This window comes from Myotis daubentonii, chromosome 3 (assembly GCF_963259705.1).
Source record: "Myotis daubentonii chromosome 3, mMyoDau2.1, whole genome shotgun sequence".
Lineage (NCBI taxonomy): Eukaryota > Metazoa > Chordata > Mammalia > Chiroptera > Vespertilionidae > Myotis > Myotis daubentonii.
In genome coordinates, this window is record NC_081842.1 from 219,160,641 (window position 1) to 219,298,518 (window position 137,878).

Genomic DNA, 137,878 nt, shown 5'->3' on the forward strand with positions numbered 1-137,878 from the left:
ACAAGCTGGGCCCCTGCCGCCGCCCTGGGGCCGGGGCCGCTCCGTGAGGCCTGGGGGCGCTTAGATCCCGGGGGTGGGGGGTCAGGGCGATGAAGGCTGCGGTCCCCTGCCCCACCCACTGCCCGCCCCCGCCAGGCCCCGCGGGACGATGGGCGGTGGTGGACGAGGGGCAGGGAGGCCGGTGGGCGACAGGCCGGTGGGGGCACAGCGCCGGGGCCTGGCCGGCACTTCGGGGTGCTGGGTGAGTTCAGACCTGAGGCAGCCGCTCCCCCCCCAACCCCCAGCCTATACTGTGTCCCACAGGCAAATCCATACGCAGTTTTTATTTTAAGAATTTTTATGAGTTTATTCGAGCCAAACTGACAATCATACAGGGAGCAGGACGTCCACGGCTCCCCAGACAGAATTTGAATTCTTTTCTTTCAGGTTTTTTTTGTTTAATCCTCCCCCCAGGACCTGTTTGTTTTTTAATTGACTTTAGAGAGAGGAATGGGGGCGAGGGGGAGAGAAACCCTGACCGGTTGCCTCAGGCGCACAGGCTGACGGGATCGCCCCGAAACCTGGTGGTGGCCTGGACGCCGCCGCAACTACCTGGAGCCACCGGCCAGGGCGTTGGATTCTTAACAAAATGAAAGAAGAGGGAGGGTCAGAGAGGCCTGAGTGGCCCCGACGCTGGCCTGGCCGTCAGGGCTGCTGGCCAGTGTCCGGCCATGAAGCGCCTGAGCAGCCAGGTGGCTGCAGGCCAGGCCCCACCTGCCAGCCGCTCCCCGGCTGCCCACAGGCCTCGTGACCCGCAGCACCCATGCCCCCCCCCCCCAGGGGCAGCCCCAGAGCCTGGCCACCGGCCCTGCCCATCCACCTGCCAGCAGCCGCCCAGAGTCCCCGGGAGGCTCACAGGACAGCACCCCCTCCGGTCCTGCCCGCCTCTAGGGCACAAGGTGACGCCTGGTGACCAGCCCCAGAGAGTGGCATGGGGGGGGGCAGGAGGGCAGAGCCTGGGGGACGCCCCTGTAACTTCCCTCTGGAGCTTTGAGCTCCTGCCCCTCCCCCACCGGGTAGGTGGCCGAACAGGGCAGTGAGTGACCTTGACTTGGCCACTGCCCCCAGAATCCAGGCTGGGCAGGCGCTCCCGCAGGCCTGCCGGTGGGGCCGCCTCTGCCTCTGGCCTGGAGACCCCCGGCTTCTCCCAGAGGGAGCCGCCCCCGTGGGCCAGGTCTGGGCACAGGCCACCCTCGCCCCATTCTGGGTGGGGCTGTGGGCAGGGGCTGGTAGAGGGGGTGGCATCAGGCCCCCCCCAAACCTTATTCCCCAGGAGGCGCGGGAGGGGGCTCCAGGGCCTGGCCCTGGCCAAAGCCAAGCACAGCCCTCGCCCCAGGCCTGCCCCCTGCGGCCTCCTCCTGCTCTGACCTCTGACCAGGCACTGGCCCCGACGGTGACTCGCTCCACGGAGATTTACTGAGTGACAGCCACTCTGGGGCACCTGGGGGTGCCGCCCCGAGAGAGGCAGCTTCGTCCTTGTTGGGGGTCTGCGAGCCAGAGACAGAAAGAGACAGAGAGAGACAGAGACAGAGAGAGACAGAGAGAGACAGAGACACAGAGAGAGAGACACAGAGACAGAGACACAGAGAGAGACAGAGACAGAGAGACAGAGACAGATGAGAGAGGCGAGCACCGGCCCCCTCCCTCCAGCCCCCTCCCAGCAGGGAGCCCAGCCTCTCAGACCACCCAGGGCCGGCCCAGTGGCCAGCACAACACAGAGCCCTTCCTGTCTGTGTGTTGCCCCGCGGCCCGCCTGGCACCGGCAGCCCCTCCCAGCCTCCTCTGCCCCTGGCAGGCGGGTCGCCCAGGACACTCCCCAGGGCAGCCTCCCTTCCCGCCGCCTGGCCAGGCTGCCGGGTCACCGTGCCAGGCGGGTGTGAGGCCAGCTGGGGAGCTGTCCCGGGCAGGGCTTCCTAGAGGTGCCCCGGTGCCCTGGTGTCCGGCCCGCCAGACCGGGTCCTGTTCAGCCTGGGCCCGGCCAGCACACGGCTCCCCGGGGGCGGCCGCTGCGGGCCCCCCAGGCCTCTCCGATGGAAGAGGCTAAGCCTGGGCCTGGCCAGCACACGGCTCCCCGGGGGCGGCCGCTGCGGGCCCCCCAGGCCTCTCCGATGGAAGAGGCTGAGCCTGGGCCGGCCCAGGGGACCCTGGGAGCCGGGTGGGGGCCGAGCAGGTGGGGAGCGCGGCCCTGGGGCCCTGCCCATGGGCCCTGAGTCACCCAGGGGCCCTCAGCAAGCCTGGGGGCGGCCGGGGCAGCAACGGGGGCAGGCAGTGACCACACGGCAGCTCCAGGCCCCAGGCCCCAGGCCTCCAGGAGCGGGCAGGCCACCCCCCTGCCAGGGACGGGGACAGACACTACAAATAGGGCCGCCATTGTCTAGTCGGGCAGCCTGACAGGCCCCGCCAGATGTGTGGGATCAGCCACCAGGTCAGCCGCCCCCCATGTGACACTCCCCCAAACGCTGGAGACCCCTCCTCCCAGGGGTGCGGAGAACGCTCAGCCCCCCTCCCCCCCCACAACCAGAGACGGGGGCGAGGACAGGGCGCCCCACAAACGCTCTAGAGCCCCGTGCGTGGATCCCCGTGGGCCCCGCTGCTGGCGGCCTGGGAAGGGGCCTGGGAGGGGTGCTGCCCACCTCCACCCCCTCCGCCCTCCTTGGCCTCCCACACATAGGCGCCTGCCCAAGGCTCAGGGGCGCTAGCCCTCCGGGGGTTTGGGGAGCCCCCTCTCAAGGACGCCACCAGGCAGAGGGCAAAGGGGGGCAGAAACCGGACGGGGGCCTGAAGGCCGAGGCCCTGGGTGGGGTTTGGGTGCACCTGGGACCCCACAGGCCCGGTCAGGAAGGGACCTGCTGGACAGGAGGCAGGAGAGGGCGGCCCAGGCAGCTGGGGCTGGTGGGGGGAGAGGAGCGGGAGGCTAGACAGGGCCCGGCCTGGATGAGCCGGAGGGGCGGCTGGGGTCCCAGGGGTGTGAATACGGGGTCACCGCCTGGGGAGGGAGGCCGGCGTTTCCAAAGGAGGCGCAGGCCCCGCGTGGCATTCCCTGGCCTTGGGGTCTCCTCCACCCCCGGCCCGACCGCATCCCCAGGAGCCTGCCCGGGGCTGAGGAGCTGGGGGGCCTCCCCCCACCCCCGGCCCTTGGAGTGACTTGGCTCGGGGCCCGCCTGCTGGCCTGGTTGGGGGTGTTGAGGAGGGGCTGCCCGGCGCCTCTGTGGAACCCGGCGGAGTCTGGGCACAGGGGCGCTTTTGACACCCGTGGGAACGCGCTTCTCGGGGCTCAGGGGGCGGCGGGCACGCGGGTCCTAAAGGATGGGGCTTCCCTCCGGAAACGGCGCAAAACGGGGGCTGGACCCCAGAGAAAGGCGGCCAAGCCGGTCGAGCCGGATTCGAACGCAGACCCAGGGGCGCGCCCGCCCAGCCCGGGGAACCGCGCCCCTCCCCGCACCCCGGGAGCTGCAGTTCGCCATCACCGCCAGCCGGGGTTTGGGGTCGCACCGGGCCCCACCCCCACCCCAGGCCGGGGGCGCTCGGAATTCGAACACTGGGTGAACGCTCTGAGCGCGGGGACCCCAGAACCCAGCCACATGCAGCGGGGGCGGCGCCTCCAGCTCAACGTGCCCCCGAGACACCTCCCCGCCCCGAGGTGCCCGCCTCCCCAGCCCCCTTCCCGCGCAGGGAGGGAAGGTTGACCGCGCTCAGGCGCCCCTGCACCCCGAGGCCCCGCGAGGGCCGCCCGGAGTCCCAGGCCCCGCCCCGCCCACAGGCCCCGCCCCCGCCCTGATCTCAGGCCCCGCCCCGGCCCCGATCTCAGGCCCCGCCCACAGGCCCCGTCCCAAACGGGGAGGCGGGAGGGTCAGGCCCGCGCAGGCGTGGAGACTGCAGCCGGCGGGGCGCGCGGGGCCGCCAATGCCCCCCCCCGCCCCCCTCCTCCCCCCGGAAGCCGCGGCCCCGCCGTCGAGGTCCGGGCGGACGGGCGTTTGCAAGGCCCGGGCGACGCCAGGCGGGGGCAGGAAGTGAAACCGGGCGGCGGGGGCGCGGGGCTGAGTCGCGCTTTCCGAGGGGGCGCGAGGGGAACCGCGGCCGCGGCGGGGGAGGCGGCGCAGTGCCCGGTCCCCTCCCCGGGCGGGACCCTCCCGCCGGCCGCGGATCCGGAGGCGGCCCCGGAGGAAGGGCTGTGCCCTCTGAGCGCGGGGCCCCGGAGGGCGGGCCGGTGACTCACGGCCCAGCGGCCCCAGCCCGCCTGACCCAGGACGCCGCCCGGACCGGGGCACCGTGCGCCCGGCCTCCGTGTGGAGGCGGCGGAGGGGCTCGCGCTCCCCGAGAGGCGCTGCCCGGAGGCCCCGCGCCTGGGGCTGCGGGGGACCAGCGCACCCTCCCGCCCAGCGCACCCTCCCAGCCCGGCTCCCAGCGGCCGGAGGAGCAGGGGTTGGGGAAATTTGGGAACCAGCATTCTCACCCCCTGTCCCCGCCTTCCCCTGCGCTGGGGGCGAGGGGCGCGCCCCAAGGCGGGGCGGGCCGGGCCCATCGCGGGCCCTCTGCCTGGGCACCCCGCCCCGCCCCCCCAGCGTGGGGTGCAGATGGGGTAGTGGGCGGCCACCTGCCGCGGAGGAGCCCGACCCCGGGCCCCCCACACTCGGCCTGGCCCGTCAGCCCCTGCCTCAGCCAGGCCGGGAGAAGCGGGTGGAGGGAACCAGATGGCCTCGGGGAGGGGCCACGGCGGGGAGACCGCAGGCCACACCCCTGCAGCCCTCCTCTGGGTCCCCCGCTCTGGATGCAGCACCTCCCAGCCCCCTCCGCCCCCCAGCCTGGCAGGGAGCCTCCTCCCCAAACTACGGAGCCTTTTCTGGGACTTTTTCCTTAGAAACAGGAAGTCAGGGCGTGGGCCCCACGGCCTCCAGGTCCCGCCGGCTGGGGGTTTAGACCCCCTAGAACTCGGCCCCCTGCTGCCCCCAGGGCACCGTGGAGAAGGGAAGGACACCGTGGAGAAGGGAAGGACACCATCTTGACCGGCCGGGGCTGCCCAGGCTCTGCCCACCTGGTGCCAGCTCAGCGAGTGACAGGAGCCCCAGCCCCATCAGGGCAGATCTGGTCTCCCTCCTCCCAGCCCCCAGCCCTGCACATGCGTCTCGACACACATGTGTGCACACACACAAGCACGTACATGCTTACAGCCGTCACCGGCCTCCACGGCTAGGAGACCCCTGGCGTGGACGGGGTATGGCTGCCCCTTCCGTTCCTGGCTCTGTCCTGCCAGCCCCTGGGGACCTGGGTCTCCTCACGGCTGGGGCCCAGCCCCTTCCTCTTGGCCAGCGGAGCCCCCAGGCCTGCCCCCACTCACTGGGCAGCCGGAGGGCTGTGCCCCTCAGCTCCTGTCCCCGTGTCTGCCACCCATATGTGCTCGCAGCTCGGCACATGCATGCTGGTCCCACCGGAGCCGCTCTGGTTGTGCCTCCACAGGGAGCCAGGACACAGACCGAGACATGAACCTGAGGCACAGCAGCAGGGCCTGACCCGGCCCCCAGACCCCACTGCCAGGCCCAGCAAGGGCTGCCCACCCCTTCAGAGCCTGGGAGGCTTGGCGTTGGAGGGCGTGACGTGCAGCCTGCTTTCGGGGTCTCCCGACGACTGCCTACCCACTCCCATCCCCACTGTGGACCTGGGAACCCCACCAAGACGGAGGATAGAGACTGGGGTGGGCAGCCAGGGAGTCGGTGCTCACGGGAGTGGGCCCGGCGGGCACCAGCTGCCCAAGGAGCCTGGCCAGATCTGGGGGGAGCAGGGGAGGGCGGAGGAAGGGGGGAGCTACACCTACACCCCCAAGCCTGCATGCAGGCTGGTCCGGCTTCCCCGTGCACACCAGCACACGGACGCCGGGCCACCCACAGCCTTCCGGGTGGACACGGGGCCTCACCGCAGCCCGCCTGTCCAGGCCTGTCCCTGGGCTGCAGCTCAGTGCCAAGGGGCTGTTGCTGGGCACCAGGCTGCCTCTCCTGCCTTCCCTCTTAACCCTGCCAGGGCCCGGAGCTGGACTCAGGTGGCCCTGGACACGTGTCCTCTGAGGGGGGCCTTCTGGGCATGGGAATCTGAGTCCCGACCTCCAGCTGCCTCCTTCACAAGGTGCCCTGTCCCCGGAGGTTCCTGGAACAGGCCCCCGTGGCAGCAGGAGGGACCTGGGCGAGCGCCTAGGCCACGCTTCCTGCACATACGGCTGCCAGACTGGGCGCAGAGCAGAAGGCCCCCCCCCCCCAGCCCGGCCGGACACCTGCCCGGCACAGGACGCTCCAAAGACCAGCCGGGCTGGCTCCACCTGCCTGTCCACCCCCTGCGGTGGGGCCACCTGCTCCAGGGCCGGAGCCGCGGCCCCCAGCCCCTGGCACAGGCCTGGGCACAGATGGCTGTGTGCATGGGGCCGGCAGGGCGCACGTCATCATTACGCGGGGGGCAGGGGCCGGCGGGCATCCAGGCCCCAAACGTTCTGTCCGCACCCCTCCCAGGGCCTGGCCATGGGCGGGGCAGGCAGGAGGGGGCGGGGCGGCTGCCCCCAGAGGGCAGTGGCTTCTGTGGGGAGGGTCTGGGACCCCATCCAAGCCCCTGGTTTCTCATCTCAGTGGGCCCGCCCAGCAGGGTCCCAGCCCCACCTTTCTGAGGGCCAGAGGGGTGGACCAGCCCCCATTTTTCCTGCAGGATCCCCACCTCCCTGTAGGTGGTGGCCCTCCGGGTCCCCCAAGCGTGCAGCCAGGGCTGGGACAGCAGCTGCCCAGAGGCCAGGCCCTCAGAGTGTGGGGAGCGGCCTGGGACACTCATGAACCCCGACCAGACTCGGGCCTGCCCACGGGGCTCCGGCTGGTCTCTCCTTGACCAGCAGAAGGGGTGACCCTGTGGCAGGACAGGCAGGGGGGAGGGAGAGGGGCGCAGGGCGGGCCGGGTGTGGGTAGGGTGCAGGCCGAGGGCCACCCTGAGGCCGGCTTGGGGGGGAGGGGGAAGCCGTGCAGCTGTTGCTGCGAGTGGGCGGCTTCCTCTTTCCAGGAGGGCACGCCCGGCACCCGCCTCCCAGATGAGGGCCAGGGTTCGAGTCCTGCACCTGCGGTCACCCCCTGACCACACGGCATGGGGGGTGGCGGCGGCCGGGGCTCCCCACAGAGGTCATGTCAGAGGACGGACTAGAGACAGGCGGGCACAGCTGAGAGGGAGGGCGAGGGCAGCGGGGCTGCAGGTGGCAGGCAGTGAAAGCTGGGGTGGGGACAAGGACCCCAGGAGGCTCCCAAAAGCACCCTCTCCACTCGGGGCTCCCTTCACCTCCAGGCCTTGGGGAGTAGGGAGCCTCGCTGGGCCAGCCCCAAGCAGGGAAGGCTGGGCTGCAGGATGGCCCGGGCGCCCAGAAGTGGGGGTGGGGCCCTCTCTGACCCCTCCAAGCCTTTGCCCGCTCCCCTGTCCTGGAGGCCGGGGCTGCTAGGAATCGGGGGAGGGGCTTTCTCCTGCGTTGACCTTCTCTCACCTAAACCCACAGGGGGATCCCTGACCCCCCAGAATGGCTTCGGGAAAGGGGTTCTGATGCCAGGTGACCCCCATGCTGCCTGCCCTGGGGGGGGTGTGACCTTTTTAATCCTGTGAATTTAAGTCCAAAGTGGAGCCAGGGCAGCCTGGGCAGGCGGCTGAGCCCGGAGCCGGGAAGCTGCTGTGGGCTGGCTCCAAGCCCCCGCCGGCCACAGGGACCAGGCCGCCTTGCCCAGGTCCTCCAGCAGGGCCAGCCTCCCCCGGGACACACCTCCTGTCTAGCCTTGCCTCCCCACCTCCGCCCCCCTGCCTCGGGGCCCGACCCCTCAATTCTCTGGAGGGGGGACCTCGAGTGGCATCTGGACCTGAGTGGTGGGGGGCCAGGAGGGCCAGGTGCTTGGGGAAGGGCAAGGCAAGACCCTCAGAGGCAGAGGGGCAGGATGGGCCTCAGAGGAGCTCTGGGCACCCATAGGGCAGGCTCTGGGTGGGTGGACGCCAGTGGCGGCGCCGGAGCCCAGCGGTGGCAGCTGGTCAGACGAGCCCACAAGTCACGTGGCCGTGCTGCCCTCCCCTGGGCCACCCACGGCTGCAGGGGCCCGGGACCCCGATGGGCCACAATGGACAGCCGTCACTCGGGACCTCAGAAGACAGCGGGAGGGCAGCCCCCTTGGTGGAAAGTGTTGGGGGGACCACCAGACCCTCACTCCCTCTCTTCCCTCTGGGGGGTGGGGTCCAGGCCCAGGTGACCCCTGGGGGGCAGCTGCAGTGGGGGGGGGATGCTCTTGGGGCGGAGGATATCGGGGCCTCAGCAGTGCCCCACTGAGAGGCCACCCACGCAGGCAGGGCTCCCGGTCCAGGCCCAGCAGGAAGGGGGCACCCGGCCTGCCTCCGACCCCAGGCATCACCCACAGGGGCAGCTGCTGGGGCCCAGGTTCTGGTCTTGGCAGGGGCTATAGCAACAGTGGCCTCAGGTGTGGAGATCTCTCCTGGGCCCCCTGTTCCCCCTCAACCCGGCCTGACCAGCCCTGGGGGGGGGGGGCATGGCCTTCTCAGGACACTGGGCCGGCCACCTGCACCTGGGGACCAGGGGGGATCTGTGTGCACCAGCACTTCTGGGCCCAGGCTGGGGGGCTTCCCGGTTGCAGGAGACAGGGCCTGTGCCGACGGCACCTGCGCTCCCGCCGCCCGGAGGACCAGCGAGGGGCCGGGGCCGGGTGGGAGGCCCAGCACAGCGGGGTCTGCGGAGCCTCCGGGGAAGCGAGGCGGCATGGAGAGGGCCCTGCTTCTCCCCCAGGGCCACACTTGGGGTCCAGGGCTCTGACACCGTTCCCCGCCCCGTGAAAGACATGCTCTGTGGGGGACGAGGCCTCACAGGCCCCAGGAGGCGCAGCTCATCGTGACCGGGGTGGGGGTGGGGGTGCGGGTGGACCTGGCAGCCGCCCCTTCCCCTCCCTGGGCTCCGGCGGGCGAGCACGGCGGCCGCGTGTCCTCTCAAAGTCCTTTATTGTACAAGGTCAGGTCGGGGGAGGGGCGCCGAAGGGCGCGGGCACAGAGCGAAGGCGATAAATATGCCAAGCTTTCTCTTTAAATCAGGCATTTATAAACAAGAGCGCATACGTTAATTACATAAAAATAGCTTTCGAATCGTAGAGTAAGTCGTATTGTCGTTAGCAGCAGCAAAGGAGAGGACGGGGCGCGGTGGGTGCTCCTGGCGGGGACACAGGTAGAGCTGCGTTTTTCCTTAATTGAAGAGAAGGTCGTTGCGACTCCTGCTGTCGGACGGACAAGCTTCCTCGGGACCCACGGGCAGGGCGACCCCGTCCCGCAGAGGAGCAGGTCCCGTTCCGACGGCCCAGGACACAGGGCGGCTCCCGGGTAGCAGAGGGGCCTCTGGAACCCCCGCGTACGCGGGTGGTGAGGGTATAACGGAGTCTCCGGGCGTCGCCCGGCCGGCCAGCTGCGAGGCGGAGGCGGGAAGGGTTAGCTGCCCGTGGATTGTTATTGCTGTTGTGTTTCCCTTCGGGAAGCCTCTCCGGGCAGAGGAAGGCGAGCGACTCGCTACACAGTCGGACGGTGTCACACCCGGTCACCTGCCCACAGGACCCCCGCTCCCTGGGGAAGGGCAGGGCCGCAGCTGCACCAGGGAGGGGGCTGGGCCCGTGTGAGCTGCACCCCAGGGTGGAGCTGCCGGGCACCCCTGCCCCGGCCTCGCCCAGGGAGCTGCCCGGGAAGGCTGAGCTGCTGGTGAAGGGGAGCCGCCCGTGTGCCTCCCGCCCCGTCGCTGCCCCCCAGGCCTGGGTGGGACAGGGCCTGCCCTGGGCCCCATCCCCCGGCTCCTGGGGACAAGAAGCCACTGCGTGTCTACCTCTTCCCCATGACGTTTGGGGACACAGCTGGCAGAGGCGTGGGTGACTGGGGGGGACAGTGCCAGGGGACGGACAGGTGGCTCCCTCGTGTCCAACTTGGAGGTCGTGTCTCCCCCCGGAGCCCGCCCGGCCCCACAGAAGCGCACCCACACGCACAAGCTCCAGCTACACCGTTTAGTTCCCTTGAAAAGGGGCTGAAAAAAACACGACTAGAAAAACAAGGCTGACACGCATTCTGAGAGTTGCCTAACTGACCCTTTGCAGACACGGTAATAATGCCCATCGAGGGGTGTACGTGTGGCAGAGGCTGAATTCCATGCATACAGGTTTAATAACTGCAAAAGAACAACAAAGCGAAAAGAAAAAAACCCAAACGCTCGCTGCGATCACGGTGTCCCTTTTGCATTGCACTTCAGAAGGGGGCCCAGCGGCACCCGGGCCCCCAGTAAACCCAGGGCGACCCGCAGGGGATGTCGCACCCACGTCCCCGCCCGACGCGCAGCTGCCGTGGCGTCAGGACGGAGACGGCGAAGATTCCGGTAAGATCTTCCTCGTCCACAAATACCGTCATCTCCGGCGGGCAGCGCCCGTCTCCCGGGAAATCACTTCCAAGCTTGGGCGTGGAAAACCTTATACGATTTGCATAAACAACAGCGGAGAGTAAACGAGATTATCTGGAATAAATGCAAGGAACTTATTCTTATAGTGGCAGGTTCGATCGCTACTGGACGGATATCTGGGGGTAAAGACGAGTCGGGATTCGCTGTACAAGATGCTGGAAGGCACAGAACTACCCCCGAAGTTCAGTTTTTGCATTTCGTTTCCGTGTGATTCCCTTGTTCAACCGAGCACCAGAGGGGCTTCTCGCGCCCGAGCAGGCAGGCGGGTTCAACGTCTGAAAGGTGAGAACCTCAGTCAGCTGGGGGAGAAACAGGGGAAGGTTTCCGACAAAGTGCAGTTCTAAGTGTACGTTAAATGAACAAACGAACGAGAGAAAAAGGAGAGTGAAGTAATGCTGTTTTGTTCTGCTGCTGCGGCCTCGGCTGGCGGAGCGCCATCTGCCCAGCGGAGCAGGTCGCTGCGGCCGGGCGGCCGGACAGTCCTGTCCGCTCGGCAGGTGGAGGGGGGCCGGCTAAGGCGGCAGTGTCAGCTCCGGCGCGGGCGCTCCCCTCCCCGCGGCAGCACAGGAGACCTGGGTCCTTGTCGCTGAAAAAATAGACTCTGGAGAAAAACCCTCCCTGTCCTCATGCAGCCGCGGGCCGAGGAGCTGTGATGGCTTCGCCGGGCGTCGCCCCGGCTCCCTTGGGGTCCCGATGGCGTCACGTGGTGGTGGGGCTTTTAAAAGTTAGTCATTAAAAAACGTGTTGATTTTCTTCTGAATACCAAGTCTCCTTATTGGTTTTAAATAGCTTATAACAAAAGTGTAATGTTAGGGTGTCCCAGGCAAGCGGAGGCTGCGGTGGGGCCCCGCTTGCGCCTGAACTTGGCCAGTAGAAAATTTGCTGTGGATTCCAAAAGAATGTGGTTCCAAACACTCGCTTGGTGGAGGCACAGTAAGACGTTGTGCTATCTGGGCCGGGAGGAGGGCGGGCGGGCCCACCCACGCAGAGCCCCGTGGCCGGCGACTGCCCGCCCTTCCCCGCAGGGTCCAAACCGGGACAGGACGCCGGGGGTCCACTAGGGATCCAGCTCCGTGGCGCTCTCGCTGCCCGCGGCCTCGGGGCGGGGCCGCGGCCACAGCTGCTCCTGCAGCTCCTTCACCACCTTCTCCAGGTGCTCGCGGGCCTCGCGCTCCCGCAGCAGGTCTGCGCGCAGCTGCTCGCGGTCGGCCTCTGCGTGCTGCAGCTTCACCTGCAGGTCCTCGATCTGCAAGGAAACCTGTGTCAGCGACCCCACGCGCGGCCGTCACCGGCGCCGCGAGAGCCTCCAGGGTGCCAGTCCGGACCCACGCCGGCCGCCCGCTGGGCACGCGGAGCCCAAGGCGGGGACTCGGGGCAGCAGTGCCTGGGGCCTCAGCGAGGCCGGCGGAGAGGCCACCCAGCCCACTGCCCGCAGGGGGGCCGCCCGGGAGGGGATCCCTGCGCCCGCCGGCCCGCGCACCTGGGCGGAGTCTGCGCCCTCCCGCCGGCCCGCCCGCCCGCGCACCTGGGCGGAGTACTTGGCGCGCAGGCGGCCGGCCTCGCAGCCCTTGTCGCACACCCGGACCTGCCGCGCCTGCTCCAGCTCCCGCTTCAGGCGCAGCCGCGCCTCGTTCGCCTCCTTCATCTTCTTCTCGTTCTCGGCGCGGAGGCGCTCAATCTCTTTCCGCAGGTTGCGCTTCGCCTCCGTGGCCTCCCGCAGCTTCTCCTTCTTGGCCACGCGCAGGAACTCCAGCTCCTGTGCGGCAGCTCGGTCACCGCCGCCCGACGGCCGCGGGCTCCCAGCGCCGCCCCCACCCACTCCCACGGGGAACAGGCCTGCGGGCAAGCCAGGCAGATACACACACACACAGACGTGCGCATACACGCATGTACAGACACGCACAGACATAGACACGTGCACACAGACACGCACACAGACGTGCACATACACGCATGTACAGACACGCACAGACACATGCATCCAGACACGCAGACATGTGCACACACAGATGTGCACATGCACGCATGTACAGACACACAGACACGCACACAGACGTGCACATACACGCATGTACAGACACGCACAGACAGAGACACATGCATACAGACACGCACACAGACGTGCACACACAGATGTGCACATGCACGCATGTACAGACATGTGCACACAGACATGCACACAGGCACAGACGTACACAGACACACAGGCCTGCCCTCCCGGCACTGGCCGCTCCACGGCACCTGTGATCCAGGAAGTGCCACCACTGGGCTCCTCTCTGCCTCCACACCCTCCTGTCTCCCTGCACGTTGACGGGTCCCCGCAAGGTCCCGCGGCCTCAGGGCTCTCACCCCCTGCGTGCCAGGGCTCCGCTCTCACCAGCACCCACTCTGGGCCTGGGGTCTGGCCAGGAGGCTGCTGCACTTAGAAGCTGCTGCGGAGCCTGGACCGCCTTCTCCCCGAGTTCCCTCCGTGCCCATGGTGCCCAGCCAGGGGTTCCCTCAGCGCGTGGCAGGTGGCACCGAGCCAGAGGGAGGCAGCCCCTTCCCCGCTGCTCCAGCTGGTTATCTGTGACGCACCCTGCAAACACGCTCATAAATATGCATGTGGGAGTCACACCTCCACCAGAGCCAGGCCGGAGGGCAGCGCCAGGGAGGGGAGGGCAGTGGTGCGCAGAGCCTGGTGCCTGAAATACGCTCAGAGGGGGCGCCCGCTATCCTGGGGCTCTCGAGACCGCAGGGTTGTGTTGTGCTAGCAGCCCACGTGTGAAGCTGCCCCGAGCTGCCAGACGCCAGCAGAGGTGTGAATTCACCAAAGCGGGTGTGAAGGCCCCGCCCTCCCCAGGCGCTGGGAACTCACTCAGCCTCCCCCACTCCTCAGAGAAGCAGCAAGCAAGCGGGGACAGCGGCGGGGAGACGGGCTGAGCTCCGGGACCCACAGGGGTCCTGCCCTGCTCGGGGGACGAGGGTGCCGCTGGGGCCCAGATGGCTTTAAGCCTCCAGCTCCCTTGTCACAAGAAAGTCACTTCTGTGTGGTTGTCTAGGCCTGGTGAGGGAGGGAGAGGCAGTCTGTGTGTGTGTGTTTGAGAGCCGTGTGGGGGGAGAGCCGTGGGGGGGGGAGAGCCGTGGGGTGGGGGGTGAGCCGTGGGGGGGGGGAGAGCTGTGGGGGGGCGAGTCGTGGGGGGGAAGAGCCGTGGGGGGGGGAGAGCCATTGGGGGGGGAAGAGGCAATGTGGGTGCGGAAGAGCCGTGTGGGGGGCATTGCCCGTGCCTGGCGCCCTCCTTCCTGGCCACGCGGACACCGTGGGGGGCCTGCACACCTGCTGCTGGGGGCTGGCGGCCCCTCCCTCTAGAACACAGGCTGAGGAAAGGCCCGCAAACCCCTGCCTGCGGTCACCTGGTGGAGGCTGCGCTTGGCCTGCAGGGCGGCGCTCAGCTTCTCCTCCTGCTTCACGCGCATCTTCACCACCTCGTGCAGGAACTTCTCTTTGGCCTCCTTGGTGTCCAGGCCGCCCTCCAGGGCTTGACGCAGGTGCTCCAGCTCCGCCTCCAGCCCCCCACTCGGGGTGTCGGTGGGGGCCGAGGTGTCCGGGGCTGTGGGGGGGGCGGGGGGGCCATGCACCCCTGGGGAGCTCAGGTCCTTGGCTGAGCTGGACGAGGTAAAGGACGGAGAGGAGAGCGAGGACAGGGAGGAGGTGACTGTGGAAACAAACAGGTGCCAGTTACGGGGGGGCTCGCACCACCCCCTCCCGGGAGGGCTGGCCGCCGGGGCGAGGGGCTGGCCGCCGGGGTAGCAGGCGACTCACACGTACATTCCTCTCTGCTCTCCACCTCCACCTCTGCCTCTGAGTCCTTGTCGTCCTCCGGGGTGACTGTGGGCGCCTGTGTCTCTGTGGCCCCAGGTGTGTCCACTGCCAACTTCCGCTTCCGCGGCTGGATGCAGGTGGCGAGGGGCTCGGGGGCCCGGGAGACGATGGTGGCACATGGCGGGCTGCTCACCACCTTCTGCTGGGCCGGTGGGGCCAGGGCCACGTTGGGGGCCACACCGGTCTCGAAGCTCTTGTAGGAGTAAAAGCTGCAGGGGCGGAGGCATGGGGTGGGGGGGCTGTCAGCGCCGGCCAGCAGGCGAGTGCTCAGCACGGAAGGTGTGAGGGAGACGCCTGCAGGGCCCGGGGCTGAAACCAACACTGGCTGCCACGGCTGCAGCCAACCCTGACTCCACAGGAAGTTCCAGACCAGCTCTTCCTGACGCCCATCACAGCGGCCAACTGGCAATGGCTGGACAGCTGGGGCCTGGGCATCGGGAAGCCTACACCCACCACATGCCAGGCACAGACGCCCAGGGTCACTCAAATGAGAGGTGGGCCCTGGCTGGTTACTCAGTGGTTAGAGCAGGGGGGGGGTGGGCAAACTTTTTGACTCGAGGGCCACAATGGGTTCCTGAACTGGACCGGAGGGCCGGAACAAAAGCATGGATGGAGTGTTTGTGTGAACTAATATAAATTCAAAGTAAACATCATTCCATAAAAGGGTACGGTCTTTTTTTTTTAGTTTTATTCATTTCAAACGGGCCGAATCCGGCCCGCAGGCCGTAGTTTGCCCACGGCCGGGTTAGAGTGTCAGCCTGTGGACCAAAGGGTCACAGGTTTGATTCCCAGTCAAGGGCATGTAGCTCGGTTCCAGGTTCGATCCCCAGCCCCGGGGCACGTGCAGGAAGGAGAAAAGCAATCGATGTGTCTCACAAGGATGTCCCCGCCCACTCCCTTTCACTCTCTAAGAATCAATGGGAAAAATGCCCTTGGGTGAGGATTCACTGAAAAGCAAATAACAACAAAAAAACCTAAGGCGGGTCCCACTGCCCCAGCCCATGGAGGCTCAGGCAGCAGGCAGCCAGGCTGCGGGAGCGGGTGGCAGGGCTGCGCACGCAGGTGGGAGCACACCCGGCCTCACAGGCAGCTCAGTAGGGAGCTGACCACTGACTTGGAGGCTGCAGAGTCCAGCGGGGCCCAGGCCTGCGGGGACCGCTGGCCGCTGAGCAGCCGGCCCCTTACCTGTCGCGAATCAGGGCTGGGAGGTGGGGGGAGAGCTCCTTGTCACTGGCAGAGACGGCAGGGGACCAGGGTCGGAAGGCGGAGAGGCGCTGGCGAGGGTGAGCACAGCCCAGGCTCTGCCGGGGGAGAGGGAGGGGCACTGGTATCAGAGGCCAGTGCACTGCGCTGGTGGCCCCGCCCCACCCAGCATGCACCGCCCCTGCCCCGCCCCATCCGCAAGCCCCGCCCCGCCCCGCGCAGACCCCGCCCCTCTCCCGCCCCGCCCCGCGCAGACCCCGCCCCTCTCCCGCCCCGCCCCGCCCCGCGCAGACCTTGCTGGAGGAGCTGGCCAGGGTCCGCAGCCAGCTGGACTGTTTGTCCTTCTCAGAAGACGTGGGGTGCTGGGAGGGAGCATCGTCTGTTTTTCGGATGGAGACGGGGGGCTCAGAGGAGACCTGTGAGCGACACAAATGTTCCCGTTGGCACCTGGGGACGCCCACGCCCTGGGTAGCGTCCCCCAACCAGCAGACTCCACTGATGCGCTGCGTGGGGCCCTCACCATCACCCCGTGGTGCCCCACAGCCAGCAGCCGCCCAGGGCCTTCCAAAGTCTGCGCTGACCAGCCCCGCTCCCTGGCCCAGTGGCCTGTCCGGGAAGACCCCAGGGGACAGACGCCCGGGGACAGACCCCCAGGGACAGACGCCCAGGGACAGACCCCCAGGGGACAGACGCCCAGGGGCAGACCCCCCCAGAGACAGACGCCCAGGGGCAGACCCCTGGGGGACAGACTCCCAGGAGTGTGCTTGTCAGCAGCCGAAGCTTCCCTGGGTGTCCCACGGCCCCCCACCCACCCCAGCCCCCGAGTTCTGGATTTCACCAAACAGGACGAACTTCAAAAGCTGCTTCTGGCCTGCACCGTGAGGTGGGGTGAGCGGCCTGCAGCAATGAGCCCTCCGAGAAAACATCTCAAAACAGAGGCACTGCTCACACCAGGTGAGCTCAGCTTCCTGGAACTGGGGACCTAGGTGGGCTCCTGGGGGACACAGGGTCTCGACTCCCAAGGTACAAGGGGCCTGGGCGTGTCCAGGAGACGGGGGCATCCACACCACGGGCCAAAAACACCCACTGAGGGCGTGGGGCTGCGGACAAGGCCGTCACTCCCGACCCCGCCGGGAGCGCTGGGAGACAGTGTTGTGCCACAGAACTGGCCGAGGGGTGGGGGGAGGCGGTCGGTCACAGTGCTGCTCACCACGGCGGTCACTAGGAAACAGGAGACCTGGGCCGGCCGGACCCGGGGCAGGGACCATGGACCAGGGGAAGGTCCTGTCCAGGCCCACGGAGTGAGTGAGCAGCAGGTGACAGGCGCCTGCACCCTACAGCCCCTCTCCGCTCAAGGGACAGGGTGTGGGTTGGGGCCAGGGAGCCTCACCCCCAAATTCCACTCCAGGAAGCAGGCAGCCCTCCAGCGCGGGAGGACTGTGGACGAGAGGGGCCACGTGCTGACCTGACAGCTCAGGGGAGGCCTGCGTGGCGGTCCTGCAAACTCAGAGACCTACAGTCACCACAAAGGATGGTCTGAAATTAAACTTGAACTAAAGCAGTGATGGTGGGCAGTTACGTCCTAGGCCGGTATCTTCACTGACAAGGTCAACCTTTACCATAACGGAGCCTGTCTTTTTGCATCTATAACACACCCTTGACATGTCTGGGTAACGTGTAACTTCCCTTTTTGTGGAGCCCCTAGGGCACAACCAGATGTGCTGGGCGCCAGGACAGAGACCACCAATCCCTTCATTATCATGTTAATTGATCCTGCACCCACGTAAGCATGTGTCCATCATTTTACTTTGTATCCAAACCCAGGGGTTTCCCCGCTTGGCTTTCTCCCTCCTCCTTAATCTGTCACCAGTGGATTTCATGTCACCCACCTCCGTCCCTCCTTTGACTGCAATGATATAAATACGGATGTAACCCGCCATTCTCCGGAGCACTATCTCAGTGCGTTGAGGTTCTGCTTCCCAGCTTATGTCGACAGTGTGGCTCAAATAAACTCACCACAATTCTTTACAGGTTTCAGTGGTTTTTTACGTTAACGGGACAATGACCCCAAACACGTGGGGCCAGGAGGGCGTCCAGGCAGCAAAGAGCAGCGGCCCTGATGGAGACGAGCACCCGGGAAAGACCCACAGGGTGTGGCCTTTTCGGGGAGACGCCCCATGAGGTGCCAGTGGGCCGACCTCTGCCTGCGCTGGCGGGCGCCCGCCACCTGAGCACAGACGGTAGGGGGCGGGTTACAGGGCAAGGGTGGGGCTTCCTGTCTGAGCGGATAGGACGCGGGAGGAAACAAGCCGGGTTCTCACCAAGAGAAAAGCCACAGGCGCCGATTCCGAGAAACCTCAGGGAGGGAGACAAGGGGGGGGTAAGAGGGGGTGTCAGACAGCCTGGGGCAGCGGCCACACCCACCTGCGACGGCCACACCCACCTGCAAGCCCATCGGCCCAGCCCCCGGCCCTGCCCGGCCCCGGCCCTGCCCGGCCCCGGCCCTGCCCGGCCCCGGCCTCTGGGCAGGGTGTGCAAGGACGCCCGCACCTTCGGGGTTTGGTTCGGGGTTTGGCACTTCCTGGTCAAGGCAGTGTGCACGCAGACCCCCCACCCAGGGACACCCAGGGCCTCCGGCACCAGGCGCTGGGGCTGGGGGACCCGGCGGGGCAGAAGGCCAATAGAGAGCTGGTCCCACTGAGCGCATCCCTGCAGAAGGAACAACACCTGGCCCTGAGCGCCCTGCCAGGGCTGGCCCCTGGGGGCTGACACAGCTGCAGGAAGGGCTGTGCAGGGTGAGGAATCCCACAGAGGAAGTGACACCACTGTCCAGCCGAGACCCTGGTGTGAGACTGAGCACGGACCGGTGGGCAGGAGGGCAGGCCATCTGGGCGGGCCAGGCCACAGTGCTCACACCATCCTGGCCCCAGGCTGCAGGCACTGGGCGAGGCCGGGAGGGGAGCCGGGCCGCCCCCTGTGAGCAACGACCCTCGAGGACCTCCTGTCCGAGGAGCAGACGGTCTGGGCTGAACGTGCTCAGCTCCAGGGACAGGAGCAGGTGGAGGAGCAGAGTCCTCCAGGTCCTCTAGGGCCGCGGTCGGCAAACTGCGGCTCGCGAGCCACATGCGGCTCTTTGGCCCCTTGAGTGTGGCTCTTCCACAAAATACCGATTTCTGCGCACGGGCCGCGAAGTTTCAATCGCACTGTACGTGCGCGCCCGCACGTGGTATTTTGTGGAAGAGCCACGCTCAAGGGGCCAAAGAGCCGCATGTGGCTCGCGAGCCGCAGTTTGCCCACCGCGGCTCTAGGGTTAGGGTTAGGGGACCAAATGGGACAAAAACCCCGATGCCCCCGACGTGAAGCCCAGGAGGGCGCCACCCCGAGAGGCGGTGGCGAACTCACCACACCCAAGATGGCACCGAGAGCCACACACGGCTCCGAGGGGCCCTGGCGGGCTGACCCTGTCCGCACGCCCTGCGGCCAGGCCCCTCACAGGCCGGGTCAGACGCCAGGCAGGGACAGTCACTCCCTGGCTCTCGGACACCTGCACATCTAATTAACGCCTAATTACTAATTAAAACCCAAACCAAGGGTCCCAGGCCACAGCTTTCCCGCTCACTGCCCACTCGGTGCCGACGGCCCGTCAAACTGCCAGACACGGGTGTCGGAGTGCCTTCAGCAGAGAGGGTCACACCCCCAGAGCCAAAACAGCACGCGCACCCAGCCCCCCGCGCGTGTCCTGCAGCGGCGCCTGCCAGGTCTGTTTCAGCGCCGGGAGGTCGAGCGAGCTGGCCCGGAGGAAGCCGGTGCCTGCACAGCCGGTCGCCTCCATGCACGCCTGCGAGCAGGCCTGTCCCACGCGCTCTGGTCAGCTACCTGCTTTGCACCACGAGTCCAGCTGACGGGCTGCACAGGGCAGAGGTGTCGGTGCTGGAAGAAGACAGGCTGGGGCCCCCCCAGAGAGAGAGGGCCCCCCAACTTCAAGAGTGAAGGTACATGCCTGCCTGGGTGAGCAGGGACCACCCATGGGAAGCTCACAGAGCTGGGTGTACCCCCCACATGCACGTGCTACCCTGCCTGCACCCTCCATCACCCCACTGGTCCTGTTCCACCACCTTCTCCATCACCCCCTCCTGCAGGCCGGCGCTCCATCCACTGAGCCAAACCGGCCAGGGCTAAAGCCAGAAACCTCTACACTGCAAAGCACACCATCAAGAAGGTGAAAGACAAGCCTCCCGAGGAAGGAGAGAAAGGACTGCAGGTCAGGTTCTCTAGCAAGGCGTCCGGGTCCAGAACAGACACAGAAAGCAGCTCTGCCACACACACACACACACACACACAGAGATACACACACACACACACACACACAGAGACACACACACAGAGACACAGACACAGAGATACACACACAGAGACACAGACACAGAGATACACACAGAGACACACAGAGACAGAGATATACACACACAGACGCACACACACAGACACACAGAGACAGAGATATACACACACAGACACACAGAGACAGAGATACACACACAGACACACACACACACAACCAAAAACGGGTAAAGGACAGAGACATTTCTTCAAACAAGACACACGCGCCCTAACCGGTGTGGCTCAGTGGATAGAGCATCAGCCTGCGGACTGAAGGGTCCCAGGTTCGATTCCGGTCAAGGGCATGTACCTAGGTTGCAGGCACATCCCCAGTAGGGGGTGTGCAGGAGGCGGCTGATCGATGTTTCTCTCCCATCGATGTTTCTAACTCTCTACCCCTCTCCCTTCCTCCCTGTAAAAAAATCAATGAAATATATTAAAAAAAAGACACACGCGTGGCCAACAAGCACATGAAGCGCCGCGCAGCATCGCTGGTCACCAGGGAGACGAGTATCAAACCACAGCCAGGCCCCCTCCCAGCAGCAGGGCCCGCCCACGCCCTGGGGAAACAGCCAGCCTCCGGAGCCTGTGCCGGCCACGGACGCAGCACGGAGCAGCCCTGCGGGAACGTGGTGGCCGCGTGGCCCGCGACCCCGCTCTGTGGTACACACGCCGGGAACTGAGCGGCTGGGACCGGGAAGGGTGTGCGGCACCAGGAGGGAGCGTCTCTGACCAGCGCACGCGGAGCTGCCGTCACCCCGAGCTGACCTGCAGGACGGGGGCAGCTAGACCGCCCCACGCGCCAGAGGAGGGACGTGCCACGGCCGCGGGGGTCCGTGTCCGGGTCCCCAAGTGGAACACAGAAGCCCCCCGGGACCCGGCAACTCCACTCGAACGTGGGAACCGCCAGAGTCCGGCGGCGGTGCGTCCACACGCGCGAGGGCCCACGTCAGGAGGGAGGCTCGGACACGCGCGGTACCGGGAGGAACCCTGAGCACGGGGCTCGGTGAGAAGCCGGCACAGGGCCACGGTGTGTGGCTCCATCCACGGGCAGGGCCCTGAACAGGAAGTGGGTGCTAGGTGCTGGGTGCTAGGGCAGGAGAGCTCCGGGTACCGGGCTTTTCGATGAAGAAAATGCCCTAAAATCAGGTGAGGTGACGGCTGCTGAGACGAAACCACTGACTTGCGCTCTTGGAAAGGGGGGGTTTGATGTGAATTGTCTCAATAAAGCTGTTATGAAAAAAATCTACTTTAAAACGTGAAATAAGTTGTTGGTTGAAAACCAAACCGCTGGGGTCAGTGGTTTCCGACTCAGTGTCGCCCAGCGGAGGCCGGGCAGCTGCCCGAGCAAACAGCCTGTGGCTGCGGCCCCGGTGCCAGGCACGTCCGAGCGTCCACACGCAGGCTCCCCAGCGCCAACGCGAGGCACACGTGGCTGCACCAAAGGTCAGGCTCACCTGGAGCCGCCAGGAGCCGGAGGCCGAGCCGTGGGCAGGGAGGTCCGGCCCTGTCGGGGCTGCCCGGGCCCTTGGACATGTGGCCCTGCCCCGGCCTGAGTGGTGGCAGCGAGGGCGCAGTGCAGGGTAACCCGGGACTCCCAGGGAGCCGGGAGGCTGCGTCCTGCCAGGCGAGGCACGGGCACCCTCCGTGGGCCCTGGGCCAGGTCCCGTGGGGGGAGGGCGGGAGGCACGCACAGGCGGGGGCTCTGGAGAACAGCCAGCCCCTCCGGCTCTCACCTGGCACCAGCCCCCAGGTGGACAGATGGCCTCCATCGCACACAGCCACGGCCCAGGGGGACGTCCGGGGCCTCCACGAGACCCGTCCCCCCTCAGGTCACTGGATGGGCTTCTACGCCTGCCCCTCCCCACAGCCCCCCACCCCCAGTGCCGTACCACCAGGGTCCCCTCGCAGCAGCCTGGCCGCACGGCTTCTCCCAGCCCCAGGAGACTGGGGGAAAGAATGTTCCAGAAAGAAACAGTTCTCGAGGCAATTGTGCAAACGCAGTGGAAAATGAAATAAAGACGGGGAGCGGAGGGAGGAGGGACTCTGGGGCAGGGAGACTGTGATCTGGGGAGGTGAGGAGCCTGGTCCACCAGGGACCTGCGGGGCCGCGAGTCACCACCAGCCACAGGGCAGGGGCGTGCGCACGGACGGGGCTGTGAGGCGTGAGGCACTTTGGGGCCTGGAGCAGCCACTGCCCAGGGCACGCGCCCCTTCCCACCACCGCGGGCAGAGGCCCGTGCGGGCCTGTGCAGACCGCCCGTGAGCTCGAGGCCAGGCGAGCGGGCATCCCCGTGATGGGGACCACGCATCGCACCGCCCCTTTGCTGGGACCTCCCGCTGCCGGACGGCACCCAGGACCTGGGCGCACACGGCCCTCGGCCCCCCAGCACCCCGGGGGGGAGGGGAGAGTACCGGGAAGCTCTGTCCTCTCGGGGTGCTGGGTGCCCGGACCCCACGCCGCCCCACCCGGACCTGCGCCCCAGACCCTCCGGAAGTCTCCAGGGTCTGGAAACTACGAGCTATTTTTACCGGCACCGTCAGCGCCTCCCACGTGGAGGCAGGTTTCAGACTCTGCTTCGCTGAAATTAACCTATTTTCTGATGATTGTGGCAGAGGCAGCGGATTGAACTTGTAAGACAGCCCCAAGCCCAGTGACGTGGAAACAGCCATTTTAAAAAGTCGCTTTGCTTTAAAAACAACACACACATAAGTAGCCCCTCTTTCTCCCGCTGCCCCCCTTTTCTGAGGAACCCCCCTGACCCGCCTGGCCATGCAGCACTGCCCTCCCCAGGCTCCACGGGAGGACACCCACCAGCCCCCATCTGTCCGAACACGAAGGAGCCCTTGGATGTGGAGGGGTGCCTGTGCCTGGGGGCCCCCAACCCCCCAGCAGCCTTGGGAGGCGGGCGGGGCAAGCGGCCACGGAGCCCACGGGGATGCCTTCCATGAGCCCTCACTGCCACCCTCCCTCCCCACCCAGGGCCTCCCCAGCCCCACAAACCCTCACTTTTAGAGCCAGAGAAGGGGGGGGGGAGAACCTCTTTTTCCTTCCAGTCACTGGAGAGGGACTGTCACAAGGGCTTGGGAGACAGGCCCACACCTCCACGGACAGCCATGCGGTTTGATCCAGTGCGGTGTTGGGGCTGGGGCCAGCGCGGGGGAATCGGCCCAGATGGAGACGGAAAAGCTGCCAAGGCACCGGCAGCACCAGGACTGCGGTCGGTTCCTGGGAGGCAGGACGGAGGCCCCTCACACAGCCCCGCGGGGACCCCAGGTGCAGGGGCCCCTCGCACAGCCCCAAGGGGACCCCAGGCGCAGGGGCCGGCCTCACACAGCTCCGCGGGGACCCCAGGCGCAGGGGCCGGCCTCACACAGCCCCGCGGGGACCACCGGGCGCAGGGACCACCAGGCGCAGGGGCCCCTCACACAGCCCCGCGGGGACCACCGGGCGCAGGGGCCCCTCACACAGCCCCGCGGGGACCACCGGGCGCGGGGGCCGGCCAGGCCTCATCTGACCAGGAACTTCCCCGGAGGCTGCGTGGGCTGGGCCCTGGCTGGCAGGGCGGGTGCACTCCCCGACGCTGGTGGCAGCAGCAGAAACGCAGTGGTCGCCTGTGTCCACCCTCGCGGCTGGGCCCACACCGCCCTCTGTCCTTGGCCCCGTTCCCTCCCCCCACGTCCGCGGCAGGAGGTGCATGGGCCTGCGATGCCGCCCTCCCTGCCACCCCCAGCGTGTCGCCGCTGCCCCCCACGTGGACGCTACGCGACCCTCTGAAGGGCCCACACCCAGGGCTCCCACACCCAGGGCTCCCACACCCCCGCCTCCAAGGGGCTGCAGGCCTTGCCCGGGGTGCTTTCCTTAAACCCACAGGGCACTACCCTCCGCTCCCATCTCCTGACCCTGTGCCCCTGACTCACAGCAACGTCGGCCACGCTTGGGCACACAAAGATCCCTGTGTGTCCACGCACATGCATGCGTGTGTCGCATGTGCACACTGTAAGGACACACTGTGTGTCGCCTGTCGGAGGTCAGTATGCTGTGTGAGGCAGGCCCCCGAGGACCTCGGGGCTGTCAGCTCCGCCCCGACCCGGGCGCTGGGCGCCAGGCAGCCTCACAGAGCTAAGGGCACAAAGAAACTTCTTTTGGCCGAACTCCCACCGGCTGGCAGGTGGGCTCGGGCGGTGCCGGGGCGGGTTCTGGTGTGAGACGCCCCGCTTCCCCACTGTCTGGTCATGCTGGTACAGGGCGTTGGCAGATGCTGGCTGAGGGGCTACTGGGCCCCAGATGCGTCCAACACGAATCCGACGGCCACACCGGGGCCCTGTGACCAGGCGGCTCCTGCCTCCTCCTCACTCCAAGCCCCTGAGGGAGTCGAAGGTTTCAGCTCAGTAAGAGCCAGCAGGCAGAGGCCCCGGTGAGCGGCCAGATGCCCTGCTGTTGGCACCCACGGACACCTGACCCGACACGGGTTGTGTCCCCAGCCACGCACCCCCCGGCGCCATCTCCCCGCCACCGTCCCTGCGGGAGGAGCAGCTGGCCTGGTGCTGGCAGCCGCCTGCCAAGCCTCCAGGCAGAGAAAGCCTCGCCGTCCCACCCTCTTCCCAGCACAAAGGCGCCGCTCACGCCCGCGCCCGCGATGAACGAGGCATAACAGCTCAGGCCTAAGGAGACACAGGGCTGGGCGCCCAGGAGGGAGGGGGAGGCTGGCAGCTGGGGTCCCAGCGGCTGCACGTGGCAGGAAAAGACGCACTCAGTCCGGGTGGGTGGTGGGTGTGGGGAGGGGTCCAGGGACGAAGACCTCCAAGCCTGGAATTAAGTCCCAAACGCCACCCTGGGTCTCGCCCAGCACCCAGGTCCCGAGGACACTGCGATGCCACACCCCGCGGGGCCCCCCAGCCGAGCCTCAGAGCAGACAGCACGGCCTGCAGAGCACAGACGGGACCCGGGACCCGGGACAGGGACTCGCCGAGAAGAGGTGAGAAGGGGGGCTCAGGCGGGGGCACGGCCAGCTCCGGGATCCACTCTGGCCGGGCACCGTCCATGCCCCCTCTGGGTCCCCTGCCCACGCCGGGAGGTCCCGCTTCTCTCTGGACCAGAGGTTTCCATGTCCAGAGCCAACACTTCCCGCCTTCAAAACCCAGGTGCACACCCCCCAGGGGCGCCCCCTGGCAGAGGGATGTCTGCACAGCCCCTGACCCTGGAGGGGCCGAGCGCCCCCAGGCATCGACCCTGTGGCTCCTCCAGGGCAGGAGGGGGAGCGGCCCCTCGCTGGGCCCACCCGCCGTCACTTTAGAATCCAGGCCTGCTTCGCGGGGCGGCGTGCCCACAGGTTCCCACTCTGCTGGTGCCGCCGTGGGAGTGGGATTCCTGACGTCCCCTCTGATGATAGGGGTGGGGGGTGGGGGGGTGCACAGCCCAGTGAGGCCGGGCAGGCCCAGGAGAGCCACGGGCCCCACAGAGAGGCCAGGGCTGCCATGCGACAGGGCGGGCAGGCGGCCAAGGAGGCAGGACGTCGTGACCCCAGCCCCTCCTGCTCCTCAGTGAGTGCACGTGGGGGGGGGGGGGGCGCGGGGATCGAGACGTGAACAAGAAACAGCAACGTGGACAAAACCGAGACGCGTCCAGGCGTGAAACACTGGGTCTGAAAGGGGCGTCCCACACTGTAAAGACGAACAGTCACCGAACGGCAGGAATTCCCAGTGTCTGTGCTCGCGACACCTTACGTGGCCATAACCACACACGGTGGGACGGGCGGGGGCGAAGGGTGGCTGAGGAGGGAGCACCTCGGTCAGGAAGCAGGACGAGGCCGTGGCTGCGGCGACACCTCCGCACGCCGTCCACGTGGTCCCGGGAGGCCACTGGAGCCCACGGCAGCGGCAGGTGTCAGCAGCGGCCACGCCCCTGGAGCCGCGCGCTGGACGCAGGGACGTGGAAACGCCTCGCAGCCGTTTGCCCACCGAAGTGCCGGAGGGAGGCTAAAGCCGCTCCGTGCTTACAGCGCCCAGGGCGCGCCCGGCGGGCAGAGCCGCCTCGCAGCAGGAGCAGGCCGCGTGGCAAGGCCGGGTTTCCGGAAAACGGCTGCTCGGGGGGCCAGAGCTCCGATACACCGCCTGCCACCTCAAGAACATTCCAGAAGCTCCCGACACCAGGAAACAAAACTACACGTCAGTGAAAACACCACCTCGTGGGCCTAATTCAAACCACAACGTAAAGAATTCCTTCCTTTCACCACCAGAAAGGCCGGTGTGGGTGCGTGTGCACAGAGAGGAGGGTGCTGTCCGACACCGAGCCTCCATGCCAGCCCCGACCAGGACCAGGACGGCCTCGCGGAGTCTGGCGTGGGCGCGGCCTGCGCAACGAGAGGGACAGGGCAGGAACGCAACCCGGGCGAGTTCTCAGCCGCACGAGTTCGGGGTGCAGGAGCCCCCAACAGCAATGCAGCCTGGAACCCCCCCTGGAGGGGCTCTCAGAGGTGGCAAAGGGGGGCGTGGCCTCAGCCCCTCACTTTCGCAGTGGCCACCCCCCTCCCCCCGCACCTGGAAATGGCCCTGAGAAGGCAGGGTGCCCAGGGCTGAGCCGGAGGCCGGGGCCCGGGAGGTGGGGTCACAGGGGAGGTGTGTGCGGAAAGGAAGACTGGCCGGGCCATGGACGCTGGCCCAGCCCCAGGCGGCCCTCTCGGCTCCACTGCCCCGCCCACCAGCAGGGCCGTTCCGATGGCTGCCCTCCACTCTGTGGCTGCCTACAGGTCCCCCGGGCCGTCCCCCAGGTCCCCTCCTGCAGGGGAGTCCGGGCCAGGCCTTCCAGGCAGCCTCCCTGGGCACAGGACACTTTCACCCGCTTCCAGCAGGAAGTGGAAGCCAGCGCCAGCCCCGCCCACACGCGGGTCTGTTTTGCTTCCTGGCGCCCCCCTCCTCCTGCAGCAGACGCCGCGGCTGTTTTCTCTCCATAGAAACCGACACAACACGAGCCGCTGGGCCTGGAGGGTGGCGCTGCCCAGCTGCAGGGAGGCTGGGCTGCCGGACCGCGCAGACACCCCTGCCCCCCAGGGCCTGGGCTGGACGGCGGCCCACGGGCCCCAGGAGGTGACCGCGCTCCCAGCGTGGACTCGAGCCGGAGCCGACGTGCACGGGCGGCGGGGCCTCAGGGGTCGGGACCTTCCCCAGGAAACGCCCGCTCCGCAAGATGCCCTCGCTTTCCTGGGCGGACAAACCAGGGCTTTCCCGGGGCTGCCCCTGCGGGGGGGGGGCGGGGGGGGGTGAGGGCCAACGGGCTGTGTGTGCTCCGGGCCCTGGCGCCCCCAGAGGCAGGCCAGGCAGGAGGCAGCCTGGCTCCGGCACCAAGGTCCTCACCAGGCTGCCAGGCCCCCGTCCAGGTGAAGTCCCGCACCAGGGGGCTTGGCCCAGGACTGACCCCCCCCGCCCCCCGCCAATGCCAACACCAGCCCGGCGCCAGTCCCCGGCTTCCACGCCAGCGGGCCCTTCCTTCACTACCAGGGACCAAGGACCACGTGGGAAGGGCGGGGTCTTCCGGAGACTTCTTGGCAGAGCAGCTCAGGGGGGTGGGGGGAGGACAGAGGAGGGGTGACAGCAGCCTTCCCGGGCCCTGGGCGGACAGCTGGGCTGGTGGCAGAGCTGTGGCCTCAGGAACACAGGGTGTCCGTGGCTGGGGAAGCCCCGCCCACCACCCAGCACTGACCTGGGCCCTGTGCTTGCTGAGGGGGAGGCCGCGGCAGGGGGACCCCACTTTGTCCCTCCTCCACGGGACCCTCACCCTGAGACTGGGGTTCCAAGGACCCCACCAGCAGGGTCCCTGCTTCCTGTGTGACACCTGAGCCGCAGCGTCTCCCCAGCTGCCCTAAGCGGGTACCTGCCTAAAGGTGCCGTGTGGGTGTCAGGTAACCGGCCTCCTGGCCCTTCCCTTCCTGGGGAAGCCACACAGCAGGCCAGGCCCCGAGGGCAGGGGCGAGCCCTGTGCACGGCCCGAGGCCCGTCTCCTGCAAACAGGGTGCCGAGGGCCGGCTCCCGCACGCAGACAGGGTGCGGCCGCCGGAGAAGGGGCCACGGTGAGCCCCGTGGGGTGCTTCCTAAGTGGCGAAGGGGTGGGGGCACCCCTTGGTTGGCTTTTGAAAAGCGGGGCCTCCACGGGCTGGCTGAGACCTGCCTGGAGCCGGCGGAGGCTGGGAGAAAGCCCTCCTGTCTGCAGGGCTGGGTGCGGGTTTGCCTTGGCGGGGGGACAACTTTCCGCAGCCCGCCCCTCCCCCGCGCCCTCGCTTGCAGCTGGAGCCGTCCTTAGAGGGAAGGAGGCATTTCCTGTGTCCCCTCCCCCTAATTTCCCGGCATTCTTGGCAAGCCCAGAGAAGAGGCAGCGAGAACAGGGAGGGGGCCGCCCACCAACCCTCTCGCGGGGCGGGCACACAGGCCTGGACATGGGGGAAGGGAGCACCGGTGCCCAGAGAAGGCTGAGGGGTCAGGAGCTCGCCTGTGGCTGCCTCCCCTGGGGCGGCTGCCCTCGCCCCAGCGGCTGAAAAGCGTGCGGGCCGGGCCTGCTGGAGGCGCCTCCAGGACACAGAGGGGCCAGGGGGCAGGGGGGCAGGTGACCGTCCAGTCACTGGCCACTGAGGCCCCGCACAGGCGTGCCACACGGAGGGACAGCCTGGCCTCCAGGAAGGTGGCAGGGAGGCTGGGGTAGGCTGGGCTGGCGACCACTGGAGTGGCTGAGGCCCCAGCTGCCCTCTCCCACCTCCCCCAGGGGCTGTCCCATCTGAACCTCCCATCACGGGAGACAGGGTTTCCACCTGGTTCTGTAGAGCCCAGGGTCCGTCAGGGAGTGGGCCTGGGAGGGACCCGGCTGGTGTGGGGATGCCGCCCGGGGGCCAGGGAGCACCCACACAGCCCTGCGGGTCCCCGAAGCCTGAGGGAGGGCCCATGGACGCGTCCGTCTGAGGCCATCAGGGGGCCCTGGTGTCTCAGGGGTGCGGGGTTTCTCAGGGCCTGGCCCTCAGCCCGGGCACGTGCCAGGCTCGCTAGAACTTAGCAGGGGGACATGCTGCCGCCACAGTGGTGACCCCCCTCCCGGGCCCGGTGTGCGTGGCATGGCCGGGCCCGCATGGGGCACATGGCCGCTCACCTTAAAGGGCCCCCGTGCAAGCCCTCCTGGCACTTGGGAGGAGGAACCCTGTCCCGGGAGCCGAGAGCAGGTCCCCGAGCTGTGACTGGTACGTGGGCGTGAAGACTTGGCTGCAGCAGCCCTTCTGGACCGTGAGGCAGGAAGCGGGAGTCACATGGAGATGGCAAGGACAGTGCCACTGCCAGCCTGCCCGGAGCGCCCGCCCGCAGCCCTCATCCCCAAGGGAGAGTGAAGCCCCTCACACATGAGCCGCTGGGTGTACACAGCTGGTCACGTTCCCGAATCGCGCCCTCGCGGGAAGCCGCCATGAGGAGAACGTGGTCAGGGACACGGACAAAGCAGAGGACCTCAGCTTGGAGAAGTGTCAAGTTTTGCCCTGGCCGGTGCGGCTCAGTGGCAAGAGCGTCAGCCTGCGGACCGAAGGATCCCGGGTTCGATTCTGGTCTAGGGCATGCACGGGTTGCGGGCTCGGTCCTGTGGGGGGCGTGCAGGAGGCAGCCGATCCATGATTCTCTCATCATTGATGCTCCTCTCTCTCTCCCTTCCTCTCTGAAATCAATAAAAATCTATTTTTTAAAAAGTTTTGAGAGTCTAAAACCGTTTCTTTTAAACAAAATACTTCCCGCGGGTGAGACCGGGACCCTCCCTCCGAGCCCTGACAGAGAAACTGCGGCTCCGCTCCGTGTCCTGCGGGTGTGCCCCTGGGAGCCGGGACGGGACGGGGAGGGTGCCTTCGGGACGGGGAGGGTGCCTTCGGGACTCTCCACGCAGCCAGGATAGGATGCTGGCCTGTGGCTGCTCTGTCCCTCCCCGCCTGGCCCGCTCGCAACTTCCTTCCAGCAAACATTGACAGACGTACCAGAATGTTTCCAGAAACAACACCCACTCCTCCTCCTGCCCCAGGGCTGGGGGAACCAGGCCCTGCCAGGTCATGTCAAAGAAAATGAACCCCCCGTTTAGACTGTAAACTCAAGACACCCCGGCCCGAACGCAAGCCAAAGGGCCACCATGTCCTCGATGTGCACGACCTCTGGCCCTGCCCTGGCCCTAAGCTACCCCCTGGCCCTGCCGCTCAGCACAGCTCCCGTCTGCTGCCCCTCCAGCTGCCACAGGCATCCTCCTCAGGGAAACCATCTCGCTGCCCATCGCACGCGGGCCCTAACCTGGAATCCCAAGTCTAGGACACATCGTCGGGGCCACAGGGCCAGGTGTCACCGGGGCTCTGCGTGGGGGACAGGTCAGCCGCGTGCCAGGACACAGATGGCCACAGCGTGCCCACAGAACTGGGGCGTCACGTAAGCAAGTGGAAGGACGTGAGCCGGGAACGCATACGCAGGCTCAGCACAGCGGAGTGAGGGGCCCCAATACTCCAGGGCTCAGCCTGTGAGCACTGACCCGCCCCCAGGAGACAGAGAGCAGGCGGAGGTGCAGGAAGGAGTGGGGAGCTGTGTCCACCCTTCTTGTGAACCCACAAACCAGAGGGCTGCCCGCCACCTCGGCCGTGCTGCCTCCAAGGAATGACGCCAAGATGGTGTGAAGACAGGGCCGTGCCCGCTGCCCCCCACAGCCACACGACACACTCCCCCAGGCCCGCAGCTCTGTGCACCCCTAACTCCAAGCATTGAGTACTTGGGCCGCCCCATCTTTAGGGCCACCAGAGGGGGCTCTGCACAGGGGTTCATGGTCACAGAGTCACTGTGGGGGCCCCCAGCCAGACCTGGGGTGCACAGGCCGCGCTCAGGGGAGGAGCCGGGAATATCTCTCGGGTTCCATGCTCGGGCCCCCTCGTAGGTGCTGTGCTGGGCCCTGCGCAGCGGCTGGTGCAGACCCACAGGAAATGGCGCCCACTCCTGTGGGGCCCACACGCTCCCCACACACCTCCCAGCCGCTGGGACCCTGAGGAGAAGTGACGGCAGTGTGACCGACAGCCAGGGTGCAGGCGGCCAGCGTCCCGGCCGCCCGGGGACTGGGTCCCGCCACAGACGCAGAGCGAGGAGGGACCTCGGGGACACCTCCTGCCTCCCGGTCCGCAGCTTCGCACAAGGAGGGCCCGTGGGGCGACCCCGTCTTCACCCACAACCAGTGTAGGACACAGCGCCACCCCCCCACTGGCCCAGCACCGTGTCTCCCCAGAGCTGGGCTCGGGCCGAGCCCAGGAGGCACACGGGCCCCTCGCCGGCACAGGGTGAAGGGCCAGAGGTCACCTGGGAAGAGTGAGCCAGGCGGACACTGGGGCCACAAGATGGATGCGTATCTGGCGGGAGGAAGGCCGTGTTCACAGCGGGCGGCAGCCCCGATCTCGGACCCCAGCTCCTGCGCCTGACCCGCCCGGAGGAAGCGTGGTGAAGGCCGGCTGGGAGCTGGCGTGATGCGTGGAAAAGCGCCCACGTCCTGGGAACAGACGCGCGACCTGCTGGGCCTGAGAAACCGGGCACACGCGACAAAGGGGCGCGAGAGGAAACCCCGACACCGCGACGGTGCGAGGCCGCAGCAGGCAGGCAGTCGGCTTCGGCAGAACCTGCTGCTGCGCAAGGACGTTCACGAGATGTGGGCGTGTGGCCGCAGGGCTGGGGGCGACCGGCAACAGCGCGGAAGCGCTACCTCCCCCCCGCCCCCGTCATTTTAAGGAAAAGTGCCAGGGCTTCGGCCAGAGCCAGCCCGCGCTCATCCTGCAGCCCCCCGCCCCCCAAGCAAGCCCAGACGGCGCTGCTCACGGTGCCCCACACGGACGGGGTGGGGACGGAGGCGGCAGGCTCTGGGACGGCGGTCCCAGGCCGCCCTGTGCTGGGAGGGTGCGCCCACTGCGCTCTGGTTTCTCTCTGCCCCAGACCTGGACGTACAAGTGTACAAGTGTCTTTGCTCGGTTCCCAACACCATCTCCAAGCTACTGAGGCAGTTCGCATGGTGACTTTCAATTCAGACCTTTCCTGTGTTTTTCATCCCCTGAAAGGCCCTGTCAGAGCCCCCGCCTCCTGTCCCTGCAGAGGGCGCGGGGTCGTGAGAACTGGAGAGCCCGCAATAAAAATCAGGGCAGTGACCTTTCGACCCAGCCTCTTTGCAGGGCGCAGTCCTGGAGCGCAGCGAGGGCGCTGGGGGGTGGGGTGTCCCCCACGGCCAGGCCGAGCCCCTTCCCAAGGTCCCTCAGCTCGGCTGGCCCTGCACCTGCCCAGGGGCCAGCAACCCCTGAAGAAGAAACAAGGCAACAGGACAGCCCCCCCCCTCGCCCCCTCGTCTGGGGAGTGACGCCTGTGGTCTTGGGGGCCAGGTTCCCCCTCATGAAGGGGCTCTGGGAATCCGGCCACAGCCCTGGTCTCCTGCGTCCACCTCTTGGGCCATGAGCACAAATGTCAACACATCTTGGCCCTGTGGTTGGGGGAAGGGCACCCCAGGGCCCCCAAGTCCCCATGGGCTGGGCAGACATGCAGGAGCCCCTCAGAGACAAGTGTGACTCCTGCCCAGGGGCCTGTGGGGGCGGCGAGGGCCAGCACTGGCGGAGCAGAGGCGACTGTGGGCCGGAGTGCTGGGCACAGGGTGGGCATCAGCACGGAGCTCGGCCCCAGCTGAGTCCCCAGCCGGCCCTGCATCCTGGGAAACTGAGCCATGGGACGCTGAGGCGGCCCTCGGGCTGCAGGCACAGAGGCCCCCTGGAGGAAGGAGGCCGCCCCCCACCAGCTCCCAGCAGACGCAGCCGACTATGGGGGGCCGGTTTCCGCCAACTGGAGCCTTCTGGGATGGGCCAGAGGCTGGGGAGGGGAGGGGGCAGCGTGAGGGCCACCGACCACAAGTAAGGGGGCTGTCCAGAGAGCCTCACGCTCCCGTCGCCCACGGCGTCACCTGCCGTGAAGAGCGTGAACCCACGCAGCCCAGGCTGGGGGGCAGGCGGGAGGGGCTCCTGTGAACTTGTCTGGCCGTCCGAGGCCTGTCCCCAGGCCGGCCCGCTCTGTCCGCCCGAGGATTCCCAACAACGGACCAGCCCGGCTCAGCCACCCGGGCGTCCAGGGACCCGGAGGAGAGAGCCAGCCGCGCGGCCCCACCCCCGCTCCCTTTGGAGCTGGGACAGGCTGAACTTTTCACCCCCCGCAGACCCCAGAGAGCAGGGCCACAAAGGTGTCTGCCGGGGTGGGGGGCCGCCACCATCTGCACTCTGCTCCCCACCACCCCCCTCGCGATGTGGATTGCCCGTTTTACAATCGCCAGATGGCGGCCAGGGCCTGCAGGCCTCCTCACCCACTGTGACCGCCTGACCCCTCATAAACGGGCAGCCCCGGACCTGAGGCCACGCCCCTGCGCCCGGGAGGGGCGGTGCAGGTCACCAGGCAGGGTCCCCCAGGTCTGCTCAAGTGGGAACTAAACAGAACCAGAACCCGCGGGACGGGCACCAGGGGCAAAACAGACGACAGCCCAGCAAGTGCCATCCTGCCTGCGGCCGCCAGGCTCCTCGGCAGCGAGAGCACGTGCGGCCTCCGCGGGAGGGGACGGGTGGCAGCCCGGCCGGGACTGAGCACACCGATTCCACACCCGCCCAAAGGTCGCTGTCCCTCGCCCAGCCAGCGAGGACAGCCCCCTGGCTGCTCCCCACCCGCTGGTTCCCCTCGGCCAAGTGAGACCCCCACCCCCACTCCCACCCCCACCCCCACCCCGGCCTCCCTCTCAGCCCTCCTGGTGCAGGAGCCTCTGGCCGACCGGTCGCCTGGAGAGCCACACGGGCCGGGGCCGGGAACGTGCAGAAGCACAGAGGCCAGGCCTCCACCTGGGGCCGGACGCCAGGCCCTCGTGTCCCTGAAACATGCCCAGGAGGGGGGCAGAGACGTGGAGACCGCCGGGCACGCCCTTCCTGGGAACAAGCCTTTCCTGGTGCTCCTGTCCCTGCCCCGCGCCCGCTTCTCACGCCTGCGCCCACTTCTGCGCCCTGCACCTCGCAGTAAGAGCAGAACACAGCGCTGACCTGGGGCCCCTAAAGCCCCCACGCCGAGGTGGCTCGTGAGCACCCAGCACTGCCCTTGGGCCCGGCCACACCCCGACGCGGGACCAGCCTCAGCCGACAGGAGGCCGGGACGCAGTGGGGTGTTGATGTGACCGCACCCTCAGGGGAGGCAGCGGCCATGCCTATCGCTCCCGTCCTGAGCAGGGCCCCAGCGAGCACCGCCTCTCTCTGGAGGGAGTCCTTCTGCTCGGCCAATTCCCGGTGGCACTGTGACCCCACCCCCACCGCGCCCGCAGCTGTCAGCGCTGTCCACACTTGCGGATGCCCCCAAGAGCACGCGGACGCCATGCCGAGCCTGCGGCCACCAATCCGGTGCGGGCTCACTGCAGCTGTCAGATGAATAGTCAAAATCACGGCACTTTGTTCACCATCAATTCTCATTGAAATTGAAAAGGCAGTAATGAAGACGTTAACAAAACGAATCTAATGCAGCCAAATTTACTGCAGAAAGGAAACCGTATCCGCTCACATGGACACGCCAGTCAGCACAATTCACAGCTTCCGGAACCTTCCACCTCGGAACTGGGTTCGCTCACGTTCCTCCCCAAGTCACGCTCGGCACGCGGACCTGTCACTCAGGCGGTTATTTCTGCGAGTGCAGTGCTGGGTCCCGAGCGCGGCGGCGGCCTTTTCCCTTCTCGTCTCCCAGTGTTGTTCATGCCAACGCTGCGGGGGCAGCAGCCACACGGCGCCGGGGCTGCCGCAGTCAAGACGGTGTCACCGGGCCACGTGCTCCCCGGGGACAGCCAAACCCCGAGATCAGGAGACTGTCCTCACGGCACTGACATGAGGCCACTGGACACGCGGACACGCGGACGATGATCCCAAGAGACAGGCCATCACGGGGCCTCCGACCACCCTGCCCACTGCCCCGCACGCCAGGCCGCAGCCCAGGGAGGGGACCCGGCAGACCCCAGAGAAGAGGCACGCAGCTGAGGGTCCGGGAGACCGTGCGGCTGGGTCCACAGGACGCATGGCGGAGGGGGTGCCAGGCCTGAGAGCATAGGTCGGCGGCAACGCGAGGAAACTGCTTGAGGCAGGACAGACCCTCGGGATGGAAGGAATGGCCTGGGGCTCACCCAGCTGCGTGGCCCGGTCCCCCCCACTCCCACCCGTTCCCACCTGCAAACTGAAACCCTCCGACCCACGGGTGCTGGCTCCGCAGGAGGCTTCGCCAGGGGACGGGCACCACTGGCCCAGGAGGGGCCTGCCGGGGCCCAGCCAAACCACCAGCACAAAACCGAGAAGGCCACAGGGCCACGGAGACGCCCGCACCCTCGGGCGACCCTCACAGCGCCTGCGGCTGCAGCAGCAGGAAAGTCTGAGTGCCACGGGGAGGCCCCTCAGTCCTCGGAGACGCCGGCACCGGCAGACAGGCGAGGCCCCGGAGGACGTCACCCGTCAGCAGGCTGCTCCACGCGCTCACGACGCTAGACACACGGCGTCCGTCAAACCAGAGGGGAAAGCCAGGGCCGATGGAACTGCTCTGGGTGGGCGGCAGGCGGGCCGGAGGGGGGACGCGGGGCGGGAGCACCGAGACGCGGAGGCCAGCGCAGCCGAGAGGAAGGGAGAGAAAGGCGTGCGAGGGGGCGAGACCAGCACGTGCCAGGGCTGCTCAGCACGGCCTGGTAGACGGGCGACTGGAGGGGCCAGGGCAGGTGCGGGAGCAGGAAAAGTCTGTAAAAACAGTGGCCAAAAACCTTGCAAAAAAAATTTAAGAAACTCTATAGCCCTGGCCGGTTTGGCTCAGTGCACCGAAGGGTTGCGGGTTCAACTCCCAACCTTGGTTGGGGCATGTGTGGGAGGCAACCAATCGATGTTTCTCTCCCACTTTCCTTCCCTCCCTCCCTCCCTCTCTCTAAAAATCAACGGGAAAAAATACCCTCGGGTGAGGATTAACAAAAAAAGAAGAAAAACTATAAACCACAAACACAGGTCACCTGAAGAGACGACGGCAAAGCCTCGTCATGGGGGTCCCAGCACCTGTTGGGGGCCACGCCCCAGGCCTCGAAGGGCACACGGCACCCGCAGTGGGCACCTGCCAGGGAAGGGAGAATAAGGAAACTTCACTTTTTTCACTTTTACTTTTGTTAATCTTCACCCACACATCTTTTTCCATTGACTTTTCTTTTTTTTTTTTAAGAGAGAGTGAAGGGGGGGGAGAGAGAGTGAGAGAGAAACATCAATGTGAGAGAGACATGGACCGGCAGCCTCCTGCACACACCCCGACTGGGGCCGGGGGTCGCACCTGCAACCAAGGTCCGTGCCCTTGACCAGAACTGAACCCAGGACTCTTCAGTCCGCAGGCAGGCACTCTAACCGCTGAGCCACACCAGCCGTCGCTTTAGACACACAAAAGCCGTCCATCCCCACAGCCAGCCCCCGGCGCTAAGGAACCCCAAGGCAGAAGGGACCCCGGAGAGAAGGCTGTCTGTCCACAGGAAAGAAGCTACAAAGTAACTCCGTCAAGTCTGTTCTTACTCTCTAAGCCCTTCGGAAACAAGCATTTCGGTAAACGACAACACTGCATCCGTGGCTGACACGTGACGGTCTGTGACAAGCCGGTGGCGAGCAGGTGGCGCGCAGCGGGAGGGAAGGCCTCACAGCCGACACTGAGGGTGGACGCGGACGGTGGGGAGCGAGAAGGTGGACACCTACAGCCCAGAGAATCCCCAACAACCCCAGGATGAGACAGCACGCCGGCCAACAGGAGGCACTGGCACCAGAGAAAGGACCTGGTTGCTCCAAGGAGAGCAGGAAAGCACTAAACAGGAAACATTAAAAAAAAAAAAAGAACTGCAGATGGAAGATTCAAACCAAATCTCCAGTCACATTCACTGCTCACGGTGGCAGCACCCCACGAAAGGGCAGAGGTGACCAGACGGGCAAGGCAGCCACAGCCACGCGACGGAGCAGACGGGCGAGGGGGAGACGGCAGCTGTGGGCCGGTCGGCGTGAGGCCGTGCGTCCAGAGCAAAGAGCAGGAGCCAGGGACGCGGAGACTTCAGCATCCAGACGGCGGCCAAGGACTGAACACACACAACACCCCCAAAACAGAAGCACTGACGTGCCCAGTGACAGAGCTACAGAACCCTAGGCACAGCGTACCCTCGACACGACAACTACAACAGAATCTCAGCGCCCGTCAGAGCAGGAAGCAGAGCCGGAAGACGGCGCGAGGGGTCGGGCGTCACGCACGCCCGCCCAGTGCAGGTGCCAGCGGGCAGGCCTCTGCCAGGAAGACGACCGCCTGGACACTCAGGGCAACCGGCAAGTACAGCGACCCCGTGAGCAGGGTCGGGGTCAGGGGCGCAACCCAGGCGCAGCTGAATGTCTGTGTATGACCTCTGACTCCCCCAAAACTGCCGACAACCTGTGGACCGGCAGCCTTACCGCCGCCGTCAGCGCCGGGCACACGTCTGTTACCGCCTGTGTCTGACAGTAACGTCAGCCGGAGGAAAGACGCGTTACTCAGGAAACCAGGAGAGAAAACGCATTTACAGAGTCTGCTGAGACAGAACGCACAGAAGTGGACCGGTGCCCGCACACCCCTGCTGTCCAGGGCAGCTGCATCGCCCTAGCCGGCTCAGCTCAATGGTTAGAGCGTCCGCCCAACGGCTGAAGGGTCTCGGCTTTGGTTCCCGTTAAGGGCAGGTACCTTGGTTGCAGGAACCTGCAGGAGGCAACCCATCAATGTGTCTCTCTCACATCGACGTTCCTCCCTCCCTCTCTCTCTCTCCCCTCCCTTTCACTCTCAAAAAGAAAAAAACAACACAAAAAAATGGATGAAAGACAAATACCCTTGGGTGAGGATTAACAAAAACAAGCAAATAAATAAATAAAAGGCTCAGCAGAATCTTGAACTGAATGAAAATAAAAACAACGTATCAGAATCTGTGGGACGTCCCTAAAGCAGGGCTTGGGAGAAAACCGAATGTTTGTAGGAAAAAAGAACAGTCTCAACTCAGCGACGAAGTCAACCTGAAGTCCGCCACGTGGAGGAGAATGTAATGACCAAAACACGCGTCCAGGAAACAGAAAACAGAACAGTAACAGGAAAGTCAACGAAGCCAAACTGGTTCTTTGAGACGGTGAGTGACGCTGGCAGACCCCCCCCAGCTGATCGGGGACGGGGCGACCGCAGCGGGTGGGAGCGGGTTCCCGCAGGTGCTACGGGATTGCGAGGGGGCACGAGGAACACCTCATGCTGACACGCTGGAGGACGGAGCCGCATTAGGCAATCACTTGTAAAAACAAACAACTCTCCACCAAGAACAGAAAACCCCAACAGCCCGGCGTCGTTAAAAACCATTCCCCCCCAAAACGTCCAGACCCAAACGGGCTTCGTGCTACCGAGTCTTTTAAAAAGAAACAGTTCTTCATTCAGGAAATGCAAGAGGATGAGGATACGTCCCAAATATTCCATGAATCCCACGTGACCCTGATGCCAAAACCAGACAAAGACATTACAAGAACAAAAGACAGGACGAAAAAAACCACAGACCACGATCCCTCACGAACGTCGATGCAAAAGCTACACACAGAATGTCAGCACGTCCGACTCAACAACGTCCTGACAGATAATTAATACCCGATGACCAGGGCGGTTACCCCGGAACGAGAGGCGAGTCGGCCAACGGAACGCGCCGTGTTAACAAACTAAAGAAGGAGCGACGCTCACACAAATGCAGCGGCAGCATCTGACAAAACCCAACGCCGGTTCCTGGTCGGAGCAAAGTGGGCCTGGGCGGGCGGGCGGGCGGGCGGCCTCCTCCCCGGACAGCCGCGCCTCCCGGGCCAGGGTCGCCGCTCCTTTCCATGCAGCCCTGCCCTGCGCTCAGCAAGCGGACGCAAGACGTCCAGACTGGACCCGGAGAAGCAAGACTGTCCTCGTTCAGAGGACACCACCACCTGTGCAGAAAACCGGTGCAAAGCTACAAAAAGCTACCAGAACTAGTGAGTGAGTTGCAAGGTTTCAGGACGCAAGATCAATACACAAAAATCAATAGCGCTAGCGACTTTTAACCAGCGACTTAAAGTTTAAAAATAAAAACTGTACTACTTGTAAAAACACAAGAAAAAAAGAAAAACCTTTTTTTTTAAGACGACTGACAAGCCCTGTCTGGTAGGCTCAGTGGTTAGTGTGTCGGCCCACAAGCCAAAGGGTCGCCGTTGGATTCCTGGTCCAGGGCACGCACCTGGGCTGCAGATTCAACACCCGGCCCCCACCAGGGTGTGTGCAGGAGGCAGCCAATCGACGTGTCTCTCTCACATCAATGTTTCTCTCCCTCCCTCCCTCCCTCCCTCCCTCTCACTCTCTAAAAAAATCAACTGAAAAAATACCCTCTGGGGGGACTAACAACAACAAAGCCACCAGCCGCTCACTTTGTGACGCTGTGACGTCAGTTACGCTCCTAAAAGCTGTTTTTAAAAATAACCACACAGCAACCCAGGTGGCCCCTGTGCTCCCGGATTCGCTTGTTCTATGGTTTAAACAGTGTCCACAGCTCAGCTAGCAGCGTAAGGCCACCAATTCTCCCAGGGCCGTCCCACACACCTCCTTCCCTCCCAAAAGACACCCAGAAACCCTGCAGCAGGAGGGGCCGCTCCTCTCCGGCTCTGAGGGCCTCAAGGCTGCCACTGTCTCGCTGAAGCAGCCACAGGCGATGTGAACAAAGGAGGGCAGGGAGCCAATAAAACTTTATTTACACACACAGGTGGGGGGGGAGGGCTGTGGCCGGGGCTGCAGACGAGAGTGGGATCTGCTCCGAATTATTCGAAATGCACATTCTCAGGACCCACCTCAGGCCTAGGAATCTGCAACTCTGGGGACAGGACCCAGAAGCTCCAGCTCAAGACCGCTGGTCTAGGGAAGCCGGCCCGAGGGACGGGCTGACCCAGAGCCGAGGATGAACCAAGCTGAGCAAGCATCTCACAGGCAGCGCTGGGCCTCGGGCGGCCTTGGGGGGAACACTCACGGAAACGCAGGAGGCGGAGGAAGGAAGGGGGCGGAGAAGGACTGCCGCTGGCCCCTCCCACTTCCCCCGGCAGCTCCCAGCCCACCTGAGACACATGTCGCAGCTTGCGTGGCTCCGTGACCGCGCTCCACGGCAGAACGAGGACCTGAGTCACGCTTCGGGTGACTCAGCCTGAGAACGAGGGGCCTGAGTCATGCAGGCGTTGGCCGAGACCACGTCCTGCTGTGGGCACCGCAGGTGCGACCTTCGAGGACGGCGGGTCCCGTGTGCACACGCACACGCACACGCATGTGCATACGCGCTGGCGTGGAGACGGTCCGAGAGGATGAAGCTTGCTCCCCCGAGGGACGCTCTGGCTAGAGTCACAAACTGGCACAGCCGTGCTTCCTTCTTTAACTTTTTTTAACGCTCACCTGGGAGCGTGCCTGCTTGATTTTAGAGAGAGGGGAGAGAGAGAGAGAGAGAGACACTGATCGGCTGACTTCCATACACGCCCTGACCGGGACTCGAACCCGCAACCTGTCAGTACACGGGACGACGATCCAACCAACAAGCCACATCGGCCAGGCCTGTGGTTTCTTTTTTAAAGCAGCTGCTCATGCCCTTCTTTCTTCGATGTTAAAACGTAACAAATCCGCAGACACAGAAGAGAGGACATGCGCGGCGAGGAAAGAGCAGAAACACTCCCACCCCGCCCTCCTCTCGGAAATCGCCCCCACCCTGCTCTGCAGCCGCCAGGGAGCCCCGCGCACACCGAGGGGGGAGGCGGCGGCCACGCTGCAGAGAAGACGCCCGGGGTGACGTGCAAAAGCCCGGGTGCCAGCTGCCAGCCCCCGCAGGAGGCGGGGAAGTTTCCAGGGAGCCCGTCTGCAGAGGAACAGAGCTGTTCTCACCTGGCCCTGCTGCCCTGCTGCCCACACTGCCTGCTGCCCACGCTGCCCACGCTGCTTCAGCCTCGACGGGACCAGCCAATCAAGAGTCACCAGCACGGAAAGCTGCCCCGCAAAAGCCAAATTCACAACAAACCCCAGAACTTGGGGGAAACCAAAAGCAGAAACTGCCAAAGCAGCACCGCTAACCCGAGAGGACGGGCAGGAGGAGCGAGGGGCGGGGGGCGGGGGGCAGAGGCAGGCGTGCGCTCTTCCAAAAGAAACCAGGGCAAGAGCAGCGTTGACACAAAAACAAAACCACAGCCCTGGCCGGCCGCTCAGTGGTTAGAGCACTGGCCTGTGCACCAAAGGGTCGAGGGTTCGATTCCCAGTCAGGGCACAAACCTAGGCTGCAGGTTCAATCCCGGGCAGAGGCGAGTACGGAGGCAACGAGCACATCCTCAGGCAAGGATTTAAAAAACACCACCACTGGGAGGGGGCGGGCAGGGCAGGCAGGAAGTGAGGTCAGAACTGCAGGGCCCAAGGGGAACAGGCAGGAAGTGAAGTCAGAAATGGGAAACCCAAGGGGGACAGACAGGAAGTGAGGTCAGAACACCTATGCCAAGCAGGTGAGCACAGCCCCACAGTCACAATAATCGGCACAAAGGACGGATCTGTCAAAACCCGAGACAGGATGTGAGCAGCTGGACAGGCGGCGGCCGGCCCACAGGAAGCAGCAGCTCGGGGACGCCACCCCGGCCTGCGGACGCCGTGGATGTGGCCACAGCCGCCGCCAGGAAGCGCGTCGCCTCTCTCACGCCCTGGGAGCGCAGCGCGCGGCAGGTCAGGGTAAACGCCCACGTGCTGGGGAGGAGGCTGCGTGCAGGGGCTGCGGAGACTTCGGGCTGGCTGTTTGCACAACGTGCCGGTCCTGAGGACAGACCGGCTCACAGCGTCCCTCTCCCTCCCAGGAGGCCGGCCTGGGGTCCGTGCACGAAGGGCACGTCACACCAAGTACAAACGCTGCAGCGGGGACGAGGCCCCTGGGGCTGGGATTCCCCCTGGCTCCGTGACACCCACTCCTGCTGAAGATGGGGCTGGGGTGGAAAGGATGGCCCCCTGGAGGCACAGGCCTGGGAACAGGGCGGCCACCCGCGGCCGCAGGCACCTGTCAGGAGCCTCACCCCGGCAGGGCCCAAAGGACCTTCAGCGGTCAGGCCACGCCACGGGCACGCCCTCACCTCCTCTCTCCCGGCAGCTGAGGCACAGACAGGCTCTGGGCAGAGGCCGCGGTCCAGCCACCGTCGGGCCAGGAAACGCGTGGACAGCGCGCGTGGGAGGCCTCCAGAGCCTGGAGCCAGAGGACACCCCACGGGAGGAAGCGCTCGGTCTCCATGGATGACCTGGGACAGGGACAGGGAGCCAAGCTTCACCTGCAGAGAACACTTTGCTTGGCAATCAGCGGTCGCCGCCTGTCGTGCCCTACCCCCACCCGGGGGAGAAGGGTGCCACGGGGCCAACCAGCCTAGGGACCTGGATCCTGTACAGGACGGGGGGGGGGGGCGGGGGGGCGCTCACGCTGCCATGAGGTGGGGGAGAGGGGAGATTCTCGGGGAAAAGACATCGGGAGAGACAGAGTCCCAGCAAGCGGCCCAAAGAGGGGCAATTTCGACGTCAAAATGACGGCCAGAACGGACGGCAGCCCGTGGCGACCGGGGCAGAGCCACGTGAACACCGGCCGACGGAGCACGAGCACGGAGGCCTCTAACTGGGTCAGGCAGGATCTCGAGGGACATGAACCCCTGGGAGAAAGTTCACGGGGGACAGGATGCCGACAGGGTCCAAAGTCCCCCACGGGTTACTTATTAACCAGGGAGGGAGAGGCAGACCCGCCCAGGAGCCGGACCAGGGTCACCGACCTGGAGGGGAGGCGCTGCTGGGCCCCACCACATGCACCCCTGCGCCCCACCAGGGGACGCACCAGGCACCCCAACTAGAGGCACCATCCACAGGACAGCCCCGCACTCCGAACGCACCAGCGCCACAAGGCGGTGAGGGACCCGGGAGAAGGGGCGCTGGAACAGGCGATCCCACCGAGAGGCGCGTCCCGCTGGGTCTGGGTGGGACACCGGGCTGTGGGGCCCAGGCGTCCCCCTGCTGTGGCCACAGGAGCAGCGACGGACACGCTCTCGCCGTGCGCCCAGGCACCTGCAGTGGAGAGCCTGGTGGACAGCGGCCTCGCAGCTTCACCAGAGGGGTAGACGCTCAGAATAAAACGCTGAGCCCAGCCCGGCCGTGCGGCTCAGCAGCTGAGCATCGACCTCTGAACCAGAGGTCACGGCTCGATTCCTGCTCAGGGCACATGCCCAGGTTGCGGGCTCGGTCCCCAGTGTGAGACGTGCAGGAGGCAGCCGATCAATGATTCTCCCTCATCACTGATGTTTCTTTTCTTTCTTTTAATATATTTTTGTTGATTTCAGAGAGGGAGAAATAGAAACATCAATGATGAGAGAACCACTGATAGGCTCCCTCCTGCACCCCTCCCACCCCCCGGAATCGAGCCTGCAACCCAGGCATGTGCTCTTGACTGGAATTGAACCTGGGACCCTTCAGTCTGCAGGCCAACGCTCTAGCCACTGGACAAAACCGGCCAGGGCTCACCACTAATGTTTCTATCTCTCTCTGCCTCTCCCTTCCTCTCTGAAGTCAATAAAAACATATTTAAAAACAGAACGGAAAACGCCGAGCGAGGAGTAGAGGTGGCAGGTCTATGACTCCGGCGTCTGCCCTCCAGGGGGACGGCAGTCCCCCACACCAAGGGCACCTGGGAACACACAGGACCGCGTGGCGAGGCCGTGCTCAGGTGCTGGGGCCGGCCCAGCAGGGGCCACATCTGAGCCTCCGATTAGTTGTGGGAACACGCGCTCCCTCCTTTCTGAGCCACGTGGCATCCGCTGGAAAGCAGGCGCGGAGGCCCTGGACTGAACAGCGGGGCACCTGCCCAACGCGCCACACTCCTGGGCTGTGACGCCCTGGGAGCAGCCAGAACCCAGAGTCACAACGCTGGTGCGACGACCCAGCAGGCCGCGGCCCGAGCTCCTGGACCGACAGGGGCGGGAGGACCGAGGGTCCAGCCTGGGTCTGGCCAGGGCCCGTGCCGGTCGGAGAGGTCGGTCCCTGAGCCCTGTGCCCTGGCCCTTCCTGCCCCAAACCGCCAGCTCGCGCCCACCGCCGGCGGGACAGGAAACGGCGCCTCTACGCTGGTTTCTAAGCGCTGCCTTCTTCCCATTTTCTGAGAAACGTCACTTTTCCCCTGATAAGAATCGCCCTGGAGTCAGTCTCACCCCAGTCAGGTCAGGCTGTGGGCTCATTTACTGAAATCTCTGCTTGAAGAATGGCTGAAAGCTGACAGCCTCGCTCTGATACCGACGCCAGCTTCCCTCGCCCACCACGGGCACCAACTTACTGCCACAGCTGCCTGCACCCCGTGGGCGAGGCGGGGGCTGTGTGGCGCCACCCACAACCAGACCGCACGCGGAGGCTCCGGCCAGATGAACCCTCAAGCACCCCACTGCGGACGCCGTGTGGGGAAGCCGGCCAAGACCCTGGGGTGCTCCCCACCGGCAGTGGGCAGCACGGGCAGCACGGGCCTCCGTCTACGATCGCGCCCGCGCTGGCGCATCCTTTGTGTGCCACTCACTGCACCTGCTGGCGTCCATCGCTGGCCTGGCGGGCTGTGGGGGCACCGTGCCAGCCCCGTATGCCCACATGGCCCGGCGGGCTGTCAGAGGACGGGCTTTGCTGAGAGAGGACTGCTGCATCCTCACCCGCTTCACGTCCTCACCTCCACGTGCAGGGCGGGCACCCAACCCCTTTTACAGGTGGGGAGACCAAGGCGGGACGTGACATAACCCAATGCCCGAGAGAGGGAGTGGCGGAGCCGGCCGGGCCCTGGGAGTCCACGCCCTAACCACTGGAGAGCGCTGCCCCTCAAACTTCTAGAAACTTCTCCTCGGCTCGAGATACCAAAAATCACACCATCTACTACGTGCAGAGGAGATAGAGAAGGAACCAGAGGTCAGAGTCAGCGCTGGAGAAAGTGGTTTCTGCTTCCCGCTGGCAGGGGAAGCGGGCGCCTGAGGGCACTGCCTCTCATCCCAGCGCCTCCCCATGGCCTCCGACAGTGGCCTCACCCCCACCCAGCAGGTGGGGCCCCACCGGTTTTGCAAAACAAAACTCGAGGCCCCTCCTTCTAGGAGCCACTGGGGAGGGGGTGCCGCCCTCACACCCCCACCCCTCGTTAACATTCAACAGCCAAGACGAAGCTGGACTGAGCGCCAGGGGCCGCCGGGCCAGGAGGCCGCCTGCGGCTGAGGTCCAGGCTTGCTCAGACTCAGGAGGCCAAGATGGGGCGTTTGGAAACCAAGGAACGGAAATGGCTGCCATGGCTGAGTCATCAGCTCCACCAGAGCCGCCCGGGGAGGGGGCCGCGGGCAGTGTGGGCACCGCCCGTCCAGGCCCCGGGCCGAGAGGCAGCTGGCCGTGCCCTTTGGAGCTCGGGGGAAGGGGCTGGCTTCCTCCTGAGCTTCAGGGCCGGCCACGCGCCCAGGCGCGCCTCCCCGCCCGCAGCCCTCCTGGAAGGCCCAGCCCCCGCCAGGCCACCGGTCACCACGGCCCATCGAGTGCAAACCGTGCCGAGGGCAGGCCCGGACCTGACGCCCCTGCGGGCCGTGCGCTGTGGTGGCCAGAGGCCAGAGAGCAAGAAAAGCTCCCCGAGCGCCCGTCCCTCCCAGAGCCACGCTGGACGTGGGCTGCGGGCCCGCCATGCACGCCCCTGCCCGCCGGCCGCCAGGGGCAGCCCTGGCCTCTCTCCTCCCCGGGAACAGGCAGGTCAGGCCGTCCCGGCAGCTGGCGTCTCCTGCTCTGGCTCTGACACGTTCGGGGCGAGATTATAAAGGAAGCAGAGCCCATCCTCTCTCACTCTTTTTGAAGAACTCTCCCCCGGCCGCGGGGCTCAGGGGCCGAGCCTCGACCCAGGAACCAGGAGGTCACGGTTCGATTCCCGGTCAGGGCACAGGCCCGGGTTGCGGGCTCGAACCCCAGTGTGAGGCGTGCAGGAGGCAGCCGGTCAATGATTCTCTCGTCGTTGATGTTTCTCTAAAGTAGGCTAATTTTTTGAAAAAAAAAAAATAATAACAACAACTTCCTCCAGAAATGGGCAGGACAGAGACTTAGAGGGAAAGAAAGGTGCGTGAAGGCTCATGGGGCCTCCTTGGGAGCCGCGGGCCCTCCTGCTGCCCGGCCCCCATCCCTGGGCCAAGGCACACGCAGACACGCAGACACACGCACACACACACAGACACGCGCATGCACACGCAGACACGCGCACGCGCACGCTGGGCTCTCACACGGGCCTCCCAGGATCAAAGGCGTCATCAGCCCCACGAACCCACGGTCCCCGCCAGTCCTCTCTGGCGGCCACAGGCTGGGCACACAGCAGGGCTCCATGACGGAGGACGTCCGCACGCAGGCGGTCTGCCGCCGCCCTCCCACCAGGACACCCCCCGGGCGCCAGCCCCTGGGCAGCAGGTCACTGCACCTCTAACAGCAGGGCCCGGGCACACGGGGTTTCATTCTAAGAAGGCGGGGGCCCCGGCTCAGTGCTGCTCCTGCCTCCGACGCCGCACAGCCGGGTTTAGCGACAGACGGACGGCTGAGCCACGACACGTGGGCACACGAAACAGCAGCCAGTCACATGCGGTGGGACTCATACCCACAATGCACAGGGAGCGCATACAGCCCAACGCAAAGCAGGGCAAAGGGCTCAAACGGGCATTTCTCCAAACGCGCACAGGCGGCCAGTAAGCACGTGGCCGGACGCTCTGCATCACTGACCACCAGGCAGGCGCAGCTCAAGCCACAGCGAGGCCCCGGGCGGGGGGGCGGGGGGGGGGTCAGTTGCCTAGAGCGTTGTCCTGATGGGCCAAGGTTGTGGGTTCGACCCCGGGTCAGGGCACATACAAGAAGCAACCAACGATGCATCGATCAGCGGAACAAACCCATCTCTCTCTCTCTCTCTCCTTTCCTCTCTCTCTAAATCAATAAATAAAAACTAAAACAACAACAGTGAGACACCAGCACACAGCCGCGAGGATGGCTACCATCAAACACACAAACAGCAGGTGCTGGCGAGACACGGAGATCAGAGCTGGGCCCCTGGTGGGACGGACGCTGGCGCGGGCGGGACGAAGACGGGCGCGGCGGCTCCTCAGAAATTAGACAGACTCACCACCGAGCCGCCCTCCACTCCCGGGCGCCAACGTCACAGCAGCGCTGCTCACAAGACCAAACGTGCGCACAGCCCAGCGTCCCCCGATGGGCGAACGGACACACGGACGGACACACACGCCCCGGGCGCCAGGAGGAGCTCCGTGCCGTGAGGCGGGCTCGGAAGGACAGAGGCTGCGTGATCCCGCCCCCGGGAGGGCCCTGGAGTCCGGGTGCAGGGCGGGGGAGGGGGACTGTGTGACGGGGTCAGAGGTCACTGTGGGACGGCGGCGGCTTCGGCGCAGGACACGCGGGGTGCTTCCTGGGTGCCAGGCGCTCAGGCTGTGGGGCAGGAAGTGGCGGCTTCCCAGCAACCCCTCGGCCTGGGGACTGGCCCGCGTTTAGAGAACAAGTTGGTGCCACGTAAAATCCAGACCCTACAGAGGCCCCGTGCCTCCTGGGACCGAGTCCACGAAGAGCGCGACGGGCAGTGCACACTGAGCAACGCACGACGGTCCCGGGGCCGTGCCCCGAAACCCCCGGGGCCTTAACCAGGTCACCGCCGAAGTGACAGGAAGAGACCCGCACGACGACCCCACCGTCGCCCACAACGCAAGATGCAAGAGGAACACTCACTGCACGTCTGTGAGGAGTGAGGCGAGGTCGCCGCCCACCGTCTCCCACCAGGAACGCCCCAACCCTGGCGGTCGCCGCGGGGGGGAGACCCTGTAGCCAACCTGGGCCCTGCGGGGGGACGCCAGCCGGGGCCCCCACTTCAGAACCAGCCCGGGCCCGCCATCTTCCTCCCCCGCTCCACACAGGTGCTCACACGCAGCCACGGAGAAGGGAGCGGCTACTGCTGCAAGGCCAGCGCCCCGGAGCCAGAGCCCCCAGGAGAGCCGGGCACAGACGCACTGCGACCAGGCCTGGGCGTCCACCCTGGGGCGCGGCCCAGACACGCGGAGACAACGAGGAGGGGGTCCCCTGAGGGAGCCCCGAGAGGAACAGGGCACAGCGCGCTGACCATCCGCGCTGTCTGTCCACACTGTCCGTCCACACTGACCGTCCGCAGACCGTCCACGCTGTCCGTCCACGCTGTCCGTCCACGCTGACCGTCCACACTGACCGTCCGCAGACCGTCCACGCTGTCTGTCCACACTGACCGTCCACGCTGTCCGTCCACACTGACTGTCCACGCTGTCCGTCCACACTGACCGTCCACGCTGACCATCCACACTGACCGTCCACAGACTGTCCACTGACCGTCCTCGATGTCCGTCCACACTGACCGTCCACAGACCGTCCACGCTGTCCGTCCGCACTGTCCGTCCACACTGACCATCCACACTGTCCATCCACACTGATCATCCGCGCTGTCCATCCACACTGTCCATCCACACTGACCATCCACACTGTCCATCCACACTGACCGTCCGGGCTGTCCATCCACACTGTCTGCGCTGTCCATCCACACTGTCCATCCACACCATCCGCACTGTCCATCCACACTGACCGTCCGGGCTGTCCATCCCCACACTGTCTGCGCTGTCCATCCACACTGTCTGTGCTGTCCATCCGCACTGTCCATCCACACTGACCGTCCACACCGTCCGCACTGTCCATCCACACTGTCCGTCCACACCATCCACACTGTCCATCCACACCGTCCACACTGTCCATCCACACTGACCGTCCACACTGTCCATCCACACTGTCCGTCCACACCATCCACACTGTCCATCCACACTGTCCGTCCACACCGTCCGCACTGGCCATCCACACTGACCGTCCGCGCTGGCCGTTTGCACTGTCGCGTGCTGCCGGCTGGGACGTCTGTCGGCATCCCTTACAGGGACAAGAGAAACCAGCGCCCTCGGTGTCCACTGAGGCCCAGAGCCTCGATGCCAAGGAGGTGGAAATGCTGGGGGACGCGTGCCCACAGAGCCGTGCCCGCCGACGTGCACACGCAGGCCCGACTGCACAGCAGCCGCAGACGCGGGTTTCTGAGATCCGGATCCACACACGGCCGGGCGCTCTGCTGGGCGCCGATGGCACTGTGGGTAACGGACGTTCCCAGGTGAGATAAGGTGACGTCTGGGACAGCGAGGCCTTGCCCACGGGCCCACAGCTCCTGCACCGTGATGTCCTTGGAGGCTGAGCAGCCGGCAGAGGCCCCGGCCCATGGGCACACCGCCAGCGCCCGCCACCCCTTCCCCAGCCCTCCAGGGTCCCCTGCCTCCCTCCCACCTGCTTCCACAGCCAGCAGGACCCCCGACGCTGGGACCACGGGGACAGCAGGCCCGGGGTGGGCCGCCCGCGGTCGGTTCCGGTCATCCTCAGCCTCCAGGGCTCACAGGGAAGCGAGAGGCCGCGTCACGGAGAGCCCCACACACACAGGAATCAGCGCGGACGCAAGCGCGTTGGAGGAAACACAAGCAGCACAAGCGGCACCAGCTCCCACGGCAATGATGTCCGGGCACGACCAACCACAGAGGGACCCCTAACCCAAGACGCTGACAGCGGCCGCAGGAAATCAAAGCCGACTCTCCCCCCACGGCTCCAGGGCGAGCAGAGCGCGCCACCCGTCTCCCGAGCCCACACCCCGCACACCCGCTCGCGTGGCCCAGATGGAGCATCGAGACGCGCAGGTCCCGGCCGGCAGCAGGGACACGGCGTGCACTCAGGGCCCAGGAGCCAGGCCCACAGGTCGAGGGCCCCTCACTGCGCAGCTCCCGGCGCTGGGCTCGGGGCCATGCTCCTCGGTGGTCCCACCGGTGACGACCCTCGGGAGCTCCGTGGCGGGCCTCCTGGCACAGCTCCCAGCCGGCCACGGCCTGGGCCGCGGGCCCCTCTGGGGAGGGCTCTCCCTTCCCCTCCCGGGCCCAGCCACGCCCGCCGCCTCCGGCAAGCAGCCGCCCACTCGCTGAGCCGGTGAGGCAGCCCACAGCTCACCTCGTTTCCACAGTTTAAAGACCTTTGTAAATTGAGACAAAACCAACGAGGGTCAGGCAGGCTGGCGACACTCACTGCGCACGAGGATGTTAAGAAAATCACAGTTTTGATAGTTCCGCAAAAAAAACTTAGCAAATTTACAACAAAACTGTCAAGTAATTAAGGCAAGGCACTTCACACATGAACTTAAACTGCTAATTAAAATCCCCTCGCTTAATTGACTACATTTGCATATCATTCAACTTGGGGAGCATAATTTTTTTAATGGTTTGGGCAAATCAGTTGTAACCTCAGGGAGTGGGCAGCAGCAGGGAGGGCAGGTGAGTCTGGGGCGTCAGGGGCCTGACCCCAGGCAGGGGTCCCCTCCCCCCGGTGGGCATGGCCGCTCGGAGACCCCACTGTGGTGCAGTGTGCTGACGGCACCTCCTGCTGCCCAGCACGCCTGCCTCCACCTCCCCACCTGGGACAGGCCCTTTCCTCCTCCGGGCGCGGGTCCCCCGCCTGCCAGGGCTGCTCTGCGTGCTTGCCCAGCGCCAGCCCTGCCACGGGAGACCCACTCACCCTCCGTGGCAACGGGTCATAGTGCAGATGGCCACGCTGACCTTCCACAAGCAAGCGCCAGCCCGGGTGGCACTCAGCCCAGCAGAGCCCAACGCGCGTGGGCTCACTCCTCAGGGAAGGCCCTGCCAGTCCTTGGGCCCAGGGACCAGGGCTGCTCGGACCCGGCCTGACCACGCCACCGTTCCCGGCCGGGCTTCCACCTGCTCCTCAGCGCAGCACCCACGGCTCTGCCACCCACTGTCCACAGAATTGGCATTTTCCCCGCAGCGGGACCCCCGGGCCTGCACAGGTCTAGCTCCGACGGGCAAGTGTAGCCGCGAGTTCATACGAAACCAGACGGCCGGGCAGGCAGAAGCGCAGCCTCAGGGCATCGCACCACGGCTGCAGCTCCGTGGGACCCCACGAGAGAGCCTCCAGCAGAACCGTGAGCACCACCGCGAGCAGGAGGGCCACGCGTGCCACCAGCTCTGCAGAGACGGAGACAGGGAAGCAAGCACCCACAAAGGGGAGGAGACAGCCTGGCGTCAGCCCCCCATCACCCGCAGGCCTGAGCTGCAAAACAGTGCCACGGGCTGGGATGGTGGACGGAGCACCAAGGTGATGCAGACGGGCTGTGCAGGAGAAGCTGGCACGCTGCCCAGGGAAACGGTGGCGCCACCCCCACCAGAGGTTCTAGCAGGCCATCCAGGCACCGTGGGCGCGTTGGGGGGGGGGGGGGTGTCCCTGGTGCCTGTCAGTGCCGTGCACCCACCCATAGGACGTGGGCTGCTACGGGACTGGGGCCGTTTCCTGACCCAGGGTCACTGCACGAGGCGAGATCGGCCCTCAGCCTCTGGACACGCGCCCTCCCTCAGCGAGCGGCTCTCAGAGAGCGTGGGTGCGTGGCCGGGAGAGGCCTGGGGGAGCCCTCCCCCGCTGGGGAACGTGGGGGGTTGGAGACCATCGCTCCAGACCACTCCCCAGACACCGCGTCGCACCCAGCAGCCGACAGCTCCTCCTGGGCAGGGAAGAGAGGTGTGGGCACGCGGACAAGCCGGCACCTGGTGGGTGTCCCCACCATGCGCCCCCCACCCCACCCCCACGTGACTGCTTCGGGCACAGTCAGCCGGGTCCTTGGTGCCACCCACACATGGGGGTCTCCACCCTGGGGCTGGGGGTACACAGCTCAGCGGCCATCGGTGGCTCACCCCCACTCACCACCTCACACGGGGGCTCAGACCAGCTGCGCCTCGCCCACCCTCGGGGCAGAATGCGCCCGACCAGGTGCCCACTGCGCCGCCTCCCCTGCCTGCGCCCTGAGCGACCTCCCTCCGCCACTGCCCTGCCCGCCGCCCCGTTTCTCTGCAACAAGCAGGAAGCCTGTTTTCAACAAAAAATGTTTCTTTCAAAGGAACCGGCCCATGTCCCAGGGGAAGCCCAGCCAGGGCGGGCACCTCGCAGGCTGGGCCAGGCAGGGCCACGGCGGGGACGCCGTCACTCGGCAGGCGGCAGGCACGTGTCGGGTGGCCCCGGCTCCTCCAAGTGCCCCACACAGACAGACCTGAGCGAGCCATCTTCTTCAAAACTCGCACAGGGCAGGAGAGGCACCTGCCAAACGCCCCCTCTGCACCCCGAGAAAGGCTCTCCGCCCCCTCCCCTCTCCAGCCGTCGACAGCGGAGCTGCTAACAGACCCCAACGACCTCATGCCTCCGTGAGCCCCTCGACGGGTGTTTATCCGGCCCCGGAACTAGGGGCCCAGCTGTGACCAAGTCCCCCGCCCCCACACCCGGGGAAGCCCACAACACAACCACAAGCGCACCATCGGAGAACCAGGCCGCGGCGGGCTGGGCGCCCAGAGTCGCCGAAACTTCCTGGATTCTTATCGATGCTCCCAACTCAAGAAGTGACAGCTCCTGTGAATCTTTGTAAGTCTCACAAGTAAATAGGGAAGGCGCAAATGCCCACCGCCAAGAGAGCCTGGGTCTCCCGGGCTCAGGCCAAAGTGACCCCCCTTCCCCCCAAAAGCCCACTCGTGGCCCAGCAGGTGCCCCATCCACTCTGGTTCCCACCATTTCCTCTAAAATTCATGCCCGACTGTGTCCTTCATTTTATTTTTGTTGTTGTTAATCCTCGCCTGAGGGTATTTTTCCACTGATTTTGAGAGAGTGGAAGGGAGAGGGAGAGGCAGAAACATCGATGTGAAGGACCGGTTGGCTGCCGCAAGCCAGCGCCTGCAACGGAGGTCCATGCCTTTGACCGGAATCAAACCCAGGGCCCTTCAGCCCTCACACTGACGCTCTATCCACTGAGCCACACCGGCCAGGGCTGGGTCCTTCCTTCAGCCAAGTGGTGGAGACTCCCTGACCTCACTTGGCCCCTCCTCGCCAGTGCCCCAGCAATGCCGCCTGAGAGACAGCCAGCCTGGCACAGCCCACACCACAGGGCTGGCCGCTCGAGGGCAGGGCTCCTGGAGAGTCCCCTCTTCCTGGGGAGCCCCCTCTTCCTGGAGAGCCCTGTCCCCCTCCTCAGAGCGGCCACCGCTCCTCGCCCACCGGCCGCCAGGTGCGTCCTGAGCAGACCGTCACCTGCAGGAGCCCAGCCTGGTCTTCGTGGGGCCCCGCCCCCCGCGTTCAGGTGGGAGGCTGGGGGGGCCGGGGCCACCCCGTTCCCACGAACAGCCGCCGGCCACACACCCCACACGCTCCCGTGCAATGACTTCCTGTTCCTTCTGCGAGCCGGGCCCGCCCCCCGCGTCTGAGCCGGTTCACAAGCACAAGGCGTGCCCGTCCACCATCTCACTGCCGCCGCCATCCCAACGCGCCGCCCGCCGCCCGGCCCTGGTGACGGCCAGGAGGGGACGGGCCCTCAGGAAGGAGGACGCGGTCTCCTCCCGCAGCTCGCGCTGACCTTAAGGAAATAATCCAGCCTCTGTATTTTGAGTCAAAACAAAGAAACTTTTAAAAAACATTTCAGTTGAAACTTGCATAACTCTTCCAGGGGAGAAACCCTCCCTCTTTCGCAATCCTTCGGAGGAGCCGCATTATTGCTGCTTGTGTAACAGTCTCCGGGCCGCAGTCGGCCGCCGGCCGCCGGCCACAGACACCGACACCTCCCACGGACGGCCGGGTGCAGGCCCGGAAGCGCCTGGGGCTGGGGTCACGCTTCCTCCCTCCGGTCCCGTCTGCCTCTCCCGATGGCCAGCGCCGAGGCACAGCCGCTGCAGGGAGGATGCGGAGCCCACGGCGGCGAGGCGGCGACCCTCCTCTCAGCGCCCCACGCTCCCGGGGCCGAGGGCGGCTCAGTGACCGGCTGCCCCGAGCGGGATGCCCACGTCAGGGAAACAGACCCCAGAGGGCCAGGGGCCCGGCCCAGCCCAGAGAAGGCGCTGGACCCAGGAGACGGCCGCTCCCGGAGGACCACGGACCCGCTGCTCGCGCAGACAGACGGACACCAGGCAGCCCCGCCTCCCCCGGCTCCACGGCCAATGACAGGGCGCAGGGCAGACCAGCTGCTGTTCCCCGTTTGAGGAGACACCCCGCAACCTTTACCCTAATGTCCAGACTGACTCACAGACCCATCCTGCATGGGGGGAGGGGGGGCAGGAGCCTTCCCTCAGAGCATCACCCGAGATGGCACCCCACCTTCTCAGCCAACCGTCTGGAAGCAGGAAATCACCACGGAACCCACAAAAACAGAGCAAACCAGGGGACACAGGGACAGGGGACCCTCGCAACCTCTGCCAGTCCGGGTGGCCCTGGGGGAGCAGAGCTGCCCCACGAGGAGGCGGGTTCCTGGAGGGAGCGCGCTGGCCAGAGCGGCTCCACCTGATGGGACGCCCTCCCCGTGGGAATTCCAGCTCAGAGGTCCCCAGGCCCCCCGCACCCCCTGCCTCCGCACCTCAGAGCCACAGTCACCCCCAACAGGGATCCTGAGATGCCAGGCTGCTCAAGGCTGCCGCAGGCCGGTTTCTGCCTGAGGGAGCAGGGCCTCGGACCAGGAAGACGCCAGTCCCGGCGCAGGGAGAACAGCATCCATTGGAACAGACCGTCCAGCCGTGGGCGCTCCCGCCGCACCCCGCGGGCCCGTGGGCCTAACACGCGTCGGCCACACGACAGGGCCACCCTGCAGGGAAGAGCCTCCCGGAACTCGGTGTCAGAAGGACAGAGGGACAGCACTTCCGAGGAGCCCTGCTGGGGCCCCAGGGGCGCAGCGCTCCGCCCTGCTGTCCCCGAAAGGGAAGCGCCTGGGCCCCCGCGGAGGGCAGCGCTCGCCACACCCCAGCGCCAGGATTCCTCTCCGGCAGCACCTGCACCTGCGCCGCTAAAACCAGCCAACGTCGCCCAGGCGCCACTGGACAAGCCCGGGGGTGGCCGAGCCCTGGGCAGAGGGAAGGCAGAGCGGGCGAGGCCCTCAGCTGCGCGCCCGTTCCCAGCAGCAAACGCGGCACGTCTCCGCCCAGAGGCACCGACACCTCAACCTCAACGCCCGAGACATCAGCTGCCACTCTGCCACCGTCCCGTTACACGCGAGGAAACCGAGGCACAGAGGCCACGCGGCACGCCCGGGGTCACACGGCAGTGCGGGCCGTGCGGTTCCCACCAGCTGCCCACTGCGGACGCCCACGGACAGCAGGCGGGGGAGCCCTCCCGCCGGGACCTGTTCCATCAGAGGCATCAGCCTGCGCCAGGGTTTCCAGGCCCGGAGCTGGCCCCCGCCCCATGCTCGGTTCCACCCGGCAACCACAGGAACCACCAGCCCCCACGGCTGGGCCGCAGGCGGAGGGCGCAGGCGACGGGGCCTGGGAGCACCAGGAAGGTCACCCACCCCTCCCACCGCCCGTGGCACGGCAGCGCCGACTAAGCGTCCGTCTGGCAGGAGACCTGGCGACACCTTGGCCGCCAACACCCGGGACGCACTTCCTCCTCCCAGAACCCTCCGCCCCAGGGGAGCCCTGTCCCCTGCAGAGAGCAGTGCCAGCCGCGCCTTTGTTGCCTTCTGTCCGCACGCTCGGCACATCAAAAACATTAAAATCAGCTACAAAGGAAGTGAAGAAATCAAAACACCTCCTATGAACACGCGGTCCAGAGGCGCTGGGAGGGGCCAGCGGGGATGGGCAGGCGCTGGGAGGGTCTTCCCAGGCGGCTCCTTCCAGAGCAAACAGCCTGGGCAGCTGTGGGTCCCCCACCCCCAGGCTGAGACCCTCCTCCTCACGTGGTGCCCCTGGCGTGTAGACACAAGCACACGGCTGTGCTGGGAAGATTTAAAGGGGACCACACACCCCAAAACTCCCAACGGTGCCATCAGAGCCACGGCAGCAGGGCAAGGGAGCCAGGCTGGCAGGAAGAGCCCAGAGGCGGGGTGAGGGGTGGTGGTGGGGGACAGCAGGAGGGCAGGCAGGAGCCCCTGGAGGTGCGGCCGGCAGAGACGGGGGACACGTGAACAGACAGCCAGACCTCAGGCCCAGGCCACCACTGTGAGGACAGAGCTGGGCTGCCACTTAGGCCTGGAGGCCGACCACTTGGGAGAGTCTTTTAAATCCGCACACGCGGCTTCTGAGCGGCTTTGGGGAGGTCACTGACGCAGAAGGGGCAGCGCTGGCCATCTGTCGAGATGGCCAGAGTGAAAGTGTGCTCCGACCACTTGTCTGTGGCTCGTCTCCCCAGACAGCCCTGGGCCGCAAGCCCCAGCCGCGCCCTCCCTGAGCCTGAGCGGAGGACACCCGCACGGGGTGCAGGGCGCCAGGCCGGCCGTGGCTGTGACAGCGGCAACCCCAGAACAGCAGGAGACCGCAAACACACACATGACCCAGATTCGGACACAAACACAGATGCAGACACGCCCTGCCAGACAACACCCTCTGCTGTCCACTCTGCAGGTGAGGGGCCTGCCGTGGCCTCGCCCGCCCGCCAGCTCCAGGCGGCCAGAACCCACCCACCCTGCACACGGGCCCCCTCGGGCCACGCTGGCTGTCCAGGGTGCAGCCACCCCACACGGGAAAGGCTCCCAGTCCCAGGGAGGGCCCCGCAGGCCACCCAGAGCCAACTCCGTCTCCAACACAGGGCCCTGCCGGCAGCCTTCCCACCGGCACCCCCAGAGCACACCCGGGCAGACCCTCCTGCCTGCCCCCCGGCAAACCCGTAGTCTGCCAACAGCTGCCACCGGGCACTGGTCTGGCAAGGGCAGAAACGCCCCTGCACACGCACACGCGGCAGGCCCTCCTTCTCCCCAGCCCCTCCTCCGCTCCCCAAGACTGACACTCCGCTGGAGGGGCGCCCAGAGAAAATCAGGCGGGAGCCTCTATTCACAGATTCAGAAAAAGAAGTTTGATGCAATAGCTGAATTAATTAGGCCTCCAAGAATAGCTGAGCCAGGGCAGCATTCTGTGTGCGATTTAATAAGCCTGGAAATGTGAAAGGAAAGTTGCAGGTTCGTGGGGAGGGGGCAGATGCCAAGAGAAGTTAGTGAGGACCTGGGTAATGCGTTCAGTGTCCAGCGGTCCCGGGAGGGGCCAGACCACAAATGTCCCCGGACAGACACACAGCAGCGCCGGCCTGGCCCTCCCCGCCCTGCCCTCCCGCGTTGGAGACAGAGGGAGAGGGACATGGGCGCCTCCAAAACAAACTGCCAGCCACAGGCCACTGGAGCTCTCGGCCTGGGGTGCCCGCTGCTGCGGCCTGGCGCCCCGTGCTCGTGGCCGCACCCTCACGCGGGGACTCTGGGTTCACTCCCTGGAAGGCCCAGGGAGACACAGAGCTGGAGTCCCCAAGTCTCGGCCCCCTGCCAGGGTGCCAGGACACGGGCCGTCTGTTAGCGTCTCCCAGGACTTCCAGGCACAGAAAGGCTCGGCCCGGCCAAGTCCCGCCGGCTGGGGCCTGGGAGCTCTGGGGTTGGCAGTGCCCTTTGCCCCCACCTGGTCTGGACGCTCCCTGAGGCACCCAGAGGAAGGCAGGCCTTGGCCCAGGGCTCCAGCCCGGGGCCCAGCCCAGGTCTAACTTCCCAGAGCTCTGGGCAGGGGCGTCCTGAGGACTGAGGCCTGCCCTCCCCGGCCTTTCTGGGCGGCTGCTGGGGCCAGAGGGCTTCTCCACCCACCGGGCCGGGCCCTCCACGCCAGGCAGGCTGGCTAAGTCCCAGGGGTCAGGCAGGAGGGGGCCTGCCTGCCCAGCTACAGGACCATCCGGGGGACCCTAAAGCGAACCCGATTCTCCTTCAAACAAAGCAAAACCCTGAGCCGTGGGGGAGAGGCAGCGCGCAGGTCTCAGCCTGCAGAGACAGGGCCCCTGCCCGAGGCGGCGGCCCCCACCCTCTCCCCAGCCCCGCCCCGCGCGCGCGCCCTCCCCCGAGGCCGGTGGGGACACTCACCAGGGGCACCCGCCGCTTGTACTTGTTGCCGTAGTCGAACTTCTCCTTCACGTCGTCCAGGCAGCGGCCCAGGCGGGCCTGCTCCTCCTTGCCCGTGTAGTCCTGGCTCAGCAAGATGTAGGCCCGCCAGTTGGCGGAGTCGAAGCCCCAGTGGCAGGTCCGGTTCTCCAGGGCCTTGTGCGAGTGCACCACGAACTTGTGCGGCGGGTACATGAGGCGGCAGTCGAGGCACTGGATGCAGGCGGCGCTCGGGCTGCTGTAGAGCTCGGGCACCAGCAGCCCCTTGCACTTGCCGAAGCACTCGTGGTACACGCGCACGCTGCGCTCGCGCAGCTCCAGGCCCAGCGCCAGGCTGGCGGCCAGCTCCTTCTTGCAGGGCGGCGGGTAGGCGCCTCCGTAGAGCAGCGCGTTGCACAGGCGCTCCGCGTCCGTCTTGGTGATGAGCCCGCACGAGGGCGCCGAGAAGGGCAGGATGCCCATGACTTTGAGGATCTCCAGCTGGTCGGCCGTGCAGCGCGAGCAGTAGATGTGCAGCTCGTCGCACACCGAGTTGATCTGCTGCAGCGAGAAGTCGCGCAGCACCGAGTTGAGGATCTGCGGCAGGCACAGGCGCTTCTCGCCGCCCACCACGAAGCACGAGATGGTCTCGCCCTCCAGGACGGTCTCGCAGCGCTCGGTGGAGCGGTCGGACGGCATGAAGAAGGGCCCGGGCAGCACGGGCGGCGGCGGCTGGATGGCGGGCAGGTGCAGCACGGGCGGCGGCTCGGCGGCCGCAGGGACCGGGGCCGGCACCGCGGCCGCGCCCGCTTCCTTGGCGCCCTCCTTCTTGTAGGCCTCCTGCGCCCAGCGCGCCGAGAAGGCGGCCGGGCCGCCCAGCGAGCTCATGGAGCTCAGGTGGAACTGCTCCAGCGTCTTCTGCAGCCCCGGGTGCGGCTGGAAGCCGCCGCGACCGCCCGCCGCCGCCTCCATGGTGCGCTCCGACTCCACGGGCCGCTCCCGATCCCGTGCGCCGGGGCCCCCGCGGCCCCCGCCGCCGCCCCGCGCGCCCCGGCGGCGGCCCCGGCCCCGGCCCCGGCCGCCCCCCGCCGCCGGCTCCCGGACGATCACGGCCGCGGCCTCGCCCGGGGGCGCGAAGGGGAAGGCGGGCGGGGCGAAGGGGTCCCGCCGCTGGAGCCCGCCGCCGCCCGGGCCCGGCGCCACATCCACGCGCCCCGCGCCGCGCCCGCCGCCTGGGCCCCCCGCGCGCCCCCCGCGCGCCCCCCGGGCCCTAGGCGCGGGGCATGCCCCTGCGCGCGCCGCCAACGCCAACGCCAACGCTCGCGGGCCCGGGGCACGCGGGGGGCGCGCGGGCAGGTGCCGGCGCCGCGAGGCGCGAATCGCCGCGGTGGCCGAGGCCGAGGGGCCCGGGAGGAGCGGGGGCGCGGGCGCGGGGCCCGCCGGGCCGTCCTCGCGCGGCGCGCCGCCGCCGCCCCGCTCCTCCCACCGCGCGGCGCCCGCCCGGCTCGTCCCGGCGGCGCTGGCCGGCCGCGTCGCGCCCGCCGCCGGCCGCCCCGGCCCGGCCCTGCCCGCGCCCACCCCGCCGCCCGCGCCGGCTCCGCGGCCCGCCCGTCCGCCCCCCGCGAGCGCGGCTTCCGGGGCGGCGGAGCGCCTGTGAGGCGGCCCTCAAAGCACGGCGGCGGCGGCGGCGGCGGCGGCGGCGGCGGCGGTAGCGCGGGGAACGGCGTACATCCTCCCGCGGCTGGCTCCGGCTCGGACTGAGCGCCGGGCGCTGAGCTCACGCCGCCGCCCCGCCCCGCGCCCCGCCCCGCGCCGCGCCGCCGCCCCGCCCCGCGCGCCGTCTGGGCCGCGCGTCCGCCTCAGCCAAGCGCCGGCCAGGAATGCGACCGCCCCACTGCCGGCTCTTCCAGGAACGCGCGCTCCCCCGCCCGCGCCGGTGCCGCTCGGCCGCGCTCGGCCACGCTCGGGCCTGTCCGCCTGACACTCGGCCCCGTCCGCCCGGGACTCGGCCCCGCTCGGCCCCACCCACCTGGGACTCGGCCCCGCTCGGCTCCTCTCGGCTCCGCCCACTTGGGACTCGGCCCCGCTCGGCTCCTCTAGGCCCCGCCCACCTGGGACTCGACCCAGCTCGGCTCCTCTTGGCCCCGCCCTCCGGAAGGCCGCTCGGCGGGGGCGGCGGCGGCGCCGGGGGGGGCCCCCTTTCCGGCCGAGGCCGCTTCCTGCGCGGCTGGGAGGGCTCCGGTCCCGACGCCGGGGCCCAGGAACCCACACGCCGCCCCGCCACAACCGCAAACCAGCGGGGAAGCGGGCGGGACGGGACCGCGCGGCCCCACCGCACGCCGCGCGACCCCTTCTGTGACGGGGTTGCAAACGCACCACACAGCCCAGCTCCCCACACGCGACGCGACGGGGACGCCACGAACACGGCCCGGGATCCCACACACGACCGGCCTCCACGCAGTAGGACCCAAGGCCCGACATCGGACAGGGCGCCACGGGACCATAAGGGCCACTGACACGTTAGGGTGGAGACACCCCGAGACCCGGGCAGGGACCCCTACCCCCAGGGGTGTGGCCCAAGCAGCACCCACCACCTCGTGACCCTGCACCCGGGTCGCCCCCACGGCCAGCGGGACCGCCAGGCAGCAGCGTGGCCTCCCAGCTGTCCCCGCGCAGGACAGCGGGCTCCAGGGGCCGGGGTGGGGCCGGGATGGATGGTCCTGCACCCGGGAGCTGAGCCCGGTGCTGGCCAGGGTGCGGCCAGGGCCAGGCCTAGGGTGGGTCCTCGGGAATCGGGCCCCGCAGCCCCCCGGACGTGGCCCATCCCCCACCCTGGCTGGGTCCTGGGGGCAGAGGACTAGGGACCCGAACTTGGACAGGCGGGCGCCGGAGGCCTGGGGGTGGGGGCTTGAAGTCCAAGCAGTCCCGGCCGTTTTCATCCTGAGAGAGGACAGGAGGACAGTCCAGCTGAGCCGGACGGGAGCACCTCTTTCTCCACACCAGGAGGGCACCCACACCAGCCTGGCATTGGGGGGCCTGGGGACCCTGCCTGCTGGGCAGAGGCCCTGGGGCCTCACCCACTTCCGCTTGGGTGGCCTTCAGCCTGTCACCTGCTCCTACCGCCCCAGTGGAGGCTGGCACGGACCAGACCCCACACCAGTACTGCTGGGGGCAGCGCCTGCCCAGGGCACTGACCGGGCACCTCTGCAGACCTTGAGGTGCAGGCCGGTTTCTGGAGAGGCAGGTAGCTCGGGTGGGCGGGTGACCACACACCTTCCTGGCCGCAGACCCAGCAGGCACCCGGGGTGGCCCTGGGGTCTGAGGTTCAGGGTGCAGTGCTCCATGTTTGAAAACCAGACTGCTCCCCACCATGGACGTGAACCCCCCTTCCCCCCTCCCCCCCCCCCCGCCAAACATGCGCCCTGGGGATGATGAATGCTGTCGTCACTCCCATGACTTCTCTGTGCGCGAATATGAGATTGGGGAAGCGGGGTTTAAGAACCAAAGACGCTCGGCCGGCGTGGCTCCGCGGGTGAGCATTGACCTAAGAACCAGGAGGTCACGGTTCCATTCCCGGTCAGGGCACATGCCCGGGTTGCGGGCTCCATCCCTGAGGAAGCAGAGGGGGGGGGGGGGGGGGGGGAGGAGTGCAGGAGGCAGCCGATCAGTGATGTTTCTATCTCTCTATCCCTCTCCCTTCCTCTCTCCCTAAAAAATAAAAACATCATAACATAATAACTAAATAAAAGCCAAAGAGAAGGGGCTTTTCAGAAATCACTCTCTTGGCCCACACTTGGACCGAAAACACCTGTATTGCAGCTGACACCGTCTGTCCCTGCCCCGTGGACTGGAACCCTGGACAGCGGGCAACCTGGAGCTGAGAGAGGGTGGTCTGCATAGAGGCTGGACCGGGAACTGAACCCCGACCTCCTGGCCGAGCGAGGACTTCCTCCTCCTCTTCGGACCGCTGGGCGCTACCCGCTCCGCAGTGGGCTGTGCTGGCTCCTGCCCCCCTCCCTCCGTACCCTCGGGCTCTGCAGGGCTCCGGGGAGGGGCCCCAGGAAGAGCCAGCCGAGGGCCAACACTCCCCACAGCCGCAGGATCCAGAGTGAAGCCAGCGGGGGTGTGAGGGGTGCTGGGGACAGGTGTGAAGGGCCCTGAGATGCAGGACGGGGCGGTGGGGGGTGGGGGGGATGTGGCTGCTCTCAAAACCTGCTCCCCGTGAGAGTGGAGGCCTCCTCCCATAAGGTGTCGAAGTTTCTGGAGCAGCCAAGCCCTCCCACCCAGCCAGGACCAGGGCAGCGTGTCTGCGTGGAGCCGGCCAGGCCCTGTCTGCCCCGAGCCTGGTGGGGGCGCTCCCACCTGCTGGCCTGCGCCCCGGCAGCCCATCCCAGCAGCCCACTCCTCCCACCGTGTCAGGACCACGGACCAGGCACCATCCGGCAGGTGGAGGGTCAGGGCCCAGGCACAGCTACATGAGGGCGGAGGCAGGGACCAGGCCCTCGCCTGGCGGGTGGGTGTGGGCAGCTGCTCATGCCGTGCCCACTCACTCGGTAGCTTAGCCCCTGCAGGTATGAGCCGGGGCCTGGGGCCAACCAGCTTCTCTCCATCTCCTCCCGGGAGACGGCACAGGATGGACCGCACTGCGGGGACGGAGGGGGTCCTGCAGGCTCAGGAGGCTTCTGGGGCCCGGACTGAGAGATGAGGGTGCGGCCAGATCGGGGCTTCTGGCCTGGGGAGGAGCTTCAAGTCCCAGCTGGAGAAACGGGCTGAGAGGCCTGGATCGCAGCTTCTCGGAGGGTCCCAGACAGCTTGCCCCCGGCGGGCGGCAGCGGGCGGCTCCGACCTCCGGGCTCCCAGCGGCCCCTGCTCCCTACACCTTGAGCAGCAGAGGAGACACTGGGTGCAGCCGGGCACAAACCCCCGTTGTCAGGAACGTGCTAAGATTGTCTTCAGCTCGGCCGGCCTGGCTCCGTGGCTGAGCGTCAGCCTATGAACCAGGAGGTCAGGGTTCGACTCCCGGTCAGGGCACAGGCCCGGGTTGTGGGCTCGATCCCCAGTGGGGGGCGTGCAGGAGGCAGCCGATCCATGATTCTCTCTCCTCATTGGTGTTTTTTTTTCTCTCTCCCTTCCTCTCTGAAATCAATAAAACATATTTTTTTAAAAAAGATATTGTCTTAAAACTTTAAATCTGAAAAAATGTTCTCAAGTAACATGATCTTAACAGTTTAGAAAAGACTTTTGTCTTCATTTGGTTCCACCAAAAGCAGCCTCAACACGCAGAGGGTGCAGACGGTTGACTTGGGAGGCCATCCCCGCACACGCAGCCAGGCGGGGCACATGCGTGTGTGTGTGTGTGTGTGTGTGTGTGTGGCCTGTCACCCTCCGGCCGGCCGGGGAGCTGGGCCTGGGCACAGCGGGAGGGCACAGCCCCAGGAGCAGGGAGAGCGCGCCAAGGGGCACGGCTCAGGGGAGGAGAGTCGGTTCCTCGCGGGCCGAGCTGGGAATTCACACCCGGGGACCGCATGGGACCATGTGGTTCTGCGCTGGAATTCGCCATGAACGTGTCTCCATATTTATGAGCAAATGGAACTGCCACAGGCGTGGATGCTGGTACAAACCCCCGCACAGTCGGTAGCTGTGTCCAGGGAGAGGCCCCGAGGGCGGACCCGCCGCGGTGAGCGCACCAGAACCACGTCTTGGTTTCTCCGTTCCATCCTCTGCTGGGAGGAACCAGGCTCGGCTGGTGGGGGCATCGTCCTGCACACGGAGAGGTTTCGGGTTCGATTCCCAGTCGGCACAGACGTGGGCTGTTGGATCCCCACGGGTGTGGGAGGCAGCCGGTCCATGCTTCTCTCTCTCCCTTCCAAATCAGTTTTTAAAAAACAACATATCCTCAGGTGAGGATTTAAAAAATAAATTAAAAAAGAGAGGAACCAGAGTTCTTTAGAGAAACGGCTGGTCCCGGTGCCAGGAGGGACCGAGGGCCCACAGCAGGGCAGGGCCGGTCAAAGGGCACGGAGCCCCCCACCCCGGACTCCCAAGGGAAACCAAAGCTCACTGAACATCACCAGGAAATAAAATAGGAAAGCACAAGTCCACGCAGAGGCAAATATCTATTAAAATAAGTGTATTCAGCCCTGGCCGGTTTGGCTCAGTGGATAGAGCAGGGGTGGGCAAACTTTTTGACTCGAGGGCCACAATGGGTTCTTAAACTGGACCGGAGGCCGGAACAAAAGCATGGATGGAGTGTTTGTGTGAACTAATATAAATTCAAAGTAAACATCATTACATAAAAGGGTACGGTCTTTTTTTTTTTTAGTTTTATTCATTTCAAACGGGCCGGATCCGGCCCGCGGGCCGTAGTTTGCCCACGGCTGGGATAGAGCGTCGGCCTGCGGACTGAAGGGTCCCGGGTTGGATTCCGGTCAGGGCACATGCCCGGGTTGCAGGCTCGATCCCCAGTAGGGGGCGTGCAGGAGGCAGCCGATCAATGATTCTCTCTCATCATTGATGTTCTATCTCGCTCTCCCTCTCCCTTCCTCTCTGAAATTAATAAAGAAATATAAAAATAAAATAAATGGCCCTGGCCGGTTTGGCTCAGTGGATAGAGCGTCGGCCTGTGGACTCAAGGGTCCCAGGTTCGATTCCGGTCAAGGGCATGTACCTTGGTTGTAGGCACATACCCAGTAGGGGGTGTGCAGGAGGCAGCTGATTGATGTTTCTAACTCTCCATTCCTCTCTGTAAAAAAATCAATAAAATTGCCGAAGCCGGTTTGGCTCAGTGGATGGGGCGTCGGCCTGCGGACTGAAGGGTCCCGGGTTCGATTCCGGTCGGGGGCATGTACCTGGGTTGCAGGCATGTCCCCAGTGGGGGATGTGCGGGAGGCGGCTGATCGATGTTTCTCTCTCATCGATGTTTCTGGCTCTCTATCTCTCTCCCTTCCTCTCTGTAAAAAATCAATAAAATATATTTTTAAAAAAATCAATAAAATAGCCCTGGCCGGTTTGGCTCAGTGGATAGAGCGTCAGCCTGCGAACTGAAGGGTCCCGGTTTCGATTCTGGTTAAGGGCACAGGCCCGGGTTGTGGGCTTGATCCCCAGTCGGGGACTTGGAGGAGGCAGCCGATCCATGATTCTCTCTCATCATGGATGTTTCTGTGTCTCTTTCCCTCTTCCTTCCTCTCTGAAATCAATAAAAATATATTTTTTTAAAAATCAATAAAATATATTTAAAATAAACAAATAAAATAAATGCGTTCATACGCTGAAGGTGTGGTGAGAAACGAGCTATTTGCATAGTTTTGAAGTTGCTCCCGCAAGGTTCCCATTAGTCACAGAGGGAAGAGGCGCGGGCACCCAGGGGAGACGCTGGCAGCGCGCCGTCACCGGGCCACCGGGATGGGTGCCCTCGGCCACCGGGTCAGCCTCGGTCCCGCCCCCCACGTCACGACCACCACACTCCTGCCAAGAGGCACCGCCGGCCTCTCCCCCTGACGACACCTCAGACGCCCACGCGGGGACTTTGTCCAGGACGCGCCCGGAACCCTGGAAAGTGTCAGGGCCCGGCAGTCAGGGAAAGGTCGCGGAATGTTCTGGGCCAGTGGGCACGGAGCAGGCAGGAAGGCCCAGCGCCACGTGCGGCCCAGGGATCGCCTGACTCCCGAGGGCGTTAACGGGACCACCAGGAAGCCTCGCTGTGGCCGGGGCCCAGCCTGGGACGGGGTGCGCGGCGCCCTTGTCTGGGGTGCAGGCCACTGTCAGGCGCCTGGGGTGGGGCAGCTCCTGTGCTGTTCTTGGAACTCTTCTGGAAGCTGGAAACTGTGGGAAAACACGAAACACGTCTTTTTTTTTTTTTTAAATATATTTTATTGATTTTTTTACAGAGAGGAAGGGAGAGAGAGATAGTTAGAAACATCGATGAGAGAGAAACATCGATCAGCTGCCTCCTGCACAACTCCCACTGGGGATGTGCCCACAACCCAGGTACATGCCCTTGACCGGAATCGAACCTGGGACCCTTCAGTCTGCAGGCCGACGCTCTGTCCACTGAGCCAAACCGGTTTTGGCGTCTTTTTTAAAAATATATTTTTATTGACTTCCAAGAGGAAGGGAGAGGAGAGAGAGATAGAAACATCAATGATGAGAGAGACCATTGGTTGGCTGCCTCCTGCACGCCCCACACTGGGGGTCTAACCCGGGCACCTGCCGTGACCGGGAATCGAACCTGGGACCCTCCAGTCCGCAGGCCGATGCTCTATCCACTGAGCCACACCAGCCAGGGCAGAGCACATCTTTCAGGGTGTGCCGGGAGGAGGCCTGGTGTGGGCGGCCTCACTGAGCTCGAGCGGCCCAGCAGGGGCCAGTCCTACCCTCGGGCCCTCGACCGACCGAGGCCTGAGCTGACACAGAGGACGTGTGGAGCCCCCACTGCGACCCCAACCACCTCGGCGAGGACCTGCCCTGCCCAGCCCATCGCCAGGCCGACCAGAGGACACCCTCTCCCCCGCCTTGGGAAGACACGGGCGGGGAGGGGGAGCTCTGAGGGGCGGGAGGCAGGAGGGCACCTGAGCCCCAGGTGAGCGGGGCGGGGGAGCGGAGGGAAGGGGGGGATCAGCAGCCACTGGTGGGGCCATCTCACAGCTGCCAGGACGGGGTCAGTGCAGGTCACAGGCCCTTTCTGAAGGGCGGCTTGAGAAGGGGCTGTCAGTGCAGGAAGGGGTCGGAGGGACCTGGGGACTGCCCTCGCTCGGCCTGGAGGTGGAGCCGGGGAGCAGCCAGCCAGGCCAGGACGGAGGTCAGGGTGACAGGGAGGACAGGATGCCTTCGACCAAGTCACAGAGCCTGAGAGACGGGAGGGACAGCCACAGGCCCAGGGAGAAGCCGCCCGCCAAAACCTAAAGCAGCAAACAACCCAGGAGAAATAGAGGGCGGCCTCGGCGGGGCCCGCGGGGCCCGGGGCACAGCACTGAGGACGCTGGAGTAGAGCGCAGGCCGAGGGATGAGGTGCCCATCTGGGAAGGTGGGCGGAGAGAGCAGGGTGGGGGTGAGGGTGCTGGGGGAGAGCCCCAGGCAGCTCGCGATGTCGGGAGCTGTGGTCCAAGGGAGAGCAGCGAGAACACACCTGGGGGAGAATCGGACGGGAGGCGGCTGAAAGCCCGGCCGGCGTGGCTCTGTGGTCGAGCGTCGACCGAGGAACCAGGAGGTCGGGGTTTGATTCCCGGTCGGGGCACGTGCCAGGTTGCAGCTCAATCCCCAGTGTGGGGTGAGCAGGAGGCAGCTGATCCATGATTCTCTCTCATCACTGATGTTTCTCTCTCTCTCCCTCTCCCTTCCTCTCTGGAATCAATAAAAGATAGATATAAATACAGATATACTAGGTATAGATATAGATATAGACATAGGTATAGATATATAGATATACTAGGTATAGATATAGGTATAGGTATAGATACAAGTGTAGGTGTAGGTGTAGGTGTAGGTGTAGATATATAGATATAGATAAAGATATAGATATACTAGGTATAGATATAGGTATAGGTAGAGATATAGATATAGGTGTAGGTATAGGTGTAGGTATAGATATAGATATAGACGTAGACGTAGGTGTAGGTGTAGATATATAGATGTAGATATAGATATAGATGTAGATATAGATATAGATGTAGATATAGATATAGATGTAGATGTAGATAAAGATGTAGGTATAGATATAGATATAGATATAGATATAGATTAGATATAGATAAAGATATAGATACACTAGGTATAGATACAGGTATAGGTATAGCACCAGGAGGGCGTGGGGGCCTCTGCAGACTCGGCACAAGGATGCCCTCCCCCTGGGTTCGTTCTGGGATGATTTTCTTCGTTAATCTGTGTATCTTTCCTGGGTGAGAATTCAAACAGACAAACCCGTACCCTACACTAAAAATAAATAGCAAGAGAGAACAAACTGACATTCCCGCCACAGAACGCCAGAGTCTGGGACGTGAGGGGACACACTCTGCACCCGCGTCGTCGGTGAAGGGGGGTGTCCAGGGGACCCACAGTGTTTGAAGTGCGATGACGAGGGCACTGGGGCCAGGCCACCACCACCTCCACCACCCACCACCACCACCACCACCCACCACCACCCACCACTGCGGCGCACTTAGGTTTTCCCAGGTTTTTCCGGCCTGGGGTTCCCGCGTCGGAAAACAAGAGAGCGGGGCTGCGAGTGAGGGAACTGCAGAGGTGGTTGTTAATCCTCACCGAGGACATTTTCTTTGATTTTTGCAGAGCGTGGAAGGGAGAGAGAGAGAGAGAGAGAGAGAGAGAGAGAGAGAGAGAGAGATGAGAGAGACACGTCCATTGGCTGCCTCCCGCGCTGGGACCCAGCCTGCCACTGCGCTGCGTGCCCTTGACAGGAAGCGAACCGGGACCCTCGGTCCACGGCCGACGCTGTCCACTGAGCCGAGCCGGCGCGAGCAGATCTCTGTTCCTTCGTTGTGCTGACCCGCGCTTTCCAGTTGCCAGAAAAGCTGCTTCCGGCTGCGCTGGCCTTCACTGTTGTTTCTCCTGGACCCTTCTGGCCGGGAGGGACCGCCCTCCTTCCTGGAACCTTCTGTGGGGTCAGCTGCCTGGACCACATGCTGAGGGTGTGAGTCGGCTCCCCTGGAGGGAGTTGGGGGCTGGGGCCGGACCGGGGTCCCACGTGGGTCCCGGCATCCACCGCGAAGCCTAAACCTGCTTCGTGGGGTGGAGAAAGGGGATGCCGGGAAGCAGAGCGCCTGGCCCGGGCCCGGGCGTCCCGCTCGACTCACCCCGGAGCCGGGCGCTGCAGGTGCTGGCCTCGCAGTGGGGTGCCTGCCTGGGCTGTGCCCGCAGGTCCCTGCCTCTCCACTGCAGACAGCACCCCAGGGCCCGCCCCGCCCGCAGCTGCCCTTGGCTTCCTGGAGGAGGGAGGAGGAGACGCAGCCGGGTTCCGTGCCACGCACAGCCGTCCAGTGCCAGCCCCGGGCTCCGTGGCACTGCCAACCTGACGGCCCGGCCTCCGCTGCGGACGCCGTCGGACGGGGCAATGCCAGGGCCGTCCAGCCTCTCGGGGCCCGGGCAGGCACTGGGCTGCCCTGGGAGGATGGCTTGGCCAGTCTCCGGGCCACACCCAGGATGGAGGGGCCTGGCCCAGGCCCCAGGCTGGGGGTGGGGGGGGTTAGGCCGGCTCTGGTGCCCCTTCCCCTGGGAGAGCCCTGCCAGCCCTGCAGCAGCAGCGGGAACAGGGAGGCCTCGCCGGCCTGGGGCTCCAGCCCGGGGGCTGCCGGCCTGGCTCTGGGGACGTGTCCTCAGCTGGGGTCACTGCAGCCAGGCCGCCCGCCCGGAGGAGCCGGAGAGCCTGGGCCCGGCCTGCGGCCCCGCCCCCGCCCGCAGGACCCTGTCCCCTGGAGCGTCCCGTGCCGCTCCGGAATGTGCGCCTCGCTGGCCGCGCTGCCCGGGGCTCCGGCCACACCCGGCCGATCAAAGGGTGGCCGCCCGCCCGTGCCCTATGGCCCTGGGCTAGCGGGGCCACGGCCAGACCCTCCTCTGTGTAGAGCAGGGGGTCCGAGGGGCAGGGGCTGGGCCGAGGCCTGGGCACCCTGCTGTCCCCTGGCCCCCCGGACACTGCTGAGTGCCGCCAGGGGGGCCGGGGACACGCTGGGGCCGGAGGGCAGGTCCTCGCTGCGGTTTTGCACCTGCACCTTCGGCGGCCCCAGGCCCCAGCGAGCAGCCGTAACCGCAGTCGCCGGGTCAGGTCAGATGGGCAGCAGGCCCGGCCAGCTCTGAGCCCTCAGGCCTCTGCCCTCCAGGCGCCCAGGGCTGGCACCATCCCAGGTCCACAGCCAGGCCGGCCAGGCTCAGGGCGGCCGCTCACACGGGCCCGGGCACAGGAACCAGGCAGGAGCCCTGCAGCGGGGGGCACAGGCAGGCTCTGGGAGTGGGCGGGGATCAGGGGGTGCCCCGAGAACCGGCCCCAGGGACCCCAGAGCCCCTCCACCCACCTTACCCCCCAGCAGCCAGTGAGGCCGCAGGTCCACCTCCAGTTCTATGTAGGAGTCGCCCCTCCCGCCCCAGCCCCGCCCTGGCCGCCCCTCCCCCACGGGCGCCCCCTCCCCACAGCGCTGTCCACCTTCCTGGGAGCAGGGCTGCCCCACGCCCCATGCCCAGCACCGTCTTTGGCCTCCTGTGCCCTGGCCCAGGCCCCCTCACTGTTGTCACTCTGCACTCACTGCCCTTCCCTGCCAGGGGCCCTCAGTGAGTGGGGGGCCCACCCGACAAGGGTCTGAGGAGAGGAGGCTGGGGCCCCAGCCCATCCCCCCACAGGAGGTAGGTACTCCGTGTTGGGGGGCTTGGGGAGCGGGCGCCCGTGTGGCTGAGGGGCACTGCTTTCGGACCCTCAGCCCCGGGAGCTGCCTGCAGCCCCTTCCCCTCCTGAGACAGGGTGGCTGGGCTGGCCTCGGGGTCGGGGCTGTCACAGGGGAGGCGGGGGACCCCACAGCCCTGAGGGGAGGAGGCTTGCATTGGGGACGGCGGGCATCTGGCAGAAGGGGAGAAAGGGTTAGGGTACCCCAGAGCAGCAGAACCACACCCCTCCCCAACCCCCCAGGCGGGAGCAGCGGATCAGAGGGCAGCCGACTCCCCCCCAACAAGGCTCCGAGCTGCTCCCCAGAGGGTCCTGGGTGGCTCAGCAGGCCCGTGGTTCTGACATCGAGGTCCTGCCAGCATCTGGGTAGCAGTGGGGCGGGGGGACGACAAGGGGGGCCTGACCATGCCCTGCATCCGGGCAGCCCCTCCACTGCACAGGCCCCGGCCCCTCTCTGCTCCCCTGCAGGCCCCCTCCCGCCCTCCGGCCGTCATTCCTGGCAGGCGCGGCAGTGAGCTCACCGTTACATAAGGCGTGTGAGCTGTTCCCCTGCATGGGGCTCCATTTCCCCTCTCCCAGTCCCCGCACCAACCACCGAAACCCAGGGCCCCCCAGCCCCACCCAGGCCCCTCCTCCAGCACCCCGAGGACAAGGGCTTCTGCAGGAGACGAGACTGCGGCTCCTTCCAGGCACCCCAGGAAGTGGGCACCCCGGGGCCAGCGGGCAGACTCCCCGCCGCCCAGCCTCAGGCGTGAGGCCAGGCCGGCGTCCCCTGGCCACACGGGTGGGTGGTGCTGACAGTCCTGTCCGGGTTGGGGTGCTCTGGTCTTGGGGATGGGGTCTCCCCCGGTGGCAGCCCCACCTGGTGCCCTTGGCGGGGATGGGCGCTCTCAGAGGGGCAGCACCCAGATTTCAGTGTGGTCAGAACAGAGGATCCAGTGAAGTGCCACCGGGGGGGGGGTACCCCTCCTCGAAGCTGCAGGGGGACCCCAGGACTGGGCATCAGGGGAGAGGGGTCCAGGGACCTCCGGCCTCGTTTCTGGGGCCTGGGGCCGAGGGTGACCAGGAGGGCACAGTGGACACGGAGGTTGGTGCAGGCAGCAAGGGCCGGGCCTCCAAGGGGCCTGAGAGGAGCCGCGGTCGCCTCGTCGCCTGGAGGGACCGTCCCGGGGGCCAAGGGGCTGGGGACAATGTCTTCTCAGGAGCCGGGAGCAGGGTGGGACCTGGCGGAGGCTGTGGGCCCGCTTCCTCTTTCCACGGAGAATGGGGGGGAGGGGGGCCTGCACTGACCTCTCCCAGCCCCGCCCAACGGAAGCCCCTGTGCTCCGGACTTCCAGACGTCGCCCGCGGGAGCCTGTCGCACCGCCACACCCTGCTGCTCGGGGACAAAGCTCCGTGGGGACCAGGGACGGGACCCCCGCCTGCCAGCGTGTGGCCGCCGAGCCAGCGCCCCAGGCCCCGCCAGGAACAGGCCCCGGCTTTCCTTTCTTTACAGACTCCAGTTCTTGGAACTTACACCCTCTTGGGTTTGCTATTTTTACCCACCCTGAGCCTTCCGGTCTCCATGGCGACGCCTCCAAACAGCAGATTCCAGGCAGCAATGACGTCACCTCTCCCTTTCCTGCCGCCCAGGCCTGCAGGCACCGCTGTGCGAGGGCTGCAGGCCGCCCTGGGCCCCCCTCACGCCCGCTCCCCCCGCCCCCCCTTCCAGTCCAGCTCCCCAAGCCAGACCCGGGGTCTGCGGGCCCCGCTGGCCTCTCTCCTGTTGGCCCGGCGCTGGGCCTCCGGGCAGCGTCCCTCTCTGTGCCCCCGAGGGGCTGTGGTGGATCCCCGGGCAGAGGGCGCGGGCCCAGGAGCTGCCTTCCCTCCTGCCCGGATCCCACCACCGGCCGCCCTGTGGGAGCTGCCGCAGGCCCTGGGACTCGCCACCACCCCTGCGGCATCCATCGGAGCTGGGGCAGCGGCAGCGGCTGGCAGAGGTGGCGGTTGCACCAGGAGGCCCGCGGCCTGGTCTGCCCAGCGCCTGCCAGGGTGCGGTGGCCGCTGGCCCCTTGGTGGAGGCTGTGGGACACCCGGGCCAGGGCTGTGCCCCCTGCTGGGCGGTGGCCACGTCCAGGCTGCTGCAGGCCGTCCCTCCATCCCTCCGTCCCTCTCAGCAGCTGGAGGAGGGGCCGGTGGTTGGTCATCGGGCTGCACCTCTGGCTGGGCCGCCCTCGATCAGCTGCCCCCAGCACCCGCCCTGAGCTCTGCCTGCAGCCTAAGCCACGGACGGGCCCTCAGGGCTGGAGGGCCACCTCTCACCAGAGGGGTGGGGGCAGGGCTGCCTGCACCCGGGTCCCCTTCCAGGAGAAGCACCCCCCGCCCCCCGGTGCCTGCTGGGCTGTGGCCTCGGCGGGTGCAGGAATGTCTGGGAAGCCCTACAGAGCCTCGCCGGAGGGCGGGCGCTTGGGGAGCTGCGGCCCCTCCCCTACCCCCCCGCCCCCCCCACCCCCCCCCGTCAGAAGCACCCTCCCTTACGGCTCTGAGTCCCCAGCTTGCGCAGGCCTGCACCTGCCTGTGGGGGGCTGGGGTCCGTCCCTGAGCAGGGCCTCCTCCTCCCGTCACCCCACACGACTAAATAAGCTCCAGCCCCACCCCCACCCCGTGGCCTGGACGCAGCCGTGGCGGGTGGAAATGAGGGGAGCAGGCGGGGCTGCGGGCTTTGTGGGGCGCTGGAGCCCCCGGCACAGGCCACGCGAGGTCAGGGCCACGCTCCGTTCTGAGGACGTCCAGCTGCAGCCGCAGCCCCCAGAGGTGGTGGCGAGGCCGCATTCCTGCCTTCCCGCCGGGTCTCAGGTACGAAGTCCCAACTCGCCTCCTCGGACGGGGGCAGGCGCGCCCGCAGGTCTGGGCACGAGGCAGGCAGGTGGGCGGCCCGGCCCGAACCCCACACAGACACGCGCCCCGGAAGGCGCTCAGGAGCAGGCGCTGGCGAGGTGGACCTTCCGACCCGCCCTGCCCGGAGCCGCCCTGTCCCGGGGCCGTGTGCCCGGCTGCGGTGCCAGGAGGGGCCCTGGGAGAGGCCCCCGGCCTCGGTGGACGAAGACCCTCTGCCTGGCCCAGGTGCCCTCCATGGGGGAACTCACAGGGCGGTGGGCACGGCTTGTTCAGTTAAGCACCTACTTCAGCCCGGCCGGCGTGGCTCAGGGGCTGAGCGTCGACCTATGTACCAGGAGGTCACCGTTCGATTCCGGTCGGGGCACATGCCTGGGTTGGGGGCTCCGTCCCCAGTGTGGGGCGTGCAGGAAGCAGCTGGTCAATGATTCGCTCTCATCATTGATGTTTCTCTCTCTCCCTCTCCCTTCCTCTCTGAGATCAATAAAAATATATTATATATAAAAAGCGCCTATTTCCACAGGTTCCATCTGGGCAGAAGGGAGGAGGGCAGACAAGGGCTCTGGGGTCTATGGGACAGGGGTCAGGGGCTGTGCGGCAGTGAGGGGCGGCAGGGCGGACAGGGGGCCTGGCACCTCACCGTTACCCACGGGCAGCCCCACCTGCTCTCTGTGGGCCTCTGTCCTCCGCCCTCCTCACTCGGGGGGAGGGGGCGGGGGGGGCCGGCCCAGGCTCCTGCCCCTGCCCTCCCTCCAGACACTGTGACCCCCACAGGAGGCCCTGGTCTGAGGTCAGGCCGTGGAGTGTCCTGCCCAGGCAGGGTCGGGCAGTGTGTGAGTGTGTGGGCGCGTGCGGGGGCGGGGTGGTTAGGGAGGGGACCCAGGCCAGGTGGAGGAGTTGATCGCCCCGAGTTGAGTTGTCACCGGCCGCCCTATGACCTGCACAGCAAGTGGCAGGCGCCCCGCCCCCCAGGGCTTGTGGACCCCAAGCTCTAGGCTTGCGGGGACCTGCTCTCAGGGGGAACAGGCGGGTGTGGGTGCAGGGAGCTGAGTCCAGGGGCTCCTGGGAGGAGACGGGGAGAGGGGGGCGTCCCGGCAGCAGGGCCCCCGCAGAGACAGGGTCATGAGAGGCGGGTGGCAGGAGGGGAGCAGGGACAGGAGCCCCTGTTCACCCTCAGGGGCCTGGGTCGGGGGGCTGAGTCGCTGCTCTGACCCGGGAGGCCCCTGCCCCGGGCCACGCTGGCGGCTGGGGTGGTGGACCCCCCAGGGCTGTGGGCAGTGGCCGAGGGTGGAGGGAGGTGCGACCCAGCCGCCGTGCCTCCACTTTCCTGCCGGGAAAACTGAGGCCAAAGGAGGAATCGATTGGAACCAGATGAGGCTGTTTTGCTGGACACTTTGTTCCCGGCCCCGCCCGCAGCCTGGCTCAGGGCTAGAGGGACCCGAGGGGAGGCCCTCGCCCGCCCAGTTCGAGCCCCTCTCTGGCCCGGGCAGCCCCTCCCAGCTGCGCCGGGACCCGCTGCCCGCAGTCCTGCCCACTCCGGCCGCTGTGCAGGGGTTAAGTAAACAGGGGACTTCGCAGGGCGGACCCGGGGCTGGGGATCTGGGCACAGGCCGAGGGCTGCCGCCCGCCACCCCACAGACGCCGCGGGGAGGGTGCCCACCGCCCAGGCCTGGCCTTGGCCTCCGCCCAGTGCCCTCCGCAGACCGTCCACCGCAGGCCGCGCTCCCGCGGGCTCTGGCCCCGAGACTCACATTGAACTTGGACGGGCTGGCAGACAACTGCAGGGCTGAAGCTAACAACAGGTTTGGATTGCAGTCTGCTTGCCAGGAAGGGGAGAGAAGAGCGGGAGGGCGAGGGCACAGTGGAGGGGAAGAAAGCAGGCGGGAGGCGGCCGGGGACCAGCCACTCCAGGGGCCTCAGGAGCGCCCCCAGCAGGCGCTTGGCGGCCAAATGGCTGAGATGCACCTGGGGATGTGGCTGAGCCCTGCAGCCTCAGTTTCCCCTTTGGGAGCTGCCCTGGTCAGGAGGGGCGCTGGGCTCCTGCTCTGGGGCAGGGACACAGGACATGTACACACGCACACATGCACACACACTTCACATGAATACACACCCACCCACCCATGTGCACACACATTGCACGTACACACACATGCACACAACACATGAGCACACACAAACTCACCCATGCACACACACCACATGTGCACGCCATGTGCACACACCATGTATATACGCACATGCACACAACACGCGAACACACACATCACATGCGCACACCACATGCACACACACCACGTGCACACACACATGCACACATCACAAGCACGCACATCACACACACACACCCATGTGCGCATGCATGTGTGCACATACACACAGACCGTGCAGTGTGAACAGAATGGCCGCCTGGAGCTCTGAGGCTTCGACGCCAGGTTGGAAGCTCCAGGAAGTGGGAGCAGAGACGAGGCTCAGGTGTGGGGTCGGGGTGGGGAGGGCAGGAGCGCAGCCAGGACAGGACTGCCCCCCAGTGAAGGCTGGAGCCCCCAGGCTGCCCCCGGGGCGCCCTCCTCGGCTGGTCTGTACCCCCCGCCCCCAGGAGCGTCGTCGGCCCTGGGCACCTGGGAGTGAGTGGGCCCCGGGCTGTGGTCCTCGGAGAGGAGCCGTGACCCCCGGGGCCGCATCACCCTCACCGCTGCCTCTGCGCCAGCTGCCCTCTCCCGGAAGGACCCTCACGCTGGGTGTCGGCCCCACCAGCCCAGCAGGGCCCTGTCTTACCCTCTTTCCAACACGAGGAGGTGCCTGGGCTTGGGGTCCGGCCCCAGCACCCCGACTCTGTTCCCCACAGGACGCTGCCCGAGGGGGTCCCCTCCCACTCAGGACTGGCTGACTGGCCCCGTGGGCCGGGCACCCCCGGAGGTTCTGGGGACGCGGGGAGGGCAGAGTGTGGGCTTGCCTCCCTGTGAAGTCAGGCAGCATCCTGCCCTGCAATTCCCACTTGGGCAGGAACCCCAGCAGGGTGATGGGGTGGGGGAGGGGCGGGGGAGGGATGGTGGGGGCCAGAGCCCCACCCCAGGATCGTCAGGAGCTGCCACCTGTTGGGAGGGGACTGAGCTGGACACCTGGGGCAGGAAGGCCCGCATGGCTGGTGGGGGGCAGCAGCAGAGGAGACGGTGGGCACCGCCCGGGAGTGCCCATGTCGCTATGAATGCCAGGAGGCAGGTGGTGGCCAGGGCAGGGCTTGGAAATGAGGTCCCCGTCTCTCTCAGCCCCCCAGCTGCCCCCTGCCTTTGGGGCTCCTGAGCGGGGGCTGGAGGCTGTGCCAGGCCTTGGCTTTGGCCTGTGGACCTTGGCAGTCCCGGCCGTCGACACCCACCCCTCTGTAGGGTGCGGAGCCCTGGTGCCCGGGTTCCTCCCTGGTGGGTGGTCCCTGCGTCCCAGCTGTGCCTTCCGAGCCTCCGAGCCGCCATGTTTCCCAGGCAACTGATTCAATCCAGCTTGTCTGCCTGGCGCTCACACATCCCCGAGTGCTGCCGCCTGGCTCCAGGCGGGACCCCCAGCTTGGCACACGCAGGCGGGCAGGTGTGGCTGAGCGGGAGGAGGCCGGGCTCGCGGAGGAGGCGGCCCAGCCCTCGGGCACAGACCGGCGCCCGGAGTGGCTGCTGCGTCGTCCTGACATCTCTGCGCTGCGAGCACGTGCCCGCCGGCCGCCACTTTCACTTGGAAATTGAAAGGCATCGAACCGTGACCTCCTGGTTCAGAGGTCGACGCTCAACCACTGAGCCACGCTGGCCGGGCTGAGGGGGGCGTGGACAAGCCCAGCTGACTCTGGCCGGGCCCCTGGAGCATCAGAGGCAGACCTGCCCCTCACCTCCCCCCCTAACCCCCCCAGTGGGAGCCCGGGGAGCACCCATCCCCGGTCCTGGGCAGTGGACTTGCCCGGGGAGGGAGGGGGCCCTGACCGCTGGCTGCGGGCATCACCCTGATTCTGCACCGGTGCCTCGGAGGGGAGGGGGGTCTGGCTCACCACCCACAAGGTCTCCATGGTGGGCGAGGCCAGAGCACACGGTGAGGGCCCAGCACTGGGCGCTCCTGGTCCGCAGGGCTCTGCCCGACACCCCTGGCCCCTGGAGCACTTCCTGCTTGAGGGGGAGGCGCCTCCTGCAAACACTGAGATATTCTCTGTAAACGTGAATCGCGGCTCCTGAAACCTGGTGCCCCCGTCAGTCCCAGTGAGGCTCGGTGCCGGGCACCTGACAGGTGGCTCAGAACACGGAGCCTTTTAATCAAGTTCAACTTTTAAACTCTCTCCAGCCCGGCCACGGCCACAGTCACCGCCATGGCCACGGCCACGGCCACTGCAGCTCCCAGGGACATGGGATCCTAGGACGAGGGGGGCTGCCAGGGCACATGCTCCTGCCCCACCTCCTGACGGTCCCTGTGAGGCCTGGGGGGGCAGGTGGCAGCTGTCGGAAAGCACAGCGAGGGGATGGGGCTTCCTGACGGCCCGCACCTGCTGCGCCGGCTCAGGGTGCCCCGCTCCCTCTGCGGAAGCGCCCCAGGCCCCAGGCTGCAGGTCCCCGTGGGGAAGGGGGGCTGTTAATCCTCAGCAGCCGGATGAAACCAGAGAGGAGAAGCCCAAGGCTGACTTTTACGTGCTGCTCGGGCTCTGCCCTCCCCAGAGCGCCAGGCCCCCAGGCCTCTGTGCCACCAGCGCAGGCCTGGCCTGGGGTCTTGGCAGTCCCCACCGTCGACGCCCACCCCTCTGGCATCCAAGGAAGACTGGGGGCCCCTTCCGTGCGAAAGGCATGAGCGAGGCGTCCTGGCCCTGACAACCCCTGGGGCCTGCACTGCCTGGGGCACCGGCCTCCGCCCAGCCCGGAGCCCTGGTCCAGCTGAGGCCCCTCCCTGCTCCCGTCCTGCCCTGTCCCTCAGCAGACAGGCCTGTGAGGTCCGTCGGGGAAGGGGCCAGAGTGGCCGGCACGTGGAGGACCCTGGCGCTTCGTTCCAGGACCAGATCAGGAGCAGCGGCTCCTCCCCAGGCGTCCCCGCAGCCTCCCAGCCCGGGAGCTGGGCACACACTGGCCGCCACCGCGAGGCTGGCAGGGCCGTCCTCCTCCTCAGTGAGGCCTGGCGCCGCCCTCCTGGACGTCCCCGTGGTGACACTTCCAGGACAGGCTCTGAAGCCGGGGCAGCCGGGACCTGGGCAGGGAACCCCGGGCCCAGCTGTCGGGGAGTCCTCAGTCGGCTGGCACCTGCCGTGGCCGGAGCGGGGAGCCCCTCACCGTCCAGGGGCCTGAGCCAGAGCTCCAGCCACAGCCGACTCACTCGCTGAGGGGCTGTCCTCCAGCCGCCGGAGGGTCTGGGGGGGAGGGGGCCCGCCTGTGTCCGGGGTCTCCAGGCCCGTCCCCGGCGCAGGCAGGTGCTCAGAGCGGTGTGGAGGCCGACCTGCGTCAGAGGAGGAGGACCGCGCACTCCAGTGGCCTGCACTCGGACGGGACCTGGGCCCGGGAGCCCAGACAAGTGGGGCTTGGAGGGGGGAGGGCGCCGTGGAGAGGGGCTGGGGGGAGGAGGCTGGGACTGCGCCCTGGGGGCCCCTGCAGAAGTGGGTGCAGAGCAGAGCCCCACTGCTGGGCTGGGGAGACAGACAGCTGCTGTGTCCACATGGAGCAGCCGCCCGCCTCCCGCCCTTGCACACCGTCCCGTGTCCTGTCCTCATCCCAGGGCCACCTCAGGCCCACAGGCCGGCTCTGCCAGGTCGGGAGCGGCAGAGGGTGCCTGGGCCTCTGCTGCCACCAAGTGGCCATCCAGGGGTGGCTGGGTGATGGGCCGCCCGGAATCAGGGGAGCCCCTCCCAGGCCCTCCAGACCCTCCCTCAGGTCCCGCAGGCCCTCCCCAGGTCCCCCAGACCCTCCAGGCTCTCCACCCCCAGGCCCCCCAGACCCTCCCCCAGGTCCCCCAGACCCTCCAGGCTCTCCACCCCCAGGCCCCCCAGACCCTCCCCCAGGTCCCCCAGACCCTCCAGGCTCTCCACCCCCAGGCCCAGGCCCTGGGCTGGCCACCTGGGCTGTCACCTCACCCCGGTGGGAAGGCCAGCGGGGTCTCCAGAGCTGGAAGCTGAGGCTCGGTTGTCCCGGAGGCGGGAAAGGGGTGGGGGTGGGGGTGGGGGCTCTGATTGGAGGGGATGGGGTGGGAGACCAGCGTGACTGCCTCTCCTCCTCCTCCTCCTCCTCCTCCTCCTCCTCCTCCTCCTCCTCGCACCCCTTCTTCCGCGGAATCATGGTTCCTGGGGGATAGGACGCCCCCCCCCCACCCGCGGGCCCGCCCTGGGGTGCAGGAGGGAATGCGGCCTCAGTCTCCCTAAAGGTCGGGGTCGGGGCACTTTCTGCTCTGACTGTCACCGAGGCCAGGGCACCTCAGGGCCTGCGGGCAGGCGAGGGCCCCGGGGACGCGATCCAGCGCGCAGGCGGGGGAGGTCGGGTCAGGTCGGGGCGGGGGTGGGATCCGCTGCGCCCGTCCTGCAGGCGTCCGAGGGGGGATCCAAGGCCGGAGTCCAGCCCGGCCGACGTGGATGCCCGGCGGGGGCGGGGCCAGTGTCCGGACCAGGGGTGGGGCTAACATCGGGGCGGGGCCAGTGCCGGGCGGGGGCGGGGTCCACCGGCATTTCCGCCGGACGCGCGGGCTCCGGGAAGCATGGAGGCGCCGCGGAGGCTTCGGCTTCGGCTGAGTCGCCGGAGGCTGCCCTCCGGGGGCGGGTGAGGCCGGGGTGTGGGGCCTCAGGGGGGCAGGTGGGAAGTGGGGAGCACCGGGTGGGCGGCCCAGTGTCCCTCCCCCACGTGCCTCCTGGTGCGCGCCCCGGCCCGCGCCTCCCCCTGGGCTCTCTCCCCGCCCCTCCCGGCTGCCCCGTGCCCCGCGCTGACTGCCCCCGGCCGGTGCCCCCTCCGCTGACCCTCGATCCCCCACCCGGTGCCGCCCAGGCCCCCGAGGCCCCGCGCCGGGCCCCTGGAGGACGGCGAGCGCGCGCGGCTGTGGGCCGAGCTGGTGCGCACGGCGAGCGCGGACCTGGGTGTGGACGGCGAGCTGCCGCCGCTGCCCGCCTTCCAAGCCGAGGTGCGTGCGCCGGGGCCGCGGGTGACGGGGCGGGGTGGGGGGGGGCCTCCGGGCGGATCGCCGCTGAGCACCCCGTTTCGCAGGAGCCCAGGCAGGACCCCGAGCGCGCCGCGCCCCCCGAGGCCTTCACCGTGGGACCCGAGACCTTCCCCTGGACGCCCTTCCCGCCGGCCCCGCGGGGAGGAGGGGGCCCCGGCTGCGCCTACCGGCTGCTCCGCGGGGCCGGCGGGCGCCTGGGGTCCCCCGCCCCGTCGCGGCCAGGAAGCCCCCCGCCTGAGTCCCGCGAGGTGCCCCCGGAGCGGCCGGCGGGGGACAGGGCACAGACCCTGCAGAGCTGCCCCATGTGCCAGGTCGACTTCGCACCCGGGTGAGTGCCCTGCCCCTCCCCCCTCCGCTGCCACCTGCGACCAGCCGTGTTTAGGCCAAGAGGTGCCCGAGCTGGGCTCTAGACTTTCCACGTAACTTATTTTGTGAAAGAAATGTGTTTTTATTGACTTCAGAAAGGAAGGGGGGGGGGGGGGGAAACATCAATGATTAGAGAACCAGGGATCGGCTGCCTCCGGCACTGCATGGAGCCCACAACCGGGGAAGGTGCCCTTGGAATCGAACCTGGGACCCTTCAGTCCACAGGCGAACGCTCTATCTGCTGAGCCAAATGGGTTTTAAAAATCCAACATATATTGTTAACTCCTCGTTCTCAGCAGGGAGTTGGAATCCAACTTTGCTAAGTTAAACTGCCCGGCTGTGGGCTGGGTGTCACAGCGAGGGCACAGCGGTGGGAGTCATGGGGTCATGATGGGGGGAGGACCTGGGCAGGCTCTGGGTCGGGTGCAGGGAGTGGACAGCAGGGTTTAGACAGGACCTGCTCCCGATTTTGCGTGGCCTCGTCCCTGCACTTCCAGAAGCAGAAACGGTGAAGGGTGACACAGGGCCCTTCCAGCCAGTGATCAAAACCCACAGAACAAAACCTGCACAGGAAGCTCTCAGACACGATTTCTTTCCTTTTCTACTTTTAAGGGTTTTTTTAAAATTGACTTTTAGAGGGAGAGGGAGAGAAACATCTATGTGAAACAGATCAGCTGCCTGCTGCACACCCCCTACTGGGGATAGAGCCTGGGCATGTGCCCTGACCCGGAATCGAACCTGCCACCTTTCGGTGCCCTGGACGATGCCCCAGCCAACCGAGCCACTCGGCCAGGGCGGACATGGTTTCTCACTCAGAGATGAAACCCCCGGCAAAAGTCAGAATCGAGGCTCCTCCCGTTGTCTGACATTTTACTGGAACCAAATCTTTAGAGTCTGGTGTTGGGGGGAGCTCAGATGGCACCCCTTCAGCATCCCCTGCCCAGGTCCAGGCAGCGTGGAGTAGAGGAGATGAGAGGGCTGGTGTGGGCGAGGCGGCTGTCCTGGGGGCCGGGGTGGGGGTGCTGTGGCCCTGCCCTCGTGTTGCTGCGACTCTGGCTCCCGCGATGGGCCTGTCCTGGCCGGGACATGGCCAGTTGATCATTGTGGTCCTGGCAGTGCCTTGGGCGGGGGGCCACTGCGGGCAGGGAGAGGGCACCTGGGCTGCCCGCAGACCTCCTCCCTGGCGTGGCCACGGTGTCCTCGGGCCTGCAGGGCTCTTGGCGTCTCCCAGCCCCTCGATGGGCTCTGCCACTGCTGGAGACCGGCCTGACCCGGGAGCTGTCGGGCCTCCTTCCTGCGTTACCCTCGCGGGCAGATGGGCTCTCGGCTTGGCTTCCAGCGGCTGAGCAGGGGCCAGTTCCCCAGGGGCTCAGGGTGCCCCAGCCTCGGACGCAGGAGCCTGAGGACGCGTGTCCCACAGGGTCTGCCGATGTCACCTGTCCAGGGCGCACTCGGCGCCTCTGACCCGAGAACAGCGCGTGGAGAGGCCGTTCCTGGTTGGGGCGACCCCTCCTCCCAGACCTCCTCTCGTTTCTGACCCTCGGGTTTCCTCTGTCCTCGCGGAGGGCGGGTGTGCGGGTGTGCGCAGTGGAGGCCCTGGATGGCTGCTTCCGTGTGGCCGCACCTCCCTCCCGTGAGTGACCGCCCCGCCTTTCCCTGACAGGCTGGCCCAGCTGGACATCGACAGCCACCTCGCCCAGTGCCTGGCGGACAGCACGGAAGACGTGGCGTGGTGATAGCCCGCACGTCGCTTTCCAGGACCACTGCCCGGCACGCAGCCCGTGAGAAAGCCGAAGCTACACGTTTAAATACGTCACCGTGGCCCGGCCAGCGTGGCTCCGTGGTTGAGCATCGACCTGCGAACCAGGAGGTCGGTTTGATTCCCAGTCGGGGCACAGGCCCGGGTTGCGGGCGCCATCCCCAGGGTGAGGCAGGCAGCTGTTAAGATTCTCATCATTGATGTTTCTACCTCTCCCTTCCTCTCTGAAATCTGTGAAAACATGTTTTAAAAAAACACACAAAAACTTGCTTCCTGGAAACACTTTTAAGGAAAATAACCAGAGTAAGCGCTTCATGAAGGTCTGTAATGATGAGAAGGAACAGCGGCCACGGCTGGTGGGCGAGTGTCGGCCACAGCAAAGCGGGGGCCACGGCCCTGCTAGTGGCACGAAACCACAGGACGTGGCGACTCCAAACCTCAGGCCAACGGCCCTCCACCTTCTTTACTTTGTAAAACGGCTGCGTGTAGCTCCCACCACCGTGCACAGCGCTCCCCACACGCTGTCTGCATCAGCCAACCCGGAACCGAAGCGAACCACCCCTGACGGGTGCCTCCCGTGGACACATCCAGGGCCCGGTGCTGCCCTTGCGGCACCTGGCGCAGCGCCCTGCGAGGAGGAAGGCGCTCCCCGGCGTTCCTGTCACGGTTGCCCTCCCCAGGCCACCGGCCCTGGCCAGTCCCGACTGACCGCTCAGCTCCCATCCGGGCTCTGCTGCTGGACACCCGCCGGTGGGGACGAGGTGCTCCGGGTCTTGGTCGGCGTTTCCTGGCGACACGGGTCTGGCGGACACAAGTCTCCATGATGCATGAAGGCCCGGGTGAGGACAGGGCGGAGCCTCGCGTTCCTGCCGCCGTTGCCCTGAGCGTGGGCTGCGCGAGTGCAGCTGAGCTGACGGCTCCACGCGGCAGCCTCTTGGTGTCACTGTTCCTCCCATCCTCCTGCCCCAACCGCCAGCCCCGCCCCACGGAGGCGCAGAGGGGCCTGGACGCTGGGGGACGCGGTGTCCAGCTAATGTGCTAGGGACTTAAGAACCCGTTAGATTCACCTCTTTCTAGAAAACCTTCGGTTTGGCTTGCACGCAGCGCCTTAACCCGAGGAGGAGGGAGCGGGGACGCTGCCACCCCGCAGGCTGGGAGCCGGCCCTGCCGGTGCGCAGGGCGCCTGCGGTTCCGGGTCCTTCGCTCTACGCCTCGCCCGTCACACACGCGTCTTAACTGTCCTAACTCTGGGCAACACCGGAACCACCGGCACCGACAAAAACGTTGCCCGAATCTAACACGTGACACAAGACATCAGGTAGGCACTGCGCAGTGTTTGCAGAAATATATTTGAGCAGATTTAGTTTCCAGTTTCCTTGTGTTTTTGGTCTGCTGCTGCTCCGGTGAGCAACACGTTAGCATCTCCACCGTCCGGTGTTCCCGGCCCGGATGGCGCCGGCGGGATCGCGGCACCGGCGGGGGAGGAGGGACGTCAGCGCCAGACCACACGGCTACTCACATGCTCAGTAGGAAAATACTTGTTAAATATTAACAACAGGAACTTACCGGGGCTTAGAAAACCTTCCACAGAGTCCTCGGCCGCGGGCGCCTGGCCTCCCGTCCCGCCCGCGCAGTGCGCCCCCGCGGCCGCGCAAAGAAGGCAGCGGGGCGTGACACCGTCGCACGTTTATTCCTCGGGCTCTACAGGCGCGTCTCCCGGCGGCGCGGCGGCCGTCTCTGTGGAAGGTGTGCACCTTCGAAATCGAGGGCCCATGTCTCCCTCGGACGCGGTCCCCGCGGGCCTCCGTGCCGCGGGCACAATGAGCAAGTTCTCGCGGGCGCGGGCCGGTCCGCCCGAGGTGCCGGTGCGGGTCTCGGCGTCCTCCCCGGCATGCATGCGCGGCGGCGAAGGCGCGGGTCATTCACAGGCGTGTCCACGGCCCGACGCCTCACACGGACTCCTCGGTGGAGAGCAGTAGCGGGTTGATGTACTCGAACCCCTCGAACTCGGACTGGTCGATCCTCTTTATGACGTCCCTGCGGGCACCGGCGGAGGCTCGGCTGCAGGGGTGCCCTCCGCCCCCCCCACTGCCCCAAGCCCCACAGAGGTCCCCGCGCCCCGCCCCCACGCCCCGCAGGACTGAGGTCCCCGCGGCCCCGCCCCCACACACCCCGCGCAGGACTGAGGTCCCCGCGCCCCGCCCCCACGCCCCGCGCAGGACTGAGGTCCCCGCGGCCCCGCCCCCACACACCCCGCGCAGGACTGAGGTCCCCGCGCCCCGCCCCCACGCCCCGCAGGACTGAGGTCCCCGCGCCCCGCCCCCACGCCCCGCCCGCCGGGCTTACTCGTCGTCCGGGGTCAGCTGCACCGGCTCGCTGGTGAACTGCGTGTCGAAGTTGTCCAGGCCGTAGTCGTCGGTGATCTGCGGCTGGAAGGGCGGCAGCGCCTGCTTCTTCTCCAGCTGGGGACACGCGAGGGGTCACGTCAGGGTCCCCGTCCGCGGCGGCTCCACGGACCGCGACCGGGAGGCACACGGCGTTTCCACGGCCCGAGACCCGAGGGCCGAGCGCAGCGAGAACGCCGACCCGCTGGGGCCTCAGAGGGAAGCGGCCCCAGACCCCGCGGGACGGCAGCAGCGGGCCAGTCGGTAACGGGTGAGCCCAGCGGCACCCCTGGGCGCATTCTGGGCCCGCAGCCGCAGTTCTCACAGAAACGAGGGGCCGGGACACTGATGCCCGGGAGCTTTGGGGGAGCTTCTGGGGGCGTGACAACGAACACAGGTGCTGCCAGCGGAGCCGCTGAGGACACCCCGTGCTCGTGGGGAACCGCCGGGGCCTGGATCCTGCCTGGAACCTCCCACCGCCCGCGGCCACACGTGGATGGGCCCCTCCCCCACCACAAACGCTGACCCAGTCCTGTGTGTGGGAAGTGCCCACGGGGGGCCACGCCCGTCACCCCTGAGCGGGGCTTTTTTTTTTTAAATACTTTTATTGATTTTAGAGGGGAAGGGAGAGGGAGAGTGAGTTAGAAAACTCAGTGATGAGAGAGAATCCTTGATGGGCTGCCTCCTGCACGCCCCCTACTGGGGATCAAACCCGCAACCCGGGCCTGTGCCCTCCACCGGAATCGAACCTGGGACCCTTCAGTCCCCAGGCCGATGCTCTATCCACTGAGCCAAGCTGGCTAGGGCTGCGGGGCTCCCGTCAGACCCAATTCACGCTGAAGTTCGACATTCACTTCATTAATCTGTTTTCCTCCAAAACATCACATTTTAAAGGCCCCACTTCAGTAACTCTGTAACCGCGTGTATGTCCCAACACAGGGGGCTCCTTTCTCCTTTAACAGTAACCGGGAACCACGGCTGAACTCGGGCGGCCTGAACCCCTGGGCTGCCTCCCGCGGGGTGGGCGCCAGGCTTCCGAAAACAAACCCACACGGAACCAGAGGGCGCACCTTCCCCCGGGACCCCGCACAGAACCACCACCGGGGCGGTCACTGGCCAGGACACCCCACGGACCGGGCGGCATGGCCAGGCGGTGCTGGGCCAGACCCCCCAGGGGCCTATGGGTGCCCCTCTACCTGCTCTGTCACGTGGGCTCCAGGTCACCCCAGCCCCGCCCAGGGCAGCGCCCGCCCGCCTCAGGCCCGCAGAGGGGGTACCCCGGGCCGCGGCGCCTTACCAGGTCCCAGTCGATGCTGCGGAAGAAGGCGTGAGACTTGATGTCGGAAAACCCAGTCTGGGGCCGGCAGCCGAGCCTCTCTTTGGGGTCCTAAGGGTCAGAGTTCAAATGAGGACCGGTCAGCGCAGAGCAAGGCAGCGGCCGGCAGCCCCCGCTCCTGGCCAGCGGCGAGGCGCCAGCAAACTCCCCGCAGGGGTCCTTCGGTGTCTGATTCCCGCCGCCCGGTTTGGTCCAGGGGTAAGGGTCGCCGGGTCCGGTCGGGCTGGACGCGGAGGCAGCTCCCACCCGCCAGGCACCCAGAGCCCCGGGCGTGACCGAGCCGGCGGTGGAGCCCCGGCCCCGAAGGGCGCGGACCCGGGTGGCGGCGACCCGGCTGTGAGCGTACCTTGTTCAAGAACCCCTTCAGGACGTGGGAGGCCTTGACGGAGAGGAACCGGGGGATGCGGATGGGCTTCTCCAGGATCACTGCGAAGGGGTCGTGGTGAGAGGCCGCGTCCCCGCCAGCGCCCCCCCGAACCCCCGTCTGCTGGGCCCGCCGCGAGGGAGCCCCGGACCGGCCGACAGCCCAGCAGGGTCTGCCACCCACAGACCCAGCACCCGTGGCCGAAGGTGTTCATCCCGGAGGAACCACGGTCCCCAGGCCCTTCCGCACTCGGCCACCAGAGGGCGCCGCGGGGACAACCCAGGCCGGGCGCAGGGGCAGGTGCCCTCCAGCCCCCTCACCTTGGAACAGATAGTCCTCCGTGTTCATGTCGGGGTTGTCGGTGATGATGTCGAAGGGGGAGCGCCCCGCCATCATCTCGAACATCAGGACGCCCAGCGCCCACCAGTCCACGCTGAACCCTGGGGGGCACAGGCATCAGCCGGGGCGTCTCGGGTGGAAGTGTCCAACCTCCCGCCCGCGTCCGGGGCCGGTCTTTCCTGCTTGCAGGCTGCTCACCGCAAGGCCGGGACCCGACCTGGCCCCCTGGAGTCTGTCACCAGGCCTTGCAATCCGCGCTTGACCTCCAAGCACACACCCCACGCTGCTCCCCCCCACCACACATACCTCCCCCCACAACACACACACTCATAGCACACACCCCACACCTCCACCCACACACATACACACCCCACGCCCCTCCCCCCCACTCACCACACACACTCATACCACACCCCCCACACCTTCCCCCACAACACACACACCACACACACCTCCCCCCACCGCACACACACATCCAGCTGAGCCGATGGGTGGGACAGCAGTGCTCTCTGGTTCCTGCTCGTCAGAATGGCCCCCTCTCTACACTTGCCTACAGGTTTTCTACGCTCACTGTTTCGGCTTCGTGGTGGAGCACAGCTGACCTGCGGAACGTCTGGGGGGGTAGGGAGCCCACTGCAGGTTTGCGGGGTGTCTCCCTGGGGCCAGCGACCTTCCCTCCTCGGCGCTGCCCACCCTGCCTGCCCCCTTCCAACGACAGAGAAAGGCTTAGGAATGTGTGACGGCACATCTGGGAGACGCTTCGTTGAAAATGCCGGCCCAGGCCCTGGCTGGTGTGGCTCAGTGGATAGAGCGCCAGCCTGCGGACTGAAAGGTCCCGGGTTTGATTCCCGTCAAGGGCACATGCTGCAGGAGGCAGCCGATCCATGATTCTCTCTCATCGTTGATATTTCTATCTTTCTCTCCCTCTCCCTTCCTCTCTGAAATCAATGAACACATATAACAAAATTTAGGAAAAACGAAAAAGAAAAAAAATGCCGGCCCAGGCCCCACCATCTCCCGTCTGCTCCCCCGAGGGGGACGGGTGGAGGCGGGCGCAGATCTTCGGAGAGGGCGGGTTCCTGCATCGCCCTGGCAGTACCCCTGCCTCGGGCGCCGTCTGGCTCTGCCAGCCTCTCCCTCCTCCCAGCCCTCAGGGCTCGTCCTGAAGAGGCCTCCTGCCCAGGGCCCTCCTCCGGGGACACTCGGGCAAACACCTGAGGCCACGGAGGGGGCTGCGGGGCTCAAACAGGGCAGAGGCCAGAGGGCGGCCCGGGGCTGGGCACAAGGTAAGGGCGAGCGTTTCAGGTGTAACCTGGTCAGTGAGCCTCTTCTTGGCGCTGGGCCAGGCCCCGCCCTCCCTCTCTGCCCTGTGACCACGTCCCCAAGGGGGGCTTCTGGAGGTCCCCCCCCCCCCACCCGCTGCAGCCGCGCTCACCGTACTCCTCTCCGCGCAGGATTTCCGGGGCGATGTAATTGGGGGTCCCGCAGAACGTGCTCGTGGTGTCCCCGGGGCCCAGGCCTTCCTGTGGGGACAGAGGTGGTTACCAGGAGGCAGGTCGACCGGCCGCCGATGCGACCCTGTGGGGGGCCGCGTGCCTCGGAGAGAACCGCCCGGGACCAGGCGGGTGCGAGGGGGGGCGGGCGTGAGGGGGGCACGGGGGGGCGCTCGCCTTGCACATGCCGTAGTCCGTCAGCTTGATGTGGCCGTCGGCGTCCAGGAGGACGTTGTCCAGCTTCAGGTCCCGGTAGATGATGCCCCGCTCATGCAGGAAGTTGAGGGCGACGCAGATCTCCGCGGCGTAGAACCTGCGGGGGGCACCCTGGGTCAGCAGGAGCCCCCAGGAGCCGGGGCGAGGCCAGGACACACGGCACGAACTGGGGGGCCGCCCTCGCATCGCACGCCCATGTCCCCCGGCTCTCAGTGCACAGGGCCCCCAGGACCGGAAAAGACACTCAGCATCCTAGTTGCCAGGGAAACGCACATCAAAACTACAACGACCCCTCCGCAGGCCATGGGGGTGGGCACCCACAAACTAACACGAAAAGCACAACAAGTGTCGACAAGGACGTGGGGCGGGAACGTGAAGGCGCAGCCGCGTGGAGGGGCCTCGGGGAACGGAAAACAGAAGGCCCAGCGATCCAGCACCCCCACAATCCAGCACCCCCACGTCTGGGGCTGCCACTGAGGAACTGGGAGCAGGGCCTCGAAGAGACACCTGCCCCTCGTCCAAGCATCACGCACGCTCGCCACGAGGGGCCAACAGCCGGGTTCCGGATGGACAGAGGGACACACAACACGTGGTCATCACACACGGGACATTGCCTTAGACAGGTGCCGAGCTGCCCGGCCAGCAGGCCCAGCGGCTGAGCGTCCACCCGTGAACCAGGGGTCAGGGCACAGGCTCCATCCCCAGTAGGGGGCGTGCAGGAGGCAGCCGGTCCATGATCCTCTCATCACTGATGTTTCTCTCTCTCTCCCACTCCCTTCCTCTCTGAAGTCAATAAACATGTATTTTAAAAAATTAAAAAAATGAACATACTTTTTAAAAAGCCAGACTCCGAAGGACAGAGGCTGTGATCCCGCTCCCAGGGGCCCTGGAGGCTCAGGTCCCGGGACAGAGGAGCCGGTGGGGGAGGGGTGGGGGGAGGGACGGGGGAGGGTGTTTAATGGGGACGGAGTGTTCCTTGGGAAGATGGAAAGTTCTGGAAAGGATGGCAGTGCCGGCTGCACAGCGCTGTGAAGGTGCGTGATACACCTGAGCTGTGCGCGCAGGAGCGGTGAGCACGGCACACCTTCTGTCCTTTGCGTTTCACCAAATCGGAAAAGGGGGGCGTGGGAGGGTGCGATTTGGATTTATTACCGGCCTTTCCCCGAAGGCTAAGGCCACTCCCGGGCACGGAGCTCTGCCAAGTGAGGACCCGAGGGAACAGGAAACGAGGAACCGGGGAGCGCGAGGGTGCGGACCCGGGGCCGCGGAGAGGAAGGGGCGTCCGTCCCGCCGGTCAGAGAGCACAGCGACCCCTCCCTGTCTGCGCCCGCGAACCCGGTGAACCCCGCGAACCCCGTTCTGCGGCGCCGGGAGCTCGGGCAGCACCTGCCCCACTTGGGGGATGAAAAGGAGAAACCGCAGCTCCTCCCGGAACCCGCGTCCCTGGAGGCTCCACGCGGGAGAGCGGGGCACCCGTCCCCCAAACTCACTCCACTAGCAGCTCCCTGCTGACCTGCTGGAGGTCCCCGGCTGACCCCTGGCTCCCCACAACGGCCCCCCCAACGAGGCCACCCGGCACCTCCCATCTGCCCCCAGCCCCTCCCACCGGACTGCCCCAGAGCAGCCCTGGCCCCTCCACCTGTCATCAGCCCCACCTCAGCCCCGCCCACCTGCCCCTGGCCCCGCCCCTATCCCCCCCACTGGCCCCCCACCTGGCCCCTGGCCCCGCCCCTTGCCCCCTCCTACCTGCCCCTGGCCCCGCCCCTGGCCCTCCCACCTGGCCATCTCTGGCCCCTCCCACCTGGCCCCTGGCCCGCCCACCTGGCGTGCTCCTCCGGAAGCTTCCGCTGCCGCTGCATGTGGAACATGAGGTCCCCGCCGTTGACGTACTCGATGACCAGGAACAGCCTGCGGGGCGGGCGGAGGCTGAGACCACAGGGACCGGGACCCTCCGGGGTTCCAGGCCGGCCGTGGCCGGGCCCCCGGGGCAGCTCCTGGGTCGGGGGGGGGGGGGGGGGGAAGCGTCCCCCGGGGGAGCCCGGGCCCTGCTGTCGCCCATTCCAGCCCCCGCTTTTCACCCACTCGCTCGTGGGCTTTGGGCGAGGGTCACCCTGGGCGGGAGGGGACCCCGCAGGAGCCCGGCCGAGCCCGAGCCCGCAGCACGAACTGGGGCGCTGCTCCCGCACTGCACGTCCCCGTGTGCCCGGATGACAGCGCACCAGACCCGGAGAGACGCTCAACACCCGGTTGCCAGGGAGACGCGGGTCTGGACCACCCGCAGGCGGGCGCTCAGGGTGCTGACCACAGCACCCGCTCTCCAAGCAGAGCGGGTCGGCCTTGGGGGAGAAGGGAGAGGCCCGGACACACGGGGACCAGCTCCGCACGCGGAGGACAGGCCACCAGACGATGGCCAGGTGCACGGGCCGGGGGAGGGGAGGGGAGGACGAGGCGGTGAAGGACCCAGTCCACTGAGCCAGTCCGCCTGGATCCGGGGAGGGGACAGTGGGCCGGCGGAGGAGAGAGGGTGGAGGCCAGGAAGGGGGAGGCTGCAGGCGCAGGATCAGGGAGGGAAGGAGCCGGTGGGACTGTGCCCAGGCTGTGCCCAGTGCAAGGACGACGGGGGCAGCAGGCCTGGGGTCAGGGGTCAGTGGCCTGGGGTCAGGGGTCAGTGCTGACCCGGCCGCGGCGACTCTGGGGAGCGGGTGAGGGGCCGCTGGGGTCAGGCCCGAGCTGCCGGGTCCTGGGAGTCACAGAACCGAGACCATCGTGTCGTCAGAGGCGCACGCATCTCCGGAGGACTCACCAGCCGGTTCTTTCCGGATAAGCTCTTTGTCTAATTGAATCAGGTCCCGTTTTAAAAGTTAAATTCCCACCCGGTTTTCCAGAAATACCCTCGGGTTTGTAGGTCGCGGCTCCACGGGCGAGGGAGGGGCCCCTTCTTTCTGTCCCCGCGTCCCACCGCCCGTCTGTCCGGAGGGCGGGCTCGGAACAAGAGGGGCAACTGCCCAGGAAACGATGAACCCCCAGGAGGAGGCCAGTGGGAGGGGCCGCCTGGGGGGGAGGGGGGCTGCCGCCACAGGGACCTCGGTGCCCCAGGTCCCTGCAAACAGCACCTCCCGGTAAACATGCCCGTTCTTCCTCCTCCTGGGCAGACAGGTGGGTGCTCCAGCCCATGAGGGAAAATAAACAGCAAAACAGCAACAAGCAAAACCGCAAGCAGCACGGACGGATGGACGGACGGACGGACGGACGGACGCGGGCAGGAGGGGCAGCGCAGACAGCGCACAGGGTGGCTCCTCCGGGCACCTCTCTGAGTGTTAAGTTGTGTGAAGTGCTTCTGTGTGTGTGCTGAGAGCTGTTATCTCTCGTGGTTCCTGACATTCCTTACAGCAGTTTCGGGTCAGTGCTGACCAAGGAGCCCAGCCAGGCCTGGCCCGAGGGAGGCGCTGTCCTGGGAGGGACCCGGCCAGGCACGGTGTCCGGCTGGATGAGGAGGCAGCACCGTGGCCTCAGCTCCAGGCCTCGTCCAGGTCGGGCCGGGGACGTCAGGCACCAAGTCACCACCTCCTTGTGGGGCCTGCACCCCGGCTCCTCCGCCCCCAGTGACAGGCCCCCAAGCGTCCTGTCCCCAAGCCGCCTCCAGTCTGGGCAGAAACAACCAATCAGTCCCCTCGTGTGTGTGTGTGTGTGTGTGTGTGTGTGTGTGTGTGTGTTGGGGGGGGTCCCCCAGCGACAGGAGGACTAAACTCCGGGCACAGGGCATTGGGATGGTGGCCAGGGGCCGCCAGTCTACGCACTCGACACAGGAAAAAGCCCCGAGACATCCCCGGTCCTGGCCGAGCCGCAGTCACCCCAAAGGAGACGCGTGTCTCCCACGATGGCCTCGCGCCCCGGCCGCCAGCCTGAGGGTCCTGCTCTGGGCGCCGGCGCGGGCTGCGTTCCCGCCTGTCAGGGGCCCAGATGACAGCGGGCACAGGGGCCTCTGAGCCGTCACCAGGTGTCAGAGAACAGAGCCGAGATGACGTGCCGCCCGCCTGCCACCTGTCACTCACACCGCTCGGTTCTGGGTTAAACTGTGACGGTAACAGGCGCACGCGTCGGCAGTGCGGTGACTCACGCGCCCACGGAGGACCCACCGGCTGTCAGTCTCGGGTGACTGCGCCCGGGTCACGGCCTTCCGCCTGCTCGCAGCCACACCCCCGCCAGCGCCCCCTGTCACCACGCTGCTGAGGGTCGACCGGCCGGCCCGCTCTGGCACACCGGCTCCCTGCTGTCCCCCGCGCCCCCACAGGTGGCTGACCTCTCCCGCCCGAGGCCGGGCCCCCACCCTGACTCCCACCCCACCCGCCCGCGGCCTCGCCAGCTCCCCGGGCGGGCACTCGGGCACCAGGTCCCTCCCGTCCAGCGCTGTTTATAAGGAGACGGAGCAGCGCGGGGCCGAGTGTCCCCAACACGGCGCGACGGGCGCCCTCGTTGTTAAAGAGCAAAACCCACCCCGAGTACGAGGTGGATGGAGGTGAAACAGCAGCAGCTCAGCAGCAACTGGGTCTCAGTGGTGCCCTGTGCCTGGGGCCGGTGCCCTGGGACCTGTGCCCTGTGCCTGGGGCCGGTGCCCTGTGCCTGGGGCCAGTGCCCTGTGCCCTGGGGCCTGGGCTGGTGCTGAACCGCAGTCTAGTGCGCAGGGGGTGGGGTTTGCTAAAAACAGTGATTTTGGCCACGATCTTTGGATCATTTTCCTGAAACAGCTTAACCGGAAGCAGTTTCCCCGTCTGGGCAGCTGCGTCGTTAATTTTAATTTGCTGCGTCTGGAGGGCGTGGCTGACCGTGCAGATGTGAGATGTGGTTTCCAAGTTTACTTGGCACTCACACATGTGCCTGCTGGAGCCACCTGGGGACGTGTGGTGACACCAGTGCCGGCCGTGAAGGCGGGTGACCACCAGAGCCCCTCATGCCATGAACTTACCCAGGGCCGGAGGCAGGCCTCCTGCTGTCCCTGTTCCCAGAGGAAGCTGGGCCCAGGGAGGGCACCCCGGGCGAGGTGGCACAGCCGGGGAGGGGACCCTGGGAGAGGTGGCACAGGTGGGGAGGGGACCCCGGGCGAGGTGGCACGGGCGGGGAGGGGATCCCGGGAGAGGTGGCACAGGCGGGGAGGGGACCCCGGGAGAGGTGGCACAGCCGGGGAGGGGACCCCGGGAGAGGTGGCACAGGCGGGGAGGGGACCCTGGGCGAGGTGGCACGGGCGGGGAGGGGACCCCAGGTGAGGTGGCACGGGCGGGGTGGGGACCCCGGGAGGTGGCACGGGCGGGGGAGGAAGGGCGGGAAGTGGAGCCGGTGCCCGCCCCAGAGCGGCTGCTTGGACTGATGGTGTCTGCAGGGGACGTGGGCGCTGCCCGGCGCACCCTCGCCAGCTGTTTCTAGGCGTCTTCCCGTGTGCAGCCACTTCCCAACCCCAAGTCAGACCCGCGATGGACACCCGGCGCCATCGGTCTGGGGGGACCCGCTCCCCCTCCCAGCAAACCCGCCCTCGTCCCTCCCACCTGGTGAGTCAGCAAAGCCGACAGGCGCTCACTTCGATTCTGTACCAAGAAGGTGACTGCGCCTTAGACACCCCGGCCTCCTGACACGGAACTGCCTCTGTGGACGCAGCTTCTATTAAACCACAGTCAGCCCAGGATGACGCTGCCTGGCCGGGTCCCTCCCAGGACAGACGGCACTGACACAGCTCAGCCCGATGAGTCCCATCACAGCCCACGGGTACGGGCCTGGTACCCGGGACACAGCCCGGAGCCCGGAGCCGGCACCTCCCAGGACGGCCGCGCATGCACACCAGCTACGTGGGGTGGCCCATCTTCCTGGGCCACAGAAACACCCGACGGAGGAGTCGCTCCAGCTCTGCCTGCCGCACGGAGGCACCGGGAGGCACCGGGGCGCCGGCACCAGGCCTGAGCGCGGAGGCTTTGTGCTTGGGTGGCGGTGAGCGAGGCTGGGACACTGGCCCCTTGGACCTCCACGCCTACAAGTGAGTGGAGTGCCCGTCACCAAGCACCACAGCAAGTGCTTTTCTGGACTCCAGTGAGGGGTGGGCTTGGGGCGCGCCCTCCCTGGGCCCATCCCCACCCAGGAGGCTGCGGTCGGTGCTAAATGGAGGCCGGGAGCCAGTGCACCGAGTGTGACCGCCGAGTGCGACCGAGGAGGCCGCCTGTCACTTCCTGGCGAACTCCGGTCGGGCAGCCGGCCGAGGCGGACAGAGCAGGCCCCGGGGAGCGGCCACAGCGGCGGGTCCCGCCCGGTAGACAGTGCGGAAGCCGTTCAGAAAGTAACCGGGGAGCCCGCGGCCAGGGAAAGACTCCAGAAACACCCGACGGAGGAGTGGCCCAAGCGCTGCCGGGCCTGCCGCCCCGGGAGGCACCAGACAGGTGACCGCCAGCAGCAGGTCACCCCGCAGCCGTGTTCCAACGTCCGGCTCGGCTCCCAGGTGGGGCTGGCAGCCTGTGGTGCCCGGGACCGGCTCCCGGAGGCTGTGGCGGTCCAGGCAGGAGGAGGGGGAAGCTGAGGCAGGAAGGGGGTGGACTCTGCGACCGGGGAGGGGCCAGCGCAGGTCTGGGGAAAGGCCGGGGCTCCGTGCTCAGGGAATGAAGTCACTGAGGTCCGGATGAGTGACAGGCGCTCACCGTGACAGCAGCCAATGAGAACGCAGCTCGGCAGACAAGCCCAACCCCACACCCAGCACTGGGAGCAGCGGCTCAGCCTCCTACCTGCTGGTCGTCTGGAAGCAGGAGTGCAGGCCGACCAGGAAGGGGTTGCTGGACGCCTGCTCGAACACGTGCTTCTCCGTCTGCACCCAGTCGATGTCCTGGAACAGAAGCCAGGGGTCAGGGGGCTCCTGACCGCCCGCAGGCAGCCCGGGGAGGGGACGCTGGCTCTCCCCTCCGCTCGTGGGGAGACAACACGGAGAGAAAGAAGCGCCATTTAGAGATGGGTCAGCACCATCACCATCTCCAGTCCCATCAGCACCTTCCCCACCATCATCACTTCACCGTCACCATCACTGCCACCCATTACTAGCATCGCCACCTCTACCACCACCACCATCACCACCGTCACCACCACCATCACCACCATCACCCATTACTATCATTGCCACCTCTACCACCATCATCGCCGCCACCACCACCACCACCATTATCACCATCATCACCATTACTATCACCGCCACCTCTACCACCACCATCACTTTCACCATCATCACCCATTACTATCACTGCCACCTCTACCACCATCATCACCACCATCACCATCATCACCACCATCATCGCCGCCGCCACCACCACCACCACCATTATCACCATCATCACCATCACTATCACCGCCACCTCTACCACCACCATCACCACCGTCACCACCATCATTACCATCACCGGTTACTATCATCGCCACCTCTATCACGATCACCATCACTTTCACCACCATCACCATCATCACCACCATCACCATCACTACCATCACCACCATTATCATCACCACCATCATCATCATCACTATCTCCACTGTCATCACTGTCATAACCACCACCACCACCACCACCATCGGTGGCATCCTTCTCCATCACCTATTGCAACTGTCATTTACCACCGTTTCTACCACTGTCCCCAGCTGTGTGTGGCCTCGGCCACAGGCTCTCTGCTCCCATGGCAGCCTTGGGAGGCGGTGTCATCCCCGCTTAGGGCACGAGGGAACAGGTGGAGGGTTAAGCAGATTCTGGAGTCCCACGCCCATCCCCCAGCACCGCTCCGCCCCCAGGGCTGCCTCTCCCGGTCCTTGCTGGAACCTGGGGGAAGCCCCTCTTCGCTCCGCCTGCAGGAGACCCCTGGGTGGAATGGCTCCAACCCCGTCTGTCCATGCAGAGGTCCCTGCTCCTCCTGTCCCGAACTCCAGACTTGCTGCTAGGCAACTCCACACGGCCTCCCCCCTGCAAGCCAGGCCCCCACCGAGCTCAGGACCAGCCCTGCCATCTGCTCGCCAAAGGCAGCCGGTCACCCAGGTGCTCAGGCAGAGCCCCCTGCTGGTCGCCAAGCCGCCTCCTCCCTCCCAGAAGGAGATCAGCCCAGGTTCTTCCGCCCGACTGCCTGGCCTCCCTCCTGCCCGCACAGCCTCCCCTCCTGCCCGCACGGCCTCCCTCCTGCCCGCACGGCCTCCCTCCTGCCCCCTCGCCTCCCTCCTGCCCCCTCCCCTCCCTCCTGCCCCCTCCCCTCCCTCCTGCCCCCTCGCCTCCCTCCTGCCCGCACGGCCTCCCTCCTGCCCGCACGGCCTCCCTCCTGCCCCCTCCCCTCCCTCCTGCTCGCTGGCCTGTGTTCACAGTTCCAGGGATTAGCATGGGAACCTCTCTTGGGGGCCATTAACCAGCCCACGGCTATCGAGGACCCTATGGCCTCTGTCCAGGCCCAGGCTCACGGCCACAGGACACACCGTCTCCCACACGCACACACAGGGACACCCGCTCCCACACGCCGACTCCAGAGGCCGCTCTTCTCGAGGGACCACCTGAAAGCCCCGCCTCTGCCTCTGGGCCCAGCGGCCGACGCAGAGGCCGAGACGGACAACGCGGCCCCTCTCCCGAGGGCCTCTCCCCCACAGACCACCTCACAGTCCGGCGCTCTCCGCTGCCGCCGTGCCGGGTGGGCCTGCAGCACCAGCGTGCAGCTGGCCAGCGGCGAGGACGGGGCCGCACCGCACCCCTCGGCTGTGAGGTGCAGACACGCCACTCACGTGTGAGCTCAGCGCTCAGGGCTCAGGGCCAGCTGGGCAGCCTATGCCCGGCCCAGATGCCCCTGCGGGGGGGGGGGGGGGCGGGGGGGCACTCAGGTCCAGCCCCAGCTCTGCCCTCACGCCGTGAGCCGGGCGGGAGGGCTGCGTCCTGGCCGCAGCCACAGGTCACTGCCTCCGGACCTGGGTCTGTTCTCTGCGTCTAAGACACAGAGCCTGCATCTGGCGCAGGAGAAAAAGACCAAAAGTGCACGAAGCCAACCAGCCCAGGGACGGTGCTCAGTATCACTAGTCACTATGGCAACGCGGCCAAGACCACAGTAAGAGGCCACGTCACACCCACCAGGACAGAGCCGACCAAACCCAGAAACAGCAGGTCCTGGGAGGACGCGGGGAGCAGGGCCCGTGGCGGCTGAGAGGGAGCAGCTGCCGGGAGGACGGGCCGCGGCTCCTCAGACAGGTCAGCGCGGACTTACCTGCGACCCAGCAATGCCACTCCCGTAAAGACCCCGAAGGACTGAGAACAGAGGCCCTAACGGATCCCTATGCTCCTGTGTCCACGGCAGCCGAGGGAGTCAACCAGTGTCCACGCACGGCTGACGGGACAAACCACAGGGGCCGGCCGGCGCTGGAACGTTACTCGGCCGGGAAAGGAGGGGCTCAGGCACAGGCTCCCCGGGAGGAGCCTTGAGCACAGGACGCTCACGGAGAAGCCAGACACAAAGGCCCCGTGTGACCCTGTGCACGCGGAACGCCTCGGACAGCAAACCCAGACAGAGAGCAGAGGGGAGTGAGGCCAACAGGGACGGGTCTCCTTGTTGGCGGGTGAAATGTCCTGGCCCTGGGGAGAGGTGATGGTGGTACATTACAACATGGGGGGGGGAGTGCTAAATGCCACCGGTGCGTGCACTTCAAAGTGGTTGAAATGGCAAATTATGTGTGCATTTCACTTCAATCAAAAGAATAAAGCCCACGGAACCAGAACCAAATTCACACAATAAACTGTGATGTGCACTCCCGTGGCTCTCCCACACGTGGTGCCACCGTGGCTCTCCCCCCTGTGGCTCTAGCTCCTGTGGCACTAACTTCTATGGAACCCCCGTGGCTCTCCCTCCCAGGATGCCACCCCCACGAGACCCCGTGGCTCTCTCCCGTGGCACCCCCTCCCGTGGCGCCCCACAGCGGCTCACCTCGTCGTCATGCACCAGCTCCTTCTTCACCACCTTCATGGCGTAGATCTGGTCGTTCTTCTTGAGCCGCACCAGGAGGACCTTGGCGTAGCTCCCGCGCCCGATGACCCTGATGAGGTCGAAGTCCTGCAGCCCCAGCCCCTGAGAAATCTTGATGCCGTCCATCCCGTCGATGACTGGCTTGAGGTCCTGAGGGGGGTGGCGGGCCACGGAGAGGAAAGGGGGGAACTTGTGGGGTTCAGAGACACACGGGGCATCCCTGCCAACCTCAGCCAAGACCTGCGCCCGGCCCTGCAGCCACCCCCCTCGGGAGAAAAGCCAAGAACTACAGACGGCGCAGCCTTCAACGGAAGGAGCTCAAAACCCCAGAGCTCTTCGTTTCCACAGACCGCGGCCCAGCCCCAGCCGCCAGCGGCCCGTGAGGGATGCGGGATGCGTGGGGGCAGCCTCGCCAGGACTGAGGGGTGACTGCAGGCTCACCTGCCCAGGGCCATCAGGGCTGCGCCGGGAGCGGCCTGGCCCGCCCAGCCATCACTAGCTCCATCACTAGCTCAGCCTCCAAAGCCAGTGCTACTGGGACGTGCTCAGAGGGACGGCAACCACTCCCTCCCTCCCTGTGGAGCACCTCCGCCCAGGACCGGGGGCCAGGGAGGTCAGTGGCTCTGACCTGCGCACACGGGACCACAGGTAGGAAACTGACCGGGACACGCGTGGGTCACTGTGGGAAGTGGGCCAGGGGCTGCTCCCCGAGGCTGTGTGGACAGAGGTGAGCGCCGGCTGTGGGGCCAGCTGCCTGCTCACGAGGGCACCTCGACGGTGCCCGTCACCGGTGCTGCCCAGAGGCCACGCGCACCTCAGGCCCGAAGCCGGGGAGGACGGGAAGGGCAGCAGCGGGTCTGCCCGGCCAGAGGACCACCTGCCACCCGGGTTTGTGAAACGACCTGGGTGTCCGGTCTTCCTCCCAGTCCTGGCACAGAGTCCTAAAGCCTTCGGAATTTCCCAAGAGCCCGAGGGCTTCTGTGATGCTAATGAGGTGACTGTGCAAAGCCCCTCAATCACCTGGGAGGGGCGGTTGCCAGGGAAACCAGCCCGAGAGATGGAGATGGGAGGGTGGGAACTTCCAGTCCCGCAGGGAGGGCGGGAGCTGGTGACGGAGCTCACGCTCCGAGGCCAGTGAGGGTGGGCTCGCTCCTGCCTGTGGAACGAAGCCCCTAAGACCCCCAAGGACGAGGCCGGAGACCATCCCGGCTGACAGACACGTGCAGGCTCGGGGAGGGTGACCCCCGAGAGGGCTGGGCCTGAGTTATTTCCTTTTACAACGAACCCGCCACCTACAAGTGAAGCTTCCCTGAACCCTGAGAGCCGCTCAGCCACAGGGGCTGCCAGCAGCACAGTGACACGCTGCGTGGGAGGCGGGCGGTCTCCTGGCCCCGAACCCTCCCCTCTCCCCCTGGGGCCGGGGGCCTCCAGGCAGATGGGCCGGCACTGGGTTAGGCTGTAGGACACGGGGTCAGGGTCGGACGAGAACTGGAGAACGGCCTGGCGGCGTGGGAAACACACAACAGGAAAAGTGAAGGATGCGTCGTTCGACGAAATAAACGATCTCACAAAAATGAGAGCTCAGACACCAGCCTGGACCCGGTCTGCCAGCGGCGAAGAGGGTGCTGGGAGACGGTGCCAGGACCCGACCCCAAGAGCCTCGGGGCAGCAGCCTCTGGGGAGTCACAAAGGACGCCCCAAGCGAGCCCGGCCGCGGGGCTCAGGGCTGAGCGTCGGCCCAGGAACCAGGAGGTCACGGTTCCATTCCCGGGCAGGGCACAGGGCCGGGTTGCGGGCTCCATCCCCAGAGTGGGGCGTGCAAGAGGCGGACGATCAACGATTCTCTCTCGTCATTGATGTTTCTCTCTCTCCCTCTCCTTTCCTCTCTGAAACCAATAAACATATCCTATATAATAAAGAGGTGATACGCAAATTAACCCTCATGCCCTCACAAGATGGCTGCCTACGACCAGGCTGGCAGGGGGGGGTTAGTGAGGGACGACCAAAGGACTGAATAGCAGGCTGCATGGGGCAACCAGGCTGGCAGGGCGGGGGGGCAGTTAGGGGCAACCAGGCTGGCAGGGGGGGCAATTTGGGGTGACCAGGCTGGCGGGGGTGGGCAGTAAGGGGTGACCAGGCCGGTGGGGGTCGGGGGCAGTTAGAGCGACCAAGCCGGCAGGGAGGGGGCAGTTGGGAGTGAGCTGGCCGGCAGCAGGCGGCAATTAGGGGCGACCACACCAGCAGGGGAGGCAGTTAGGGGCAATCAGGCCGACATGCAGAGGCAGTGAGGGGCGATCAGGCCGGCATGGGGGGGCCAGTTAGGGGCAACCAGGCAGGCAGGCGAGCGATTAGGAGCCAGCGGTCCAGGATTTGGAGAGGGATGTCCCACTGCCGGTTTAGGTCTGATCCCCAGGATCAGGCCTAAACCGGCAGTGGGACATCCCCTGAGCATCCCGGATTGGAAAGGGTACAAGTTGGGCTGAGGGACCCTCCCCCCTCCGTGCACGAATTTCGCGCACCGTCCTCTAGTATTAAAAAAAAGACCCAGGCCTGCCAGAGCCAGGTCCTGGGTGCCCCCTCCTCGCCGCCCAGTCTCCTCCCGGCGCCTCACAACCAGCCTTCACATCGCACACAGGTTCCCAGACAGAGGGTCCCGTGCGCCATGTGAGAGGTGCCCATGGACGCCAAGGTCTCCTGGCTTCATGAGGCACCGATTTCCCGCGATGGGAGCGCCTGTCGTGGAAAGGGTCACAGGGAACCTGAGGATCTGGGCCTGGGAGTGAGAGCCATGTCACGGATGAGCTCGTGGGCATCTCAGTCCACACGTGGCCCTGCGCCCAGACACGGCCAGCCCCGCAGAGGGCCCAGGAGACAAGGCAAAGGCTCGTGAGCCCGCCCCCCACCCAGCCTGCCCCAAGCCTGCGGCCACATGGGCTCCTGCGCCCACCGTGATGGCCTGAGCCCCTGGGCTGATGTGGAAACAGCCGTGCCAACACCGGTGCCCGGAAGCTCCCCGAGTGCCAGCGCGGTGCTAAATGTCTCCCACGGAGAGTGCGATCATTATCCAAACCTGACCGCAGAGTCCTGGGGCCAGAGGTCCCTGAGCCAGGTTAGGCCACCTGCCGCCTGGGCGCCCACAGCCTCAGCCAATGACAGCTCGGCCCGCTCCGCTCCGGGCGAGGGTTAGACGGTGAGCACGGCACCCGCACGCTGAGATTCAGCCACGGCTCACGCTGCCACGTTCCCCTACTCTGTCCATCCAGCCACTCAGAGGCCACCTCGGCACTCAACATGAAGATGCTAAACCTCACGGACCTCTGCCCCCTGCGGCAGGCCCACCTGCTGCCCCAAGACCACGCCCTCCCTGAGCCACATCCCCAACGTGTCCGGTTCACGTTAAAATGCCTCAGCTGCCCCGGAAAGGAGCCGATGGACCCAGACAGACGTGAGATCCCCAGGCGCCACCTGCACTCACCTCCGAGTCATCTTTAATGCTGTCGTGTTTCCGGGAGGAGGAGATGTAAGGAACTAGGAAGGGAAAGGAACAGGGTGTCACAGGTGTGGTCGGGAGGACGTCCCCCGACACCAGGACCAGGTCAGCGGCGCGCGGGGCAGACGCCGGCAGCAGCCATACCCGACGCGACCAGGCTTAGGAAGAGCGGCTTCCCACGCCCCGCGCAGACCTGTGGGACGAGTCACGTCAGATGCTGGGTCCACCTGCCAGTCTTTGTTCTTAGAGTGGACAGATGGGCAGATGGACGATGGATGGATAGGGGGGTGGGTAGCAGGTGGATGGGGAGATGAGGAGACAGTGAATAAGTGGATGGTGGTTGGTGGACAGTAGATGGTGGAAGGGTGGGTATGTGGATGGATGGGAGGTGGGTGGTGGGGATGGTGGATGGGTGGATGGTGGACAGATCGGTGGATGGTGGATGGATGGGTAGATGGATGAGTGAATAATGGATGGGTGGGTGGATGGTGGATGGTGGGTGGTGGATAAGGGATGGGTGGGTGAGTGAATGACAGATGATGGGTGATGGATGGGTGGTGGGTGGTGGGGATGGTGGATGGTGGATGGATGGGTAGATGAATGAGTGAATAACGGATAGGTGGGTGGATGGTGGATGGTGGGTGGTGGGTAGGTGGATGGATGGGTGGTGGGTGGTGGGGATGGTGGATGGGTGGTGGGGATGGTGGATGGATGGGTAGATGGATGAGTGAATAACGGATAGGTGGATGGGTGGTGGGTGGTGGGGATGGTGGATGGGTGGATGGTGGACAGATCGGTGGATGGTGGATGGATGGGTAGATGGATGAGTGAATAATGGATAGGTGGGTGGACGGTGGATGGTGGATGGTGGGTGGTGGGGATGGTGGATGGGTGGTGGGTGGTGGGGATGGTGGATGGTGGATGGATGGGTAGGTGGATGAGTGAATAATGGATGGGTGGGTGGGTGGTGGATAAGGGATGGGTCGGTGAGTGAATGACAGATGATGGGTGATGGACGGGCAGGTGGGTGGGTGGGTAACTGCTGTTAGGAGTTTCCTCTGTGGAGCTGCTGTGCTAAGAGAAGAGCCTGGTCTCCTTTCACCCCGAAGGGCTCCTGGGATCGGGGAGCCTGTCCCCACCAACAAAACCCCTGCAAAACCCCGGGAGCTGCAACGCACGCCCAGCGGCCTTTCCCCCGAGGCCCAGCCGCCCGCCGCAGCCGAGTGGAGGGGCCGGCGCGGTGGCTGCCACACCAAGCGCCTTGCAGACGCCCCTGCAGGCGCAGAGGGGAGCGGGGTCCCACGGCAGCCACTCGGGGAGACGTGGGGCCCAGGGAAGGCCCCGGAGAGCGTGTCTCGGCCCCACCATGGGGGCCTCACCGCCGACCTGGTCCCGGAGAGGGCAGATGGGGTCAGGAAGGGGGGGCCAGCGGGCACCAGGGCGGCAGCGCCCGGCGCCCGGGGCAGGAAGCGCTTACTGCCATCGGTCTCCTCGGGAGCCAGGTCCACGTCGTCGTCCTTGTCATCTACCGGAGGCTCCTGGGACGGCATGACGGGATCCTGCGGGGAGAGGCCCCCCGGGGCGCAGGCGTCAAGGCAGGAGCCGCAGCTCTGAGACGGGAGGCGGCAAAGCTCCCATTAGAGCATACACGCTGGCCGGCCGGCCGGCTCAGGGGTGAGCGTCGACGATGAACCAGGAGGTCACAGATCGATTCCAGGCAAAGGCACAGGCCGGGTTGCGGGCTCGATCCCCAGTGGGGGGCGTGCAGGAGGCAGCCGATCGATGCTCTCATCATTGTATTTCCATCCCCCTCTCCCTCTCCCTTTCCCTTCCTCTCTCTGAAACCGATGAAAAACGTTTAAAAAGAAAACATGCACATCGTACGTGTGTCCTAACACTCATCCTGCCAACTGCTACCTGGTCGCACTGCAGGGACCTGTGATGCCACTGGCAGAGGTGCCCGCTCCGCGCCCCGGGGGGCGGCCTGCCAGGCAGGTGCTGGGCACGACGGGCACTTTTCCCGAAGGCTCGGCCCCCGCCCCCGCCCTCACTGCGGCTTCTGCGCATGTCAGCCCCAGGCAGGCTGAGCCCACGTCCGGCTCACGGGGTTCCACACGCTGACGTCACAATGGAGGCAGCTCCCCGCGGGCGGTCACCTGGGCGCCTGCGTGGGCTCCCTTGGCCTGGGGACTGGCTGGTCTTTGAGGCTGAACTCATCTCTGAGCGAACGTGGGCCTAGGGACCCCCTAGGACAGGGGCGGGGAGCGTCCGGCCCGCGGGCAGGCGAGGCCTATGAAGTCGCTGGGTCTGGCCCTGCCGGGCATGAGGGTGAGGTAATCGCTCGGCCAAATCGAAGAGGCTCGTTTTCAAGCTGAGGATGTGGTATGGCCCGAGGATGACGTCACAAATGCCCAAATGGCCCGGGCAGGAAAAGGTTGCCCACCGACCTCGGGGCCCAGGGAAGGGGCCCCCTGTGGACTTGGGCAGCCACAGTGCAAGGAGCCGAGAGCAAGACCGAGACCGGCTCCGGCGCCAGCCCCAGAGGCGTCTTTCCCGCCCCCATGGCGACGGAGCCAGCTGTGCACACAGCCAGCAGCGCCGAGGGGCCGGGCACCAGGCGGGCGAGCCCCGACTCCCGGCAGCACGGGGTTCACCCCACAGCTCACCCCCACACCCAGCCCAGAGCCGCAGAGGGCCCCAGGCTCCCCAAGGGCACCGGGGGCTCTCAGGGCTCGGCAAGGGGGTCCTGTCCCCGACTGCTTGCTGGGGCCACCCTCTGTGCCCACAGGCGCCCCCTCCTCTCATGTCCTCCATGGCAGGGACCAGGGTGGGGGCAGAGAAGGGATGGGGATGGGGGGGAAGGAGGGGGGGGCAGGGAGGGGATGGGGAGGGGGAGGGAGGGGGCGGGGCCAGGCAGGGCCATACTCACCATATGCCTCTGGCAGGTCAGCGGGACGAGCACGTGGCAGCGCTTATGCACCAGCAGTTTGCAGTTGACGCACCGGTAGCCCTGCCTGGCGAGGCCCCATATCCTCTCGCTGCACTGGCCGCAGTACGCTCTCTGCGGGGGGACAACAGGCGCCTGAGGCCAGGCCTGGTGCTCCAGAGCCCACGCGCCCGGAGGGACCAGCGAACCCCGGGCCAGCGGCCCCTCCGGCGATTCTCTCAGAAGATGGCGTGGAGCTGGGGCAGCAGGTGGCCTGGGCTCAGGAGCCCCCCTCCGCCCATCCACGTGGGGGGACCTGTGGCCCCGAGGGGACGGCCTGCGGGCAGGGGTGACGAGCAGGGGCCCCCCCATCCCCCCCCCGGCAGGGAGGAGGGCTGGAGCGGAGCAGCCGTGGGCACCGAGGGAGAACGGGCCTGCCTGGCACTGTGACGGCCACGGGAACATGGTCACCTCTGTTTTTCCCGGGACTTTGTCGATCTTCAATGGCCCCCTTTGTTCTTCATGGTCCTAAACTGACCCTGAGGGTCACCGTCCGCTGTACGGGCCCTGAGTGTGAGCTGTTCCACGTGTGAGCATGAAGCTGGTCTCAGCGCCGGCCACGGCTCGCCCACCCGCGCCCAGGCCCCCACGCTTCCCAGCTAGAACTTTCCAGCCGTAACTCATGTACAGGTTTCCGTTTCTCTTGTCATTTTAAACACATTTCTCTCTGCTGAGAGGGTCGCAAATAAAAGGGGGCACCTGTACCCACAGCCTGGTTGGAGCTCATTTAAGAAAACTGGTCAAATCCTACACCACGAGGTCAGGGCCAGCCCTCTCGGACGCGCCCGCTCCTGGGCCAGTGGCCTCTCAACAGGCGGCGACAGGGGTACACAGCACTCGGCACAGAGCACTCAGCACTCAGCACGGAGCACTCAGCATTCAGCACAGAGCACTCGGCACGGAGTACTCAGCACTCGGCACAGAGCACTCGGCATGGAGTACTCAGCACTCGGCACAGAGCACTCAGCACTCAGCACGGAGCACTCAGCACCCAGCACTTGGCACACAACAGCCAGAGCCCACATCCAGGGGGGCAGTGCTCACCCTGTTAAAGCGCTTGGCTTGGAAGAGGTGGCCGTTGGCGCGGTACAGCTTCCTCCATCTTCGGGCTCCGCGGCGGTAGATGGATTCTGGAAAGGACACGGGAAGGTTGTGAGCAGGTGCCTTCGGGACAGGCTGCTATCGGGCGGCCAGGGCCTGGGAGGCAGGCGCAACGACAGCAAGCAGCTCCCTCCTGCACCCTCCCCACGTGGCCCCCCCACAGCCCCGGGGGGAGGACAGACGGGCCCAGACAGCAGCCCGATGCTGCAGGGCAGGCACCCGCCAGGGTCAGGCTGAGGGACCATCCAAGACCGTGGCCTCCCGCCTCCTGTGACCCCTTCGCTCCGGCAGGGACACCGGGCGCCTCGTACCCGGGACGACGAGACTCGATCTCAGGTGAGATTTATGCGTCCGCCCACCCAGGGGCAGCAGCTGCCACGCGGCCCAGTGAGCCTGGCCACAGTGCCGCCCAGCGCGGCCCAGCCCCCCAGACACGAGCCCCTGAGGGTCCCCAGCCCAACAAACCCCGGGGCAGGGGAAGCAAAAGAAGGATCCCGTCATCGAACGCCACTTTCCCGACACGCATGCGACCAAGTCCCAGGAAGGGGAGTGGGGAGCCCTCTCCCGGGGCAGCACTGGGACCCGGTTCTGGTCCCAGAGAGTGAGCCCTGCGCCCCAGCCCCTTTGACACGGGCGTGTGAAGCAGCGCCTTCCGCCAGCAGCTCTAGCTCACAGCCCGCAGGGGAGACCTTGGGGGGCTGGACGGGGGGGGGGGGGGCGCGAATGTGGAAACGGTGACGATGACAGGGTGCTTTTAAAACAAGCAAGTGACTGGCCCGGGCGTGAATTGCCGGAATCCGGTCACGGCGAGCACAGACCTGCTTCTCCCTTTCACAGATCGGTCAGGGCCATGCGGCTGGGTACCTGGGGGGCAGGAGCCACAGCCAAGGTGGGGGCCGCGTGGCCTGGCCCTCCCTCGAGGGCTCCACACCCAGGGGAGACCAGGGCGGGGCTGGGGGCAGAGCGAGCACCGTCCTCCCCACCACGTGGGGCTCACACCTCAGGCTCAGCTTGGGGTCACTTGTCCACGTGCCCCTCGTCCCACCTGCCCCCCATCAGCCTGCCCCTGACCCCCCAGGCCCTCTGCCCAGACCCCCCCCCCCCGGCTTGTTCTGGGAGAACCTCGTCCACGGCGGATCCCTGCTCACGTCCACAGGAGTGAGCGTCCCCCCCCCCCCCCCAGAGCGAGGGAGCAGGGCGCAGGGGCCGAGGCAGGGATGGCCGGGGGGCTGGGCAGGTCGGGGGACACACCACCTCAAGGCGCTGGCTCTGCCCTCCGCCCGCGCACGCGACAGGTCAGAGTCTGACCACGCCACCGGGTGTCCAAGCCGCTTAAAGCTGCGGAACGGAAACCGAGCCCTCCTGGCAGAGGCCGAGGGAGACACACAGGCCGGGCCAGCGCGGGGACGGGGCGGGACCCGCGGGCGCGGAACATGAGTGACGGATCCGCGGTGAGAGCCCTGGGTCCCCGTGAAGCTGAATGTCCGTCCCCAATCCGTCTGGGACGCCCTGAGCCGCAGGGGGACGCCCTGAGCCGCAGGGGGATGCCCTGAGCGGGCGGCTGCGTTTGGGGGGGGCCTGTGAGGGGCGAGGCCTCTGATGGGACACGTGTCTTCGTAGGAACAGGAGAGCCGAGCCGGGTGGGCTCAGTGGGTAGAGCGTCGGCCTGCGGACAGAAGGGTCCCGGTTTCGAGTCGGGTCAAGGGCATGGACCTCGGGTGCAGGGTCCTCCCCAGCCCGGGCCCTGGTAGGGGCGCCTGCAGGAGGCAACCCATCGAAGTCTCTCTCACGTCGATGTGTCTCTGGGTCTTTCCCTCTCCCCGACTCTCTCTAAAAATCAATGGAAAATACCCTCATGTGAGGATTAAAAAAAAGAGAGAGAGAGAGAGAGAGAGAGAGAGAGAGAGAGAGCGAGCGAGCCACAGCCCTGTTCCTGGGAAGCGACAGCCACATGAGAAAAGTTCCCGGGAGAAGGAAGGCGTGTGGGCGCTGACGGGGGGTGGGCACCGGGGACAGCGGCCGTGCGGCCATGTGCCCAGCCACGTCCACCGTCTCCCTGGACTCATCTCCACGGAGGAGACGCCGTGGGAAACGGGCCACAGACACGTGGGCGAACGGGAATGGCCTCCTGGGGACGGGACATGGGGGACGGCCGCTCAGCGCCCTGGAGGAGCCCCGGCCACTCCCTGTGCACGGCCTGGCGGCCACCCTGGCCCCGTGTCGCTCTGAGCGCCGCTGTGGGAAGGCGCGGTCCCGCCCGCGGGCGCGGTGGCTCCGGCCAGCGGTGGTGGCTGCTGCGGCAGCTGTCGGCGCTGGCTTCCCCCTCAGCCTCCGCTCCACGGCCCCCAAAGTGGCTCATCGCCGGGCTGAGAGCCTATAATTAGGACGCTGCGGGGATTTTAACCAGCCGTCGCCATGGCAATCTGGCGTCTTGACGGCTCTGACAAGGCGAAGAAAATACATTTAAAGAAACGGAACTGAGAGCAACAGGCTGCGAAGCACAGTGCGCGCCCCAGGCTCGCACGTGGCCCTGCCTCGTCCGGAGCGCGTGGGGCGGCAGTCGAGGCCTCCTGTTCCTGAGGACGGGCAGCCGCCGGGCGACCAGCCCAGCCCAGCCCAGCCAGGCGCCTGGGACGCGGCAAGGGGACAGCGCCAAGCACGGCCACGGGGCGGTGAGGAGCCCGCGGACCAAGGGAGCGGGGCAGCCACAGGGAGGGGTGCAGCCACATGGGGTGGCCACGCCTCCAGGCCAGCTCCCTCCTGGGGAGCGACTTCCATGAATTCTGCGCCCAGGAGGGCAGGGCCACCGTCTCCCCAGAGTGAGGTGCACCGTCAGCTCATTCTAGGCAAATATTCAATCAAAAATGGCAATCACTGCCTTGGCCGGTGTGGCTCAGTGGCTAGAGCATAGATCTACGGACTGAAGGGTCCTGGGTTCGATTCCAATCAAGGGCCCATGCCCCGGTTGTGGGCTCCATCCCCGGTGTGGGGGGCGTGCAGGAGGCAGCCGATCCATGATTCTCTCTCATCACTGACGTTTCTATCTCTCTCCCTTTCTCTCTGAAATCAATAAAAACATAGTTTTATGGGTTTTTTTTTTTTTTAAAAAAGCAGATTAGACAAGAGAGGGTGGTCGGAGGCCCCAGGTGGAGGCAGGAAGGAAAAGAGGGAAGGAGCGATGCGATTCGGGGAAGACGCGGACACAGGCCGGGGAGCGAGGAGCGTGAGCAGGGCCACATCTGAGAAGACGCCGGCTGCTCTCCTGCAAAAGCGACGCAGACATCATGCCCCAGGTCCACAGGGCTGGCCGGCCCGACGAGTCAGGACAACTCAGGCCCCCACCCCCCACCTCATCCCGCCTCACCCCCGCCTCACCCCGCCTCACCCCCGCCTCACCGCCGCCCCCGCGAGGCTGCGAACGGAAGGACGAGGACGTTTCCAACGCAGCCGAGGAAAGAGAGGCATCGCCTTCGAGGGGCCGGCGCCATGTCGGCTGGCGACGCTCCATGGACACAGAGCCCAGGAGGGAGGCCCACAGGCAGTGCCACGGCCCAAGTCACCCGAGGCCACGCCCGGCGGAGAACGTCCTCGCCAGCGAAGGCAGAAGAAAGACCTTTCACAGAAAGGACACGCAGCTCCCGGTCAGCAGGCGGAGCTGGGGGACGGGGCAGGCAGTGAACCGGCAGGAGGGCAGGGTCCCGGCCGAGGCTCCCGGCAGGAAGCAGCGAGCTCACGGGGCGAATCTGACGGATGCTCCTTCGCGGATATTAGCGGCGGTGGCTGTGGGGTTTAAAGCACGCGCAGACTCTCCACACGTAACAGCAGCATGAAAACCGATGGGGGATCGAGAGAGTGGAGTAATCCCTGACCGGTGTGGCTCAGTGGATGGAGCGTCGGCCTGCGGACTGAAGGGTGCCGGGTTCCATTCCGGTCAAGGGCATGTACCTGGGTTGCGGGCACATCCCCAGTCAGGAGTGTGCAGGAGGCGGCTGATCGATGTTTCTCTCTCATCCATGTTTCTAGCTCTCTCTCTCCCCTCCTCTCTGTAAAAAATCAATAAAATATATTTTTTTAAAAGAGAGCATGTAGTAAGGTTACAAGGTTCTGCCTTCCTGGGAGTCAGCAGAGCGATCCTCGAAGGCCCGTCGTTCCAAGAGTCAAGAACGTGCCTTCTCATTTCTCAGGAAGCCAGAATCTTTAAAACATACAGAGCACTTAACAAAGCTAAGGAAAGGGAGGGGAGAGAGTAACACCTGATTGAAACCGAGGACCCGAAGGCCGATCACAAACGAAGAGGCAACGACACACTTTACGTTTCCAACAGCAACTTGACGTACGACCCTAAGTGTAAACGGACGGACGGACGGACGAAAGGCTGCAGCGAAAGCCGTGACTGTCAGCCTCTGTCAGACTAAAACGGCTCCCTTCCGCGCTCAGAGCCGTTTCCAAATCAAGACACAGAGACGGTGGAGGTAAGAGGGTGGAGAGACATACGCCTCATAAACACGAGCGCCCCCCACCCCATGCCCAGCGGGTGTAACGTTAACATCAGCCCACGGAGTCGGACGTGCTCGTCATCCGTGTCATGTTGAAGACAAGAGTTCGCGATGATGAAAGTGTCCGTTCGAAAGACAGACAGAACGATCCTAAATCGGTAGCACCTGATATTAACTAACATAAAAAGCAGAAAACATGAAAAGAAACCAGGAAAATTAACAGAAAACACATCCCCGACAGTAATTCAATATCTACAGGTATCGAAAGTGTTTAAAGACAATAAAGAAATGAACTGTTAATAAACACGATTTCGGCTTTTAAAAGATCCTCAAAGCCCGGTTGGCGGGGCTCAGGGGTTGAGGGTCAACCTGTGAACCAGGAGGTCACGGCTCGATCCTGGTCAGAGCACAGGCCCGGGTAGCGGGCTCCATCCCCGGAGCAGCGCCCGGTCCAGGGGATTCCCTCGCGGGAAAGCACAAGACTCACCCCCGAAACGCACGGAGCCCCCGCGAGCCAGTGCCAGTGAGAGCGGCGAGCAGCCCAATTAAACTGCTTTTAAAAAAACAGGCTGATTTGAAACTGGGCCGAAGACCCGGCCAGCACTCCACAGACGCGGGCGCCACGTGCTGTCGGCCGGCGTGGGCAAGCACACGGAGGCCACGACCCACACACACACCTGCCCAGCGGGCAGAGAGGAGGAGCTTCCAGCCGTAAAGAAGGGCCTCTTACCCTCTGAGACGGCAGGGAGGGGCCTGGCTAGATCATGCTAAGTGACATCAGTCCGTCAGAGAAGGACACGTGTCACGCGGCCTCACCCATGTGGCATCTCAGTCACATATGTGAACGGAGTGGATCCAGAGCCACGGAAGCAGGGACAGAGGGCGGCATCTCGGAGGGGAGCTGGGGGAGCTGGGTGGGTGGGAGGCGATCAACCAAAGACCTTGTGTGCACATATGCACGGCCCACGGGCACGGACAGTGGGGTGGTGAGGGCCTGGGGCAAGGCGGTGGCTGGGGGAAAAGGGGAACATGTAATACTTTCAACAATAAAGCTTTATTTAAAAAAGAGGAGCTTCCCACGGCCTGGTGTGGGAAGGACGGACGACAGGAGCCCCACCACAGGGCAAAGGGTTTGCATGTGATGGGAGGCGAGACTCAGGGCTCAGAGGGAGGAGGGCCCGTTCGTCATCACCCCCACGAAGTCCCAGCACCAGGGCCAGCCTACAGAGTCCTGCCAGCTCTTAACTTCCTCCTCCCTTCTTTTTTTAAAAAATATATTTTATTGATTCTAGAGAGGAAGGGAGAGGAAGAGAGAGAGACAGAAAAGCAACGAAGAGAGAGAATCCTGGATCGGCTGCCTCCTGCACGCCCCCCACCGGGGACCGAGCCGGCCACCCGGCATGTGCCCTGCTAGCACCCACCCGTGCGACAACTCGCACACACCAGCTCCGCACGGACGCCAGCTTATCGCCTTTCTGCCTGCTCCTCCCCCAAACGCTGAGCAGGGACTGATGGTGGGAGAGCCAGCGGGGGTGGCTCAGTGGTTGAGCGTCGACTATAAACCAGGGGTCCCCTCTTGGACTCCATCATCTCCCTGCCCTCGAAGGTGCGGGTCCTCTTCCCTTGACTTTGACCCCCCCCCACCACCACAGACCCACCTACCGCCCCTCGAACCACCCCCTGCAAGAGCCGCCTCCCCTCCTCATGTCCACACCCACCTCCCCTCGCCCCTGCCAGCTCGCAGTCTCAGGCCCACTGCCTGCTGGGAACTCCTGTTGCCGAGGAAACGGGACGCAGACCTGCCTGACGCGGACCTCAGTGCCCCGCAGAGGGAGACACCCAACCACGATGGCTGGGGCTCGCTCCCCTGGGAGGAGGCGTCCTGTCCTCGCCCCACGCGGGTCTTTTCCACGTGGGAACGTCCTGAGGGCCGGACAGGAGCTGGACACGTGCCCGGTGCGTGAACCCCGAGAGGAGAATCACAGACTGAGAAGCAGGGTGTGGGGAAAGCGTCTGGCCCCCCGGATCAGAGAGGGTCTGGCAGGCCTGGGCCCACAGAGAGTCGGGGGGCAGGGCTGACGGCGAGTGTCCCAGCATCCACCTGGTGGCGACCTGCCCGGCAGCGTGAGGGACGAGGGGGGCAGCCCTGACTCGGGTCACACCCCATCCTCCCCGAACCCCTCATCGCCGCCTCTGCCCCCCAAAACCCAGGTTCTCTGCAGACCCCGGCGGCACCAGCTCCCCCAGCCCTCACTCCCTCGTCTCCCCCACCCCTGCTCCCCGCTCTCACCCCCACCCCATTCTTGGCTGCCGTGTGGTCCTGGCCCAGGGGCTCCCCAAAATACTTCATCTTTGTTCCCACCGCACCCGCTGTTATGGGCTGAACGTGAGTCCCCCCTTTCCAGGCTGAAGCCCAACCCCCAAGTGTGATGGGCTAGGAGGTGGGGCTTTGGGGGTGACTTGGGGGTGAGGGGTCCCCACGGGGCCCTGCACGGGCTCAGTGGCCTCAGAAGAGAGAACACGAGAACGAAATGCACTGCACACCAGGAAGAGGCCTCGCAGACCCGCCCTGATCTCGCACCCCGCCTCCAGGACCAGGAGAAACAGCTGCTGGCCCAGTGGGGGTGTGGGGTGTGGGGGGGTGCGGCTGAGCCCAGGGAGGAGACAGCTCCCCGCCCCTCACCCTCAGCTCTGCGGGTGATGGTCTGAGTGCCGGCCGGTGAGTGACCAGGGCCATCGAGGGGCTGGTGGGACCCAGGGCCAGCCCAGAGACCCTGACCACCCCCCCAGGTGTGACCCAGCAGCAGCGGGACCACCAGGAGGTGCTGACCGAGATGGAGGAGGGAGCCGCGGGGATGGAGAGCAGGTGGGCGGCTGGCAGGGGGCAGGGACACGGGGCGGGGACACGGGGCAGGGACACGGCACCAGAAGGGCAGCAGCAGGAGATCCCTGTGCGGACCCAACATGCCACACCTCGACCGGTCACACCAGGATGAAGTGACGTGGACGACAGGGCGCGATGGCCTCGCGGACACTGCTCCATTGCACAGCGGAGCGCCCAGGGCTGGGCCGAGGGGGTGCCAAAGGCTACCCTTCTGCTACCGCCGGCTGCAGGTACAGCCTCGACTCAACTGACTCAAAAGCAAACTTCGTTTAAAAAAAAAAAAATTGAGCCCTGACGGGTTTGGCTCAGTGGATAGAGCGACGGCCTGCGGACTGAAGGGTCCCGGGTTCGATTCCGGTCCCTTGGTTGCGGGCACATCCCCAGTGGGGGGCGTGCAGGAAGCAACTGATCGATGTTTCTCTCTCATCAATGTTTCTGACTCTCTATCCCTCTCCCTTCCTCTCTGTAAAAAAATCGCTAAAATATATTAAAAAATAAATAAATAAAAAATGAGACAGTCGGGGACACTGGAATCCTCGCTACCCATTTGGCAACATTTAAAGTGACAATTGGGGGGGGGGGCGTAGGGGTCACCCGTGTCACTGGCCGCAATAAAAAAGCAAAGTAAAAACACGACGGTTCCGGTGAGAGTGCTGTTACGGGGCGCGTGCCTTCTAGAACCTTTGCTGCAATATTTATGGACGATGCGCTGCCTGGGCCTGGGGTGCAGGTTGGCCAGGACTTAGGACGGAGCTGGGGGAGGGCGATGAGGCTGCAGGAAAGGCCTGGAGCTGGGGTCCCGGTGAGGACGGCGCCGGGGCCCACACAGAAGCCACGCCCCTCCACCCACGAACAGGCCACTCCGTCTGCGCCAGAGGAAACGAGGAGAGAGGAAAGGAAACCGGGCGTTTTCCCAACCCCCACCCACCGCCCTCCCTCTGGACAAACATCCCTCAGACAGGGACTGGTCCCGGACGGACGGACGCTGGTGAGTCCACCCGCGTGTGCCTCCTACTAGGCATCTACTCGGTAACTTACGTAGCAGCTCAGTGGCCACCATGTGTCTATTCTGTATCCACTGAAGACCTAGCATATCTACCACCAGAGGCTAGAGGCCCGGTGCACAAAATTCATGCACGGGGGGGGGGGTGGTCCCTCAGCCCGGCCTGCGCCCTCTCAAAGTCCGGGACCCCTCGGGGGATGTCTGCCTGCCGGCTTAGGGGAGCGGGACCCCTCGCTCCTTACCGCCCACCTGCTCACGGCTCCTTACCACTTGGCTGGCTGCTCCTTAGCGCTGACACAGAGGCGGGAGAGGCTCCCACCACCACCGCTGTACTAGCAGCCGTGAGCCCGGCTCCTGGCTGAGCTGCGCTCCCCCTGTGGGAGCTCACTGACCATCAGGGGGCAGCTCCTGCATTGAGCGTCTGCTCCCTGGTGGTCAGTGCGCATCATAGCGACCGGTCGTTCTGGTTGTTCCACCGTAATGGTCGCTTACCAGTGGACCACTGGTGGTCCATGAGGTCCGAAAGGTTGGCGACCACTGGCTTAGGCTTTTATTATATAGACTAGAGGCCCAGTGCATGAAATTCGTGCACGGGGTTGGGGGGAGGGTCCCCCAGCCCGGCTGCACCCTCTCCAATCTGGGATCCCTCTCACAATCTGGAACCACTGGCTCCTAACCGCTCACCTGCCTGTCTGCCTGATCCCCCTAACTGCTCCCCTGCCGGCCTGATGGCCCTCTCTGCTCTCCCCTCCTGGCCTGATCCCCTAACTGCCTAACTGCTCTCCCCTCCTGGCCTGACCCCCTAACTGCCTCTCTGCTCTCCCTTCCTCTCCATGCTCTTCGGACCCCCGGAGCAGGCGTGCTGAGAGCTCTCCGCTACGGCCCCGCCCCTGTCCTGATTGGTTGTTAGGTGACAGCGACCCAGCCAATTTGCACATTCCTCTATTATTAGTATAGATAGAGGATACTCTATCAACTGTGCACCTATTTATATTTACTGTGTCTAGTCCACACCGTGTGTCTAGTCCACACCGTGTGTCTACTTCACAACCACTGTGTGTCTATTCCACACCCACTGTGTCTAGTCCACACCCACTGTGTCTAGTCCACACCCACTGTGTCTATTCCACACCCACTGTGTCTATTCCACACCCACTGTGTGTCTAGTCCACACCCACTGTGTCTAGTCCACACCCACTGTGTGTCTAGTCCACACCCACTGTGTCTAGTCCACACCCACTGTGTCTAGTCCACACCCACTGTGTCTAGTCCACACCCACTGTGTGTCTAGTCCACACCCACTGTGTCTAGTCCACACCCACTGTGTGTCTAGTCCACACCCACTGTGTGTCCAGTCCGCACCCACTGTGTCTAGTCCGCACCCACTGTGTGTCTAGTCCGCACCCACTGTGTCTAGTCCACACCCACTGTGTCTAGTTCACACCCACTGTGTGTCCAGTCCGCACCCACTGTGTGTCTATTCCGCACCCACGGTGTCTAGTCCACACCCACTGTGTCTAGTCCACACCCACTGTGTGTCCAGTCCGCACCCACTGTGTCTAGTCCGCACCCACGGTGTCTAGTCCACACCCACTGTGTGTCTAGTCCACACCCACTGTGTCTAGTCCACACCCACTGTGTGTCTAGTCCACACCCACTGTGTCCAGTCCGCACCCACTGTGTCCAGTCCACACCCACTGTGTCCAGTCCGCACCCACTGTGTCTAGTCCGCACCCACGGTGTCTAGTCCACACCCACTGTGTGTCTAGTCCACACCCACTGTGTCTAGTCCACACCCACTGTGTCTAGTCCACACCCACTGTGTGTCCAGTCCACACCCACTGTGTCTAGTCCACACCCACTGTGTCTAGTCCACACCCACTGTGTGTCCAGTCCACACCCAGTGTCTAGTTCACACCCACTGTGTCTAGTCCACACCCACTGTGTCTAGTCCACACCCACTGTGTGTCCAGTCCACACCCACTGTGTCTAGTCCACACCCACTGTGTCTAGTCCACACCCACTGTGTGTCCAGTCCACACCCAGTGTCTAGTTCACACCCACTGTGTCTAGTCCACACCCACTGTGTCTAGTCCACACCCACTGTGTGTCCAGTCCACACCCACTGTGTCTAGTCCACACCCACTGTGTCTAGTCCACACCCACTGTGTGTCCAGTCCACACCCAGTGTCTAGTTCACACCCACTGTGTCTAGTCCACACCCACTGTGTCTAGTCCACACCCATTGTGTCTAGTCCACACCCACTGTGTCTAGTCCACACCCAGTGTCTAGTTCACACCCACTGTGTCTAGTCCGCACCCACTGTGTGTCCAGTCCGCACCCTCTGTGTGTCCAGTCCGCACCACGCTGGGTCCGCTGGCGTCCCTGACGGCTCTCCCTCCCGGGCCCTGTCCTGGGGAGGACGGACACGCAGGAGGGGCCCCGTGGCCACTGCTGGGCGAGGAGCAGCAGGGAGCGGGGAAGGGGCTCCGCCACTCGGGGCACCGCTGGCCCTGGTTTCACGGGAAGGGGACGCGGCGCGAGGAACCTGAAGCCTGTTCCGGGGCCACAGCCGGTGGCGACACGGCCAGGCCCCGCTGAAGCTGCCTGGCCCCGTGGGCGAGCGAGCGAGGAAACACAACGAAAACAAGAACGAGTCAACGAGCATCCGCCCCCCCGCCCCCAGGAGTGGGTCCAGGACAAGATCCAAGGGGAGGAGGGGAAGGGGCCGCAGGTGCCCGGGGCCCAGGGCCCCCCTGGAGGGCAGGGGCCACCAGCCTCCCCAGCGAGAGGGCTCGGCCAGGCGTGTGCTCTTCAGATTTCTTTTTTTAAAAATATATTTCTTTATTGATTTCAGAGAGGAAGGGGGGGCGGGAGAGAGAAACATCCATGATGAGAGAGAATCATGGATCCGCTGCCTCCTGCACGCCCCCCCCCGGGGACCGAGCCCACAACCCAGGCAGGTGCCCTTGGCTGGAATCGAACCTGGGACCCTTCAGTCCGCAGGCCGACGCTCTACCCACTGAGCCACACCGGCCAGGGCTCTTTCCTTTTTCTAAACCCTGGCCCAAGGGAGTGCTTTATTGATTTTATTGATTTTAGACAAAAGGAGAGAGAGAGAGGAACATGGATGTGAGGGAGGAACACCCACTGGTTGCCTCCCGTACGCGCCCCGAACGGGGACTGAACCCACCCCCCCCTCCCGTGTACGGACGACGCTCCCACCACTGAGCCGCCCGCACAGCTCGTCAGATTTCTTAAATCAGGTTTGAGATTCAAAACAGCTTCAGGGATTAAGCACAAAACGGGGCCGGTTTCTCTGAAACGCAGCCTTTCGAAAGGTTTTAAGAATTTTCCGGGGAAACTCTAGGGTGTCACCAGCAAACACAGACTCAGGGTTTTCATGGGGCTCGGGAGGCTTCACGGTCGGGAAGGACGGTGGGAAGGACGGCGGGAAGGACGGCGGGAATGACGCAGGAAGGACGGAGTCCCACCGGCCAGGGGCGGGCAGCCTCGTTCTCTGCTCTCCTCTCGGAGGGAGCCCAGCTGACACCCCGCCAAGGGCTCCATCACCACATCCTCCCACGGCGGCAGGGGGGGTCGGGGGGACGGGGGGCGACAGGAGCTGCACCGGGAAGGGCTGTCCTCGGAGCGGACGGGAGGCAGAGCCAGGAGCCACCCGGAGGCCACGGAGGGAGGGGCAGCAGCAAAGGGCAGTGGCCGGGCCTGGGGGCCGGGATGAGGGCGCGGGGCGGCAGGTGGCGGGCGACCAGGGCCACGCGCAGGACCCCCCGCCTCCGTGAAGGCCCCGCTACCGGTCCCTGATGTGCGTGCTCTTCACGCGGCAGATTCTGGAAGTTTCCGCAAAGCCAGCGCTAGGACCGCAGAGTAAAACTCAGGCGCAGCGGACGGAGTTGGGCAGCGAGGGGTCGGCTGTGCTTTGAAACTCTAGTTCGAAATAGCTCTGCTCCTCGCATAACAGACACGGACAATGACCTCCAATTACGGGGACAGGAGACAGCCCCCCCCCCCCCCCCCCCCCGGCTTCGGTGTCCCTGAGTGAGCACAAAGGCTCACAAACACGCAGCCAGGGCCCGGCCCCCCCCCCCCCCCCGCAGCCCCGGCACCGAAGGCTCTCCCGGCCTCTCACCAGCCCCGGCCCACCCCAGGGCCTGGCACGGCTGCGCCCACACCTGGAGGACCCCACCCGCGCCTTCCCCAGCCAGGCATCCCGTCCTCCCAGCTCCCCCCCACAGGGCGCCCTCGGGCCCTTAGGACCGCGGCGCCAGCCACACCTGCCCCAGCCAGCCTTTCCCCCGGCTCCGGCTCCGCGGTCACGGCCACACACACTAATTGCGACCTGGAGCTTCAAATTGCCCGTCTGTGCGCGTCTGCGCCCTCGGCGGCCGCCACTGGTGGGCGTGGAAGGGAGGGATGGGCGGATGGGCGGACGGACGGGTGGCGGGCCGAGGAGGGAAACTCCGGTGCCACACCGAGACCAGCCTGCTCTCCTGCTGCGTGTGGGGTGGGAGGGCGACTGCTCGTTCTGAGGGGAGACGGCGAGGCTGCCAGGTGACCCCGAGTTGTGTGGCTCCGGGACCCACTTCTCCCGACGAGCCCCTCCCGGAGCCCAAATCACAGCCCAGGGACGGGTGGTGTGTCATTAGGCCCAAGCGCAGGCGCCTCTGAGCCGGTTGCGAGGGGGCAGGCGGCTGGCTCGGCGTCTCCGAGAGGCAGGGCACCCGGGCTCTGTCGCTGGGTGTGGGTTCGGCCGGGGAGGTTCCGAGTCGAAAACCTGCTTCACGGTCACCCGGACAGAGGCCTCCGGGGCAGGAGCGGCTGTGAGGCGGCCGCCCAGCACAGCCCTCAGCTCCCAAAAGGGCGGCGGCGGCGTGGCTCCCACAGGCCAAGCGCCACCTGCAGGAGCCGGCACACCTGCCCCTCCGTGCACACCTGCCCCTCCGTGCACACCTGCCCCTCCGTGCACACCTATCCTGCTATGCACACCTGCCCCTCCGTGCACACCTGCCCCTCCGTGCACACCTGCCCCTCCGTGCACACCTATCCTGCTATGCACACCTGCCCCTCCGTGCACACCTTCCCCGTGTGCATGCTGTCCCACCATATACACCCGTCCACTGTGCACACCTGTCCTGCTTTGTACACAGAGCCAGGCCCACGAGGCACAAACTTTCTCAGACCACCAGCTCCTGATGGGGGGCGGGGGCAGCCTGTGCCGCTGGCTCAGCCGTCTCCCCAAAGTCCACCTCACCGCCCCCCCAGATTGGGTGCATCCCAATCCCCCCCAGGCCCTGGGACACCCACACACAGGTCAGGGAGGGCCAGGGCGGGGGAGACCTGGACGTCCGCGTAGAGAGCGGAACCTTGGTCAGCTGGACGAGCAGGAGCCACTGACGCCAGGAGGCAGAGCCCCGCCTGCTCCCTGGCCTGCTCCTCGCTGCGCCCCAAGCCCCCCCCCCCAGCCTCTCGGAAGGGCTGGCTGCCAACCCCCTTGGGGCACATGGGCCCAGTCCCTCAGTCAGCACGGTGCTCGGTGACCTCAAAGGACACGCTCAGCACCAGCATGGCCAGCACCCACCCCTGTGGCAGCTCACGCAGCCAGCTCTGCACGGACGTTAGCTCATCGGCCTTTCTGGCTGCTCTGCCCCCAAACGCTGCAGAACACAGTCTGCGTGCCAGGGAGGCTCCCAGCACCCGGGGTTCCCGGCACCCGGGGCTCCCAGCACCCGGGGCTCCCAGCACATAGGGCTCCCAGCACGGAGGGCTCCCAGCACCCAGGGCTCCCAGCACCCGGGTCTGAGCGAGACCAAGGTCAGAGTGGACCCCTCCCTTACACCCCCGTCCCCTCCTCCCCCGCCCCCCCCCCATCTCTGCTGGAGGAAAAGCCAGGGTCGGGCAAGCACATCTGGCCTCCGCGTGGGGGCCACCTCCCCAGGCGCCTGGAGCCACCTCCCCAGGCCTCACTGCCCACTGACCTGGACACCAGGCCTCAGACAGCCCGCCCCTCAGGCCCAGAAGTAACTAAGTGTCCAAACTCCCGTCACACACGGACCAGCTAAGGCCCCGAGTGAACCCTGCCGGTTCTGTTCACTCCCGGGAACCGGTGAGGCTCAGGAAGTCACACCCAACATCGCCCACAGCCTCCTGGCCCAGCCGTCTCTGTAAAATCCCAAAGCTCAGCCCTGGCGGGCGTGGCTCGATGGCTAGAACGCGGCCCGTGCACCGAAGGTCCCGGGTTTGATTCTGGTCAAGGGCACAGGCCTCGGGTGCAGGCTCGATCCCCGGCCCTGGTCTGGGCTCATGTGGGAGGCAACCAGTCGATGTGTTTCTCTCTCACATCAATGTTTCTCTCTCTCTCTCTCTCTCTCTCTCTCTCTCTCTCTCTCTCTCTCCCCCTCTCCCTCTCCCCCTCCCTTCCACTCTCTCTGAAAAGCAATGGAAAAAATACCCTCATATGAGAATTAACAACAACAACAAAAACCCACATACACACAAATGTGGCATTTCGCACAATGAGGGCTCCTCAGCCTTCGGAGGGGATCCGGACACCTGCTCTGGGGCGGGGCCTCGGGGTGACATGAGCCAGGCTCAGAAGGACAGAGGCTGTGACTCCACCCCCAGGGGCCCTGGAGTCGGGTCCAGAGACAGAGGACGGTGGTGCAGGGCTGGGGGAGGCGGGATGAGTGTGATGGGGACGGTTTCCATTTGGGAAGATGGAAAGTTCTGGACACGGGGCACAGGGCCCCGGAGCACAGCGCTCTGGCCACATCCCCGGGGTCAGCGGGTCCTCCCAGGTCACTCACACTCCGCCCACCGTCAGTCCTGAGCTGAGAGGTGGGCGCAGGGGTTCGTGTGGCACCCGTGTCCCAGCGGACAAGGACCCCACCTACCGTGAGGGCCTCCCGGTCAGAGACGTTTAAATGGTAAAGTGTTTATTTCTCGTCCTGGACAGAGTGTTGTTCTGGGGTTCTGCACCAGGGGGGCGACAGGGCCAGGAAACACCCCCACCACCCGGGGCAGGCTGTGTGCAGCGGGGCCGGGCCTGGTAACAGCACGGAATTGAGGGGCACGCTGCCCGGGCCGGGGAGAGGCTGGCAACCTGGGGACACGCTGCCTGGGCCGGGGAGAGGCTGGCGACCTGGGGACACGCTGCCCGGGCCGGGGAGAGGCTGGCAAGTTCCCGGACCCACCACCCGGACAGAACCCGGACCGGGCGCCGACGTCGGGAGGAGCGGTATCTGCCCTGGTGTGAATGTGCTAATTTCTCCCTCGTGTTAAGAAGCACATGAGGCCCCAGGCGAGTCCGAGCTTCCTGACCGGCCACCGCCCGTCCAGGCTTCCTGTTGTCACTTTACAACCAGAGACGCTGCTTCCAATGCGAAGAGCAAAGTCCTTTCTCCGGAGCTGCCTGCACCCTCCTGTCCCCGCGGCTCCTGCCCAGACGCAGCGCGAGGCCCCGGGCGGCCCGGACTCCGCGCCTGACCCAGGTGGCAGCGGGACACCACGCGGCCAGGCTCCTGCCGCCGCCCTGACCGACCCGCCGGGCCCCTGGGAGGCCCCTGGGTGAGGCTCCATCACCGTCAGGAAGGGCCGCCCTCCCTGAAGGACGGGCAGTCAATGCCCAGGACACGCCCGAGGTCAGGGGGGTGGGCCACCCTCAGAGGCCACACTCGGGGTCCCCCAGCCTGGGAGCCGAGAGAGGATAAGTGAGGGGGAGCCTTCGTGTAGGGGTGGCACCCCCAAGCAGAGCCTCCCCGGATGGAGGAGAGAGAAGAGGCCATGGGGAGGGGCTGTCCCGGCAGAGGCAGGGCTAGGGCGTGACGGGCCTGCTGACCAGAGAGAGGGCGGGGATGAGTGGCAGAGGGGCAGGGATGGAGGTGACTGGAGGGTATGGCCCCCACCCTGCGGCCCCCGGGGCTGTTTACAGGCTCCTTCCGCTTGCGGGGGCGGGGCCTGGGGCAGGGAGGCGGGGCCTGGGGCAGGGAGGCGGGGCCTGGGGCAGGGGGCGGGGCCTGGGGCAGGGAGAGGAAGCCCAGCTGGACCTTCCTGGGGTCGCACTGCTGAGGTCACAGGCAGGGGAGCATCCGAAAGGAGAGAGGACGGGCCTGAGGCAGGCACCCCCCTACCGCGCAGGGCGGGGAGAGAAAGCCACTATTCACAAGGGCCGTGCTGTCAGAACAAAGGCGCCTTCAAGCCCCTGCCCAGGCAGCCACCGCGTGCCAGCCGCCAGGCAGCCCTCACACCTGTGCCGGCCGCCAGGCAGCCCTCACACCTGTGCCGGCCGCCAGGCAGCCCCTCACACCTGTGCCGGCCGCCAGGCAGCCCCTCACACCTGTGCCGGCCGCCAGGCAGCCCCTCACACCTGTGCCGGCCGCCAAAAAGCTCTCACACCTGTGCCGGCCGCCAGGCAGCCCTCACACCTGTGCCGGCCGCCAGGCAGCCCTCACACCTGTGCCGGCCGAGGCTCCGGCCGCGGACACCTGGGCCCCTGGCTGGACGGAGCGGGAGCTGCCGGCCTCCAGGACGCAGACCCGCCTCCTCAGCGGGTCACTCCCCGCGTCTCCCCCACCACAGCAGCGGCCGCCATCGCCTGGCACCAACGGGAGAGGAGTCACCGCACGGGAAAGGGGAGCATGCTCAGCCCCCCAGGACGCAGGGGCCGACAGCGAGGCCTCCCACGCTGAAGAGTATCCTAGAACCATGTGTGACGCGACCGTCACCACGTGCGAGGCCGGGAGAAGAGGATGTTCTAAACGGCCAAGAAAGGTGAACTCCGACCATCACAGGGAAACCGAGGCAATGGTCTCGGAGGTTCCTCTGCAGCGAACACTGCAGCCCTGTCCCAGGAGCCGGCACAGCGTTCGCAGCTGGAAGACGCTGGAGAGAAGGCATTACAGGGTCATCGGATGGTGAGTCTCGCTAACGTTGTTTTCCTGGATTTCATGCCGCCGCCGAGGCCGCTGAGCTGTAAAAAGCTACATTCACTCTGGTTTGTCCTCAGGGTGAACATGTAGCCACATCCACACCTTTAAAAGGTAGATGAGCCCGGCCGGATGGCTCAGTGGTTGAGCGTCAACCTAGGAACCAGGAGGTCACGGTTCGATTCCCGGTCAGGGCACAGGCCCGGGTCGTGGGCTCGATCCCCAGTGTGGGGTGTGCAGGAGGCAGCGAATCGATGATTCTCTCATCACTAATGTTTCTCTCCCTCTCCCTCTCCCTTCCTCTCTGAAATCAGTAAAAACTTATTTTTAAAAAAGGTGAGTGTAAGGAAGTAGAAGAGGGTGACACAAGCTCCCCTCAGGCAGCAAGGAGCGAAGGCGCACGCACCTCGCAGCACAGGAAGGCTGAGCCGCACGGGACTGACCTGAGCGCAGGGGGGCGGGGGGAGGGGGGCGGCCGCAGGAGTGTTCTATGTTGGAGTCCTCCCGTGTCGCCATGTTGGAGTCACGTAAATGTCTCTCACAGCGCACACGTAAAACACAACCGAGAGGGTGGAGAAAATGCCCTAAGTCGGAACGCAAGCAGAAACAGATCAACCCAAGTGAACCCCCGGAGGGCAGCGCCCACCTTCACGCCTGGACACGTGCCCACCGTCCCCACCCCACCTGCGCAGACGCAGTCGGGACCAAGGAACAGGGAGACCCGCTGGCCTGCCCGTCCTGGTCGGTGGGAGTGACAGGCGGGCGGGCGGAGCCGGACCGGCACCCGGAGGGGAGGAAGGGGGCGGAGCTGAGGGTCTGGCTGGGTCCCCAGGACCTGAGCGCCCAGGGCCCTGGTTCCCAAGTGCCCTTCTCCCCCGGAGGCGCCTGGGAGAGACCCCGCCTGGAGGGGCCGGAGGGCACGCGAGGGGGACCCTGGGCACGCGCGGTCCTGGAGCCCCTGAGCCAGAACCCGGGATCCTCAGAAAGGGGGAGACTCGGCAAAGCACGCGGGAGGCGATCCCCAGGTGGTGAGTCACCTGATAACCAACGCCCCCCCAGCAAACTCAGTAAAACCTTAAAGCGCTGGGAGCCGCTGACAGGGCCCCGCCTGCCACACGTGGGAGAGCGTGGGCCTCGAACCCGCAACAACAGAGAGGGCGTCAGTAGGCGGTTTCAGACCCTCGGACCACGCTGGCGTGTGCCATTACACAGAGGGGAGGGGCGGCCCTTCCTCACTGCGACGCCGACTGACCCTGGTCAAGGGCTGACTATGGCCCAGCAGCGATCTGGGGTCTGGCCCTGCCCCCAGGGGTGCGGTCCCACCAGGAGGGGGTGCGGGGCCGCTACGGCCACCGGCCTCGCCCTGGTCCTGCGGTCGGAGCACCGTCTCCGGCCGGCACGGCTCCGAGCATCTCCAAGTGACAAAGAACGGACACAATGAACAAAGCGTGCTGGCCAAGGGGGTGGCGGCCGAGGTGGGGTCTGGCCGGGTCGCTGGCCGGCCTGGGGACCACGGGCAGGACCCGGGACAGCCACCGCTAGAAGCAGGGCTGACGGTCTGAGGACACGCCGTGCCACGCGTGTGAGCATGTGTGCACTCGGAGTCCCGGCACCGGGCTCTGTGTGAGCGTCACCCGGGCGGGCGACCGTGCCCGTAACACCGTTAACACCCCGAGTCCGCGACGGCCGCGACGCCTCAGCAACACCGCGTCCTCGTCGTCCCTTCACAGACGCCACAGAGCACCGGAATGCAACCGGGACATTTTTGTTAAAACAAAACGCGCCCCCCACCCCAAGGGCAGCCCCGCTGGATGATACCAGGCCCCAGGGCGGACCGGCATGGGGGGGGGGGGCGGACCCGGGCCTCTCCGACAGCTTCCTGTGAATGCAAACCGACCGAAAACGCAGCCCTGTGCCGCCGAAGCGCCGCCCACGCGAGGGGAGGCCGACCTCCCGCCCGGGTCCCCGCGAGCCTCGGCCCTGGAGCTCGGGCCCAGGTGACTGGGGGCTCAGGACGGAGCCGGCAGAGGAGTGATCGGGGCCCCGGACGGCACCGGGTGGGCCCAGGTCACAGGAGGGGCGTCCCAGGCACCGAGGGGCCCCTGTCTGCTGGGAAGATGACGGTCAAATCGGAGACAGGACTCCAGAAACTCTAAGCAAGGAAAGCATGACCCTGAGAACGCGCAGTGACTGCACAGTCGACGGGAGCTGACCCTGCGGGAGGCGGGGGGGGGGGGGGGGCGCCGAGGGGACACGTCCTGCAATGAGGGGACCACGTCACGTCCCAAACGGAAAAGTCTGGAAACAGTGGCGTGAACGTGTTACTCAGAAATCTGGAAACCAACGCTGAGAAGCTGCTAGGACTGGACGTGAGCCCCGGGGGGGGGAGGGGGGGGGCAGGGACCCCTGTTCTCTTTTAAACCACATGGGCTAGTTAATGCCCTAAAGCAGTGGTTCTCAACCTGTGGGTCGCGACCCCTTTGGGTGTCGAATGACCCTTTCACAGGGAGCACCTAAGACCATCGGAAAACACATCTATAATTACATACTGTTTTTGTGATGAATCACTGTGCTTTCATTATGTTCAATGTGTAACCATGAAAATACATCCTGCATATCAGATATTTACATTACGATTCATGACAGTAGCAACATGACAGTGATGAAGCAGCCACGAAAATAATGCTATGGTTGGGGGTCCCCACAACGTGAGGAGCTGTATTAAAGGGCCGCGGCGTGAGGAAGGTTGAGAACCACTGCCCTAAAAGATAAACACACCAAACTCAAAATCACATTCAAAATATGAAAACAACGTCCCATGCAAACTCCACACGCCAGCCTCTGGCGGTAACAGCCGCTTCCGGGCCGGGCCGGCCGCCCCGCCTGTCACGCTCACGTGACCACATCTGCCCTCCGACAGCCCATTTCACAGATGAGCAAACAGAGGCGGGCGGCCGGGGGCTGCCGGAGCCGTGGCCGGGCAAGGGGTGGGTGCTGACCGCCTACGCTCAGGCGAGGCCTCCATCCTGCTGCAAATCAAACCTTTTTAACCTTCCCACAGAAGAGACATCATAAAAAGCAAACTTTAAAAAGACCAGACCCATTCAAGCCACCAAATTAGACAGTGAAATGTAAAATCCGGCCTCCTCCACCCACTGGCTTCACCAGTACCACCTCTTCATTCATTCATTTATTTTTACTTTAATCCTCACCCAGGGACTGACTGACTTGAGAGAGAGAGAGAGAGAGAGGGAGAGAGACATCAATAGGCACCCCCGCCCCCCCCCCCGGGAATCGAACCTGCAACCCTTTGGTGCACAGGACAAGGCTACGACCTCTTAGTCGCCTAATAAACGAGTCAGGAATAAAATGAAGTTGGACCGGCCACCGCGTCGGTCTCCTTGGACACAAGCACCGAGGCAGGACGAGTGCTGGCCTGGCACGCCCACCCCTCCCGACTCGGCACGGGGAATGGCAGACCCCCGGCTCCCAGGTCGGCCGCCTGGGAGGGTCGCAATGGGGCTGGACCAGCCGGGAGGCGGCAGGGAAGGGAAGCCAGTCTTCAACGAGGTGCCCAACTCGACGGACTCAGGAAAGTCCTAGGACCAAACCGCTGTGTCCAGGGACAAACAGCCCGGCGGGTGTCGCCATGGCCTCACCACCAAAAACACATCCGAGGAGCGGCCGGTTGGTCGGCTCATTTTGGACGAAGCTGTTGCTGCGTCGTCCAGGCCCCGGGGTGGAGCAGAGGGAACGTGCCAAGGCCCCGGGGCAGCGGGGACCAAGCAGGTGGCGCAGACCCGCCGGCCGGGCTGACCCGTCCTGCCCCACGAAGCACAGACAGGGGACGCTCTCTGTCCTCTGGGTGCCAACGTCGGACCGGGAGGAAGGTTTCTCCCCGACGGACCGGGGGTGTGGCCCACCCCCAGGACAGCCCCCCGCCCATCGGAGTCCGCGCTCCAGGTCAGGAAAGGAGACAACCGCTGCCCAAGTCTTTGATCCTCAGCAGAGGTCGGAGGTCAGGGCCTGAGACCCGAGACCGGACCTCCTGTTGGTGAGCGGACGGGACCCAGCCTCACCTCCACCACGTGAGAGGGAGCTCATGAGACGGGAGTCTCCGCCGGGGTCCCCACCGGACGGCAGGGTGGCCAGGGGTGGCATCCACCGGGCACACCCTGTCGGGACTGGCTGGGGGTCTTGGCTGCTCCGTCCGGCGAAGAGGGGGTCCGGCGGCCGGGGAGCCGGGAAGGGGAGCGTGAGTGCGGAGCCGGGCACACACACACACGACTCCTTACGTAACTGCCGGCAGCTCCGAACGCGGCGGCGGCGGCGCCTGGCCGGTGGCTGGCAGCTGAGACGGGGCCACGGCGAACCCACACGGGTCGGACCGGGACACGGTGCAGGGGACAGGCAGCCACAGCCCCTCGGCCGGCATCAGAGAAGGGGGGTGTTTCTTTCCAGAAGGGGTGCTGCTCCAGCCTGTCCCCTGTTCCCGGCTCTGACTAGACCCAGTCGGGGTCCTGCTCTGGGTCCCCCTGTCCCAGCTTAGGTTTCCCGTCCTCCCATCCTCCTCTGGGTCCCCCATCCTGCCCTGGGTCCCCCCCATGACCCGCTCTGGGTCCCCTGCCCCAGCCTGGGTCCCTCATCCTGCCCTGGGTCCCCCATCCTCCTCTGGGCCCCCCCATGACCCGCTCTGGGTCCCCTGCCCCAGCCTGGGCCCCTCATCCTGCCCTGGGTCCCCCATCCTCCTCTGGGCCCCCCCATGACCTGCTCTGGGTCCCCTGCCCCAGCCTGGGCCCCTCATCCTGCCCTGGGTCCCCCATCCTCCTCTGGGCCCCCCCATGACCTGCTCTGGGTCCCCTGCCCCAGCCTGGGCCCCTCATCCTGCCCTGGGTCCCCCAGCCTCCTCTGGGTCCCCCTGGCCCTGCTCGGGGCCCCCCAGGCAGCACATCTGTGCTCTGCGGGTTCCCATCAGCTGTGCACGGCCAGCGTGTGGGCACCCGAGAGAAGGAGGCCGAGACGCCCCGTCGTCCCGAGGAAACCATGACACAGCGAATCTCTCCGCTGCTCACGCACGGAGGCCGGCTCCCCTGCCCGGCGCCCCCTCAGCCCACATCCCCCAATTCAAGGCCCAACACAAGCAGCCGCCCGGCGACCCGGGTCTGCAGGGCTGGCCCTTCAGCTGCTGGGGGAGGGGCAGCCCCACACCCCTGCACCCCCAGGCTCCCGAGCACCAGGCACACGAGGGGTGCCCCACCCCAGCCCCCTCGCCGGGCCGCCCGGCCCCCGCCAGCCTGGGGGGGGGGCTGCCTGTTTGTTTTCACAGAAAAACACCTTGTAAAATGGACGTCGGCACGGCACCCGCAGCCCCCCTCCCGCCGCGACGCCCCTCGCACGGCGTCTACCTCCAACCATCTCAGAGCGGCATCCCCCCGGCCAGGACCGACCAGGACCGACCAGGACCGGCCGAGCCGAGCAGCCGGCGCACGTCAACACGGGCCACGCGCTGTCGTCAGTGCCAACCGGAGCCGGGACGCGGCGGTGGGAGCAGGTGCCTCCTCGCTGCTCCTCGCTCCTCCTGCAGCCGGGACGGCCGCCCGCAGCTCCGCCAGCAGCTCCCCCGGCGAGGAGCCAGCCACGCAGACGCCCTCGGCCACCGCGGACAGCGGGGCCACCACCCTGCGGCTCAGGTGAAGATCCGGTAATTCCCGGAGCCGCCGCCTCGGACAGGCCCCCGCACGAACCCCGCTGGGGGGGGCCACCGCCGCCGCAGCCCCTGCACCAGCCCCGCTCGCTGCCGGCTCATCCGTCAGCCTGGCAAACAAGGGCCTCGCTCCCCCCCCACGCCCGCCCGCCTGGCGCTGGCCGGTGCCAGGAACATCTGTGCAGCCAGGAGGCCGGAACCCGCTCTCCCGCGAGCACACGGCCCGCAGGCCGGGCTGAGGGCAGCGATGCTCAGTACTCACCCGTCGTCTTCGTCCTCCTCCTCCTCCTCCTCCTCCTCCTCCTCCTCCGCCTCCTCCTCCGCCTCCCCCCGCCCAGGCGCCTTTATGCTCCCCGGGGCACGAAGGCAGGCATTTTCCTGCCCTTTCACGGGGGGCTGCCTGTCCCCTGGACCCCACAGCAGGCGGGCGGCTCCCGGCAGGGAGGCTACGGAGAAGCAGGCCTGCGCCCCCGCCTCACATCCCTGCCTCCTCGTGTCTCCAGGCCCGGGTGGTACCCGGCTCCCCTGGGAAGCTGGAGCCGGCAGCCGAGGCACCAACGAAAACACGGCCTGGATATCAGGAGCTGACGTCACATGGACACAGCATCTCTGCATCCAGGCGTCCTGGCCCCGTCCTCCGTCCTCCGTCCTCCGAGCAGGGCGGTGGGCAGCGGGCAGCAGGCAGCGGGCAGCGGCCGAAAGGGGGTGGCTCGGCCTCCGAGAGCCACGCATGCAGCGGCCAAGGGGACGGAGCCCAGCCGGCTGGAACCTCCGGCCAGGATGCAGGGACACAGCGGCCACCCAAGTGCGAGCGACCTCTGACCCACATCCAGAGGCTGCGAACAGACCCAAAAAGGATGCTGGAGGGGCGGGGCCGGGTGCCCCGGCCAGGGGACCAGGGGAGGGGAGAGGCCACAGGTCCGGTCCAACCCCGTCAGCGGCCTTTTGAGGTTTTCGCTGCTCTGGGGTGGGGGGTGGGGGCGGGGGACACGGGAAGGGCAGCAAGAGGTGCCCCCACATGAGGAGGTGAGAATGGGTGTCAGGCTGCGATCACACCCCCGCCAGCCTGGCCCCACGCAGGACCTGTCGGTCAAGAAGCGCCCAGAGCAGACCCTTAGCCTTGATGGACACCCGCGTATCCCCCAAACCCAGGCCCCCGTCAAGCCCCAGCCCGTGTCCCTCCAAATGCAGGCGTCGCCCAGGGGACGCGGGAAGTGACGGGCCCTTCCATGCCCACGGCTGCCACACACCAGCTGCCGGCGTGGGCAGAGGCCCGGGGGGCGTCCCAGCTGGAACCCCCTCCCGTGGGTGAGGAGCAGGCACCAGGCTCACAAATCGACCGTTTGTGTTCAAAGCACAGGCCCTGGCCCGAGCTCTGGGCTCAAACTCCGCTCCCAGCGGCTCCCGTGCGGCCTCGTGCGGCCTCCTCCCGCTCGGGCAGCCGGGCGACAGCCCTTCACCCACCGGACACTGTGAGCGACGCCCAGAGGCACCTCCAGGAGGCCCCACGCGCCCCTCACCGGGAAACGCGGGGCGACCGGGGCCTCCCGTCCACCGGCCGCTCGACCGGCTGAGTAAAATCAAACAGCACAGCAGGCCCTCGGGCGACGGCGGACCCGTTCCCACGGCGACGTCATCGGTAATCACTGTACGTTGGACCGCACCCGCATAAGCACCGACGTCGCCCACGCGGAGCCCACACTCAGCCGTCATGACGGGAAACGGAAAACAATTTGAAAGGAAGAGAACAACTCCTGGTCTTTGCTTGTGAATAAATAAACGCCCAGCACAGACGGACACGTGTCGAGAGGACGGGACTTGTTTTTATAAATAAACGGGAGATGGCCACGTAGCCACGAACCGAACCCCAGGCCGGGCTGTCACATTCGAAGTCCCGTGAACATTTCACGAAACACAAGTGTCGGGGTCGCGGACGCGGACGCGGGGCGCAGCAGACGGCACTCTTCCCACCAAGGAAAGCGCTCGCCAGCCGCGGGGCTCAGGGCGGAGCATCCACCTGTGAGCCGGGAGGTCAGGTTCGCCCCCCGGTCGGGGCACAGGCCCTGGCTGCGGGTTCGATCCCCAGTGAGGGGCGCGCAGGAGGCAGCCGGTCCATGGTTCTCTCTCATCACTCATGTTCCTCTCTCCCTCTCCCTTCCTCCCTGAAATCAATAAAAATATGTATTTTTTTTTTTAAAAGTTCTGGACCCGACATTTAAAGAACTAATACGAACCCTCCTCCTCCATTTCCGACACGAGGAGGGGAGATCACACGGACTCTCTAGGAGGCCAGCAGGTCCGGGCACCAAAGCCAGACGGAAACACAGGAGAACTGCAGACCCACCCTGTGCACACGGACACCAGGCCCCGCAGGACCCGAGGGCGGGGGGGGGGGGGGGGGGTCGGGTCACACGCACAGGAGAGGGTCACCCGCTCACCCAGGGGCGGCTCCCGAAAGGCGGCCGACGCACGAGTGGCAGACGGAACATTCCACACTCACGGGCACAGTGAGTCGACTGTATGAAACACATCCGACGACACTGAAAACGCTTTTGCGGTAAAAACACCCAACAAACCAGAGACAGGAGGTGCCGCCTGCGTTTTCCCCTCACGTGACCCAGCTCCGTCCTGACACTGTCTCCCCGGAGGACAGGGGCTCCGTCCTGAAGGCTGTCCCCCTGCCCGCCCCCCCCCCAGCCCCCTCCCAACGTCAGACACCAGAGCAGGTCGCCCCTGTGCTTGGGACCCACCAGCCGTCAGCCAGAGGTTCCCACAACCCCCTCCAGCAGCGGTTCTCAACCTTCTGGCCCTTTCAATACAGTTCCCCATGTTGTGACCCAACCGTAAAATTATTGTCGATGCTCCTTCATCACTGTCATGTTGCTACTGTGATGAATCGTCATGTAAATATCTGATATGCAGGATGGTCTTAGGCGACCCCTGTGAAAGGGTCGTTCGACCGCCACAGGGGTCGCGACCCACAGGTTGAGAACCGCTGCCCTCCAGGCTCCAATCTTCCGCTTAGATCTCAGAGAAACGTCTGCTGAGGGGACCCCCGGTGGATCACAGACAGACGCAGCTCTGGGCCGCCCATCAGCAGCGCGCCCATCTCCGCGCACCCATCTCCGAGCTCGCCACCGGAGTGACGGTTAAAGCGCTGGTCACTGGAGATGACTCCTCTTCCAGCCCCTCCCCTCCCACCTCTCCCCCAGGCAAGGGAAGGGACTGAGGGCTCCACCTTCCATTCACCAGGACTGGGTGTGAGCAGCTACCCTGAGGCCATCCAGACAGACACTCCAGGACACTAGGAGCCGAGTCCCAGAACTCGCGACAGGAGGGCTGTCTTCCTGTTGTAGTGTTTTGTGGGCCTGGCAGCATGTTTACGAGGCCACAGGAGGGAGGTACCCGCAGTAGAAGACAGCTGCCTGTGAATAACCCACAGCGAACACATCGACGGGAAAGGTTTCAGCTTCTCTCAGACCCTGGACGAGAGGGAGACGCCGCTCTCAGCTCTCACCACTTCTACTCAGCACGCCCTGGGCTCGCCAGCCGAGCGGCCGGACAAGGACACAAACAGAGGGGATCCTGGCTGCAAGAGGATGAAATGGACACAGGAAACGCCAGTGACTTCACACAAAGGTGTGACCAGAACTCAACAAATTCAGCAAAAACCAGGAGGATACAAAGTCAACAGAACCAATGACATTTCGAGGCCTAGCAGTGAACCGCCCAAAAAGGAAATGAATAAATCGGTGCCGTTTACAACAGCAGGAAAAAGAGAGTAAGAGGCTTAAAAAGAAACCTGACGCGGAGATGGAAGGCCCGGACAAGGAGCCCTGGCCGGCGCGGCTCGGTCACACGTCAGCCTGCGGACTGAAAGGCCGAGGGTTCAACTCCGGTGGAGGGCACGCACCTCGGCCGCAGGCTAGAAACCGCCCGTTGTGGTGTGTGCAGGAGGCAACCAATCGCTGTGTCTCTCTGCCTGCCTCCCCCCCCCCCCCCATCCATTCTCTCTAAAAATCAGAGGGAAAAATATCCCGGGGAGGGTTAACAAAAAATTTAAAAAATTGAAAAACGGGGACAGTGAAACACACACAGAGAGAGAGAGAGAGAGAGAGAGAGAGAGAGAGAGAGAAACTTGTACCATGAAAACTACAAAAACAGAATTAAAAGGAACAAAAGCCACAATTAAGTGGAAAGCCATCCACCGTCCACTCCCACCTAACCGAACAGAGATTGAATGCAATCGGCATCCACATCCCACGGGTTTATTTGCAGAAACTGAAAAACTCGTCCTGAAGTCCATCTGGAACCTCAAGGGGCCTGAACAGCCAAACCTGAATAAGAACAGCCACCTGCAGGCCACACAGCCTGGTCCAAACCGACGGCAAAGCCACGGTGTCGCACCAGCTGGTGCTGCGGGCGGACGGACAGACAGACAGACAGACAGAGGCCGGTGGGACGCACGGAGCCCCGAAATCAGCCTCACCCCTGTGGTCACATGGATTCCCACCAGGGGCCACGGCCACGGCCACGACGGGAAAGGACAGTGTCCTCGGCAGATGGCGCCGGGAGGGAGGACGGACGGCCACGCCGCAGGGTGAAGTGGGGCCCGACCTCACCCCACACACAAAAGTAACTGACCAGCATCAAAGCCACAAATCAGGACCACAGCGAGACACCCTCACACCCGTCAGGGCGGTGGCGGCTGCTATAGAACAAAACAGGAAGCAAGCGCTGACGGGACGTGAAGACATTGTGACCCCGCACCGACGGCGGGAGTGGCGAGTGGAGCGGCTGCCGTGGAAGACGGTGTGGAGGTTCCCCCAAAATCACACGCAGCCCCGGCCGGCGTGGCTCGGGGCTGAGCGCCATCCCATACACCAGGAAGGGGTGGGCTCCATCCCCGGTCAGGGCGCCTACGGGACGCAACTGATCCAGGCTTCGCTCTCCCATTGATGTTTTTCTCTCTCCCTCTCCCCCCCACCTTCCTCGCGCTCTAAACACATCAGTTAGTACGTTCTCGGGTGAGGACAGAAAGAACCAACTGTAAAACCGATTCAGTGCACATCGAACAGGACCTGTGGGAAGGTGTTTTGCTGACAATGAAGACCGGCCAGGCTGGGGCAACACGGTCCTCCCAGGCAGACGTGCCCGGGTGCCACGTGCGGCCACGTTCCTGCCACGTGTCCGTCTCTGGCCATGCTGTGTCAGCCCACCCCGACCTCCTGGCAGGGGCCCCTGGCCAGGGACACGTTTACCACCCACCATCTGACCCTCGCACGCACCCTCGGCACTGGGTAGGGCTGCCCGAGGCCATTAAACTGACCAGACACGTGGGTGTCGTGGCCATCAGGTGGCCAGATCGGGGCTGTCCTCACTGTCCAAGATCAGCATTAAAATCAAGTGAAATATGAAAATGTTTAAAAAGAAGAAAATCCTGATTGGAGAGAATGCCAACCTTCAAACAGCCAGGAGCCTGGGCGGCCCCGTGCGGAGGGCTCTGCCCCGTCCTGACCAGCGACCCGAGGCCGCCCTGCTCCTCGCGGCTGTCGACCCGGTGACACCAGCGCCCGGAGCGGGGATCGTGCCCAGGGAGACACGGCCCTCAGCCCCTGGGCCCCCGGCGCCCGCGGCTCCCACACGGGTGGGACGTCCCAAAGCCTCAGAGCCGCCCGTCAGCGCCTGGAGGGCCGGCTCCCGTGGGCGAGCGGGATCTGGCGAGGCTCACAGTCTCCAATCCCCACAGCAACGTGGTCACTGCCCGGGGTCACCCCCTTTGGCCTCTGGCAGCCGCCCGCGTCCTCACGCCCGACCCCCACGTCCCAGCACAGCAGAGGCTGAGACAACGCCACGACCCTTCCCTCCCGAGGCCGGAGCTCCTGGGCCAGGTGTGCCCCCTGGACGCCCCCCTTCCCCCCCGCCCCCAGGCCGTGCCACTGCCGCCAAAAGGTGCCTCCCTCGCTGCCTTCTCAGTGGGACTCCCCGCCTCCAAATCTCAGCCGCCCCCCACCCACCTCCGTCTCCCAGGGGACGCCAGGCTGCCGCTGCCGCCTGCCAGGCGGGGTGCCAGCTCCGAGACTGGGCCGCCTCCCTCGCCCGCTGCCCCGCCTGGCCCCTTCCCTCCCGGGAAGCTCAGGGCGCTCCCAGGACTGGCGGTGCCTCCCCAAGGGCCACGCTCCCTCACGGACAGACACACGGAAAGGCAGGGACACCAGCCAGTGAAACCCACAGGCGGGCGGGCTGTCCGCCACCGCTCACTCCCGTGAGTCGTCACGGGCGAACGGGCCTAAGCCACAGGCCACCCGAACGCCGCTTCCCCTCGCGGGCAAACACCTCGCCGCTCAGCCCAGGGCCCGACAGAGTCCGAGGATGAGGTGGGCAGTACTCACTGTCTTCTCCAGGGCACGGCATGCCAGGCTGCTCGGGGGCACTCGGGAACACTGCACGGGGAGGGGGGGAGAGAGAGTGGGGGGGAGAGTTAGCACCGAGTGTCTGTCACAGGTACAGTCTCAGGGGAAGGCGACAGGTCGGGCTGACCACACACGTGCCCAGAGCCACCGCTCACAGCCACTTTACTTGGGTTAGTAACACGAGGTGCATTACGTCCAACATCCTTAAATTCCTGGCGCCCTAAGAGGTTAAGCCGTGACCCTCGTGTGGCTCCCAGGCCCCGGGTGGTCTGGCAAAGATGCAAGGATGGGCCCCCAGGCTCCCAGCCCGAGGAGGGCAGCCCAGGAGAGCCCTGCCCCGCCCACGCCCCCCCACCCCCCGCGGCACCCCCAGCGCCCGCCACGCCCGCCACTGACCGTGAATGATGAGCCCGTCATTCCTGCGCTGACAGGACAGGCGGAAGGCCTCCTCCAGCTCCATCTGGGAGGACACAGTGCAGGGGTCACCTGGGCAGCAAGACACACGGCTGAGGCCACCGCTGGCCTGAGGCCGAGGGGTCCCCGCGACCCGCGGGCGCTCCCCCAGAGCGGAGGGAGCCGGGCCCCACGTCAGCGCAGTCCCCGCCGGGCAGGGAGGCGAGTCCACGCACAGCCCGAGGCGGCCCCTCGGATGCAGGTGGAGAGAGAGAACCCGGCCCCCCTACCTTCGCTGTCCACCCACTTGAGGGTGAGCGGCTGGGCCTGGGCGAGGCTGCACATCTCCCTCACTTCCGCGCACAGCTCCTCGAAGGTGGTGGCGGCGGCCAGGCTGGTGACCAGGATGTCCCTGGGCAAGAGGAGGCGGAGACGTCACCAGGGTGGACTCGCACGTCAAGTGTAAGGCAGACGACCGATTAATCAGATTACCGACTAAATAAATGGAACTGCCCCAGAACCACTGACCACGCGTGTTACATTAGCACCACCAAGGCCCCCCACGCCAAGGGACGAGCTGTCCTAGAGCCTGGGTGTCGGGGGGGGGGGGGGGGGCAAGCAGCGGCTCAGGCACCAGGTTCGAGTCCTGCCCAAAGTCACCGGGTGGGGGTGGAGATGTGGGTGGGGATGGGGTGGGATGGAGGAGGGTAGGGTGGGGATGGGGCGGGGATGGGTGGGATGGAGGAGGGTGGGGTGGGGTTGAGGGAGGTGGACACACGCCCTTCAGGTCAAGCCCATCTGCTCCCTTAAACCGTCCCCCAAACCTGGACAGTGCGGATGCGCGAGCGCCCCCGCCCCATCCCAGGACTGGGGCCCCAGGAGGAAGGGACAGCGGGTGGGGGAGGGGCAGGGTGGACAGCGCAGTGACCAGGGCCCTGGAGGACCGTCCGCCGCCTCCTGCACAATTATTTTTGAAAAGCCGAGTCACAGAAGGCCACTGCCTTTCATCTCTTCCTCCAGAAATGGGACGCTGACGTGGGAGGCCGCAGGCGGCTCGGGGATTCTGGGTCACCTCTGAGGGCCGGCCTTCACAGGCGGGGCGCCCCCCCCAGATGAGGGAGAGGGCTGCTCTGCTCCCCCTCGCCCTGAAACAAGCGCCAGTCCTGTCCTCCCCACCCCGCACCCCCCCAGGGAAGGGGGAGGGAGGTGACTTTGCTGCAACAGGGAACCTCGTCCTCAGAGCAGAAGCGAAGCTGCAGGGGTGTCCCCCACGTTGACACCCCGAGTGCAGAGCCTTAAAAGCATCTGCCGGGCCCTGAAAGGTGCCGACCAGAGGAGAGCAGGTCTGGGCGGTGCGAGCCCCGCCGGCTCCGGAATCCCACCAAACAAGGGCTTATAGTCTCTGGCCACCAGGATCCAGGACCCGACGGAGGGCAACACCTCGGGGAGCACAGCCGCCCAGGGCCCCGCCCACAGGCCTGGCCCCCAGCTGCCCACCCCGCCCTCTGGGACTGGCCATCGGCTGCTCAGAGACCCGCAGCACCTGCCCCAGCACCCACAGCTGGCCCGGCCTGTCAGCACCTCCGCCTGGGGGGTGGTGTCTCAGCAGATGGGGAACGTTCCCACCCGCCTACCCCCCCAGCCTGGGCTCACCCTCACCTGACCCGGCGTCCACCATGTTCCTGCCCCCAGGAACTCCGGAAGTCAGGGTCTGCCACCCCTTCCCCTCGACCTCCCCCTGCATCCTACCTCCAAGTGGGAGCTCCTGTTCCCCCAGGA

At 65.9% G+C, this 137,878-nt stretch overlaps 3 protein-coding genes across 6 annotated transcripts in view; 1 reads left to right on the forward strand and 2 right to left on the reverse strand.

Annotated features, from left to right (window-relative positions):
• Positions 1–9,016: 9,016 nt before the first annotated feature.
• On the reverse strand, positions 9,017–59,152 carry SKI (SKI proto-oncogene). 2 transcript variants are annotated; one of them, XM_059691538.1, is made up of 7 exons: positions 58,042–59,152; positions 15,875–15,997; positions 15,564–15,679; positions 14,325–14,587; positions 13,910–14,211; positions 12,102–12,272; positions 9,017–11,762 (listed from the first exon to the last, which is right to left on the reverse strand). In XM_059691538.1, the coding sequence occupies exons 1-7, from the start codon at positions 59,008–59,010 to the stop codon at positions 11,574–11,576; spliced, it is 2,133 nt and encodes a 710-aa protein (XP_059547521.1). In that variant the 5' UTR covers positions 59,011–59,152; the 3' UTR covers positions 9,017–11,573. The 2 variants fall into 2 exon arrangements, with proteins under 2 accessions (XP_059547521.1, XP_059547522.1); XM_059691539.1 differs by having other exon boundaries at positions 12,042–12,272.
• Positions 59,153–79,936: 20,784 nt separating this feature from the next.
• On the forward strand, positions 79,937–83,932 carry FAAP20 (FA core complex associated protein 20). Its single transcript, XM_059691545.1, has 4 exons — positions 79,937–80,043; positions 80,266–80,398; positions 80,482–80,765; positions 82,467–83,932. The coding sequence occupies exons 1-4, from the start codon at positions 79,982–79,984 to the stop codon at positions 82,537–82,539; spliced, it is 552 nt and encodes a 183-aa protein (XP_059547528.1). The 5' UTR covers positions 79,937–79,981; the 3' UTR covers positions 82,540–83,932.
• Positions 83,893–137,878, reverse strand: part of PRKCZ (protein kinase C zeta) — a 56,846-nt gene continuing 2,860 nt past the window's right edge. The window contains exons 2-18 of one of the 3 annotated variants that reach the window (XM_059691541.1): positions 136,390–136,511; positions 136,103–136,192; positions 135,686–135,736; positions 106,207–106,292; positions 105,106–105,237; positions 103,654–103,735; positions 102,162–102,214; positions 98,648–98,836; positions 95,450–95,547; positions 90,516–90,602; positions 88,656–88,791; positions 88,421–88,508; positions 86,967–87,086; positions 86,629–86,708; positions 86,244–86,333; positions 84,909–85,024; positions 83,893–84,599 (exon numbers count right to left, since the gene is read on the reverse strand). In XM_059691541.1, coding sequence (XP_059547524.1) covers positions 84,512–84,599; positions 84,909–85,024; positions 86,244–86,333; positions 86,629–86,708; positions 86,967–87,086; positions 88,421–88,508; positions 88,656–88,791; positions 90,516–90,602; positions 95,450–95,547; positions 98,648–98,836; positions 102,162–102,214; positions 103,654–103,735; positions 105,106–105,237; positions 106,207–106,292; positions 135,686–135,736; positions 136,103–136,192; positions 136,390–136,511 — 1,708 coding nt within the window. In that variant the 3' untranslated portion in view covers positions 83,893–84,511. Of the gene's footprint in view, positions 84,600–84,908; positions 85,025–86,243; positions 86,334–86,628; positions 86,709–86,966; positions 87,087–88,420; positions 88,509–88,655; positions 88,792–90,515; positions 90,603–95,449; positions 95,548–98,647; positions 98,837–102,161; positions 102,215–103,653; positions 103,736–105,105; positions 105,238–106,206; positions 106,293–128,994; positions 129,020–135,685; positions 135,737–136,102; positions 136,193–136,389; positions 136,512–137,878 lie in introns of those variants that run through there. The other 2 variants (XM_059691542.1, XM_059691543.1) reach the window with 2 other exon arrangements.

Excerpts from the sequence above, each read along its gene's own strand:
- SKI (XM_059691539.1), bottom strand. The coding sequence starts at position 59,010 with ATGGAGGCGGCGGCGGGCGGTCGCGGCGGCTTCCAGCCGCACCCGGGG. Across the intron at positions 15,998-58,041 it reads ACAAGCGGCGGGTGCCCCTG|GTCTCCTCTGAGCCCCCCGT; the intron begins GTGAGTGTCCCC and ends TGTCGCTCACAG. Across the intron at positions 11,763-12,041 it reads GCGCCAAGTACTCCGCCCAG|ATCGAGGACCTGCAGGTGAA; the intron begins GTGCGCGGGCGG and ends GTTTCCTTGCAG.
- FAAP20 (XM_059691545.1), top strand. The coding sequence starts at position 79,982 with ATGGAGGCGCCGCGGAGGCTTCGGCTTCGGCTGAGTCGCCGGAGGCTG. Across the intron at positions 80,044-80,265 it reads AGGCTGCCCTCCGGGGGCGG|GCCCCCGAGGCCCCGCGCCG; the intron begins GTGAGGCCGGGG and ends GGTGCCGCCCAG. Across the intron at positions 80,399-80,481 it reads TGCCCGCCTTCCAAGCCGAG|GAGCCCAGGCAGGACCCCGA; the intron begins GTGCGTGCGCCG and ends CCCGTTTCGCAG.